The sequence below is a fragment of the Ranitomeya variabilis genome, chromosome 3 (assembly GCF_051348905.1).
Source record: "Ranitomeya variabilis isolate aRanVar5 chromosome 3, aRanVar5.hap1, whole genome shotgun sequence".
NCBI classification, from domain to species: Eukaryota; Metazoa; Chordata; class Amphibia; order Anura; family Dendrobatidae; genus Ranitomeya; species Ranitomeya variabilis.
The window spans coordinates 72,773,195-72,917,373 of record NC_135234.1 but is presented as its reverse complement, the minus strand read 5'-3'; the positions used below and the strand labels follow the sequence as shown (position 1 = coordinate 72,917,373).

Genomic DNA, 144,179 nt, shown 5'->3' with positions numbered 1-144,179 from the left:
TTCAGCAGCCACCCAGCCCAGGGCCCCAGCACAGCCTGTATAGATACAGTGTATATAATATATATACAGGACAGGTGCTGGGGGCCTGGGCTGGGCAGCTGTTGCAGTATATACACTGCACAGTACCACTCCTCCTGTCCTGTATATATACACTGCACAGTACCTCTCCCCTGTATATATACACTGCACAGCACCTCTCCCCTGTATATATACACTGCACAGTACCACTCCTCTCTATATATACACTGCACAGTACCTCTCCCCTGTATATACACTGCACAGCACCACTCCCCTGTATATATACACTGCACAGTACCTCTCCCCTGTATATATACACTGCACAGTACCTCTCCCCTGTATATATACACTGCACAGTACCACTCCCCTGTATATATACACTGCACAGTACCTCTCCCCTGTATATATACACTGCACAGCACCACTCCCCTGTATATATACACTGCACAGTACCTCTCCCCTGTATATATACACTGCACAGTACCTCTCCCCTGTATATATACACTGCACAGTACCACTCCCCTGTATATATACACTGCACAGTACCACTCCCCTCTATATATACACTGCACAGCACCTCTCCCCTATATATATACACTGCACAGTACCACTCCCCTCTATATATACACTGCACAGTACCTCTCCCCTTTATATATACACTGCACAGCACCACTCTCCTGTATATATACACTGCACAGTACCTCTCCCCTGTAAATATACACTGCACAGTACCTCTCCCCTGTATATATACACTGCACAGTACCTCTCCCCTGTATATATATACTGCACAGTACTACTCCCCTCTATATATACACTGCACAGCACCTCTCCCCTATATATATACACTGCACTGTACCACTCCCCTCTATATATACACTGCACAATACCACTCCTCCTGTGTTGTGAATTCTGCTCTTGGGCTCCCTCCGGTGGTTGTTGGTGGTAGTGCAGTTGTCTTGGGGTTGTAATCCAGGGCAGGTGTTTTTGCTGATTGCAGCTCTATTAGGTATTTAGGTGTGCAGGATCCATGAGTCCGTGTCAGTTGTCCATTGTACTTGGAGGGATTGCATCTCTCTCTGGTTCCTCATGCCCTGCTGCCAAATTCAGCTAAGATAAGTGTCTGGTTTTTTTGTCTTTTTCTATCTGTAGGTATTTCCATACTGACTTAATGTAAAGGGTGCCAATACTAATGACACAGCTAGCTTTAGGTTTTTCTATTTTTTTGTTTTGTGCCAATAACGATGAGCAGGACTGTACATACTACAGTGGGTACGGAAAGTATTCGGACCCCTTTACATTTTTCATTCTTTGTTTCATTGCAACCATTTGGTAAATTCAAAACAGTTCATTTTTTCTATGATTAATGTACACTCTGTACCCCATCTTGACTGAAAGAAAACAGAAATGTAGAAATTTTGGCAAATTTATTAAAAAAGAAAAACTGAAATATCACATGGTCATAAGTATTCAGACCCTTTACTCATATTTAAGTCACATGCTGTCCATTTCCTTGTGATCCTCCTTGAGTTGGTTCTACTCCTTTATTGGAGTCCAGCTGTGTTTAATTAAACTGATAGGACTTGATTTGGGAAGGCTCACTGTCTATATAAGACCTCACAGCTCACAGTGCTTTCCACATATTGTCCATTTGAGATGGGCACCACCATCCCACATCTGGGATTTTTGTCCATTCCTCAAGGCAAAACTGCTCCAGCTCCTTCAAGTTAAATGGTTTCCTCTGGTGAATAGCAATCTTCAAGTCTGACCACATAATATTCTCAATTGTATTAAGCGCTGAGCTTTGACTAGGCCACTCCAAAACATTTACACATTTCTCCTTAACCCACTCGAGTGTTACTTTAGCAGTATACCATACTTTATTTCATTATCTTGTTAGAATGTGAACCTCCGTCCCAGTCTCAAATCATTGACAGAATGAAACGGGTTTTGCTCAAGAATATCCCTATATTTCGCACCATCCATCTTCTCCTTGACATTTCCTTGTCCTTACTGTCATTAAACATCCCTACAGCAAGATGCTACAGGAGCGCCCCCAGTAGGGCAATGGGGTACTCGGCACCGGGCCCTTCGGTTCTCAGTGGGGATGTTACGGTGGCTGACCCAGTCCGTGGCCCTAGGGACGTCCGTTGTGAATGGGGGAAAGGTCTTTAAAGGGATAATGTTCGTGACGCCACCTGTGGTATTCGGTCAGGGTGACCGACGCTGCTTAGAGGTCTGCTGGGGTGATCTTATGGCAGCTTGATGGTATACCTTCCCACAGGTGAAGTATGTCCCCAGGGCTTCCCAGTGTGAAGATAGTGGATGGTGTAAGGCGCAGTTAAGAGCGAGGACACAAGGTTGCAGTCTCTTTACCTTTTTACTGATGGCTTCAGCATCCACAGTCCAGGGTACGGATCACAGGGTAGACAGAGTCCGGTCGGTCTGAAGGCAAATCCAGAGTCCCCTTATCCAGGTGGAAATCAGTAGCCTTCCTCTAGCGCCTGGATGTTGTAGTACCTCCCTGTTGAACGTCTCAGTAAGGTCCTCACAACTGATGTTGGTGTTCTAGATGTTATTACATAGTTATTGAGGTTGAAGGAAGACTTTAAGTCCATCTAGTTCAACCCATAGCCTAACCTAACATGCCCTAACATGTTGATCCAGAGTCTCTTTCTCTGTCCCCCTGATGGTAAGGATAGGACAAACCCATATGACTGGTGGCCTGAGGCTTTTTACAGGGACTCTAGCACGCCCCAGCCCAACCAAGTTGCCACCGTGCCTCCTGGGTGTGGGTCGGGCAGGTAACGTGGAATTACCTGTCCTGCCGGTCTCTGGAGCAAGGCTTGGAGACGATTACTCCCTTGATGTTCCGGCTACCAGATCCTGCGCCTCAGAAAGGAGGCAGCCTTTTGCAGGGCAGAACTCCTTCTGGTTTCCTCTCCTTTCGCTATGACTTTGTTTCTCACCCTCTACAATACAATTCGCTGTTCGTGTCTCTGTCTTAGGATGCTGCCGCATGTGGGGCAGGCGCAGCTCCGTGGCCTTCTGTCTAGGCCTCTGACAGGATCCCACCCCTGTCAGGGACCTCTCTGTCTGCAGCACTTAGATGTTCCTCCTTCCCCTCTGGCTGCCTGACAGGTGCTGCCTGGGTGAAGCCCAGTCAGCCTCTGCCTAACCTCCTATCCAGACCACCAGTTTTACCTAATTGTGAAGAGTGCTCTAATAAATAGGAGCATAGCTCCCCCTGGTGGGCTGGAGTGTGGAGTGTGTTGTGTGGTTTGTGATACCTGGTAAGAAGATCTCCTTTATTGCCTTCAGACGTGGCATCACCCCCCTGGTGGAAGAATGACATTACTGCAACGACCAGGACCCTGGGGCGCTGCACTCCCTCCCCCCCCCCCCCCCCCCCGTTAAATCCAGTACTCCCGGACTGGGAAAAGAAGACACCAATACATTAGCAAAAAGTCATGCAATTTTTAAAGTGCTATAAAACAAATTAATTAACTGTGCTTCCCTTTATGGGAGGTGAGGACACTTGAACGTTGCAAAACAAGAATGTATTTACATTGCCAGCTTGCTTCCATAAATTGACCAATAACAGATGTGCTAACTAACTATGAAATACAATTACCCGTACAGGTATGCTATCTAATAAGTGCAAAAGCAAACATATTTTATTTTATTTAAGTGCAAAACAGTGTCTCTTCCTAAGTGCAAACTTTCTAACTAACCCCCACGGGCTTACTTTATTCAAATGCAGAACAGTCTATTAACTCCCACTGGCTCACTGCATTTTCTTTCAGTTTATCTAAAGTACATTATCAAACCTTTTCTTACTATCTAAATTTCTGACTACATACTATCAACTATGTAAACATTATTGCTATCTGAACTTAAATTTCTATCTTTATCTGCTATATTACCCCTATAATATATTAACTTTTTAGCAAAGTGCAACAATAAAACATTCTCTTTAAGAGTAAACTCAAGACTTTCAATGAGGTAGTGCAATATATCAAACACATCATCAGTATTCAAGTCAATTTAAAGGTGACGTGATGCGAGGGACCCGTGACGAACCCCCAACGTTGGTCTTTGGTGGGCTACAAGACGTGTATCCTGACCTGGAATTCTGCCACACCAACGGGTTTTTCTTCAGGTCTGTAAAGCAAAGTAATTTTTTACAGCAAGATTAACAGCAGTTTCTGTTAAGAGGCAGTCTCTGTAAAAGCCTCATTTATAAAACCAGTAGGAAGCACCCTTAAGAAGGTACCAACTATTTACAAGGACAGTTTGTGATCATGCACAGTTCATGATTCTGCAGTTCGTTGAAATAAGAAAACTTGTGCAAAACATAGGATCCCTTTAAGCAATGGATCCCTTTAAGAGTTAACCCTAGACGGGTTTAAGGAAGAAAAGGAAAGTTTGAGAATTATTTACATTCTTATGAGTGTTTCAAGGCTTAGTTGGATGGCTTCCGGGGCTGCACCTAGCACATAATCCTTCCTGGCATGGGAAGGGTTGGATCCAGAGTTACACCTGGTGCCAGGTAAATGCCGTTAGTCTGTCTTTCATGAATCTTTAGATCATGGGCAGCGATGGAGGTCTGCGTAGCTTGGGTGTGGGCATTTGCTACAGCAGAGGTAGCGGCTGCTACAGGGCCTATCAGCAGTTCCTCTGTCAACGGGGCAGGGTCAGCGTTCTTACCTCCCACAGCTGTGTCTTCGGTGCCGGTCGGTTCTGCTGGTAGCAGGGCCTGTAGCGGGGCTGTCAGCAGCTCCTGGAGCGGTGTAGGGAGCGGTGTCGGTGGTGGTGCCGGTGGGTCCTCAGCAGGCATTGTCCGGCATGCAGCCTTGGTATTCACCCGCAGCTGCAGGAGCTGGTCGATCAGCTCGTCCACTCTGGCCTGTAGGAAGTCAGAGCCAACTGTGGATGCCTGGTTGCGGTGCCTCTCCAGGTGGCTGGGGGAATCCTCGGCCTCTACCCCTCGGTCTGGCTCCAGGCAGCTGGCCATGGTGTCTTCCACGTGGCTGGCTCCTTCCTCTTCCTTTTCCCGCTCTCTTCTCCTGGGGCGGTTTCTTGTTCTTTGTCTCCGCCCGCCATTGAGGATCAGGAGGCGGATCTCGGCTGCTGACGGACACGTCCTCAAGGTACAGAGGTATTTTGACTGGACGGCCATTATTTTTCGTGCTTCTCAGTTCGTTCACGCCCACGACGACACACCCTTCTTCTTCTCCTGTGCTCCTCATGGCCGCTGTAATGGCGGCAGTTTTGGTGGGAATTTTTGGCGGCAAATGGCAATAGACAGTCTTTTTAGGAAGTCCCAGTTCAAATACAATTCTGACACAGTTCTTAGGCGCACATGACCCAATTTTCAGGCTTAAGTAGATCCTGTTCGTGACGCCAAAAGATTGGAGCGCCCCCAGTAGGGCAATGGGGTACGCGGCATCAGGCCCTTCGGTTCTCAGTGGGGATGTGACGGTGGCTGACCTGGTCCGTGGCCCTAGGGATGTCCGTTGTGAATGGGGGAAAGGTCTTTAAATGGATAATGTTCGTGACGCCACCTGTGGTATTCGGTCAGGGTGACAGACGATGCTTAGGGGTCCGCTGGGGTGATGTTATGGCAGCTAGATGGTATACCTTCCCACAGGTGAAATATGTCCCCAGGGCTTCGCAGTGAAGATGGTGGATGGTGTGAGGCGCAGTGAAGAACGAGGACACAAGGTTGCAGTCTCTTTAACTTTTAACTGATGGCTTCAGCATCCACAGTCCAGGGTACGGACCACAGGGTAGGCAGAGTCCGGCCGGTCTGAAGGCAAATCCAGAGTCGCCTTATCCAGGTGGAAATCAGTAGCCTTCCTCTAGCGCCTGGATGTTGTAGTACCTCCCTGTTGAGCGTCTCGGTAAGGTCCTCACAACTGATGTTGGTGTTCTAGATGTTATGTCTCTTTCTCTGTCCCCCTGATGGTAAGGATAGGACAAACCCATATGACTGGTGGCCTGAGGCTTTTTACAGGGACTTTAGCACGCCCCAGCCCCCACAAGTTGCCACCGTGCCTCCTTGGTGTGGGTCGGGCAGGTAACGTGGAATTACCTGTCCTGCCGGTCTCTGGAGCAAGGCTTGGAGACGATTACTCCCTTGATGTTCCGGCTACCAGATCCTGCGCCTCAGAAAGGAGGCAGCCTTTTGCAGGGCAGAACTCCTTCTGGTTTCCTCTCCTTTCGCTGACTTCATTTCTCACCCTCTACAATACAATTCGCTGTTCGTGTCTCTTTCTTAGGATGCTGCCGCATGTGGGGCATTCGCAGCTCCGTGGCCTTCTGTCTAGGCCTCTGACAGGATCCCACCCCTGTCAGGGACCTCTCTGTCTGCAGCGCTTAGATGTTCGTCCTTCCCCTCTGGCTGCCTGACAGGTGCTGCCTGGGTGAAGCCCAGTCAGCTTCTGCCTAACTTCCTATCCAGACCACCAGTTTTACCTAATTGTGAAGAGTGCCCTAATAAATAGGAGCATAGCTCCCCCTGGTGGGCTGGAGTGTGAAGTGTGCTGTGTGGTTTGTGATACCTGGTAAGAAGATCTCCTTTATTACCTTCAGACATAACATCACTCCCCCTGGTGGAAGAATGACATTACTGCAACGACCAGGACCCTGGGGCGCTGCACTACCACCATGTTTCATTGTGGTCATAAGCTGTGTTGGTTTGGCACCAGACATAGCATTTACATTTGTGTCCAAAAAGTTCAATTTTGGTCTCATATGACCACAGCACCTTCCTCTAGCCATTTGGGGAGTCTCCCACATGTCTTTTTGGCAAACTCAAAACAAGCCTTACAATTGTTTTGTGTAAGTAAAGGGTTTTTTTCTGCCCACTCTTCCATAAAAGCCACCTCTATGGAGTGTACAGCTTATTGTGGTAGTATGGAGAGATACTCCAGTCTCTGGTTGGGAAGTCTGCAGGTCCTTCAGGGTTACCTTTGGTCTCTATGCTGCCTCTCTGGTTAATACCCTACTGGCCCAGGCTGAGTTTTCGTGGGCAGCCCTCTCTTGGTAGGTTTGATGTGGCACGATGTTCTTTCCATTTGATGATAATGAATTTGACGGTGAGATCATCAGAGATTGGGATATTTTTTCATAGCACAACCCTGACTTGTACTTCTCAACAACTTTGTCCCTGACTTGTTTGGAGATCTCCTTGGTCTTCATAGTGTTGTTTGGTTGGTGGTGCCTCTTGCTTAATGGCGTTGCAGCCTCTGTAGCCTTTCAGAAAAGGTAAAGTGTATATACGGACAGACCATGTGACACTTAGATTGCACACAGGTAGGCATCCTTTCACTAAGCATGTAACTTATTAAGGGAATTGCTTGCACCGGAAATTTTTAGGGGCTCCATAGCAAAAGGGGTGAATTCCATACAGTTTGTGCTCAAAAGTTTACATACCCTGGCAGAATTTTTGATTTCTTGGCCTTTTTTTTCAGAAAATATGAATGATAACTCCAAAACTTTTTCTCCACTCATGGTTAGTGGTTGGGTGAAGCCATTTATTGCCAAACTACTGTGTTTTCTCTTTTTTAAATCCTAACCCCTTTCTGACATTGGACGTACTATCCCTTTGAGGTGGGGTGGGCCCATATGACCACCGAAGGGATAGTACGTCCAGCGCGATCGGCCGCGCTCACGGGGGGAGCGCGGCCGATCGCGGCCGGGTGTCAGCTGACTATCGCAGCTGACATCCGGCACTATGTGCCAGGAGCGGTCACGGACCGCCCCCGGCACATTAACCCTCGGCACACCACGATCAAACATGAGGAGGCTCCCTGCGTGCTTCCCTGAGACCCCCGGAGCAACGCGATGTGATTGCGTTGCTCCGAGGGTCTCTTACCTCCTCTATAAAATAGTTTTTATCGTATAAAAGCCCCAAAACATAAAAAAATTATATAAATGAGGTATCGCTGTAATCGTACTGACCTGAAGAATAAAACTGCTTTATCAATATTACCAAACGTGGAACGGTATAAACGCCTCCCCCAAAAGAAATTCATGAATAGCTGTTTTTTTGTCATTCTGCCTCACAAATATCGGAATAAAAAGCGATCAAAAACTGTCACGTGTCCTAAAATGTTACCAATAAAAACGTCAACTCGTCCCACAAAAAACAAGACCTCACATAACTCTGTGGACCAAAATATGGAAAAATTATAGGTCTCAAAATGTGGAGACGCAAAAACTTTTTTGCTATAAAAAGTGTCTTTTAGTGTGTGACGGCTGCCAATCATAAAAATCAGCTTTAAAAAATGCTATAAAAGTAAATCAAACCCCCCTTCATCACCCCCTTAGTTAGGGAAAAATAATAAAATTAAAAAAATGTATTTATTTCCATTTTCCCATTAGGGTTAGGGCTAGGGTTAGGGCTAGGGTTAGGGTTAGGGCTAAGGTTAGGGCTAGGGTTAGGGTTAGGGCTAGGGTTAGGGCTAGGGCTAGGGTTACGTTTCGGGCTAGGGTTAGGGCTAGGGTTAAGGCTAGGGTTAGGGTTAGGGCTAGGGTTAGGGCTAGTGTTAGGGTTAGGGTTAGGGCTAGGGTTGGAGCTAGGGTTGGAGCTAAAGTTAGGGTTAGGGTTGGGGGCTAAAGTTAGGGTTAGGGTTTGGATTACATTTACGGTTAGGATTAGGGTTGGGATTAGAGTTAGGGGTGTGTCAGGGTTAGGGGTGTGGTTAGGGTTACCATTGGGATTAGGGTTAGGGGTGTGTTTGGATTAGGGTTTCAGTTAGAATTGGGGAGTTTCCACTGTTTAGGCACATCAGGGGCTCTCCAAACGCGACATGGCGTCCGATCTCAATTCCAGCCAATTCTGCATTGAAAAAGTAAAACAGTGCTCCTTCCCTTCTGAGCTTTCCCGTGCGCCCAAACAGGGGTTTACCCCAACATATGGGGCCTCAGCGTACTCGGGACAAATTGGACAACAACTTTTGGGGTCCAAGTTCTCTTGTTACCCTTGGGAAAATATAAATTTTGGGGGCTAAAAATCATTTTTGTGGGAAAAAAAGGATTTTTTATTTTCACGTCTCTGCGTTGTAAACTGTAGTGAAACACTTGGGGGTTCAAAGTTCTCACAACACATCTAGATAAGTTCCTTGGGAGGTCTAGTTTCCAATATGGGGTCACTTTTGGGGGTTTCTACTGTTTGGGTACATCAGGGGCTCTGCAAATGCAACGTGACACCGGCAGACCAATCCATCTAAGTCTGCATTCCAAATGGCGCTCCTTCCCTTCCGAGCTCTACCATGCGCCCAAACAGTGGTTCCCCCCCACATATGGGGTATCAGCATACTCAGGACAAATTGGACAACAACTTTTGGGGTCCAATTTATCCTGTTACCCTTGTGACAATACAAAACTGGGGGCTAAAAAATCATTTTTGTGAAAAAAAAAAGAATTTTTATTTTCACGGCTCTGCGTTATAAACTGTAGTGAAACACTTGGGGATCAAAGCACTCAAAACACATCTAGATAAGTTCCTTAGGGGGTCTACTTTCCAAAATGGTGTCACTTGTGGGGGGTTTCAATGTTTAGGCACATCAGGGGCTCTCCAAACGCAACATGGCGTTCCATCTCAATTCCAGTCAATTTTGCATTGAAAAGTTAAATGGCGCTCCTTTCCTTCTGAGCTCTGCCATGCGCCCAAACAGTGGTTTACCCCCACATATGGGGTATCAACGTACTCAGCACAAATTGCACAACAGCTTTTGGGGTCCATTTTCTCCTGTTACCCTTGGTAAAATAAAACAAATTGGAGCTGAAATAAATTTTGTGTAAAAAAAAGTTAAGTTTTTATTTAAACATTCCAAAAATTCCTGTGAAACACCTGAAGGGTTAATAAACTTCTTGAATGTGGTTCTGAGCACCTTGAGGGGTGCAGTTTTTAGAATGGTGTCACACTTGGGTATTTTCTATGATATAGACCCCTCAAAATGACTTCAAATGAGATGTGGTCCCTAAAAAAAAATGGTGTTGTAAAATGAGAAATTGCTTGTCAACTTTTAACCCTTATAACTCCCTAACAAAAAAAAATGTTGGTTCCTAAATTATGCTGATGTAAAGTAGACATGTGGGAAATGTTACCTATTAAGTATTTTGGGTGACATATCTCTGTGATTTAAGGGCATAAAAATCCAAAGTTGGAAAATTGCGAAATTTTCAAAATTTTCGCCAAATTTCAATTTTTTTTCACAAATAGACGCAAGTTATATCAAAGAAATTTTACCACTATCATGAAGTACAATATGTTATGAGAAAACAATGTCAGAAGCGCCAAGAACCGTTGAAGCGTTCCAGACATATAACCTCATAAAGGGACAGTGGTCAGAATTGTAAAAATTGGCCCGGTCATTAACGTGCAAACCACCCTTGGGGGTAAAGGGGTTAATGACAACCCAAAACATCCAAATGACCCTGATCAAAAGTTCACATACCCTGGTGATTTTGGCCTGATAACATGCCCAGAAGTTGACACAAATGGGTTTGAATGGCTACTAAAGGTAACATCCTCACCTGTGACCTGTTTGCTTGTAATCAGTATGTGTGCATAAAAGTGGAGTGAGTTTCTGGGACCCAGACAGACTCCTGCATCTTTCATCCAGCCACTGACATTTCTGGTTTGTGAGTCATGGGGAAAGCAAAAGAAGCGTCAATGGATCTACAGGAAAAGGTAGTTGAACTGTATTAAACGGGAAAGGGATACAAAAAGTAATAACGTGGCTCTACAGGCTCCCATACACAGTATAATACCCCCCACAGGCTCTTTCAATTAGTGATTCATAAATAAAGAAAAAAATTACTCACGTAACCCTGAATCCTGGAGAGTCCACCAGCACCATCAGCATCCTGGCTCTTCCAGAATTTAACTGTATCAGCATGCTATAAATGCTGATACAGCTAGGAGTGGCAATCACTCATGGTGAGCCCCACCATTTTAGAGAGTCCGTAGTAACAGCTCCCACCTCCCAGTAACTATACAATTTTAAGCCGATTTATCTGAGCAGCAGTTGAAAAGAGCCTAGAAAGGAGCATGAATTGGGCATTGAAACAGCACTGCAATATTGTGTTTGGGAGAGAAGGAAGTGAAATAAGGCAATGAAAAATATTACAAAAATTCTTAACTTTGCAATGCCTGGGCGAAAATTAAAGGGAACCTATCACCCCGTTTTTTAAAGATTAGATAAAAATAGTGTGAAATAGGGGCAGAGCTGGGCTTTACATTAGTGCCTTTTTGGTGCCTTTACACCCCCGTTAGGCTGCCGAAATACCTTTGTGAAGTGGCCATTTTGTCCTGTCACTCAAGTTGGTCAGGTCGGATGGGCGTGGTCACAGCGCTGTTTCTTCCCCAGATCAGGCTCATCATTACGTTGGTGGCGTAGTGGTGTGCGCATGTCCAAAGAGAATATCCACTGCCCAGAAGATTCAAAACAGCGCGGTCTACGCTATTCGCGTTTACCGGTGGGCGCGGCCATCTTTCCTGTGGCCGCGCGTGCGCAGATGGAGCGCTCTGCTGCCCGGGGCTTCAGGAAAATGGCCGCCGCGATCTCCATCTGCGCACGCGCGGAATCCCGCGGCCATTTTCCTGAAGCCCCGGGCAGCAGAGCGCTCCATCTGCGCACGCGCGGCCACAGGAAAGATGGCCGCGCCCACCGGTAAACGGCGAATAGCGTAGACCGCGCTGTTTTGAATCTCCTGGGCAGTGGATCTTCTCTTTGGACATGCGCACACCACTACGCCACCAACGTAATGATGAGCCTGATCTGGGGGAGAAACAGCGCTGTGACCACGCCCATCCGACCTGACCAACTTGAGTGACAGGACAAAACGGCCACTTCACAAAGGTATTTCGGCAGCCTAAAGGGGGTGTAAAGGCACCAAAAAGGCACTAATGTAAAGCCCAGCTCTGCCCCTATTTCACACTATTTTTATCTAATCTTTAAAAAACGGGGTGATAGGTTCCCTTTAAGTAAAAAAAAAAACTTTTTAAGTTTTACTTCCATTAGATATCTAATATTTTCCAACAGTCATTGCCATCATTAATCTTTCCTCGCACTGATGGCTTTATGTTTTAATGAGAGTGTTCCTTTTATCTAAATCTTATTCACCTTTATGTAAAAATTTTAAAAAAGCCCCATACTGTCCAAGTGATGGATATAATGTATATTTTCACCTGCTCTGCTCCCTTTACCATGTCTTGTCATTTTAATATGTTGCACAATGGCAGTGAAAGCTTTCGGCAGTAGCGTTCTGCATTGTTGAAGTTACCACACCCAGAGCGACTGCCAGATATCATTACGTACCAAGTACCTGGGAGGCTGGATTTCTTACTGCGATAAACTCATACAAGCATGAAGGTTACAGGCTGACCTAAATTGTATGTACAGTACAAGCAAGACTAACCTTAGGCAGATCATTGCTCCGGCACACAATGCCTTCTATTCTCTGCAGATAGAACTTCACACGAGAAGTGATTTTTCATCCAAGAGACAGAGATTTATAATTGTGATGTTTTCCAAATGTGGCGACAGGAAATAGCTACCATTACAGATTCATCATATGCAACCAGACAGATTTTCAATTCTGAAATTTGGAAAGGCCGGATAACAACCCTAAACAGACCTCCATTAGTAACTATTCTCTACCACAAAAACCAGGAGGCAGTGTAGATTTTGTGGAGGAAATGGGGGTGGCAAGAAGGGTAATTGTCCCTTTCCTAAAATGCACACTAAATGCAGAATAGTGTGGGAATATATGGCAGGTTTATTTGAACACTATATGCTGTACTATGCTTATATACAGTTGAAACCAGAAGTTTATATACACTATATAAAAAGACACATATGCATGTTTTTCTCAATGCCTGTCATGAAATCAAAATAAACCTTTCCCATTTTAGGTCAATTAGGATTACCATAATTATTAATATTTAATTTAGAGAGAGAGAGAATGTTTTAAGGCATTTTTATTACTTACTGCAGTCAAAAGTTTATATACACTAAGATTACTATGCCTTTAAACATTACTGGACTGCCCATATGACGATGTAATGTGTTTGGAAGCTTCTGATGTTTTTTTGTCAACAACTGAAATAGTTAGAGACACACTTGTGGATGTATTTAATGCACACCTGAAACACACTGCTTCTTTGGGGTCTGCTGGGGAGGCCGTGAGCGGAATCCTCATCGGGTGAGGCCTCTGGAGAGGCTGTTGCTGGACGCTGCTCCCAGGACCCAGCGGAGGTGCAAGAGCCCCTCCGGGGACCCTCCAGGCCGGGTCCTAATCAGATCTCCAGCAGGCCCCAGACTGGGAGGAATGCCAGGCTGGGTCCGGTGGTGACATCTAGGCCTTCAACACATGGCTGTGAGGGGGCAGAACCAACACGTGCTGGGCCTTCTGGGAGAGGTGACGTCATGGGGGATCGCCGTGGTGAGATCTCAGCCGGGCGGCCTGCCTCTGCACCATGGAGGGACACTTCACTGGGGCCTCTGGATGGCATGAGGAGGATGGACGTCTAGACGTCTGGATTCCGCTTTTCCGGCAGGAGGGGTCATAGCCCCCTCGTAGCCCCCTCGCAGCCTGGTGAGTATTACTCTGTGTCTTGTCCGTCTCCACAGATTTTCTTGTCCCCTGTTTTAAGGGATAGTCAGAGGGTTGATATAGGCCCCTGTAGGGGGGTTGGGGATACAGAGGATCCGTTTTAGCAGGAGTGTAAGTGAGGTTTTGGATAACATGCAGGATTTGCTTACCCGTCTGGAAAGGGGAGTGGTGGCAGCTGGGCATTTAGCTGCTTGGGTAGGCCCGCAAGCTGGAGGGTATGTTTGGCTGACTAGGTCACGTCACTTGAGGGGCTGGGTAGGCTTTCTGATCCTACAGTGTCGGTGCAGACAGTGAAGGAAAAGGAGTGCAGAATTTATTTAGATGACAGGGCACATGGGGAAGTTTATGTGTGCTTTGAGGGTCCGTTGGGGGCGCACCTTAACAAGGAAGTCCAGGAAAAGATTTGGAAGGATGAATATATTGAGATTTTTTCCTTGCTTACTTTGGAAAAATTCAATTTAGACAAGGGAAAGAGGGATGATAGTAAGAATGAAGAAGAGGAGAAGTGAAGGTGGCGTCTGATCCCTCAAACTTTTGTGAACTGGTTACAGGCTTTTGCCATTTTGTCGAGCGTGATTGAGGAAAAGACTCCGGAGAATTGTTCTCCCCTTTTTTGTTACATGGACTCCATTGGGGAGGCCCATAGAACTTATGGGGGACAAGCTTGGCTCTGTTATGATGAGCAATTTCAGCAGAGGAAGGCGATCAGGGGGCCCTGAAGAAGGTGTGACAACCGAAACGTGCGTCGGGGAGGGCGCACGGACCCTGTGTACATCTCACCCGGTTCTCTACTAAGAGGTAATGGATATATTTTTTGTTTAGATCAGGCATTTGGGACTATGGGTCCTCTAATTATGCTTATATTAGAAAGATCTTCTATTGTGTCCAGCAAGGGGGTCTTTTACATTTATCACAAAAGATAGTGGATGTTTCCTTGTGATTTATATACATTTGTGTGATATATGAGATTGATTAACCCCTTGTCGGCCTATTTACTGATTAATACGGGTGTGTTTGTTCTCGGCTCCATGCGCCCTTAGTATGCTTTTATACCTATGCGGTGTCCATGCACACCATGCAGCACTGTATTTCATCTGTTTTTTTGTTATGTGATGTATATTTGTGAATTTTTTATAAATTCTGTGAATTAATAAAGTAAAAAGTTTTATACATTGTTCTACTTGGACGTATAGGTTGTTTCTTTTGGGCCCTTGTGACCCATAATCTCTTTGCTGTATTCCTTAGCGACTTGTCCTTTATTGTAGTTTTTTTTGCTCTACGGTTTATCCATAGCATAAGTAACTAATTTGCCTTTATGACAATTGAATAAGGATCTGCTTTAGCTATGTTTGTTTTTGTTGTGTTTTTGGTTATTTAAGGTACAGATTGAGAATGGGGCATCCGCCCCTAGAGTACTTCACAGAAATATGATGCGGCCTTGCCGGTCTGAGGTCTGTTCTACGCCATTGTCGCCTGAAGGCGCCACTCCACTTCCTGAATCTGTCATGCCTGATGGTGAAATCAATGATGAGTGGTGGACAGTCCCTGACACAGTAGGGGGTCCTCAGCCGCACAGAGATGGTAATCCCATGGATGTACCAGTACCGCCATGCGAGGATGAGACCAGACAAGAGCTCACAATGTCTCCTGCAACAAGTGTTCCTCTGGAAGATAGTCAAGCCTTGCCTGACAGCCAAGAGCTTCGGAGATCCCAGAGGTCTAATGCAGGGGTTCCACCAGTCCGATATGTAGAACAGTGTGCTCTGTCTGTTGTTACACCTTTGTTGCCTCCTCTATAGGTGCTGTTCCGCATTGCACGTTCCTTCATTACACTTCAACCTTGATTCTGTGATGGTCGAGGACAACCATCATTAAGAAGGGAGGCATGTAAGAGGGTGGTGCTGTTATGGACAGTAACACGCTGCCACTTTAAGAGACAGCACCCCCTTGTCTGGTGTGATGGAATGCCCTGCTTCCCCCTGCTATAGGCTGTGAAGATGAACTGCCCTAGAATTAGGGGAGGAGTTGAGCCTGAACTGTGTGTGAGCGGAAGCTGCTAGAGAGAACTGTGTGCTGTTTGCTACAAGAAAGGTCCCAGGCTGGGACAGAGTGTAGTTGTGAAATTTGCAAGACTTTTCCAGGTACAGCAAATGTGGCTGTTCTGTGCTAGTTTGTGAAGCCACGAAGATACTGAGAAAGGGACTTACAGTTTCCAGAAGCATCCCTAGGATCCAGAAGCAAGGAGAAGACCATGCTTCACAGAGCTGACAGAAAGCCGTGCGCACTACCGTATAGACTGCTGGGGGCCCCCTGGGACTGGACCTGAGTCGCCAACATCACTGTGAGTCTGTTCCTGTTTGGTGCACCTGTTAGGGCCTAGTGTAGACTTCAGTAGTCAGTACACGGCAGCCATGTGGCCTGCTTAGTAAAGGCCAGGGAGGTTATACGTAGAGTAGCATCGTGATTTGTGTGTTGTTTAAAGTTGCTTGTGAGACATTTTCTGAGTCTGTAATAGTTGGAGCACCATGCTATTTTACGGACAAGATAAAGTGTATAAGTCTTGTAAAGTGTCTCTTGCCATTGTATACTGCTGTTTGCATCTTCCTCACCCACTTCATTCCTTGCCTCCCAATAAATCTACCCTTTGTTGTTTGCATCTCATCTTGTGTACAGTAGTCTTCCTGCACCGTGGTGGTCCCCCGGCCATCGCTTCATTATCGTGAAAAAAAGCAACAAAGATCAGCTCACCTCCTCTCAGTCCCACCGCACGGATCATGCAGTGCTGCAAGTAGTATTAAGGTGAAGCAGAAGTCCAGCGTGGGTGATATCCATAAAAAATAACGTTTATTCCATTTTCATTAAAAGCACATAAGTCCAAAATCCATCTTTATATCCAGAGACACAAAAACGAGTAATTCATACCAGTGACAGTCACAGGGTTAAAGTGCATTTAAAATCATACGCGTTTCAATGGCTGTGTCGTCTTAGTCATTGTGAGGTGTTATCGTGGTTAAGTTAGGTCGGAGGGGATGATTTGGAATCGGGTGTTGTGCGAAATTCATGGCAGTGCTCGGTTGGACTTTTTGGTGCTGCATGTGGGTGGCAATGATTTGGGGGTCTGGCCTTTCAGGGAGTTGGTAAAGGATATTAAGCATGACTTGTTGCGGCTGTAGCTGTCATACTCTGGGATTACCACTGTGTGGTCTGAGATTGTGCCGCAACTATGTTGGTGGAATGCGAGGTCGGTGGCCAAAATTAACAAAGCCAGGATTAAGGTCAATAGGGCAGTGTCTGCATTCATTTCAAGGAATGGGGGTGTGGCTGTGAGGCACTTTGAGTTGGAAAAAGGGGTGGACGATTTTTGGTTGGCTGATGTGGTTCATTTGATTGGTGTGGGCAGTGACATTTGGGCACTTGGCTTACAGGAGGGCATTGAAAGGACCATAGCTTTTCAGTGTGGTGGGGCCTTGGGGGTTTGAAGTGTTCAAAGGCCCAGGTTGTGGAGGTTGAGGGAGTCCTTGAAGTTGGTTGGAAATTGATACGGGGCATCCATGGGCATATGGTTTCCACCTTTTGGGCATTAAATAAGTTTTGGATCTTGTGAAATGGGGTGGGGAAGTCAGCAAGGTTGTCGGATCCCCAGGATGTTTGAGTGAACATTGGAACCCTTGTGGTTATGGTGCTCCCGAGCCAGTGGAGTAACGGCTGGGAGTAAAATTGGGGGCTGATTTGTGTTCACTTTAGATATTTGTTAATCACCAGATTTTGGCAGCTTCAAAGACTCGTCCCAGCGTTTAATGTTATTTTATTTTTGAATGTTTTTTCTGTTTGTTGTTTTAAATAAAGGCTGCTATGACCATAATTATTCCAAAAAGAATTTGGTGTCCTGGTTTTATTTTAATTGGTTTATTTTCGGGTGGGTTGGTGATAAGGTGGGGGTCGGTTGGTGGCTATCCCCATGAGACTTGGCCAATACCAGTGTCACTACTCTGTACAGGGACCAGCAAGATGTGGGTGTGGCTTCTTTGTGTTGTAGGCTTTACCATTCCCATTACCTGTGTATGAGTGAGTTACATGCATAACAATTTAAATGGCTATAGTCTTAGGCGAACTGAAGACCGCGCACACGAGGTAGATTTAAGGTGGTTTATTGAAGCCTACGCGTTTCAAGAGCTATCTTGCTCTCTTCTTCAGGGCATATAGTACAAAACACAAATATGGGGTATATTTATACAAAAAGGAAGGGGAGGGGCCCCAAGGCCCTTGTACAATGATACATAAACACCTAATAAAACACATATTTAATAACATATAAAAACATTATTCTTTATTATTTATAACCTAGGAACATTAATTGATATAAATAAAAAATAAATGTAAAATATAAAATTTAAAAATGTAAATAGGCCCTGAAAAAATAAGTAACCTACTGGGTGTTCGAACCGGGGAACTCTGTATAGAATTATATTGTTTAAGCCAGGGGTCAGGAACCTTTTTGGCTAAGAGAGCCGTAAACGCCACATATTTTGAAATATAATTCCGCGAGAGCCGTACGTGCTTGCAGACGGCGCGGCTATGCAGGGAGTTATGGGAAATGTAGTCCATGCTCCCTGCCGCTCACTCCTGCCGCCAATGCTTATCAGGCCATCAAAGAACTACCAATATCAGCGTGCACCGCGGCCTGATGGAGCGCGGTGCATGCATCCTTCCCAGGGGCGTAGCTAGAGCTTTTGCCGCCTGGGGCTGTTCCCGAGTTTGGCGCCCCCCCCCCAGAACGTATGCGATTTTCACACTTAGTCATGTACCGACGAGCTCCTCTCCCTTAAGCTCCCAATGTTCAGTGAAAAACTGAGAGAAGCAGAAGAGAAGCTCGTTGTCACAGGACCATGAGTATGAAAATCGCATATGAGTGAAGTTTCCATGTGTCGACGACTGGAACCTGCGGAGCTGAATCCTGACATTGCACGCTTCTGAATTCTCACAACGCATGCACTGCACACTTTTAGGATTCTCCCTTGCCGGTGGACAGTCATGTCAGCACAAGCATGTGATTTGTATACTTCTGACCACATTCCGACTAGACGTGCCCGGCCTCACTCAGTTCATTTTCATAGAGTGAGGCCACACATGTCTAGTCAGCACGTGACCGCATGTATGTAAATCGCCAGCACCAGAGAATCCTGACAGTGTGCAGGGCGCACTGTGAGAAGTCAGAAGTCTGCAGTCACAAAGAATGACTGCAGACTCATCACAAACCTGGACATCCCCTTTAATGCTCCTAACATAAATAAAAACATGAGAGTTAGTATCACAAATAACATTTACATCCAGGTACCTGATAGATGACGTCTCCTCTGGAGCCGTTCTCCCCATGTTGAGTTTTCTCATCCACAGCTGTCTCTGCAGACTTCCATCTTCTCCGCTCTTTTGCAGAAAATCTCCACATGACGCCCTTAAAGATACAAGTGTCATTATAATGCTCCTGAATAAAAAATGTCCCCTCACTATATTGTCTGCATAAAATATGACCCCCACACTGTCTGTCTTATGGTACATGCTCTTCACACTGACCTCCCCTTTCTATACCGGACCCCTCTTCACACTGACCTCTCACACTGTGTCCCCCCTATAGGGCCCAGTATTTATACTGTACTCTCTCATCACACTCCCCCTCCTTTGTATACTGTCCCCTCCTGGCTGTGCCCTTACACTGTCCCCCATGCTACGCATGCACACATCCCAACACCCTCACTCCCCGTACTCTGTCCACATACATTTTTCACATCGCTACTACTGTGTCCGCATACATTCCCCCGTTTGACCCCAAGCTGTCTGCACCCATCCCCCATACTGTTTCCTCATATATGCCCCCCCATCTCCCCCTTTGCTCTTCATTTTGTGTCCTCAGATCTCCCCCACACATTAAATCCCCCCATCCCCATGACAAATCTCCCCCCACACACAATAAATACCCCATCTCCACTCACATTAAATTTCCCCCCACAATAAATCCCCCCATCTCCACTCATATTAAATATCCCCAATCCAATAATATATCCCACTATCCCCACTCACATGAAATCCCCCCCACAATATATGCCCCCATCCCCCCCCACAATATATGCCCCCATCCCCACTCACAGTAAATCCCCCCACAATATTATATGCCCCCCATCCCCACTCACAGTAAATCCCCCCACAATATTATATGCCCCCCATCCCCACTCACAGTAAATCCCCCCACAATATTATATGCCCCCCATCCCCACTCACAGTAAATCCCCCCCTGCACCTTCGGTGTCTTCAGCTCCACTGGAGCACTTTCCACCGCTCTGTGTCTCCTGGTCGATCTGCAGCTCCTGCTCTGCCGCGCAGGTGAGTGACGTCAGCAGCGTGATCACATGACCTGATCACGCTGCTGGCGTCGCTCTGACCTGGCAGTCAGAGCTTCAATTGTACTCGCATCACAGATACGAGTACAATTGAACACTGGGAGCCGGCGCGCCGCAGCTTCTCTGTGCCGGCTGTCAGCTTGACAGTCGGCACAGAGAACAGCTGACTCCCAGTGCGGGGGGTGACAGAATGCAGCCGCCGGGGGAGACACTGCGGACCGCCGCTTTAGGCGGCCCGACTGCGCCCCCCTGCCGGCTGCGCCCCCCTAGATACGCCACTGACTCACCGCCGCATTGTGCCGTCCCCCGCATTGTGCCGCCCGGGGCGGACCGCCCCCCCCTTCCTACGCCACTGATCCTTCCCATAGACAGGTAGGAGCCCTGTCTGCGAGCCAGATACGGCCATCAAAAGAGCCATATCTGGCTCGCGAGCCATAGGTTCCCGACCCCTGGTTTAAGCTATTCTAGTCCTTGCGCCACAGAATACTGGTAAGTTCCTTACCAATTTCTCTTGTGGAGATGAAAAAATCTATAAATGTTCTTATGGGCAAAAAAGCAAAATATTGCAAAAAGAACAATATATGCCGTTATAAATTACTTAAAAAATTACATGGTGTTATATTTATTATAAATTATATATAGTTATAAAAATATTAAAATTGTTACAACATGAGTGGTACTAGAACCATCCCATGGGACACAAAGAAAAATTGTTATTTGGAGTGAGGCTCAATGATAGGAACCACACTTCAATTAAAGAATTTATTCAGTCACAATAGGTCTGATATTACATTTAGCCCTTCAGGCTCCAGAGAATTCAAGGTATATATCCAAAAAACCTCTTTCTTATTAAGTGACTGTGTGCGATTAGGGACATGTGCAGGAACGTGATCAATGGGGTGAACATGAAATAGTGAAGGATTACTATTATGTGAGATGCTGAAGTGTTTGGAAAGACCATGTTTGAGATAACCTATTTTAATATTGTGTCGATGAGAATTCATACGGAGGTGAAGTGGTTGTGTTGTCCTACCAACATATATCTTGTTGCATGGACAAGTAATAATATAAATAACATAGGAGGTGGTGCAGGTGAAATGGTGACTGATTGGAAAAGGGTGAGGAAAAGAGGAGTGTTTAAATGCTGTACTGGTATGTGCTATGATACCACAGCACAAACATTTCTTGTGAGAGCATTTGAATATACCTGGTTTTAGTAAAGAAGGTGATTTTTTCAAAATATCAGGGAGTCTGCTAGGTGCCAATTTATTTTTCAAGCTGGGTGCTCTCCTAAAAATAATTTTAGGATGTTGTAGCACCAGCTTACCTAGTATCTTATCCTCTCTTACTATGTGCCACAACTCATTGATGGATTTTTTAATGAATTTGTGGTCTGTGCTGAATGTGGTTACAAAACTGCAGGTGTATTCTTCTGGGCTGGCTGCAGGGTCAGCTTTTTCTTTTTTTAGTAACAAATCTTGATTGAAATTTTTATAAACATGCTCAAGTGCTCTATTCACCAACTCTCTGGGGTATTTTTGTGCTAAAAACTTATTTTTTAAAATCTCAGATTGGTCCTTAAAAATCCCCCTGGTCGCCCCATTATCTCGGGTATTGGTTCCCTAACTTCAAATCTATCCAGTTATATAGATAGCATCATGCAGTTACATGTTATCCAATTGAGGAGCTACATTAAGGATTCTGCACATGCAATTAAACTCATTAGAAATATAAAATGGACAGACCACAAATTCATTAAAAAATCCATCAATGAGTTGTGGCACATAGTAAGAGAGGATAAGATACTAGGTAAGCTGGTGCCACAACATCCTAAAATTATTTTTAGGAGAGCACCCAGCTTGAAAAATAAATTGGCACCTAGCAGACTCCCTGATATTTTAAAAAAATCACCTTCTTTACTAAAACCAGGTATATTCAAATGCTCTCACAAGAAATGTTTGTGCTGTGGTATCATAGCACATACCAGTACAGCATTTAAACACTCCTCTTTTCCTCACCCTTTTCCAATCAGTCACCATTTCACCTGCACCACCTCCTATGTTATTTATATTATTACTTGTCCATGCAACAAGATATATGTTGGTAGGACAACACAACCACTTCACCTCCGTATGAATTCTCATCGACACAACATTAAAATAGGTTATCTCAAACATGGTCTTTCCAAACACTTCAGCATTTCACATAATAGTAATCCTTCACTATTTCATGTTCACCCCATTGATCACGTTCCTGCACATGTCCCTAATCGCACACAGTCACTTAATAAGAAAGAGGTTTTTTGGATATATACCTTGAATTCTCTGGAGCCTGAAGGGCTAAATGTAATATCAGACCTATTGTGACTTAATAAATTCTCTAATTGAAGTGTGGTTCCTGTCATTAAGCCTCACTCCAAATAACAATTTTTCTTTGTGTCCCATGGGATGGTTCTAGTACCACTCATGTTGTAACAATTTTAATATTTTTATAACTATATATAATTTATAATAAATATAACACCATGTAATTTTTTAAGTAATTTATAACGGCATATATTGTTCTTTTTGCAATATTTTGCTTTTTTGCCCATAAGAACATTTTAGATTTTTTCATCTCCACAAGAGAAATTGGTAAGAAACTTACCAGTATTCTGTGGCGCAAGGACTAGAATAGCTTAAACAATATAATTCTATACAGAGTTCCCCGGTTCGAACACCCAGTAGGTTACTTATTTTTTCAGGGCCTATTTACATTTTTAAATTTTATATTTTAAATTTATTTTTTATTTATATCAATTAATGTTCCTAGGTTATAAATAATAAAGAATAATGTTTTTATATGTTATTAAATATGTGTTTTATTAGGTGTTTATGTATCATTGTACAAGGGCCTTGGGGCCCCTCCCCTTCCTTTTTGTATAAATATACCCCATATTTGTGTTTTGTACTATATGCCCTGAAGAAGAGAGCAAGATAGCTCTTGAAACGCGTAGGCTTCAATAAACCACCTTAAATCTACCTCGTGTGCGCGGTCTTCAGTTCGCCTAAGACTATTACCTCCAGCATCCCTTGGGATTCTTGTGGAGACCTGCTGCTACGATTATGCCTTCTTGGGAGTTGTGACCCAGGTTCACAACACCAATAGGTGAGCATATTCCCTACAAAGGACTGTATGTGTGTTTTTTAAACAGTGTGACACATTGGGGGCGCCTTGTCTTTTCTCTTTTTTCAATTTAAATGGCTAGAAATAATGACTGTAAGAAGTTATAGAATATGAACATGCTCTATACGTGCATGAGAACAGCAGTCTTAAAAACATAGAGACTATTTGTGCAAATGCACCAAGGACATATTTTGCAAGGATGTATGCGTCCTTGGAAATTCCAAACACTTTGCAATAATTAATAGCTTTGTTATGACACAATGTCATTAGCGAATATATTATAACCTGTACATACTGCACAAAATGAATGCAAATGCACAATCATGACAATCCGTCTCTGAAAAATTAGCATGTGTGTATACGCTGTAAATTTCTTACGATGTACTGTAAACATCTGACAACAACTGCTATTTAGAAAAACATGCTTTTCAATAGATCTAGTGCAGGATTCAGATGTATTTTGGCTAATTGTATGCCCTTTAACCCTTTACTGACAAGGGACTCAATGGTATGTAATATGCCGGATACCTGCCTTCGATGGGGGCTCAGTAGCTGAGCCCATATCTTTGCCAGGAGATAATGCCTGCATTATTCAGCCACCATGTGCCTCTTATAGCTCCGCCTTTGGCATTTAACCCCTTAACGACCGCCAATATGCCTTTTAATGGCGGTTGATAAGAGTACTCTAGAGGAGAGAGAGGAACCTGTTGACCCTAAGAGCTTACTCTCTAGAGGAGAGGATCCCACTGACCATAAGAGCTTACACTCTACAGAAGAGAGAGAGAGAGAACCCCACTGACCATAAGAGCTTACTCTCTATAGGAGAGAGAGGACCCTGCTGATCATAAGAGCTTATATTCTACAGGACCAAGAGGATCCCGCTGAACCTAAGAGCTCACACTCTACAGAAGAGAGAGGACCCTGCTGACCATAAGAGCTGACACTCTACAGGAGAGAGAGTAACCCACTTACCCTAAGAGCTTTCACTCTATAGGAGAGAGATGACCCTGCTAACCATAAGAGCTTACATTCTACAGGAGCGAGATGATCCCGCTGACCCTAAGAACTTACATTCTACAGGAGAGAGGACCCAACTGATTTACACGCTACAGAAGAGAAACAGATCGAGGACTCCGTTTACAGTAAGTTTACACTCTACAGGAGAGAGAGATCACTGCTGACTGTGGAGATCAGACTGAAAGAATCCATTGTGTCTTTCTCCTGAGGCATCTGGCTTATTTCAGGAAACTTAAGCAAAATTGACATTTCCTTTTATGGACGCATTCCTTCTGTGTTGTAACCTTTTACCTACATACCAAGCTGAACCTTATCTCTAGTATAGGCTGTTATTGTATAAGGATGTGAAATATGAGCGCTTGTACGCATGTCTGTAAAATGTCTAACTCTTTTTATAAAGGAGGGGTAGAGCTCAGTGGGTCAGACGCGCTCCTGGGCTTTCCCTGTATATGATCACACAACCTTTTGTGCTGCGTGTCATTTCACTCGGATCCCTACCTCTAGTAAGCCAGGGACTGAGAAGGACTTAACATTACTTTGGCGCACCGAACAGGGACCTGAGAAAAGAGTATTTGCTCGAGATTTACCTGCGGATACGGACAACGGAGATCTGGGATAATGGACGGCAAATGAACTGAAAAACCTGGCCAGGTAAGAGACATTATTAGTTCTCTTTTATCTGCCCTGTATTATCCGAAAGATCTCTATGAGCCGTGTCACGCTGGGTTAGTCTAGTAGTGAGTAGATACCTATAAAACTCGGGTTACCATATTGTATAGATTTATGAGTCCTGTCCCTGGCAGTGTGTGAACAGTGTGAAGGTTGTGGTATGTTGTGAAAGAAGAGCAAAAGTGCGTAGAAAAATAAGCCGAAATAGTTGGGGTATAAGCCTTATACATGGAAGTCAGCCTAACTGGGTCATGTTGTTGCGTCCTTCTGGGAGACCTCCGCCCATGCTTGACTCTCATTAAGTGCTTAATCTCCTTCATTTCTGGATAAGGTTTGATAGAATGAGCCCAGGACGCGGAATCATGAGCCTGGGACAAGTATGCTAACTGACACAGAAAGTTTTGTGATCTGTATGGTGTTGCTGGGTCTGTTTGCGTGCATAATAGCACTTAAGTACGTCCTGCATATTAGAAGAAATGGAGCAGACAAGCCCTTCAATATTTTAGCTCCCTAGGAGAGAAGGCAACGAGACATCACCATAGAGTAAGTGATTGTCCAAACGTCACCTAGGGTAGTCATAGCTAATATTGAAAAGAAAAATGGGAAATAAACAGACCAAAACTGTCTTAGGACAAGTGGAAGCAGCAGATATCATACAGGAAAGATGTGGAAAGACAGTCAGAAGGCAGATTAGAAGGGTGAGAGAAAAATTGGGAATTTCAGAAGCACTTATGTTCAGTACAGAATGGGAAAAACTGAGTAAAGAACGAGGTGGAATTATCAAAGACAATGGGTGGGAAGAAATCATACACTGTATGATAGAGGTCTCAAAAACAGCTAAAGAGGAGAATTGGAAGTACGATCCAGACACTTCCAAATGGATCATGGGGAAGGGAAAAAGTTGTGACATAATCCCGCCACCTTACCTAGATCCAAAAGCCCAATCATTTGTACCATCTGGAAGAGCAGAAGGAGGAAAACAATTTCCAGCCTTGTATCCCAATCTTGGTGGGGTAGGAGGATGGGAATGTTCACACTGTGGACAACAAAATCCAGATTGGAGAAATGATTGCCTAGCCTGTGGTACACCTAGATATGGCGCTGTACTTGCCCCTGTTAGGGTAGTACCAAGACCCTTTAGGGAACCTGGTGCTGACGGGGTAATGAACACCAGATATCACCAGACCAGACAATACTTTCCTTGGTCCCCTGCTGAGGGTATGTCCCTCCTGCATAATGCGCCTGATCCCACTCAATATCCTATCCGATTTGCGCAGTATATACAACAAATCATGCAGACTCATGCTGGGGTCTGGGCGGACGGGGAAGAATTATGTAGAATGAAAATGTCCCCCGGACTTTTTCAGGAATTATTGACACACCTACAGCCCAATAGACCAGTGGCAGAAGGGGGTGCCTTACAGACAGAAGCATCAGGTACCCAGTTCACAGAGGCATTAATAATTTTCATGAGAGGAAAACAGAGGGAAAGGGGGTCTACAGGTGTGATTATGCAGAAATTTGGGCAAAGTATTGAAGAATATAGTCAAGAACTAGAAAATAGCTTTAGGGATGAAGGATTGGATTTGACTGATGCTTCAGTAAGGAGACTTTTTACAAAACAATTAATAGAGGGGCTAGATCCGAAAATCAGAGAAAAATTTAAATCCTCTACTCCAGATTGGAGAACAATTGAACAACCAAATATTGTGAAACAACGATGTTTAGGAATAGTCATGGATATGAGAGAGAATCGTAAGCCTGTTAGAATAGCACAAGCTAATACAGGAGGAAGAGTGAGACACGATTTTCCTTGCCACTACTGTAAAAAGCCAGGTCATTTCCAAAGAGAGTGCAGGAAGAAGTTGGCAGATATAAAGTCAGGCAAATTTGTTCCCAGAAATAACCCTTCCCAAACGGACAACCAGCAGAAATCTACCATCATAGATGGTTCCATACCAGATTCAGATTGACTCGATGTGTTACAAACTTCCCTACCAGCTAGAAGACCTATGATACAGGTGAATGTGGGGGGGAGAGAGATTCCATTTTTGATAGATACAGGTGCAACTTCCTCAATTTTGAATCAAGATTTTCTTCCGAATCCGGAAGATATTTCAGAACAAACAACTTTTGCTGAGGGTTATGATGGGGTAATTCGAACACTGCCATATACTGTGCCCCTAGAGGTCTCATTAGGACCTAAATGTTTTGCATCCAGATTTTTGTATGCCAGAGGTGCCCCAACATGTCTGTTAGGAACTGATGTACTAAAGAAATTAGAAGCTAACATCAATTTTAGGGACGATGGCACAGTTATGTTGACTATCCCTGATGATGCAGAAACATTAGAACAATATGTCAGAATTCAGGCTTTTGAGGATTATGCTGAAGAAAAAGAGTACAACACAGATCTAGACCTCTCAACGGTCCCAGAAACACTGTGGGCACAGGGTGACACTGATGTGGGATTATTGCATATTTCTCCTGTAAAATTATCTGTGCAACCAGGAACTGTTCTCCCACAGCTCAGACAATACCCTGTGAGTGCCCAGCAGGAATTAGCGATTACAAAACAGATAGAGGGATATAGAGAGAAAGGAGTTTTGGTAGAGATACAATCACCTGCTAACACTCCTCTGTATCCAGTCAAGAAGAGAACTCTTGATAAGGGTTCCATGCCCAAATATCGTATGGTACATGATCTAAGAGAAATAAACAAAGTTCTAGATCCAATCACCCCAGTTGTACCCAATCCTCATACGTTACTATCACAGATACCAGCCAGTTCTCAAGTGTTTACTGTAATAGATCTTTCAAATGCATTTTTCTCGGTTCCTTTACACCAAGATAGTTGGCATTTGTTTGCATTTACATTTAAGGGCAAACAGTTGGCGTGGACACGCCTTCCACAGGGAATGATACACTCCCCTACTCTTTATTCAAATGCCCTACAAACAGTTCTTCAAAGGTTTGAACCTGAATCACAGGTAGTAATTTTGCAGTATGTGGATGACCTACTACTTTGCTGCCCAGATCTAGAAACTGCAGAAAGGTCCACTGTGAGTTTACTATGTTTTCTAGAAAAAGAAGGGTGTAAAGTGAATAGACAAAAGCTACAAGTTTGTCAGATCAAAGTGGTCTTTCTAGGTCATTGCATTTCTCAAGGTAAAAAGCATCTTACACCTCAAAGAACTGAAGCAATAAGACAGATGAATGAGCCTAGAAATCATAAACAGCTACGAGCATTTTTAGGAATAGTGTCTCATTGTAGACAATGGATTATACATGCCAGTCAACTAATGCAACCACTGTATGACTGTGTAAAAAGTGAACCTTATTTGTTGACAAAAGAAGGTCAGATTTCGTTCCAACAATTAAAAGATGCCCTTGTTTCAGCTCCAGCGTTAGGGCTACCAGACTACACCAAACCATTTCAGCTTATGGCTGCAGAAGTTGATTCTCATGCTACAGGAGTTCTTACCCAGAAGCATGCAGGGAAACAAAGACCAATTGCATATCTTTCAGCAAGGTTAGATCCAGTAGCTAGAGCAGCGCCAACCTGTGTACGTGTAGTTGTTGCTGTCTCACTATTGTTGGACAAAGCATCAGAAATTGTCCTAGAGCATCCACTCACAGTTCAAACTACACATGATGTTTATGGGATATTAAACCAGGTCCAACCAAAACACATTTCCATGGCCAGACATTTGCGGCTACAGTGTTCTTTGCTGCTCCCCTCTACTATCACATTTGCAAGGCTTCAGACTCTTAATTTAGCAACACTGCTACCTCTCGAGTCTGAAGGGGGGAATAAGGACACTGATCCACACGCAAATTTTTTCCCTACAGACACACATGATTGTACAGAGCTCATTTTACAAGAAACAGCAGGCTTACCCAATGTATCCGAAACACCACTTCAAAATCCAGATTTAGAGCTGTTTATAGACGGTAGTAGGTTTGCAGATGACACAGGTAACTTTCATACAGGGTATGCAGTTGTGTCAGAATCTGAAACTCTCAAAGCAGAACCACTTCCACCAAAACAGTCTGCACAAGAAGCAGAACTAACAGCATTGATCGAAGCGCTAAAAATAGCTGAGAATCAGACAGCTAATATATACACTGATTCTAGGTATGCACATGGTATTGTGTTTGACTTTGGAGTAATCTGGAGAGCTAGAGGTTACATGACAGCGTCAGGCCAACCTGTAAAACATGCTTCTCTGATCAAACAGATCTTAGAGGCTGCACAAGAAACAAAAGAAGTAGCAGTAATTAAGGTAGCTGCACATGTGAGACTCGACACTAGGGAATCTAGGGGAAATGATAGGGCTGATAAAGCAGCCAAAGCAGCGGCAGTCAAACCCTTACGACAGGTTCATACTGTAAACCTCACAGAAAATACTGAAGATAGACTGAGACAAGCACAGGAAGATGCAGGAGAAGAGGAGAGGGACAGGTGGAAAAAGGAAGGGGCAGAAGAACAAGCAGGAATTTGGAAGAAAGATGGACTAATATGTCTACCTAGAGCCTGGTACCCGATTGTAGTTGGTGGACTACACCACCCTACTCATGTGTCTGCAAATGCAATGACACTACTGGCAAAGCAAGTCTGGTTGGCTCCAGGTTTTGGCAACTACGCAAGAGACTATTGTGCTGCATGCGTTATATGCCTGGCACATAATCCCGGACAGACGACAAAGACCCCTATGAAGCACCACGTCCGACCTCTCTATCCATTTCAGCGATTACAAATAGACTTTATCCAGCTGCCAAAAAGTAATGGGTATGAGTATGTGTTGGTGTGTGTGGACATGTTCTCAGGGTGGCCAGAGGCCTATCCAGTTCGGAAGGCTTCAGCTAAAAACACTGCTGTAAAGCTAGTTGCCGAACTGATACCCCGTTACGGTCTCCCTGAAGTGATCGAGTCAGATAGGGGTACTCATTTCACTGGAGAAATATTTCAAAATGTACTGAAAATGTTGGGTGTTGAAAGTCAGTTACACACTCCATACCATCCTCAAAGTTCTGGTAAGGTGGAACGCATGAATGGAACTTTAAAATTAAAAATACAGAAAGCCATGGCTGAAACAGGAAAGCCTTGGACAGAATGCCTTCCACTGGCCCTTTACTCAATACGCAATACCCCAAGGGGTAAGACTAAACTGTCTCCATATGAAATTTTGTTTGGTAGGACTGCCAATTTAGGATGTTATTTTCCACAACAACTTGTGTTAAATATTGAGTCATTGACTTCTTATGTGCAAAATCTTCAGAAACAATTAACTAAGGTGCATGCACAAGTTTTTGCTTCCCTTCCAGATCCTGACAACACAGAAGGAAGTCACAAGTTGGAACCAGGTGATCAAGTCTATGTAAAAAGACACACCAGAAAGGCTCTAGAACCAAGGTTTGACGGACCCTTCCAAGTCCTGTTGACAACACCTACATCAGTCAAGCTTGAAGGAAAGGCATCATGGATACATGCAAGCCACTGCAAAAAAGCAGTACAAAACTCATGATATTGATGTTAATAATGTTAATCTCAACGGAGGCATGGGATAGACTAAAATCTCTAGCCCCTTTGAACAATAGATTCGTACAACATCATAGAAAATTAGTGCATGACTTGTTAAATAATACACAACCCCTGGCAGATTGTTGGATCTGTACCCATTCACCGGTATCAGCCACAAGTATACCTTTTCTAGCAGTTCCCGTATCAGCAGAAGAAATATTCGCTTGGCCTAATTGTTCAGACAACCTGGCCAACAACCAAACTGGTAATGCTAGGCTGTGGAATACTACAATCGCCATACCAATTGTGGGATGGGTAGAATTTCCTTGGTGGCAGGGTAATCTCTCAGGGAGTAATACACATCTACAATATTTAGCATTCAGGGGAGGAAAATGGGTACCTAGGAATAAGACTGGATTAACTGATCTAGGACAGGTCCCCACTGAAAATCTACAGCTCAGTTTCAGTACAACCGTCCCTTCCTCTGATGCTTTCAAACCTGTAGTATTGGAAAGATACATACACAATAGAAAATGGGAACATTCTGAGTTGTTCCCTCAAGGTAATGCAAGCGATTGTACAAGCAAACCGGGGAACCTGGTTTGTAATGAATCTGATGAGTATGACATTTAAATTAAAGGACGTACAACGACTCAGAGATCAGTATGACAAAGATAATGACCAGAATAAGGATAACTGGTGGTCAGATACCTTTTCTTTTCTTAACCCAGCCAACTGGTTCAGAGGAATCGGTGGGTGGGTTGCTGGGATTATGCAGAGCATAATACATATAGTTATGATTATTGTAGTCATATACGTACTATTCCAGATTGTGCTCAAGGGTATCTCAGTATGCACAGATAAACTTTGTGTAATAGATGCAAGAGTATAAATTAATATTACCGTACTAATTTTTGTTTTTATATTTTAGTATACTGCTAAAGAAGAAAATAATTTGCAATAGAAGAATTAATACTAGATTTGATTCTCTTATTAATAATATAAGTGTGTGTATGTGTAATACCAAAAATAAAGGCTTTGTCTTTGGCCCTATGGTAATAAATAAAAGGAATATGTCAAAGGGGGGAATTGTGGAGATCAGACTGAAAGAATCCATTGTGTCTTTCTCCTGAGGCATCTGGCTTATTTCAGGAAACTTAAGCAAAATTGACATTTCCTTTTATGGACGCATTCCTTCTGTGTTGTAACCTTTTACCTACATACCAAGCTGAACCTTATCTCTAGTATAGGCTGTTATTGTATAAGGATGTGAAATATGAGCGCTTGTACGCATGTCTGTAAAATGTCTAACTCTTTTTATAAAGGAGGGGTAGAGCTCAGTGGGTCAGACGCGCTCCTGGGCTTTCCCTGTATATGATCACACAACCTTTTGTGCTGCGTGTCATTTCACTCGGATCCCTACCTCTAGTAAGCCAGGGACTGAGAAGGACTTAACATGACCATATAGCTTACACTGTATAGGAGAGAGAATCTTACCCAGTGACTCTAGAGCTGGAAAATTACTCTTCATGCAAACTGTTCTATACTGGGAGCCGCTGATCTGTCATGGCCCAGATACTGACCACGACTGTACAAGGTATGATAATCCGCTAGATGTCATAGCAGCAGGGTATTATGGGGCGCATCTACGAAAAAAGATATTAGCCTGCTCTCTGATGCTTCAGCAGTGTAGGAATTGGTGTCGGAAAAGTTTTTTTATTGGAAACTGCAAATTGAATCTCAATCTGTGAATCTGTGAATTCCAGGAAATTCAATTCAAACTCGGTCCTCTGTGAATCAGTCTGCTCATCTCGACATGTCTATCGGTCCTGTGATTTTCCTAATTCCACGTCTTTTCCTTCTTAGTATGGCATTTTTATGACACGTTTCTTAGTTCCTTTAGCGAAAGGGGAACATTGTTATCCATTCAGCTGAATAACATTGATTGTGTGGTAAATATGAGACAGGATGAATGTTAGTTAAAGACAATGATGAATTGATGCATAATGTGCAAGTTTTACTATATACAGTAGTTGATTAATAAAGAAGCAGCCGACCTTCACATGTCAAAAAATGAACACACAGGAGGACAAATGGTCAAATGGAAAGTTAAAATATTCACAAAGGTAATAAAATACACAAAAAATTATTCTATGCTCTCATCGTTAGGAAATAAATCAGCAGTCGAGTCTGACAAGTTTCTAAATTTTTCTTGGTTGATTCTTGTTGACTGTTCACGAAGCTTGTTAACCCAGTACGTCTTAGAATGTATGTACACCTTGCATGAATTAAACTTGCGAATGATGACAACTACTTTCTTCAGGAATATGGGATCTCTTAGAGTGTAAAACACAAAGACCTGAACACCCTGGGTATAAAACATAAAAGAGCATTACAGACATTTCAATAAAAAGGATAAGTGAAAAATGTAGTCTACATGAGCAATAAGAGGAAAGCTCAGAGGGGTTGTCCCATTAGAACAACCTCTGTCCATAGGAATACGATAGGGTGGGGGAGTCACCTGTTTGGGACTTTATCAGCCTGTGCAAAACAAAACTAAAAGAGCATATGTAATAAAACAGGAAATACACTATGTAAGAGCAAACATCTTAGCACCACCATAACTACAAAATAGTAGGACCTCCCATGAGCATTACCACTAAACAGTCTACAGGGGTAGTCCACCTAATCTACAATGGAGACTGAATACCCCAACCTCCAACTTGTTTATGGGTTCTTTTATTTGCATCTTAACCAAAGAACAAACCCCAATCCACCATCCTTATGAGATGGAGCTATCCACTGCTGGTTTTCATGAGTGCTTGATGTGGTCGGACAATGTTATCACGTGACCCAACACTAAAGGAACTTTTGGGTCACTGCATCTATTACCCAAAATTCTATTTGAACCCCCCTTGCTACTCCCCAATATCCCCTAAATTATTTTAACAGATAAAGAATTAGGATGCTGATGATAATACAAATCTGGAATATACAAGTATCGGGTTCTGTAATATAATAGAGAACACAACAATAGGATCCTTTGTGTTTATATTATTAGTTTCCCTAAAGTAGAATTTTACATGACATTGTAATAAGTGAAGGTCTGATGTCCAAGACCTTAACGATTACGGGAACAAATACTTTTGTTACAGCGCCCTCACCTAGGGTGAGGGCAGAACACCAACAATCAGTAAATAATGGTATATCCTGGCTATCTACTTATATCTACAGTATCTACCATTATTCTGTATAATATATTTGCTATTGATTTGTCCTTAGACGTTAAAGTAATTTACCTGAGTTGAGCAGCATATGCAAAATATGAAGCTGAAAATTAAATGGGTATTGTCATCAGTCTGAATGAGCATCAAATACCCAACTACCCAGGTGACTCCCAGGAGAGACACAACTGAGAATGTGGCCAATGTCTTCTTTAAAATTGATAGCTTTTTTGTTCTAGATTCGAAACACAAAAATACAATACAATAGTGAATGACTATAATATCTTCTCGAACACTAGAAGGTAATAATCTTTGTCATCCCTCTCATTGGAGTAATGCATGACTTATAAGCCTCCTTACACTGGCATGCCAGGCATGTCACTCTCCTCATGGAAAAACATTACCCATTAGATCTTAGACAGTTTATATTTTTAACTCATTGCTTATGCATGAAAACTCATAGTCCAATACAACAACAAAAAGGGCTTCCAGCACATATTGGTCCAATATAAAAAGGCAAGTTTTGGCATAAACCAAATGAATAGGGCTTTTAAAATCTATGCTGTATTCCATACAATATGACTAAAAAGATTCTAGTGGGAATTTTTTCAAATATAGTTCTCAGAAGAAGTGTTAATGGCATAGTCTGGTTTCATGCATCCAATATTCACCGACTGCAATGTCCGGACTGCCATGGGTCTCCTATCCCAAAATTGACATGCTCATATATGCCTATGCTGTTATGATCTAGTCCAAATACTCGTAGCTGGTCCAGACATCACAGTCTACACTCAGACCGTGAATCTTGGACATGTCAAACCAGCTTTATGGCCTCAATAAACATTACAAAAATTTGGCCTAACCAGATGATTCCAACCGTAAGGAATGATTGTTGGCTGGATCATTGAAATGAATAATTGTTCATTTTAACTGATGGCCATCCAAAAGATGTTTGTTATCATTCAAAAGACCAATTGAGCCCGTTTTGTTTATTTGGGGCAAAGATCAGCAACGTAGCTATTGCAGTTGAGATGTTTTTTTTCCCGCAGGTGATCAACTATTCGCCGGACCATCAAACAACTGTTAATCAGCCCATATTTGTCTAGCGTCTGTGGTTGCCTTTACTCTCACTTTTTTCTTCAACATTGGGTTCATTTGTCTGCCTGCTGTACTGGTCTTCTCCAAAAATAAAAAGATCCCATGAGTTCCCTAATATAGCATTGTGCGGATTAGCTGTGCAAGGCTGACTGAAAACTTATGATAAAATGGCAAAGTAAAAACTAAATGTCTGTTTTACTTTGAATTGTAGTTTTTGTGAAATTGACTACAAAAGTGTTTGAATTTGGCCTTGGGCCTGAAACCCAAGGTTGCCAACAGTGCAGAAATTTCTGGGCAGTCCACACAAATTAGGTCACTTTTTACTCCTGTGACTGTCCATAAAAAAATTTTGAGGTGTCCATGAATTTTGTTGAAGCTGGAAAAAGTTGTACAGATTATTATGGACTATAATTATCCTTTTTTTACAGTTCATAGTGAATGCTGATGGATTCATATCAGAATTATGGGCTATCATATATAATTTAAAATCCTAATGATTAATTATGGATTTTTAAAGTGTCCATAAAAATGTTGTCGGGAAGTGATTTTTGGATAAGTTGTCCAAATAAAATACAAGGTTAAGTTGGCAACCCTGCTGAAACATCTTGTCCCATCCACTGCCTGAAGAAACCTCTAGGGATAGCTGGTTTTCCATTTCTGCTATAAGAAGACATCCCAAGTAGGAAAAAGCTGTGTTTCACTTGAAGCTTCTTTTCTGGCGTCTTTTTGGGCGCCTATTGTGGTAAGCATTGTTTTGCATTCTATATATAAAATAGTGGCGGTTTCCAAGTAAAGAGAAATATAGAACAGCCACATCTTTTAGCCGCTTCGAAGCCTAAAGCAGATTAAAGAAGTGACAAAACATGCTACACATGCACAGCAAGTCATTTTGACATTGCAGTGCATATGTTCATTCTTTTAAATGTTTTTAGCATTTTTTCAGGCAGATTTCAGGTGGACCTAAAAAAGACATGTACATTATGTGATGTGCATATACCCTTAAACCAGTTATTACAAGAGGTTTCTTCAGGAAGTGAATGTGTGTCATCAGAAAGTGTGAGGCTACGAAAGAAATTGGCTGGCTGTAAGTGATTGGTCAATCTCATATGTTTGTTGTCAAACGTTGTCAAGTATGCATAAGGGTCACAAAACTGGTCTGGCCTTAAATGCTATGCCCAATTATTTGCCTATCCACCATGACCCAATAACATACTAGTTACCTGGTTAGTTCTGTCTTTTTTTTTGAAATTGTGAACACAACTGCTATCACAATGCAAATGTTGAATATAAGGATGAGGCCAACAGGCAGGAGAAAAGACCACAGCATCGGCTTAGATATATCAAACTGGTTTTCTCTATTTTCAGCAAGTAGCCAACAGCTGTAATAAGACAGAATAGAAGAGATTGTAATTCCTAACTATCACAATTAACTGAAATAAATAGCTGTACAAGAGCAATGTCAAATTCAGCCAACAATGAAAAAAATGCACTTACGACATTGTGTTTTATGTTCTATTTTTACACTTTTTTTTCACTGCACGTCAACCTGGCAACATCACTTATCAGCTCAGTACAACTACCGCCATACAAAAATTTTAATGGTGCTTTAGGTACTGAAAAAAAATAGTGTGTGTATATATATCTACTAGCTGTTTCCAGCCAGCTAACGCTCGGCATGCTCATTGCTATCTAATTAACGCTGCTGGTGATTAAACTAAAGTAAATAATGACAACATTCAAAAGCGCTTACGCAGGTGGTAAATTAACTTAAAATGAAGTTAATAACAATAATAATCACGTGTGGTAATGTGGGGGAACGGAGCCTCATGTGGTTATGTGTGAGGACAGAGCCTCGTGTGGTAATGTGTGGGGACGCAGCCTCGTGTGGTAATGTGTGAGGACGGAGCCACGTGTGGTAATGTGTGGGGACGTAGCCTCGTGTGGTAATGTGGAGGGATGGAGCCTCGTGTGTTAATGTGTGAGGACGGAGCATCGTATGGTAATGTGTGGGGAGAGAGCCTCGTGTGGTAATGTGTGGGGACGGAGCCTCGTGTGGTAATGTGTGAGGACGGAGCCTCGTATGGTAATGTGTGGGACAGAGCCTCATGTGGTAATGTGTGAGGACGGAGCCTCGTGTGGTAATGTGTGGGGACAGAGCCTCATGTGGTAATGTGTGGGGACGGAGCCTCGTGTGGTAAAATGGGGGGACAGAGCCTCGTGTGGTAATGTGTGGGGACGGAGCCTCGAGTGGTAATGTGTGAGGACAGAGCCTCGTGTGGTAATGTGTGGGGACGGAGCCTCGTGTGGTAATGTGGGGGGACAGAGCCTCATGTGGTAATGTGTAATGATGGAGCCTCGTGTGTTAATGTGTGGGGATGGAGCCTCATGTGGTAATGTGTGGGGACGGAGCCTCCTGTGGTAATGTGTGGGGATGGAGCCTCGTGTGGTAATGTGTGGGGACAAAGCCTCGTGTGGTAATGTGGAGGGACGGAGCCTCGTGTGGTAATGTGTGGGGAAAGAGCCTCGTGTTGTAATGTGTGGGGACGGAGCCTCGTGTGGTAATGTGTGGGGACGGAGCCTCATGTGGTAATGTGGGGGGGTGGGATCATGTGTGGTAATGTAGTGGGGGGCAGGATTATGTGTGGTAATGTGGTGGGGGGCGGGATTATTTGTGGTAATGTGGTGGGGGGTGGGATTATCTGTGGTGATGTGGGGGCACGGGATTATGTGTGGTAATGTGGTGGGGGGGCGGGATTATGTGTGGTGATGTGGTGGGGGGCGGGATTATGTGTGGTAATGTGGTGGGGGGCGGGATTATGTGTGGTAATGTGGTGGGGGGCGGGATTATGTGTGGTGATGATGTGGGGGGCGGGATTATGTGTGGTAATGTGGTGGGGGACGGGATTATGTGTGGCGATGTGGTGGGGACGGGATTATCTGTGGCGATGTGGTGGGGGGGCTGGACTATGTGTGACGATGTGGTGGGGGGCGGGATTATGTATGGTGATGTGGTGGGGGCACGGGATTATGTGTGGTAATGTGGTGGGGGGCGGGATTATGTGTAGTAATGTGGTGGTGTGGCAGGATTATGTGTGGTAATGTGGTGGGGGGCGGGATTATGTGTGGTGATGTGGTGGGGGTGGGATTATGTGTGGTGATGTGGTGGGGGGCAAGATTATGTGTGGTAATGTGGGGGGAGGGATTATCTGTGGTAATGTGGTGGGGGGCGGAATTATGTGTGGTGGGGGGGCGGGATTATGTGTGGTGATGTGGTGGGGGAGCGGGATTATGTGTAGTGATGTGGTGGGGGGCGGGATTATGTGTGGTGATGTGTTGGGGGGCGGGATTATGTGTGGTGATGTGGTGGGGGAGCGGGATTATTTGTGGTGATGTGGTGGGCGGGCAGGATTATGTGTGGTGATGTGGTGGGGGGCGGGATTATGTGTGGTGATGTGGTGGGGGGGCGGGATTATGTGTGGTGATGTGGTGGGGGGCGGGATTATGTGTGGTGATGTATTGGGGGGGCGGGATTATGTGTGGTGATGTGGTGGGGGGCGGGATTGTGTGTGGTGATGTGGTGCAGATTGTGTGTGGTAATGTGGTGCGGATTGTGTGTGGTAATGTGGCGGGGGCGGGATTGTGTGTGGTAATGTGGTGGGGGCGGGATTGTGTGTGGTAATGTGGTGGGGGCAGGATTGTGTGTGGTAATGTGGTGGGGGCGGGATTATTTGTGGTGGGGGCTGAGCTACTTGCAGGGGGCGGGATTAGCAAGTAATTACGATGCCTTTTATATATATAGATATATATATAATTGTCTAAGGGCTACTTCCGTCTTTCTGTCAGCAACTTCCGTCACGGAAATCCCGTGTCGCCGATTGGTCTCGCCAGCTGCCTGTCATGGCTGCCGCGACCAATCAGCGATGGGCACAGTCCGATTAGTCCCTCCCTACTCCCCTGCAGTCAGTGTCCGGTGCCCGCTCCATAATCCCCTCCAGTCACCACTCACACAGGGTTAATGCCAGCGGTAACAGGCCACGTTATGCCACTGTGTAACACACTCCGTTACCGCTGCTATTAACCATGTGTGTCCCCAACATTTTACTATTGATGCTGCCTATGCAGCGCCCTATGCCTGAACAGTCACTGCAGAGACCGAGAAGACACAGTGGCACGCGGTGGTGGAAGAGGTACAGGTGAATATCGCAAGTGCCGGTGTCCTGAGCCAGCGGCGACTCCGGCACCTAGCCCCCATAGCGCACCATTGTCCCCGCCTGATCAGGCTCTCGGTACTCGGCGTCCAGCAATGAGAGGTGAGTATGTTTTGTTTTTTTTTAATCGCAGTAGCAGCATATGGGGCTAATTATTCTATGGAGCATCTTATTGGGCCATCAACCTTTATGGAGCAACTTATGGGACCATCAACCCTTATGGAGCTGCATATGGGGCATAATATGCTATGGAGCATCTCATGGGGCCATCAACCTATGTGCAGCATTATATGGGGAATAATATTCTATGGAGCATCTTATGGGGCCATCAACCTTTGTGCAGCATTATATGGGGCATATTATTCTATGGAGCATCTTATAGGGCCATCATTAACCTTTTATGCAACATTATATAGGGCATATTTTAATATGGAGCATATTATGGGGCCCATCATTAACTTTATGGAGCATTACATGGGGCGTATTTTGTATGGAGCATCTTATGGGGCCCATCATGAACATTATGGAGCATTATATGGGGCTCCTGATTCAATATGGATATTCAAAAACACTTAACCTACTGATGCCTCAATTAATTTTATTTTTATTGGTATCTATTTTTATTTTTGAAATTTACCACTAGCTGCTGCATTTCCCACCCTAGGCTTATACTAGAGTCAATAAGTTTTCCCAGGTTTTTGTGGCAAAATTAGGGGCTTATACTCGGGTCGGCTTATACTCAAGTATATATGGTATTTGCTTTGCTGGAAAAGATTTATGAACTTTAACAAATCTGCTTGCCTGGACAAAGAAACTGTACACTCACGATGAGCGTGAAACCCTACAATTTAGATATATGTATATACAATACTAGATGGTGGCCCAGTTCTAACGCATCGGGTATTCTAGAATATGTATGTAGTTTATTTATGAAGATTTAAGAATAATGCAATGAATACACAGGATTTTCCGGGTAAAATATATACATTATCAGTGAAGTGGTGTTTAAATCCCGCGCCAATATCACTGATTGGTCGTGGCCGGCCGGGCGCGACCAATCAGTGAAGCGTGGTTCAAATCCCGTGCCAATTCGCAGCCTTACTGCGCCTGTCGCTGATTGGTCGCGGGCCGCTGATGAGACCAAACAGTGACGCGGGATTTCCGTTACAGACAGACAGAATTTGACGATTATATAGTAGATACCCGATGTGTTAGAATCGGGCCACCATCTATTATTCATATTAACATTGGTGCTTACATTTATGTTTTAACCCATTGGACACACTGCCATTGTTTTTCTCCTGTCTTTATTTTAAGAGTCAAAACTTTATTAGTCATCTATCGCTGTATGACAGCTTGCTTTCTACAGGATGACTTATAGTTTTCAAAGACACCATTTATTTTACCATATGATAAACTTAAAAACGGGGAACATTTTTATTCTCTCCCTTACACACTGTCCTCCATGTTGTTCTATCCCTCACAGACTGTCCTGCATGTTATTCTCTCCCTCACAGACTGTCCTCCATGTTATTCTCTCCCTCACAGACTGTCTTCCATGTTATTCACTCCCTCACAGACTGTCCTCCATGTTATTCTCTCCCTCACAGACTGTCCTCCATGTTTCTCTCCCTCACAGACTGTCCTCCATGTTATTCTCTCCCTCTCAGACTGTCCTCCATGTTATTCTCTCCTTCACAGACTGTCCTCCATGTTATTCTCTCCTTCACAGACTGTCCTCCATGTTATTCTCTCCCTCACAGACTGTCCTCCATGTTTTTCTCTCCCTCACAGACTGTCCTCCATGTTATTCTCTCCCTCACAGACTGTCCTCCATGTTATTCTCTCCCTCACAGACTGTCCTCCATGTTATTCTCTCCCTCACAGACTGTCCTCCATGTTATTCTCTCCCCCACAGACTGTCCTCCATGTTATTCTCTCCCTTACAGACTGTTCTCCATGTTATTCTCTCCCTCACAGACTGTCCTCCATGTTATTCTCTCCCTCACAGACTGTCCTTCATGTTATTCTCGTTCTAGTATATGTATGTAGTTTATTTATGAACGCTGATTGGTCGAGGCCGGCCGGGCGCGACCAATCAGCAACGCGGGATTTCGGTTACAAACAGACCCTTAGACAATTATATATATAGACTAGATGGTGGCCCGATTCTAAAGCATCGGGTATTCTAGAATATGTATGTAGTTTATTTATGAAGATTTAAGAATAATGCAATGAATAGACAGGCTCCAGGTTTTTGAGGGCCCCGGGTGAAAGAGTCCACAATTCATGATGCACAGATACAGCAGAGAAATATAGCACAGCCACATAGCATATAACGCAGCCTACGTAGTATATAACACAGCCCACGTAGCATATAGCACAGCCACGTAGCATATAACACAGCCCACATAGTATATAGCACAATCCACATAGTATATAGCACAATCCACGTAGTACATAACACAGCCCACGTAGTATATAGCACAGCCACGTAGTATATAGCACAGCCATGTAGTATATAGCACAGCCACGTAGTATATAGCACAGACACATAGTATATAGCAGCCTACGTAGCATATAGCACAGCCCACGCAGTATATAACACAGCCCACATGGTATATAGCAAAGCCCACGTAGTATATAACACAGCCCATGTAGTATATAGCACAGCCCATGCACTATATAGCACAGCCCATGTAGTATATAAAACAGCCCACATAGTATATAGCACAGCCCACATAGTATATAACAGAGCCCATGCAATACACAGCACAGCCCACGTAGTATATAACACAGCCCACGCAGTATATACCACAGCCCACGTAGTATATAACCTAGCCCACATAGTATATAACAGCCCATATAGTATATAGCACAACCCACGTAGTATATAGCACAGCCCATGCAGTATATAGCACAGCCCATGTAGTATATAGCACAGCCCACGTAGTATATAACACAGCCCATGTAGTATATAACACAGCCCACGTAGTATATAACACAGCCCACATAGTATATAGCACAGACCACACAGTATATAGCACAGCCACATAGTATATAGCACAACCCACGTAGTATATAGCACAGCCCACATAGTATATAATACAGCCCATGTAGTATATAACACAGCCCACATAGTATGTAGCACAGCCCACATAGTATATAGCACAGCCCACGCAGTATATAACACAGCCCACATAGTATATAACCCAGCCAAATAGTATATAGCAGTGTGGGAACCATATCCCTGTTAAAAAAAGAATTAAAATAAAAATTAGTTATATACTCACCCTCCGGCGGCCCCCGGATCCAGCCCAGGCCTTTAGTGATGCTCCCGCCAGGTCCGTTCCCAGTGTTGCTTTGCGGCAATAACCCGTGATGATATAGCGGTCTCGTGAGACTGCTACGTCATCTGGGGTCATTACCGCAAAGCATTCCTGGGACCGGAAAAGCTGCCGGGGATGCCGGAAGGTGAGAATATCACGATTTTTTTTTTACATTATATCTTCTTACTATTGATGCTGCATAGGCAGCATCAATAGTAAAAAGTGAACGGTATTTAAATCCCGCCCCAATATCGCTGATTAGTCGCAGCTGTCCGGGTGCGACCAATCAGCGACGCGGGATTTCCGTTACAAACAGACGGAAGTGGACCTTAGACAATTATATATATAGATATGTATATACAACTAGATTGTGGCCCGATTCTAACGCATCGGGTATTCTAGAATATGCATGTCCCCGTAGTATATGGACAATGATGATTCCAGAATTCGCGGCAGACTGTGCCCGTCGCTGATTGGTCGAGGCAACCTTTATTACATCATCGTCGCCATGGCAACCATTATGACATCTACGTCGAGACTGTGCCCGTCGCTGATTGGTCGAGGCGAATTTGTGGCAGACTGTGCCCGTCGCTGATTGGCAACCTTTATGACATCATCGTCGCCATGCTGTACCCGTCGCTGGCGGCCTCGACCAATCAGAGACGCGGGATTTCCAGGACAGACAGACAGACAGAAAAACCCTTAGACAATTATATATATAGATATTCAAAAAGGGCTCTAAAAGAGAACCGGGAAATTATAAGCCAGTAGGTCTAACCTCTGTTGTTGGTAAAATAATTGAAGAGTTTCTGGGGGATGCTATTCTGGATTATCTCAATGAGAATAACTGTTTAACTCTATATCAGCATGGGTTTATGAGGAATCGCTCCTGTCAACACAATCTAATCAGTTGTTATTTAGAGGTAAGCCAAAGACTGGACCAAGGTGAGTCATTGGACGTGGTATATCTTGATTTTTCCAAAGCGTTTGATACCGTGCCACACAAAATGAGAATGCTGTGTCTGGGGGAAAATGTGTATAAATCGGTAAGTAACAGGATAAGTGATAGAAAGCAGAGGGTGTTTATAAATGGTATATTCTCTAACTGGAATGCTGTGACCAGTGGGGTACCGCAGGGGTCGGTGTTGGGACCTATTCTCTTCAACATATTTATTAACTATCTGGTAGAAGTTTGCACAGTAAAATACCGATATTTGCAGATGATACAAAACTATGTAAAGCAGTCATACAAGAGAAGATAGTATCCTGCTACAGATGGATCTGGATAAGTTGGAATCTTGAGCTGAGAGGTGGCAGATGCGGTTTAACAATTATAAATGTAAGGTTATATACATGGGAAGAAGGAATCAATATCACCTGTCACAGGAGTACTGGGTAGACTAAGGCTGGTTACCCAGGCCCCTGCGATTTCCCTTAGGCTAGGGAAGCCCTGTCTGTCCCTTTCCCAGAAGTTACACTAAAGGTGTGCATGTCTGGGCTGCCAGGCCTGACCCTGTCTCCTATCTCCTGTTTCAGCCCTAAGCTGAGACCACCACCCGCCACCCAGTGAAGAGACCACACACCAATCCCCACAGAAAGCACAGACAGGGAAAACTGAAAAACGCACCACGCTGCAGACATACAGGAATACACTATAATATGCACAGGGCAAAACAAATACAAATATAGGAAGGAGGAATATGACAAAGGATACTATACCACCAGATACGATATTCCTCCAACAAAACCACCACTCCAGACCGGAATCACTAGGCACAAAGCAAAAGCTATAATCGGCGACGCCCAAAGTCCAGCGCGACTATTTAAAGGCCGTGGGCGTGACCCAGCCTCCAACCTGATTACCAGCTAGATTAACCCTGAGCAAGCTGGATAAAATCTAGCCGACGCCACTAAGCGTGTAGTGGACGTAAGTGTAATTACTGCTGTCTGTCGGACGCCCTAGTGTGAACAGCGTCCGACATGACAGTACCCCGCCTTCTACGAGGGACCCCAGGGCCCTCACGACTTATAGGACGCGGCTTGTCCGGATGGCGGCGGTGAAACATACTGACCAGCCGGTCCGCATGTATGTCCGAGGCAGGTACCCAGGACCTCTCTTCCGGCCCATAACCACGCCAGTGTACCAGGTACTGTAATGTGCGGCACACTACACGAGAGTCAACCACCTTGGAGACTTCAAACTCCAAATTGCCATCCACCAAAACTGGAGGTGGCATAGGTGCCGTGTCCACAGAACCCACCACCTTTTTTAATAAAGATCTGTGGAACACGTTGTATATTTTATATACCGTAGGGAGCGCCAAACGGTAGGCTACCGGGTTAATGATGGCGGCAACCCTAAATGGACCAATAAACCTTGGACCCAATTTCAAGGATGGAATCTTGAGTTTTATGTTTTTTGTGGACAACCACACCCAGTCACCCACACTCAGGTCCGGACCTGTCACACGTTTACTGTCAGCCACTCGTTTGTACCTTGCACCTACGCTTAGCAAGCGCTGTTTCACTCTCCTCCAAACGGATGACAGTTGTGCTCCTAACTTGTCCTCCTCCGGGACTCCAGTAGAGCCCCCCTGATGCAGAGTACAAAACTGAGGATGGAGCCCGTAAACACAAAAGAACGGGGACTCCCCAGACGATTCCTGACGGTGATTATTTATAGCAAACTCAGCCAAAGGAAGGAACGTCGACCACTCCTCCTGATTGTCAGAAACAAAACAGCGTAAGTACTGCTCCAAATTCTGGTTCATACGCTCGGTCTGACCATTTGACTGAAGATGAAACGCAGAAGAATGCGACAACTTGATCCCCAGCCATGAGCAAAAAGCTTTCCAAAATTTTGCCACAAACAGAGTACCCCTATCAGACACGATGTCAGACCCCTTGAAGTCTGACCACCTCCTGCACAAAAACCTGAGCCAGAGTCTTAGCGTTAGGCAATGAAGGCAAAGACACAAAGTGCGACATCTTTGAGAACCGATCAACAACCACCAGAATGACCGTGTTCCCAGCAGAGGAGGGCAAATCTGTGATAAAATCCATGGAAATCTCCGTCCATGCCCTACTGGGTACCCCGAGAGGATGTAGTGTGCCAGCAGGACGAGAGCGGGACGTGTTAGCCCGTGGTACGTGCTGATACGTATGAGACCACGTCCTGTCGGATTTTGGGCCACCAAAACCGACGTGACACCAACTCCAAGGTACCCCTAACCCCTGGATGGCCAGCCAGGACCGCATCATGATGCTCACTCAACACCTTTAGGCGAAGATGGAGTGGTACAAACGATTTGTTAATGGGAAGCTCTGGTGGTACCTCCACCTGAGACTCGGCAATCTCAGCCTCAACCTCGGTCGTGAGAGCCGAGACCACTACACCCTTTAGGAGGATGGGTACCAGATCTTCCCGAGGTTCTCCCCCCGGAAAACACCTGGACAAAGCATCCGCCTTAGTGTTCTTAGACCCAGGTCGGTACGTAACAAAAAAGTTGAACCGCGTGAAAAACAATGCCCAGCGAGCCTGCCTGGGGGACAGACGCTTGGCTGACTCCAAATACAGCAGATTTTTATGGTCGGTGATAACTGTAACCTGATGGACCAACCCCTCCAAAAAGTGTCGCCATTCCTCAAAAGCCAACTTGATAGCCAACAACTCCCTGTTGCCGATATCGTAATTACGTTCGGTAGACAACAGCTTCTTGGAAAAGTAGGCGCAAGGACGCAACTCGCCCAAGGATGAGCGTTGTGACAGCACCGCCCCCACTCCAACCTCAGACGCATCGACTTCCACGGTAAAAGGTTTTGATACGTCCGGTTGCACTAGAATGGGGGCCGAAGCAAAACTGTTCTTCAGAAATTCAAATGCGCGCACAGCAGCCTGAGGCCAGGCAGAGAAATTGGTACCCTTTTTCGTCATGTCAGTAAGCGGTTTAGCAATGGTAGAAAAATCTTTGATAAACTTTCTATAATAGTTGGAAAACCCAAGGAACCGCTGAAGTGCTTTTAGGTTATCAGGCCATTCCCAATGCAGCACTGCTTGCACCTTAGCGGCGTCCATTTTAAACCCTGAAGCAGACACAATATAACCCAAGAAAGGCAACTCCTGAACCGAAAATACACATTTCTCAAGTTTTGCATAGAGCTTATTTTCCCTAAGAAGCTGTAACACCTGCCTCACATGCTCTAAATGAGAATCACGGTCGCATGAATAAATGAGAATGTCATCTAGGTACACAATAACGAATTTCCCCAGAACATGCGACAATACATCATTTATGAAATGTTGAAATACAGCAGGCGCGTTTGGCAACCCAAATGGCATCACCAAATTTTCAAAATGACCCTCAGGAGTATTAACCCCTTAAGCCCCGAGGGTGGTTTGCACGTTAATGACCGGGCCAATTTTTACAATTCTGACCACTGTCCCTTTATGAGGTTATAACTCTGGAACGCTTCAACGGGTCTTGGCGATTCTGACCTTGTTTTCTCGTGACATATTGAACTTCATGATAGTGGTAAAATTTCTTTGATATTACCTGCGTTTATTTGCAAAAAAAATGGAAATTTGGCGAAAATTTTGAAAATTTTGCAATTTTCCAACTTTGAATTTTTATGCCCTTAAATCACAGAGATATGTCACACAAAATACTTAATAAGTAACATTTCCCACATGTCTACTTTACAACAGCACAATTTTGGAACCAAAATTTTTTTTTGTTAGGGAGTTATAAGGGTTAAAAGTTGACCAGCAATTTCTCATTTTTACAACACCATTTTTTTTTAGGGACCACATCTCATTTGAAGTCATTTTGAGGGGTCTATATGATAGAAAATACCCAAGTGTGACACCATTCTAAAAACTGCACCCCTCAAGGTGCTCAAAACCATATTCAAGAAGTTTATTAACCCCTCAGGTGCTTCACAGGAATTTTTGGAATGTTTAAATAAAAATGAACATTTAACTTTTTTCACAAAAAATTTACTTCAGCTCCAATTTGTTTTATTTTACCAAGGGTAACAGGAGAAAATGGACCGCAAAAGTTGTTGTACAATTTGTCCTGAGTACGCGGATACCCCATATGTGGGGGTAAACCACTGTTTGGGTGCATGACAGAGCTCGGAAGCGAAGGAGCGCCATTTGACTTTTCAATGCAAAATTGACTGGAATTGAGATGCGACGCCATGTTGCGTTTGGGGAGCCCCTGATGTGCCTAAACATTGAAACCCCCCACAAGTGACACCATTTTGGAAAGTAGACCCCCTAAGGAACTTATCTAGAGGTGTGGTGAGCACTTTGACCCACCAAGTGCTTCACAGAAGTTTATAATGCAGAACCGTAAAAATAAAAAATCATATTTTTTCACAAAAATTATTTTTCGCCCCCAATTTTTTATTTTCCCAAGGGTAAGAGAAGAAATTGGACCCCAAAAGTTGTTGTACAATTTGTCCTGAGTACGCTGATACCCCATATGTGGGGTTAAACCACTGTTTGGGCGCATGGGAGACCTCGGAATGGAAGGAGCGCCGTTTGACTTTTCAATGCAAAATTGACAGGAATTGAGATGGGACGTCATGTTGCGTTTGGAGAGCCACTGATGTGCCTAAACATTGAAACCCCCCAAAAGTGACACCATTTTGGAAAGTAGACCCCCTAAGGAACTTATCTAGAGGTGTGGTGAGCACTTTGACCCACCAAGTGCTTCACAGAAGTTTATAATGCAGAACCGTAAAAATAAAAAATCATATTTTTTCACAAAAATTATCTTTTCACCGACAATTTTTTATTTTCCCAAGGGTAAGAGAAGAAATTGGACCCCAAAAGTTGTTGTACAATTTGTCCTGAGTACGCTGATACCCCATATGTGGGGTTAAACCACTGTTTGGGCGCATGGGAGACCTCGGAAGGGAAGGAGCGCCGTTTGACTTTTCAATGCAAAATTGACAGGAATTGAGATGGGACGTCATGTTGCGTTTGGAGAGCCACTGATGTGCCTAAACATTGAAACCCCCCACAAGTGACACCATTTTGGAAAGTAGACCCCCTAAGGAACTTATCTAGAGGTGTGGTGAGCACTTTGACCCACCAAGTGCTTCACAGAAGTTTATAATGCAGAACCGTAAAAATAAAAAATCATATTTTTTCACAAAAATTATCTTTTCACCGCCAATTTTTTATTTTCCCAAGGGTAAGAGAAATAATTGGACCCCAAAAGTTGTTGTACAATTTGTCCTGAGTACGCTGATACCCCATATGTGGGGGTAAACCACTGTTTGGGCGCATGGGAGAGCTCGGAAGGGAAGTATCACCGTTTGACTTTTCAATGCAAAATTGACAGGAATTGAGATGGGACGCCATGTTGCGTTTGGAGAGCCACTGATGTGCCTAAACATTGAAACCCCCCACAAGTGACACCATTTTGGAAAGTAGACCCCCTAAGGAACTTATCTAGATGTGTTTTGAGCGCTTTGACCCACCAAGGGCTTCACAGAAGTTAATAATGCAGAGCCGTAAAAATAAAACATAAATTTTTTCCCACAAAAATTATTTTTTTAGCCCCCAGTTTTGCATTTTCCCGAGGGTAGCAGGAGAAATTGGACCCCAAAATTTGTTGTCCAAGTTGTCCTGAGTGCGATGATACACCATATGTGGGGAGAACCACTGTTTGGGTGCATGGGAGGGCTCGGAAAGGAAGGAGCGCCATTTGGAATGCAGACTTAGATGGAATGGTCTGCAGGCGTCACATTGCGTTTGCAGAGCCCCTAATGTACCTAAACAGTAGAAACCCCCCACAAGTGACACCATGTTGGAAAGTAGACCCCCTAAGGAACTTATCTAGATGTGTGGTGAGCGCTTTGACCCACCAAGGGCTTCACAGAAGTTTATAATGCAGAGCCATAAAAATAAAACAAAAGTTTTTTCCCACAAAAATTATTTTTTAGCCCCCAGTTTTGTATTTTTCCGAGGGTAACAGGAGAAATTGGACCCCAAAAGTTGTTGTCCAATTTGTCCTGAGTGCGCTGATACCCCATATGTGGGGGGAACCACCGATTGGATGCATGGGAGGGCTCGGAAGGGAAGGAGCGCCATTTGGAATGCAGACTTAGATGGAATGGTCTGCAGGCGTCACATTGCGTTTGCAGAGCCCCTAATGTACCTAAACAGTAGAAGCCCCGCACAAGTGACCCCATTTTGGAAACTAGACCCCCCAAGGAACTTATCTAGATGTGTTGTAAGAACTTTGAACCCCCAAGTGCTTCACTACAGTTTATAACGCAGAGCCGTGAAAATAAAAAAAAAATTTCCCACAAAAATTATTTTTTAGCCCCCAGTTTTGTATTTTCCCAGGGGTAACAGGAGAAATTGGACCCCAAAGGTTGTTGTCCTATTTGTCCTGAGTACGCTGATACCCCATATGTTGGGGTAAACCCCTGTTTGGGCACACGGGAGAACTCAGAAGGGAAGGAGCACTGTTTTACTTTTTCAACGCAGAATTGGCTGGAATTGAGATCGGACGCCATGTCGCGTTTGGAGAGCCCCTGATGTGCCGAAACAGTGGAAACCCCCCAATTATAACTGAAACCATAATCCAAACACACCCCTAACCCTAATCCCAACAGTAACCCTAACCACACCTCTAACCCTGACACACCCCTAACCCTAATCCCAACCCTATTCCCAACCGTAAATGTAATCTAAACCCTAACCATAACTTTAGCCCCAACCCTAACCCTAACTTTAGCCCCAACCCTAACTGTAGCCTTAACCCTAGCCCCAACCCTAGCCCTAACCCTAACCCTAGCCCTAATGGGAAAATGGAAATAAATACTTTTTTTTATTTTTCCCTAACTAAGGGGGTGATGAAGGGGGGTTTGATTTACTTTTATAGCGAGTTTTTTAGCGGATTTTTATGATTGGCAGCCGTCACACACTGAAAGACACTTTTTATTGCAAAAAATATTTTTTGCGTTACCACATTTTGAGAGCTATAAATTTTCCATATTTTGGTCCACAGAGTCATGTGAGGTCTTGTTTTTTGCGGGACGAGTTGACGTTTTTATTGGTAACATTTTTGGGCACGTCACATTTTTTGATCGCTTTTTATTCTGATTTTTGTGAGGCAGAATGACCAAAAACCAGCTATTCATGAATTTCTTTTGGGGGAGGCGTTTATACCGTTCCGCGTTTGGTAAAATTGATAAAGCAGTTTTATTCTTCGGGTCAGTACGATTACAGCGATACCTCATTTATATTATTTTTTTATGTTTTGGCGCTTTTATACGATAAAAACTATTTTATGGAAAAAATAATTATTTTTGCATCGCTTTATTCTCAGGACTATAACTTTTTTATTTTTTTGCTGATCATGCTGTATGGCGGCTCGTTATTTGCGGGACAAGATGATGCTTTCAGTGGTACCATGGTTATTTATATCTGTCATTTTGATCGTGTGTTATTCCACTTTTTGTTCGGCGGTATGATAATAAAGCATTGTTTTTTGCCTAGTTTTTTTTTTTTTTCCTTACGGTGTTTACTTAAGGGGTTAACTAGTGGGCCAGTTTTATAGGTCGGGTCGTTACGGACGTGGCGATACTAAATATGTGTACTTTTATTGTTTTTATTATTATTATTTAATTAAAGAAATGTATTTATGGGAATAATATATTTATTTTTTTTTCATTATTTTGGAATATTTTTTTTTTTTTTTTACACATTTGGAAATTTTTTTTTTTACTCTTTTACTTTGCCCCAGGGGGGGACAATACAGATCGGTGATCTGCCAGTTTGCATAGCACTCTGACAGATCACCGATCTGAGAGAAGTGCAGGCTGCTTCACAGTGCCTGCTCTGAGCAGGCTTCTGTGAAGCCACCTCCCTCCCTGCAGGACCCGGATCCGCGGCCATCTTGGATCCGGGTCTGGAGCAGGCAGGGAGGGAGGTAAGACCCTCGCAGCAACGCGATCACATCGCGTTGCTGCGGGGGGCTCAGGGAAGCCCGCAGGGAGCCCCCTCCCTGCGCGATGCTTCCCTGCACCGCCGGCACATCGCGATCATGTTTGATCGCGGTGTGCCGGGGGTTAATGTGCCGGGAGCGGTCCGTGACCGCTCCTGGCACATAGTGCCGGATGTCAGCTGCGATAGGCAGCTGACACCCGGCCGCGATCGGCCGCGCTCCCCCCGTGAGCGCGGCCGATCGCGTATGACGTACTATCCCGTCACCGGGAATTAAGTCCCGGGTCACCTTGACGGGATAGTATGTCATACGGGATTAAGGGGTTAAAATCCGTCTTCCACTCATCACCTTGACGGACTCTTATGAGGTTGTAAGCCCCCCTGAGGTCAAGCTTGGAAAACCACTTCGCACCAGCCACCTGGTTGAACAAATCAGGTATCAGTGGCATAGGGTATGGATCACGAACCGTAATCTGGTTTAACTCCCTGAAATCCAGACACGGGCATAGTCCGCCATCTTTCTTTTTAATGAAGAAGAACCCCGCTGCCACCGGCGAGGACGAAGGCCTGATGTGCCCTTTGCTCAAACTCTCAGCAATGTAATCTTTTAAAGCTTGCCTTTCAGGACCAGAGATGTTGAACATCCTTGCTTTCGGCAATTTAGCCCCTGGTTTAAACCTAATAGAACAGTCATAGGGGCGATGTGGTGGCAATTCTGAGCAACCCTTCTCTGAGAACACATCTGCGAAATCAAGCAGTGACTCAGAATGCTTGAAGTCAAAGCGGACACACATGTGGCCAGGCAATTCTCCTGGCAAAATCCGCTCCACTGAATTATGTCCGGAGTTTTCCAGTCAATAACCGGGTTGTGCATAGATAACCATGGAAAACCCAGAACCATTTGTGCAGGAAGATTACTGAGCACCCTACATGTAACCTGCTCAGAATGTAGGACCCCAATGCGAAGTTTAACCTCAGCCACAAACTCAGTAATCTCCCCCTGTGGGAGAGGGGTAGCATTGATGATGACCACCCGGATAGGATGAGGCAATTTTTCGACCGTGAACCCGGCCGTGAGTGCAAACTCCTCATCAATGAGATTAGTGGCCGAACCACTATCCACAAAAACAGTGATTGGCAGCTCTCTGCCAGCGACCATAACTCTGGCAGGGAGCCCACATTGAGAGACCACCATGGAGGATATGCATAAGCTCAGATTGGCCTCCTCCACTCCCTCAGAGCTTAGTAGTTTTCCACCGTTGCGCTTTTTTTTAGAAAACAGAGGACAAGCATTTACATAATGCCCCTTTTTACCACAGCAAAAACAGAGTCCCTGCTTCTTGAGCGAGGGGGCTTGATGACGCAACACCCCTGCGATTTGCATAGACTCCGTGGGCTCACCTGCAGCAACCTCACGTGCACCTACAACCTCCCCCATAGGTGGCTCTCTAGCGCCCCCTGACGCAAACGGCGATCACTGCAGACAACAAGACTCATGGCAGACTCTAGAGAAGCAGGAGTCTCATACATCAGAAGGGCTTGTTTAACCCTTCTCGAAACCCCACATACAAACTGACTCCGCAGCGCCGGGTCATTCCATTGTGTGTCCACCGCCCAGCGGCGAAATTCAGAACAGTAATCCTCCGCCATTCGCTCCCCCTGGCAGAGAGCGCGCATTTTAGATTCTACTAGAGCCAATCTGTCAGGATCACCATAAATGAGTCCAAGAGCAGAAAAAAAACTCTCTACTGAGTTAAATGCAGCTGAATCAGAAGGTAATGAAAACGCCCATGCTTGGGGGTCTCCGTTCAGTAATGACAAAACCAAGCCCACACGCTGAGCCTCATTACCTGAGGAAAGCGGGCGCATACGAAAATACAATTTGCAAGCTTCACGGAAAACAACAAATTTAGTGCGTTCCCCAGCAAACCTGTTATGATCCGGTGACTTTGGAGCCGCATGAACTTTCTCTGGAGTAGGTGGAAACTGTACTGACCGCAAAACCTAAACTAACACCGCAACTAGAAGTAGCCGTGGGGTGTGCCTAACAAACCCTAGACACCTCGACACAGCCGGAGGACTAAATACCCCTATAGATGGAAATAGGAATACTACTTTGCCTCAGAGCAGAACCCCAAAGGATAGGCAGCCCCCCACGAATATTGACTGTGAGTAGGAGAGGAAAGACACACGCAGGCAGAAAACAGGATTCAGCAAAAGAGGCCACTCTAGCTAAATAGGGAAAGATAGGACAGAATACTAAGCGGTCAGTATTAAAACCCTTCCAAAAATATCCACAGCAGATAATACAAAAAGTTGCACAATCTAACTAAAGACATGGAATGTATATCTGCCACTCCAGAGAATCCAACAAGACTGAGACAATACTGACAATCTAAGCTGGACAAAAAAAACACTGAATAGCACAAGAATTATTAAGCACACAGCATGTGTACCACAGAAACAAAACCAGACACTTATCTTTGCTGATTTGGCAGAAGGCAGATGGAACCAAACCAGGACCAAAACCTCCCAACAACCATGGACAACTGGCAAGGACTAATGAATCCTGCACGCCTAAATACCCCAGTCAGAACTGCAATCAGCAGATACACCTGACCAGGACTGCAACTCAGGGACAACTGCATTACCACCTACAACCACCGGAGGGAGCCCAAAAGCAGAATTCACAACACAAACCTCTCAGGTAAAGGGATTTTTGGCTCTGCAACTCTACCTGCAGTTTCCACTTGCACATTAGATACCACAAGACCCTGTTGCTGAACTGCCCCCTTCAATTCAGTGACCTGTAAGAACAGCGCCCTCAACTGGCGGTTTATGAAAGTCATGGGATCCATGACATACAAAAAAATAAAATATATATTATTTTTATTTTTTTTTTCTTTTGGGCCGATAATAATGTCACGGGAGTACTGGGTAGACTAAGGCTGGTTTCACACTTGCGTTTTGATCTGCAGCGTTTTTAAAAAAAACTCAGGTGGTGAAAAAACGCATGTAAACGCATGCAAAAGCTGCGTTTTTTAGACGCATGAGTTTTTGCATGCAGAAAAAAAACACGGCGTTTTGATGCGTTTACATGCGTTTTTTCCTGCGTTTGCGTTTTTGAAACGCATGCTGAGAAGTGTGTGACAGCTGCCAATCATCAAAATCAACTAGAAAACCCACTATTAATAGAATTACATAGGGTTAGGGTTAGGGTTAGGATACCTAGGGTTAGGGTTAGGGGTAGCTTTTTATTAGAAGAATGTCCTGGTCACCAGGTCACTGATAAGCCACCCCCCACCATCAAGGTGATAAAGGGATCCAAACCCTAACCCTACCCCTAACCCTAAAGGCCCCGTCTCACTAAGCGATTTACCAACGATCACGACCAGCGATACGACCTGGCCGTGATCGTTGGTAAGTCGCTGTGTGGTCGCTGGGGAGCTGTCACACAGACCGCTCTCTCCAGCGACCAACGATCAGGGGAACGACTTCGGCATCGTTGAAACTGTCTTCAACGATGCCGAAGTCCCCCTGCAGCACCCGGGTAACCAGGGTAAACATCGGGTTACTAAGCGCAGGGCCGCGCTTAGTAACCCGATGTTTACCCTGGTTACCAAAAAAAAAAAAACAGTACATACTCGCCTTTCGGTGTCCAGGTCCCTTGCCGTCTGCTTCCTGCTCTGACTGAGATCCGGCCGTACAGTGAGAGCAGAGCGCAGCGGTGACGTCACTGCTGTGCTCTCACTTCTCACTTTCCGGCCGGCAGTCAGTGAGAGCAGGAAGCAGACGGCAAGGGACCTGACGGACATCAGAAGGCGAGTATGTATTGTTTGTTTTTTTTTTACATTTACGCTGGTAACCAGGGTAAACATCGGGTTACTAAGCGCGGCCCTGCGCTTAGTAACCCGATGTTTACCCTGGTTACCAGTGAAGACATCGCTGGATCGGTGTCACACACACCGATTCAGCGATGTCAGCGGGGCCTCAACGACCAAAAAAAGGTCCAGGCCATTCCGACACGACCAGCGATCTCGCAGCAGGGGCCTGATCGCTGGTACGTGTCACACATAGCGAGATCGCTATGGAGGTCGCTGTTGCGTCACAAAACTAGTGACTCAGCAGCGATCTCGCTATGTGAGACGGGGCCTTAACCCTAGGGATCCAAACCCTAACCCTAACCCTACCCCTAACCCTAACCCTACCCCTACCCCTAACCCTAACCATAACCCTAGGGATCCTAACCTTAACCCTAAGGGTTAGCATCCTAACCCTAACCCTAAGGGTTAGGGTTAGGATCCCTAGGGTTAGGGGGTTAGGGTTAGGGTTAGGATTCCTAGGGTTACTAGGGATCCTAACCCTAACCCTAACCGTTACCCTAGGGATCCTAACCCTAACCCTAAGGGTTAGGATCCTACCCCTAACCCTAAGGGTTAGGGTTAGGATCCCAAGGGTTAGGGTTAGGGTTAGGATCCCTAGGGTTACTAGGGATCCTAACCTTAGGGTTAGGGTTAGGGTTAGGATCCCTAGTAACCCAAGGGTTAGGGTTAGGGTTTTCTTGTTTTTTTGTGTTTTCTTGTGTTTTTCTATAGAAACGCATGCGTTTAAAAACGCATGCAAACACATGTGCTTAAAAACGCATGCGTTTACATAGACAGCAATACATTTTTTGCCGCGAATAAACGCATGCGTTTTTTTGCGGCAAAAAAATGCAGCTAGAAATTACTACAGGTTGCATTTCTGCAACTAAACGCAAGCGTCAAAAAATGCATGCGTTGCAGAAAACACGTCAAAACGCATGCTAAAAAACGCATGCGTTTTTAATGTTAAGTATAGAAAAAAAAGCCTGCGTTTTTTAGCGCTAAAACGCTGCAGATCAAAACGCAAGTGTGAAACCAGCCTAAGGCTGGTTACCCGGGCCCCTGCGATTTCCCTTAGGCTAGGGAAACCCTGTCTGTCCCTTTCCCAGAAGTTACACTAAAGGTGTGCATGTCTGGGCCGCCAGGCCTGACCCTGTCTCCTGTTTCAGCCCTAAGATGAGACCACCACCCGCCACCCAGTGAAGAGACCACACACCAATGCCCACAGAAAGCACAGACAGGGAAAACTGAAAAACGCACCACGCTGCAGACATACAGGAATACACTATTATGTGCACAGGGCAAAACAAATACAAATATAGGAAGGAGGAATATGACAAAGGATACTACACCACCAGATACGATATTCCTCCAACAAAACCACCACTCCAGACCGGAATCACTAGGCACAAAGCAAAAGCTATAATCGGCGACGCCCAAAGTCCAGCGCGACTATTTAAAGGCCGTGGGTGGGACCCAGCCTCCAACCTGATTACCAGCTAGATTAACCCTGAGCAAGCTGGATAAAATCTAGCCGACGCCACTGAGCATGTAGTGGACTTAAGTGGAATTACTACTGTCTGTCGGACGCCCTAGTGTGAACAGCGTCCGACATGACATCACCATTATACACTGAGCGAGAAACCACTAGGTAAATCTGACATGGAGAAGGACTTGGGGATCCTAGTTAATGATAAACTTACCTGGAGCAGCCAGTGCCAGTCAGCGGCTGCCAACGCAAACAGGATCATGGGGTGCATTAAAAGAGGTCTGGATACACATGAGAGCATTATACTGCCTCTGTACAAATCCCTGGTTAGTCCGCACATGGAGTACTGTGTACAGTTTTGGGCTCCGGTGCTCAGGAAGGATATAATGGAACTAGAGCGAGTACAAAGGAGGGCAACATAATTAATAAAGGGGATGGGGGAACTACAATACCCAGAGAGATTAGCAAAATTAGGATTATTTAGTCTAGAACAAAAAAAGACTGAGGGGCGATCTAATAACCATTTATAAGTATATAAGGGGACAATACAAATATCTCTCCGAGAATCTGTTTATACCAAGGAAGGTGATGGTCACAAGGGGACATTCTCTGAGTCTGGAGGAGAGTAGGGCAGTGAGAATCTGGAATTCCTTGCCTGACTGGGTGGTGATGTTCAACTCAGTCAAGGGGTTAAAGAGAGGCCAGGATGTCTTCCTGGAGCACAACAATATTGTATCTTACAGTTATTAGGTTCCTTAGAAGGACGTAGATCTGGGGATTTATTCTGACGGAATATAGACTGAACTGGATGGACAAATGTCTTTTTTCAGCCTTGCTAACTAATGGCAGTCAGTGTACCTCTGGCTAGCACATGGAGGGCTGAGCGGACCTCCAAAGAAATGCCTCCCCACACCATTACGGACTCATCTAAAAACTGGTCATGTTGGAGGATGTTGCAGGCAGTAGAACATTCTCCTTGGCGTCTCAAGACTCTGTCACATCTGTCACATTTGCTCAGTGTGAACCTGCCCTCATCTGTGAAGAACACAGGGCGCCAATGTTGAATCTGCCAATCTTGGTGTTCTCTGGCAATCACCCTGCACTGTGTTGGACTGTAAGCCCAACACCCTCTTGAGGATGTCGTACCCTCATACTGCCCTCATGGAGTCTGTTTCTAACAGTTTGAGCAGACACATGGATGTTAGTGGCCCACTAGAGGTCATTTTGCAGGGCTCTGGCTCTGCTCCTCGTGCTCCTACTTGTACAAAGGAGGAGGTAGCAGTCCTGCTGCAGGGTTGTTGCCCTCCTACGGCCCCCTTCATGTCTCCTGGTGTACTGGCCTGTCTCCTGGTATCTGCCCCATGCCCTGGACATTCTGCTGACAGACAAAGCTACCCTTCTTGCCACAGCTTGCATTGATGTGCCATCCTGGATGAGCTGCACTACCTAAGCAACTTCTGTGCTATGTTGCTACAGTACCTCTGGTAATGAGGGCAACGACAAAATGAAAAGTGACCAAAACAATAGCCAAAAAGGATGAGAACAGAGAAAATGTCTTTGGTCACCACCTGCACAACAACTTCTTTATAGAGGTTGTCTTGTTAATTGCCTATACTTTCTACTTGTTGTCTCTTCCATTTGCACAACAGCAGGATAATCAGTTTTGCTTCATAACTGGACAGGTTGATTTCACAGAAATGTGATTGACTTGGAATTATTATTATTATTATTATTATTATTATTATTTATTTATATATCACCATTGATTCCATGGTGCTGTACATGAGAATGGGTGACATACAAGTTACAGATATCACTTACAGTAAATAAACTAACAATGACAGACTGATACAGAGGGGCGAGGACCCTGCCCTTGCGGGCTTACATTCTACAGGATTATGGGGAAGGAGACAGTAGGTTGAAGGTTGCAGGAGCTCTTGTGTTGGTGAGGCGGTAGCTTCGGTAGTGATGATGAGGCAGCGGGGTCAGTGCAGGCTGTAGGCTTTCCTGAAGAGATGGGTTTTCAGATTCCGTCTGAAGGATCCGAATGTGGTTGATAGTCGGACGTGTTGGGGCAGAGAATTCCAGAGGATGGGGGATATTCGGGAGAAGTCTTGGAGGCGATTGGATGAGAAGCAAATAAGTGTGGAGGAGAGAAGGAGGTCTTGGGAGGACCGGAGGTTACGTGAGGGAAGATATCGAGAGATTAGTTCAGAGATAAATGGAGGAAACAGGTTATGGATGGCTTTGTAGGTCAGTATTAGTAATTTGAACTGGATACACTTAGGGAATGGGAGCCAGTGAAGAGATTTGCAGAGGGGGGAAGCGGAGGAGTAGCGAGGAGAGAGATGAATTAGTCGGGCAGCAGAGTTAAGGATGGACTGGAGACGTGCAAGGGTGTTAGCAGGGAGGCCGCAGAAAAGGATGTTGCAGTAGTCAAGGCGGGAGATGATGAGGGCATGCACAAGCATTTTAGTAGATTGACGGTTGAGGAAAGGTCGGATTCTGGAGATATTTTTGAGCTGGATGCGACAGGAGGTGGACAGAGCTTGGATGTGTGGTTTGAAGGACAGGGAAGTCAAAGGTTACTCCGAGGCAGCAGACTTCCGGTATGGGGGAAAGCATGATGTCATTGATTGCGATAGATAGGTCAGGTAAGGAAGATCTATGGGATGGAGGAAAGATGATGAGTTCAGATTTGTCCACATTGAGTTTGAGGAAGTGAGAGGAGAAGAAGGAGGATATGGCTGATAGACACTCTGGGATTCTGGACAGCAGAGCGGTAACGTCTGGGCCAGAGAGGTAGATCTGAGTGTCATCAGCATAGAGGTCGTACTGGAATCCATGGGACTTTATGAGTTGACCAAGGCCAAGTGTATAGATTGAGAAGAGTAGGGGTCCTAGAACAGAGCCTTGGGGGCTCCAACAGAGAGAGGGTGGGATGAGGAGGTAGTGTGGGAGTGGGAGACGCTGAATGTGCGGTTGGAAAGGTACGAGGAGATCCAGGATAGGGCGAAGTTTTTGATGCCAAAAGAGGAGAGGATCTGTAGTAGGAGGCAGTGGTCAATTGTGTTGAAAGCAGAGGACAGGTCTAGAAGGAGGAGTACAGAGTGTTGTCCGTTAGCTTTGCCGGTAAGTAGGTCGTTAGTGATTTTGGTCAGGGCTGTCTAATTGAGTGATGGGGGCAGAAACCAGATTGTAGATTGTCAAAGAGCAAGTAAAGGCACCTTCACACTGAACAACTTAACAACAATAACGATAGCGATCCGTGACGTTGCAGCGTCCTGGATAGCGATATCGTTGTGTTTGACACGCAGCAGCGATCAGGATCCTGCTGTGACATCGTTGGTCGGAGCTAGAAGGCCAGCACCTTATTTCGTCGCTGGATCACTCGCTGACATCGCTGAATCGGCGTGTGTGACACGGATTCAGCGATGTCTTCACTGGTAACCAGCGTAAACATCGGGTTACTAAGCACAGGGCCGCGCTTAGTAACCCGATATTTACCCTGGTTACCATTGTAAATGTAATAAAAACCAAACACTACATACTTACATTCCGGTGTCTGCCGGGTCCCCCGGCGTCCGCTTCCCTGCACTGTGTCAGCGCCGGCCGGCCGTAAAGCAGAGCACAGCGGTGACGTCACCGCTCTGCTTTAGGGCCGGCGCTTACACAGTGCATGGAAGTGGATGCCGGTGGACCCAACAGACACCGGAATGTAAGTATGTAGTGTTTGGTTTTTTTTTACATTTACACTGGTAACCAGGGTAAACATCGGGTTACTAAGCGCGGCCCTGCGCTTAGTAACCCGATGTTTACCCTGGTTACCCGGGGACTTCGGCATCATTGGTCGCTGGAGAGCTGTCTGTGTGACAGCTCTCCAGCGACCACACAACGACGAAACAGCGATGCTGCAGCGATCGGCATCATTGTCTATATCGCTGCAGCGTCGCTTAATGTGACGGTACCTTTAGATGAGAGGTGGGAGGAAAGTTCAGAGTGGATGTGCTGCTCCCGGAGTTTGGAAGCGAATGGGAGCAGCGATATTGGGCGATAGCTGGACAGATATAGCAGTTGGATCGAGGGTTGGCTTTTTAAGGATAGGCGTGATTGTGGCATGTTTGAAAGCAGAAGGGAAGGTGCCAGAAGTTAGTGATAGGTTGAAGAGGTGGGTTAGGGATGGGATAAGTGTGGTGGTGAGGTTGGGGAGGAGGTGGGATGGGATGGGGTCGAGTGCACAGGTGGTGAGGTGCGATTTGGAGAGGAGACAATTAAGTCCCCCTTCAGTGATGTTGAACAATGAAGACTTGCCTTGTCTGGTCGATCTTATTTTTAAAGTGTGTGGCAAAGTCCTCAGCAGAGATGAGGGAGTTTGGAGGGGGCAGTGGGGGGCGGAGGAGGGAGTTAAAGGTTTTGAATAACTGTTTGGGGTTGTAGGATAGGGAAGATACGAGGGTTGTGAAGTAGGCCTGTTTAGCAGAGGTGAGAGCAGATTTAAAAGCAAATGCTGCTTGTTTGAATACAGTGAAGTAATCTTGCTAGAGTGTTTTCTTCCAACGCCGCTCTGTAACCCTGGACACTTGCTGATGCTTGTTAGCGTTGTTATTGTGCCAAGGTTGTCTATTGATACGTCGCACTCTGCCATGGATAAGAGGGGCAACCATGTCAATAGCTGATGCGAGAGTGGCATTGTAGAAAGCAGCGGCACTGTCTGTGTCTTGGAGTGAGGATATGGATGCTAGTGGTAGGATGGAGTCAGAGAGTGTGTGGGTGTCTAGGTGTGCAAGGTTTCTGCGGGGTTGTGCATGTTGCTGGACATGGGTGACTGGTGAGGAGGACAGGGATGAGAAGGTGAGTAGATGGTGGTCGGATAGAGGGAGAGGGGAGGTGGTGAAGTTAGATAGAGAGCAGAGACGGGTGAATACCAGGTCTAATGTATGTCCGTCTGTGTGGGTGGCTGCGGAGGACCACTGAGTAAGTCCAAAGGATGAAGTAAGGGACAGATTTACATTGTGTTGTTTAAGTGTTCCTTTTATTTTTTGAGCAGTGTGTGTGTGTATATATATATACAGTATATATATATATATATACATATATATATATATATATATATATATATATATATATATATATATATATATATATATATATATATATATATATATATATATATATATATATGAGTAAAAATAGGAAAGCATCACAAAAATAAAGTGAAATAAAATGGACATTTTGGACAAATGGCGTGGCAACGTTTCGGATGTAATATTCTTTCTCAAGCTTGAGAAGGGATATTACATCCGAAACGATGCCACGCCATTTGGGCAATAAAGTCCACTTTTTTTCCACATTTTTTTTGTGCTGTTTTCTTTTTTTACTCTTATTATTGGAAACCATTTGACTACTGGTTCAGAAAGCTTTGCATGACACTTGAGGTAGTATCAGATGCTGTTCCAACTTTTCTCTCTCTCTCTTTCTCTCTCTCTCTCTCTAAATATATATATATATACAGTATATATACAGTATATATATATATATATATATATATATATGTATAGATATATATATATCCCATACATATATGCAATGGAGAGAAAACGTCAAAACACCTGTTGAACTGACGACAGGTTTTTGGCATGTAAAAAAATAATGCCAAGAGGTATTTCAAAACTTTTTCCACTGTTAATGTCACCTATAATCTACATGAAACCAACTGAAAATAACCTAAAATCTTTTTGGTTGGAAGAAAATAACTAAAATAATGTGGTTGAATAAATATGTACAACCTTAAACTAATACTTTGTGAAATATCCTTTAAATTTATCACAGCATTTAGTTTTTTTTGGGTAGGAAATGACACATCTAAAATTTGCAATTTTTGTCCACTCTTCCCTGCAGTAGCTCCAAATCTGTCAGATTACAATGGCATATCTTGTGTACAGCATCCTCTCTAAGTGGAGCCATAGATTTTCAATTGGATTCAGATCTTGGCTGGGCCATTCTAGATCTTTTTCTGGCAAAACTATTCTTCTGTTAGATTTAGAGCTATGCTTAGGGTCGTCATCTAAAGTCCAAGTTCCAGCTACCAAAAAAGCAGCCCCAAGGTATAGTAGTGCCTCCACCATGCTTCACTGATGATAAGGTGTTCTTTTGGTGGTGTGCTTTGCACCAAACATACCTTTTGGAATTATGGACAAAAAGTTCAACCTTAGCCTCATTAGACCAAGTTTTCAGACATGCTTTTGGGCAGGCTTGATGTAGATTTTTGCAAAACATGGCCATGCTTGGATGTTTTTCTTTGTAGCAAAAATACTTAATAAGAAAAGGTTTCCATCTAGGTTTCCATCTTGCCACCATAACCCCACAGGCCAGACATATGAAGTCTACGGAATATTGTTGTCACATACAGTACACAACCAGTACTTACCAGAAATTCAGCAGCTTCTTTACTATTGCTTTAGGATTCTTAACAGCCTCCCAGATCAATTGTTTATGTCTTTTTCATCAATTTCTGAGTGGCATCCTGTTCTAGGTAATGTCACTGTTGTACCAAATTTACGCCACTACTTGATGACTATCTTCATAGTGTTCCATGGTGTATCTAATGCCTTGGAAATGTTTTGCACCCTTCTACTTAACCATGAGATCTCTTTGCTGTGTTGTAACCTATTTATGGACCATGGCTTTTGCTATAACATGCAACTAAGAAAATGTCAGAAACATCCTACTAGAACAGCTAAACTTTATATGGTGTTAATCAGAATCACTATGACTAGATGGCACCTATGCACGGACTACTGTTTAACATGAGTTTAAATGTGATTGGTTAATTCTGAACACAACAGCATCCATAATTATAAGAGGATGTTCACACTTTCAATCACATTGTCAAATAAGATGATTAAGTACAGGATCTATTTATCTGACTGGGGATGGAAATGTTCTGAAATGTCTTCTGTTTGAACATAATCCACCTGCTATCCATTTTTTTAACTGGAACAAAAAGCTTATGCACAACTTGTTTGTACTGCCATGAAAATCAAGGAGTCTATAAGAGAAGGATCATGAAATCAAGCATTAGGTCTTCTATTAATGGATCCATTTTTAAGCACTGTGCATGGCCAAAACACAAGAGGTGCTTAGAGACAACTGCAGTAAAAACGGATCGGTTACAAACAAAGCAAATAGGGATGAGCAGACCAGTGGAAGTTTGGGTTCGCCGGGTTCGGACGAACTTTAGCCCAAAGTTCAGTTTGGGTACAAGAACTTGACCCCTGAACCGAACCCAATATAAGTCAATGGAGACTCGAACTTTGGTTCTGTAAAAAGGTTATAGTAAGGGCCAAGAGGCTGAAAAAGGAAACAAAACGGGGGTAAGAGCAGGTCAAATGGCCTGCAATCAAATGTGGGAAATTATTCTAAATGACATAGTGCCAAAAAAATAATAAAAAATAATAATTTTGAACCAGAGGTCCAAGTGGAGAAGTGCCTTGTATGTGTAGTTTACTGTTTTGGTTAATAAATTAAAAAAAATGAAAAAAACAAGGTGGGGTCCCTCCTATTTTTAATAACAAGCCAAGAGAAAGCAGACAGTTGTGAGCTGATCTTATTATGCTGGGAAAGGTGCCAATATCCATGAACCTTCCCAGCCTAGTAAGATCAGCCCCCAGTTATCTGCTTTGCCTTTACTGGGTACTAAAAATGGGGGACCCCAAAAAAATGATGTGGGATCCCCCTATTTTAATAACCAGTTAAAGCAAATCAGACAGCTGGGGGCTAATATTAACAAGTTGGGAAGGGCCATAGATATTTTCCCTTCCCAACCTAATAAGACCATCAAGGCACTGACCTCGACACTGACATCAAGCCCATGGGTTAGAAATGGAGAGGCATCTACCAGACACTCCCAATACTAACCCAGTAGTCAAAAGAAAAAAACGCACACAAAAGTACTTTATTTGTAAAAAAAAAAAAATCACTCCTCTACAATTTCCCTCTTTCACCCATTTTTTTAAAAATAATCTACAGTGGTCTGCCGTAATCCGAATATAGAGGTCCCACGACAATCCCCGTCTTCTTCATCCAGTGTATGGAGCGACATTCAGAGAATGAAGCTCCATAGACTGGAGCAGCAGCCACTTCCGGGTCCCAGATGGGTGTGGCGGAAGAAGAACCTCCGTCCATTTCTGTGACTGGAGAACGGCCAGGGACTCATGCAAAAAGATTTGAGAAGCTGGAAGAAGCCTCACCCACGGAAGGGCAGAGACCCAGAAGAGTACACCTGAGAAGAGCAGGATGGCACCATTGTGGGAGAAAGCGAGCAAGTGAAAGGATGTGCTGATTGATCATTACCTGATTCCGGTAAAATGCGACAGCCAGTTCTATGGCATAATCTTCCACGGTGGTCCCGGAAGAGCCGACTGGAAGCCACAATGGTCCACAATGGTCATCGAAGATCCGGGAGCAGGCCTCAGGACAGAGTTCCCACCCAAAATTCCGAAAGTGGAACATGAGGAATAAGCAAAGGCAGTTTTGCGGTCAAGGCCCAACAGCAGTGGAGAGCAGCTGATGGCATCATTCGCATCTCTGCCGGAGAGTCCCATGGACTGTGTGCAACTGCCCCATGAACTCTATCCCATTGTTTTCCATGAACTTTGCCAAAGGGACCGCGAGCCTGACATGGTGCCAGAACTGTGCACTGTACATTTTATTCACAAAAAAGGGGGGAAGAGAAAGAAATGGATTACCTTAGGATTGTGCCAGGTCAGATCTCTAAGGACTGTGCACCTGGACTATCAGAGCTATTGCTATGTTGGCCAAGGGGCCTGTAAATTGAAAAGTAATTGGACACTGTAATGTAATGGGACCAGGGTCATGCAGATCCGTGTGAAAAATTGACTACCTGATGTGCATGCTGGGTTGAAGAAAACTGGACTGTGCCCATGGACTGTTGGGCAGTAGTTTTTTGTGTGGGTAACAGGGCCAGTATTATTAAAATAACTCAGACTCTGTGTTCCAGGGTCCCAACTGAGGGGGGCCAAAGTCTCGGTTGACTGGCAAAAAGTCACCTTTTGCTCCAGGACAGAAGCAGATTTAAATGTTTTGTGAATTTAATGTGAAAGTGTATTTTTTGCATTTTTGGTTTGCATTGATGTCTTGCAGGTTTCGTCAGGGTCGAGGACGACCATCTTTAAACAGGTGAGGTATGTAAAGGTGTGACAGAGACTGTTGTATATCTGCCCCTGAAGACAAAAAGTTGTTTAGTGTGAATATTGACATGCATTTTTATTATGTTATATTGTGAAATGTAAAATGTGTAGAGTGTAATGTAATTAATTTACATTGTGAGAGTAATGATGCTGCTGTGTGGGTACTGCAAGGTAACGCCTAAGGCAACTGGTGCAGTGGCAATCGAAGTAATGGTATTGTGGCATTGATGTCAGCTGTGTAAAATCCACTGACATCAACCCCAGGGGTTAGTAATGTTTAGGAGTCTATCAAACATCCCAATTACTAACCTGGTAAGTAAAAAGAAAAAAAAAACACAGAAAAAAAATATCTTTATTTGAATTAAAAACTCCCCAACAATTTCCTTCTTTCACCCTTTTGTTTAAAAAAAAGACCCACACCAGTCTGCCATAGTCCAAATGGAGGTCCCACACCGGTCGGTCCTCCGTAGTCCACATGGAGGTCCCACAATGATCCTCATCTCCATCTCCCAGTATATGGAGCCCTGTTCACAAAACAGGGCTCCAATAGACTGGAGCAGCAGCCACTTCCGGGTCTAACGCTGTGCTCCACTGGATCTCGTGGAATACAGCGTGAGAGCCAGAACGATGAGCGGTGATATGACAACGAGTGACCTATGAGGTCTCGAGTACAAGGCTCCATAGGTCACTCCCAGTCATGTTTCACAGGCAATGACGTTGCTGATGTCATCTCTCATGATAAATGTCCCTGAGTGATCTATGCAGCCTCAAGAACGAGGCTCCATAGGTCCCTCCCATTCATGTCCACGGGCGATGAAGTTTTTTAAAATTATTTATTTTAAACTGTCCCTAACTTGAGCAGCGTCGCCACCCGTGATCTGGTAGTTATATAGGCTTGGTCACGGGTGGTGCTGTCCAATCATAGCCACATCAATACTTGGCATGGCTGTGATAGCTCTGGAAATGCCCACAGCTTAAAAGATTGTTGATTGGCTGCTCTGCAACCTTTCAACAAGCTTTATTAAGGATCCAAACTACGAACAATAACACAGACTTTTGGGAGAAGTCCATGTTCGGAGTTCAGCACCTGACATCTAGGTACAGTACCTGAATTTTACAGTTCAGGTTCGCTCATCCATAGAAACAAATACAGATGCAAAGCTAAAACCTCAGTGTGCATCTATTTTTGCTCCATTTGCAATGAATCTAGGTTTTGTTTTTCTTTTAAGTGGATCCTGTACAAACGGATGACACTAAACCTGTGAGCAGAGGCTAAGGGGCCCATTTGATTTATTATTGCATTTGCACCAATTTTTTTCAGACTTTGTTGTTTTTCAACTTTTTTTTATTTGTATCTTTTTTTTTTCATTTGCGCCTTTTTAGATGTTTACTTTATGTGTTTACCTTTTTTTAAGTTCACCATTATTGGCTTGGTTTTTGTTTTACAAATATTTGCAACTGAGTCATATATTGTGACATTTTAAAAAGTAACGCTTCTGTGCAAGTGCATGTCAATCCTCTGCTTATATAATTTTATGTATGTACAATTTTTTTGTACAAAGCTGCACTTTAACGGAGTATGTGAATTTTGTGCTAGAAAATTGAAAAAAAAAAGGTTAAAGAGAAAAATAAAGTGCTTTTGGATTTAAAACTAAAGTGATGACCCTTGAAGAATTTTGAAAAAAAAAAAAGAAGTGATGTAAAAAATGTAAATATTGAATCGGGCTCTCAACTCTTGGGTTCTCAAAAGTTTTATATAGAAGTCATGACACTAAACATTCTGGAACAGTAACATTTTGAGTGTGATTATTCTACTTACAATTCTTTCCGGTTGTAGTTGTTTTCTTCTGAATATGTTGCTGCAATTGTTAAAGCAACAACTATTGCAGGGAGTCCTGAAGACACAAAACAAAATAAATGTAATTCCAAGTAGAAAGACAATACAAGCCGAATCTAATCATAAGAAAAGAGTCAGATAGCCATATAACTTGGACAAGGATCGGAATGTAATGCTCCGACTGGCCACAAACTCTCCCGACCCGAGTGTGACACCATGTATTTCTATGGAGCTGTCACGCTCAGGTCCAACAGCCAGTCTGAGCATTGCGTTGTGATCCTCATCAGAGATATATCCCGAAGAGTACCTGTCATTTTAAGTGACTTTTGAAAATAAGTGCTTATGTATGTATGTATAAGAGAAATCACACGATTTCTTGTCACTGAAAAGCTCTGGAGAGGGACAGAAGAGCACACCAAATAGGGCAATACCTTCTGGTAAGGAATAGGTATAAGCAATGGTAGCACTTACCTAAAGGTGTTTTGTGTAGGCATGGAAAGCCTGATGGTTGTGGTGCTGTATTTGTGTACTGGTCGTGGTTCTGGTGATGTATTCCTATACTGATGGTGCTTCTGGATCTGTGTTAGTGTACTGATTATGATTGTGATGCTGTATTGCTATATTATTGGTGGTTCTAGTTAGGTATTTGTGACATCTGACCTGACGTTACAATTGATTGCTGTACTAAGCTTAGAGCTGTATTCATGCGCTGATGGTGGTTCTGGTGATGTATTCATGCACTGATGGTGATTGTGGTGATGTATTTCTGTTCTGTTGTTGGTTCAGGTGGTGATCCTGTACTGATTGTGCTTCTGGTACTGTAATCCTGTACTAATGGTGCTTCTCGTGATAGATTCCTGTACTGATAGTTGTTTTTATGATTTATTTCCGTACTGATGGTGATTATGGTGATATATTTCAGTACTGATGGTGGTAGTGTTGCTGTATTTCTGTACTGATGGCAGTTGCGAAAAACAGCAATCAATGTTTTATCTATCCTTAAATGGAATTAATAAAAATATCTACTTTCCCCACAAAAAAAAGTCCTCACACAACTCAATGGAATGAACAATAAAAAAAGTTACACGGGTAGGAAAATGGCAAGAACAAGGGTTTCTTTGCAATTTCACTGGAATTGTTTCCTGTTTTCCAGTATACTGTATTGTAAAAAGAATGGTGCCATTCAACAGAACAACTTATCCTGCAAAAATGATGCTGTCAATCATCGATATCAATGGAAAAGTTAAAAAAAGCTGTCACTCTTTGAATATGGAAAAGAAAAAAAAATGAAAAAAAAATTGGCTACATTAGGAAGGGGTTAAAGCCATATGCATTTTAGAAGGCTTTTTTTGCATTTTAACTAATTTTTAGTGATGAGCGAATATACTCGGGGGTCTTCCGAGTATTTGTTAGTGCTCGGAGATTTAGTTTTTCTTGTCGCAGCTGAATGATTTACATCTGTTAGCCAGCATAAAAGTTCATGTGGGGGTTGCCTGGTTGCTAGGGAATATTCACTCATCACTACTAATTTTCCCTCTCTCTAGGAGAGGCTCTCTCTAATTGTTAGTAATTTCTGAGCTGGTGCATGCAGACTACCTGCTATCATCTCACCCTTATACAGCACAGAATTCAGAGAGATGGATTCATTCTTTCCCTGTAGCATACAGACAATTGCAATAATAGGAAAGATGTTATATAGCAGTACTAAACTGTGTGGCTATGAATCCTGCAAAATTTGATAGAAGCAGCTGTATGATCAATGTGCTAAGTGATTCTCATTCCTCCTCCCTCTCCAGATTGTTTAATAGATCATGTAACTTGACACCTCACCGTTCTGCCAGTCTGTCTAATTCCTCCGCCTCCTCCAGTACTAAGCTTTGTGGCTGTGAATCCGGCATTGAAGTTAAATAAATTTGATAGAAACTGCTGTATGATCTGCCTGGTCTCTCATTGTGCTGATTCTCACTCTTCCTCCATTCTCCCATAGAGTTTAATAGACAAGTGTAACCTTACACTTCACTGTGCTGCCAGTCTTTCTTGACTTGACCAAGACAGAATTGAGCTGTTTTTCAGAATGGATGATAACTTCAGATGGCAAGGGGGAGCAGTCGTGGCTCATGAGCGCAGAAAAAAAGCTAAAAGCTAATATGATATATTACAAGATTTCTGTCAATATACCATTGGTATCTGCAAAGTGTGTTGAATGGACAGTGACCATGTAATGTTTGGTCATAGACTGCAAGTCTAGAGAGTACCTCATTTAAACACATGAGATTAACCTACAGGGATACAGTATATGACCATACCAAGTCCACAGAGAAGAACATATATTAATAAACAAATAATCTAATAAAATAATGCAGGATACAGATAATAAATGATTTACCCCATCCTATAATAAGTTTACTTTTCCTAAAGTATTCCGGCAAGTAATTCCTGGCATAAACAATGCGGAAATGAAACTCCACTGCCAACAGCGCCATCAGTACAAATGCTGCCAACAGGAAGTAGTGCTGCAGAGCGGCCAATCCAGTGCACCCTCCATCGTACACCTTCTCCATGTCACTCCAAAAGAAGCTGTTTTCTGAATCATTCTGGTTTGGATTTTCTGTCACAATGGTGTATTTTGAGATCTCCATTGCAATGATGAAGATAATGTAGAAAATTAGCAAAGATGAGCAAAAACTTATCAGAATCCATGAAATTGGCTTTTTTTTCCTGGAATTACAAAATAGTCAAAAAAGAATCAAATCATAAATATGTTAGTTGTACATAGGTTATATGATATATTATAAGACAGTAAATAATAATACAGTGGTGCATAAAGAGGCACTAGTCAACCCATAATATGATAAGGCAACTAAGATATATGAAAATAGAGATCACCAATGTGAAGAGCATTACACATTACATTAAAAACAATTAAAAGTAGCGTTAAAGTGCAAAATAACCTCCTAGGTGTCCACATAAAAATATAGGCAGAAATCCGAACCCTCTCCCAAAATATCGGAATACAACGTAATACATAAATCCAATTAATTGTTTAGGTAACAAATCACTGAAGTTTATGAATAGATCACAAAAGAAATGACAAATATAAGTAACTCTGGTAAATATATAAACATATAAAATAGCAGATCCAATGCCAGAGTGGGACCTATCAAAGGGATACAGAGAAGGACGTAAGCCCCAAACATTACACCCTTCTACTTGCCTCTCCATATCAAGTTTTTGATGACATATGATTTGTGTCGATTTACACTTTTTTGTGCAGTGTTTTCACAGTGCTGAGATATCTGCATTTAGGTAAACTTCGCTGTATCTGTACATTTGGGGAACCCTTCTAACAGATTGTCACTCAATATGATCTAAATGTTACTCCTATATTTAATGCTGTGCAACGGTTTTATTTCAGGCACCGTGAGACCCAAATATTACATGACCTCATTTGGGATGCAGTATTTAGTTACAGTATGAGGTATAGACGGTCCTGTCAGGGTAAAGGCCACGGAGAACATCTATGGGCATGTAGAGAACAAGGTTAACAATCCATGTCTGTCGCAGAGTCATCTAGACAAAGATAGCCGTCATCTGTACGGACTAGCATTACCAACATCTATCACTGTACACATGAAGGTTTGGTCTGGCAGAATTACATGTGTTCTGTAAAAGAAGAGCAAAGAAAGCTATTGCCAAGCTCCACTGTAGGTGGTGTTAAAGAAGACAACCTGTCCGGCAGTTCATACTGCTCAAACCGTGGGCAGCATCCATCATAGCCTGGTGTCTCCAAGAAAATATACTTTGAAGAACCACCGCCACTGAAGGTGAATGACAGGTCTCTCTGTCGGTACACGCGAAGGATAGACCTGTCAATTATCTGCAGGGGCTCTGGAAAGAGTCGGCTGGGTGGCGAAGCAGGACACGTCTTGTCTCCAGCCATGGTAAGCAAGTCGATACTTCCCAGCGTCACTGCAGGTGATTAACAGGTCTCCTCTTTGAATGTACATAAGGAGAGATCTGTCAATCATCTGCTGGGACTATCCGGCTGGAGACCACACTAGTCCTGCACGGTTCTTTGAAACTGGAGCATTTCAGAGAATAATATTCCTAGCTGCAATTAGGCAGCCAGGCGGCAATTCATCCTTCCTGTAATTTGGGCACCATGAATTGCCTTTTTAAGGGCAAATTCAGTTTCATTAGGCCCATACACATATTAGATGTTTGGTCAACTTTGCCACATTTGACCTAGTAATAGGTCACTCCTCTAATATTTATCTAAACAAATAGAAAAAAAAAAGTAAAAAGAAATCTCTACAATTGGTGCTTTGTACAACTTACCTTGCATACAATAAAAATACAACAGTAATGCTTAATCCAATAACAGAAAGTGTACAGCCGACCAGTGACACAATGTTCAAGGAAGCAAAATTTATATTTTCTTTAAATTTCTAAGAAGGAGAAACACAAATATAGATTGGAATATCAGTAGTACTAGTGACAATTGCTTTTCCATACCAACACCAGTGCACATATTGTAGTGTGTTTTTCAATATTTTCATTTTCAGAACTCTAGTTAATGACTGGAAGCTCGGAGAACCATATTCGCTATTCTTTGCCCATCTTTAGTAGTATTCAACATTTGCAGTGATGCACAGCGCATCTACTGATAAGGTTCAACAGTCACGGCCTGGATATTTGAAGATATGTTAATTAGTATGCAGATCTTGTATTAGGGCACAATCAGAGGGGTAACTAGCTCAGGGGGGACGAAACCTCTGAGTGGGCCCTTAACCAGGTAACTGTGTGTACAACTACGGTGGTGGCCTATAATCATAGGTATACTGCTACATCAGCAGATGACTATGCTGTTACTAACAATCTCTATACAAAGATTAACACTGATATTACCGCCATATAGTGACAATATAGTGGTAGATACCAGTGCCGTAGAACACATAAGAGATTATATGACAGTCATCTTAGGTGACTTACAGCTGACTTTTTTTTCTGGTGCAGTCGTTCACATTTCCTGTCTTACCAAACAGGCCCAGACCGACATGATAACTTCTCCAACCAGGACTCATCTGCAGAGAATACAGCAAAGAGACATCTGACGTTTCACATTTCCAGCACTGTCCCCATCTATTCCCAACCTGCACAAACTCCTGGTCCTGATGATACCCCAACACTGAGCCACTGCTGTTTGTGTCTCTATTACTGATCCTTAGTACCCTAAATAATAATGCCCACCACAGTACCCCTTACATAGTAATAATGCCTCCTTTGTGTCCTCTAGATGGTAAAATTAGACCGTAGAAAATATTAACTCCCTGTTTAAATGCCCTAGAAAACAGTGCCAACATTTTGCCCCTACAAAGTAATAATGGCTCCAATGTGCCCACTTGACAGTCACAATACCCCATTTAATAATGTACCGAGTCCTCCCATATATAGATCCCCTCTACACAGCATGATGCCTCCCTCAGTTCCCATAGACACAGCATAATGGGCCTGACAGTAGCCCCCTCCCAGTGTATGACAGTACCAAGTACTCCCCACACTAACTGACAGCCCACAGTTGTCCCCCTCTGTATGATGGCTCTCAGTAGCCCCTTCACACTGTATGATGTCCCCAGTAGTCTCCCCAGTGTATGATGGCCCCCCGAAATCCATGCACACTGTAAGATAACACCCAGTAGTTCCTCAACATTGTATGCTTGGCCCCCAGTAGTCCCTACACTGTATACATTGTCCCCAGAAGTCCCACCACACTGTATGCATGGCCCCCACTTTTCTCAACCACGCTATGTTTGACCTCCAGTAGTCCACCCCCGAAGTCAGAATTTGGACCCACTGGTCACCTGAGCCCCATGCATACGTTAAGAAAAGCCATGAGCCATGGGACCCACCGGTCAAATGGCTCCAAAGAGATGTTCAGAGAAGCCAGATTGTGACCCCCTTGGTCAACTTGCTATGTACTTCAATGGACTGTCTTTACCTCCTCTCTGTGCATGCCACAGGTTGGGATAGTCGGCCCTAGAAATCGCAGCTGCTTTAATCCCGGCAGAAGGCTGAGATTCTGTAATTTTGAACCACCTTGGATATTTTTCTGGGACAATTCTATGTGTTTTGTCTGTTCATGGTTCAAAAAAGTATTGCCACAGTGTTTTACCATCAACCTGTGTTGTCTGAGTAGTATTATGCCCATGGTAACACGGTAAAAGGAGAGCAGACATTCAGTTGGATGATCCCTGGTCCATGTGGTCTCGAGCCAGTGGACAAGAGCACTCGCTAACCCCCATGTCTCCACAGTTCTAGTGAGCACTGTTAGGGCTATAATCCGGAAGTGGAAAGAACATCATTTCACCTAAAACCAGCCACAAGCAGGTGCTCCCCGCAAGATTTCAGACAGACAAGTGAAAGGAATTATCTAATGATAGTTGTCCAAGAGCCAAGGACCACCTGTGGAGAGCTACAGAAAAACATGAAATCAGCAGTTACAATTAGTAATGCACTTAACCTCTATTGCCTGTATGCATGCTCCCCATGTAAGACTCCATTTCCGAACAAAAAGCATGTTCAAGCGCATTTAAAGCTTGCTCAATTTACACGGCCCTAATTGGTCAGACCATCAGCAGATTTGTCTTTCAGTACCATCTTTATGCTGCTGACACACAACTATACACGTCATCCCCTGACCTTACCCCCGTTGTACTACAGAACGCCACTGACTGTCTGTCTGCAGTCTCCAACATCATGTCCGCTCTCTATCTGAAACTGAAACTCTTCAATACTGAACTTCTTCTGCTCCCGCCATCTACTAACCTCCCTAAATCTGACATTTCCCTTTCCGTGGGTGGCACCATAATAACACCCCTGCAGCAGCAGGCGCGCTGTCTCGGTGTTATGTTTGACTCCAATCTCTCCTTCACCTCCCACATACAATCTCTTGCCCGCTCGTGCTGCTTACACCTAAAGAACATCTCTAGAATCCGCCCTTTTCTCACTATAGAAACAACAAAAACTCTCACTGTCGCCTTGATCCACTCCCGCCTGGACTACTGCAGTGCGCTATTAATTGGCCTCCCCCTTACTAAACTTTCCCCTCTCCAGTCTCCAGGCTATCCTTAATGCAGCATCCAGGGTTGTCCATCTAGCTAATCGTTACTCGGATGCGTCCGCTCTTCGCCAGTCGTTACACTGGCTGCCCATTCATCACAGGATACAATTCAAAGTACTTGTTCTCACCCACAAAGCTCTCCACAGTGCAGCACCCCCTTACATCTCCTCCCTCATTTCTGTCTATCGGCTTAACCGACCTCTGTGCTCTGCAAATGACTTTCGACTAACCTCTGCACTAATCCGTACCTCCCACTCCCGACTACAAGACTTCTCCCGCACTGCGCCAATCCTCTGGAATGCTCTGCCCCAAGATATTAGGACCATCCACAATTTGCATAGTTTTAGGCGCTCGCTCAAAACACATTTGTTCAGAGCAGCCTACCACGTTCACTAATCAAAGTCACTTTATGTTTGCGTGTGTGTAGTCCATTCACTACTTCCATCTATCCCCCTCTCCCTGAAGATGACTGGACCATCATTGTAAATACATCATTGTAAATACACACCTGTACTTTGTATCTCCCACACCTCATTGTAGATTGTAAGCTCTCACGAGCAGGGTCATCTTAGGCTACTTTCACACTAGCGTCGCTTGCTGTACGTCGCAATGCGTCGTTTTGGAGAAAAAACGCATCCTGCAAAGTTGCCCGCAGGATGCGTTTTTTCTCCATAGGCTTGCATTAGCGATGCATTGTGACGTATGGCCACATGTCGCATCCATTGTGCGACGGATGCGTCGCGTTTTGGCGGACCGTCGGCACAAAAAAAGTTCCATGTAACGTTTTTTTGTGCGTGGTGTCCGCCATTTTCGACCGCGCATGAGCGGACGAAACTCCGCCCCCTCCTCCCCGGACACTACAATGGGGCAGCGGATGTGTTGAAAAACTGCATCCGCTGCCCCCGTTGTGCTTTTTTTTCACAGCATGCGTCGGTACGTCGGGCCGACGCATGGCGACGGCCCCGTACCGACGCTAGTGTGAAAGTAGCCTTATTTTGCTTTAATTATTGTATTGTTAATGTTGTTACTTATGACTGTTGTGTTTAAAACTGTTAAACTGTAAAATGCTGCGGAATATGTTGGCGCTATATAAATAAAGATTATTATTATTATTATTTATTATAATGACATTTAGACAAGCCTGGGAAATGCTGGGAGAATATAGACTGGTCAGATGAGACCAAAACTCTTTATATGCCATAATATGCACCGTGCCTGGAGGTCAAAAAAGCACCATAAGTGAAGTTTGGAGGTGGGAACATCATGGTGTGGGGCTGTTTTTCAGCATACGGCACTGCAAACTTCATATAATTGAAGGAAGAAATGAATGGACAAATATATCAAGACATTCTTAATATAAATCTTCTGCCATCTACCAGAACGATGTACAAGAATAGAGAATGGACATGTCAGCAAGGCAAGGATTCCAAATACTGCCAAGAAAGCTATCAATTGGTTTCAGAAAAAGAAAATAAAGATGCTAGAATGGTCAAGCCAATCGCCTGATCTGAATCAAATAGAAAATTTATGAAAGGAACTAAAGCTCAGAGTTCATAGGAGCTCACAAACAGAACCTTCAGGATTTAAAGTGTGTTTGCTTGGAAAAATGGGCCAAAATCACGCCTGAGCAATGCAAGCGACTAGTTTCTCAAACAAGAGCTTCTCAAAGCTGTTATCACCAACAAAGGCTTTTTTGCAAAGTATCAATTAATATTCAGTAACAGTGTCCAATACTTGTTCACTGTGTCATATCTCATTATTACACACTAGCTATTGAACCCGTTCTACGCCCGGGTGGCGAGCATTTATATTGGTATATGGTCTCCATCCTGGTATGTGCTGCTCCCATCTTGCTCTCCCATCCTGTCATGTGCTGCTCCATCCTGCGCCCCCATCCTGTCATGTGGTGCTCCCATCCTGCACCCCCATCCTGTCATGTGCTGCTCCATCCTGCATCCCCATCCTGTCATGTGCTCCCATCCTGCGCCCCCATCCTGTCATGTTCTCCCATCGTGTGCCCCAATCCTGTCATGTGCTGTTCCATCCTGCGCCCCCATCCTGTCATGTGCTGTTCCATCCTGCGCCCCAATCCTGTCATGTGCTGTTCCATCCTGCGCCCCCATCCTGTCATGTGCTGTTCCATCCTGCCCCCCATCCTATCATGAGCTGCTCCATCCTGCATCTCCATCCTGTCATGTGCTCCCATCCTGCGCCCCCATCCTGTGATATGCTGCTCCATCCTACACCCCCATCCTGTCATGTGTGTGCGCCCCCATTCTGTCATGTGCTGCTCCCATCCTGTGCCCCCTGTCATGATCTCTGCAGGCAGAGATCATAGCAAGCCTATAGAGGGACAAGCTCTCGGAAGATGGAACTATACTGACCATGAACTAAGCCTGCCGCGCAACTAGAAATAGCCAGGTAGCATTTCCTATTTATAGCTAGATGCCCAGCTCTGGCCTAAGACCTAAATAGCTAGCAGAGGGAAATATAAGACCTGGCTCACCTCTAGAGAAATATTCCAAAGAAGACAGTAGCCCCCCACATATAATGACGGTGAGTTCAGATGAAACAACAAACGCAGCAGGAAAATAGTCTTAGCAAATTTGAGGTCCGCTTACTAGATAGCAGAAGACAGATAGTATACTTTCATGGTCAGCAGAAAAATACTAACAAAACACCATCCAGAGATTACCTTAAACTCTGGCATTAACTCATAACGCCAGAGTAGCAATCCCTGATCGACGAGAGCTTTCCAGACACAGTAACAAAACTTCAGCTGCGAACTGGAACAAATAGGCAAAACAAAACATGGACAAAAGTCCAACTTATCAGTAGTTGTCTAGAAGCAGGAACAAGCACTGAGAGGCATCAGATAACATTGTTGACCGGCAAGAAACCACCAGAGAAATGAGCTTAAATAGCGACACCCACTACTGATGGAATCAGGTGAAACAGGAAAGAGGATGACAAGTCCAATTCCACAAGCGGCCACCGGGGGAGCCCAGAATCCAAATTCACAACAGTACCCCCCCCTCAAGGAGGGGGCACCGAACCCTCACCAGATCCACCAGGGCGACCAGGATGAGCCCTATGGAAGGCACGAACAAGATCAGAAGCATGAACATCAGATGCATTGACCCAAGAATTATCCTCCTGGCCGTAACCCTTCCAGTTGACCAGATACTGGAGTTTCCGTCTGGAAACACGAGAGTCCAAAATTTTCTCCACAACGTACTCCAACTCACCCTCAACCAACACCGGAGCAGGAGGCTCCACAGAAGGTACAACAGGTACCTCATACCTGCGCAATAACGACCGATGAAAAACGTTATGAATGGAAAAGGACGCAGGGAGGTCCAAACGGAAAGAAACAGGATTAAGAATCTCCAATATTCTATAAGGGCCGATGAACCGAGGTTTAAACTTAGGAGAAGAGACCCTCATAGGGACAAAACGAGAAGACAACCACACTAAATCTCCAACACAAAGCCGAGAACCAACACGACGATGACGGTTGGCAAAACGCTGAGTCTTCTCCTGTGACAACTTCAAATTGTCCATAACCTGCCCCCAGATGTGATGCAATCTCTCCACCACCGCATCCACTCCAGGACAATCCGAGGATTCCACCTGACCGGAGGAAAATCGAGGGTGAAACCCCGAATTACAGAAAAACGGGGACACCAAGGTGGAAGAACTGGCCCGATTATTGAGGGCGAACTCTGCCAATGGCAAAAAAGCAACCCAATCATCCTGGTCAGCAGAGACAAAACACCTCAGATATGTCTCAAGGGTCTGATTAGTCCGCTCGGTCTGGCCATTAGTCTGAGGGTGAAAAGCAGATGAAAAAGACAAATCTATGCCCATCCTAGCACAGAATGCCCGCCAAAATCTAGACACAAATTGGGTACCTCTGTCAGAAACAATATTCTCAGGAATACCGTGCAATCGGACAACATTCTGAAAAAACAGAGGAACCAACTCAGAAGAAGAAGGCAACTTGGGCAGAGGAACCAAATGGACCATTTTAGAGAAACGGTCACAGACCACCCAGATGACAGACATCTTCTGGGAAACAGGCAGATCTGAAATAAAATCCATCGAGATGTGTGTCCAAGGCCTCTTAGGAATAGGCAAGGGCAACAGCAGTCCGCTAGCCCGAGAACTACAAGACTTGGCCCGAGCACAAACGTCACATGACTGCACAAAGACTCGCACATCTCGTGACAGAGAAGGCCACCAGAAGGATCTTGCCACCAAATCCCTGGTACCAAAAATTCCGGGATGACCTGCCAATGCAGAAGAATGTACCTCAGAGATGACTCTGCTGGTCCAATCATCCGGAACAAACAGTCTATCAGGCGGACAACGATCCGGTCTATCCGCCTGAAACTCTTGCAAGGACCGCCGCAGATCAGGAGAAACGGCCGACAAAATTACTCCCTCCCTAAGGATACCTGTGGGTTCAGAATTACCAGGAGAGTCCGGGTCAAAACTCCTAGAAAGGGCATCTGCCTTAACATTCTTAGAACCCGGTAGGTATGACACCACAAAATTAAAGCGAGAAAAAAATAAAGACCAGCGCGCCTGTCTAGGATTCAGGCGTCTGGCAGTCTCAAGATAAATCAAATTTTTGTGGTCAGTCAATACCACCACCTGATGCCTAGCCCCCTCGAGCCAATGGCGCCACTCCTCAAACGCCCACTTCATGGCCAAAAGCTCCCGATTCCCAACATCATAATTCCGCTCTGCGGGCGAAAATTTGCGAGAAAAGAAGGCACAAGGCCTAATGACGGAGCAGTCGGAACCTTTCTGCGACAACACTGCCCCAGCTCCGATCTCCGAAGCGTCAACCTCAACCTGAAAAGGCAGATTCACATCAGGCTGACGCAACACAGGGGCAGAGGCAAAACGGCGCTTAAGCTCCTGAAAGGCCTCTACAGCATGAGGGGACCAATTAGCAACATCAGCGCCCTGTCTGGTCAAATCAGTCAGTGGTTTAACGACATCCGAAAAACCAGCAATAAATCGGCGGTAAAAGTTGGCAAAGCCCAAAAATCTCTGAAGACCCTTAAGAGAGGAGGGCTGAGTCCAGTCACAAATAGCTTGCACCTTGACGGGATCCATCTCAATGGAAGAGGGAGAAAAAATATACCCCAAAAAGGAAATTTTCTGGACCCCAAAAACGCACTTAGACCCCTTCACACATAAAGAATTAGACCGCAGAACCTGAAAAACTCTCCTGACCTGCTGGACATGAGAGTCCCAGTCATCAGAAAAAATCAGAATATCATCCAGATATATTATCATAAATTTATCCAGAAAATCGCGGAAAATATCATGCATAAAAGACTGGAAAACTGAAGGGGCATTAGAAAGACCAAAAGGCATGACCAAATACTCAAAGTGGCCCTCGGGCGTATTAAATGCGGTCTTCCACTCATCCCCCTGCCTGATCCGCACCAAATTATACGCCCCACGAAGATCAATTTTAGAGAACCACTTAGCACCCTCTATACGAGCAAACAAATCAGTAAGCAATGGCAATGGGTATTGATACTTAACAGTGATCTTATTCAGAAGCCGATAATCAATACATGGTCTCAAAGAGCCGTCTTTTTTTGAGACAAAGAAAAACCCAGCTCCCAAGGGAGAAGAAGATGGACGAATATGTCCCTTTTCCAAAGACTCCTTTATATATTCCCGCATAGCAGCATGTTCCGGCACAGACAAATTAAACAAACGACCCTTTGGATATTTACAACCCGGTATCAAATCTATGGCACAATCGCACTCACGGTGCGGAGGTAACGACCCAAGCTTGGGTTCGTCAAAGACGTCTTGATAATCAGAGAGGAACTCAGGGACTTCAGAGGGAATGGACGACGAAATAGAAACCAAAGGTACGTCCCCATGAATACCCTTACATCCCCAGCTCAACACAGACATAGCTCTCCAGTCCAAGACTGGGTTGTGAGACTGCAACCATGGCAATCCCAGTACCAAATCGTCATGTAAATTATACAGCACCAGGAAACGAATAATCTCCTGGTGATCCGGATTGATACGCATGGTTACTTGTGTCCAGTATTGTGGTTTATTATTAGCCAATGGGGTGGAGTCAATCCCCTTCAGAGGAATAAGAGTCTCCAAAGGCTCTAAATCAAAACCACAACGATTGGCAAAGGACCAATCCATAAGACTCAGAGCGGCGCCAGAGTCAACATAGGCGTCCGTGGCAATGGATGACAAAGAGCAAATCAGGGTTACAGACAAAATAAACTTAGACTGAATGGTGCCAATGGAAACAGACTTATCAAGCTTCTTTGTACGCCTAGAGCATGCCGATATAACATGAGTAGAATCCCCACAATAGAAACACAATCCATTCTTCCGTCTAAAATTCTGTCGCTCGCTCCTGGACAGAATTCTATCACACTGCATACTTTCTGGCGTCTTTTCCATAGACACCGCCAGATGGTGCATCGGTTTGTGCTCCCGCAGACGCCTATCAATCTGAATAGCCATTGTCATGGACTCATTCAGACCTGCAGGCAAAGGGAACCCCACCATAACATCCTTAACGGCATCAGAGAGACCTTCTCTGAAAGTTGCCGCCAAGGCGCACTCATTCCACTGAGTAAGCACAGACCATTTACGGAATTTTTGGCAGAAAACTTCAGCTTCGTCTTGCCCCTGAGATAGTGCCATCAAAGTTTTTTCTGCCTGAAGTTCCAAATGAGGTTCCTCATAAAGCAAGCCCAAGGCCAGAAAAAACGCATCCACATCGCGTAACGCAGGATCCCCTGCTGGCAATGAGAAGGCCCAATCTTGAGGGTCACCCCTGAGCAAGGAAATCACAATCCTAACCTGCTGAGCAGGGTCTCCAGCTGAACGAGACTTCAGGGACAAATAAAGCTTACAATTATTTCGGAAATTCTGGAAGCTAGCTCTATTCCCTGTGAAGAACTCCGGCAAAGGAATTCTCGGCTCAGATACCGGAGCATGTACTACAAAATCTTGTAAATTTTGTACTTTCGTGATGAGATTATTCAAACCCGCAGTTACACTCTGGAGATCCATTATTGTCAGGTGCACACAGAGCATACAGAGATTAGGAGGAGAGAGAGAAAAAAGACTGCAGCAAGGCAGACTGGAGGAAAAAAAAAAAAAAAAATTCCAGCAGACTTCTTATAACTCTCCTTTCTCAACCTGGGTCTTTAACACTTTAGTGGCCGGTCAAACTGTCATGATCTCTGCAGGCAGAGATCATAGCAAGCCTATAGAGGGACAAGCTCTCGGAAGATGGAACTATACTGACCATGAACTAAGCCTGCCGCGCAACTAGAAATAGCCAGGTAGCATTTCCTATTTATAGCTAGATGCCCAGCTCTGGCCTAAGACCTAAATAGCTAGCAGAGGGAAATATAAGACCTGGCTCACCTCTAGAGAAATATTCCAAAGAAGACAGTAGCCCCCCACATATAATGACGGTGAGTTCAGATGAAACAACAAACGCAGCAGGAAAATAGTCTTAGCAAATTTGAGGTCCGCTTACTAGATAGCAGAAGACAGATAGTATACTTTCATGGTCAGCAGAAAAATACTAACAAAACACCATCCAGAGATTACCTTAAAATCTGGCATTAACTCATAACGCCAGAGTAGCAATCCCTGATCGACGAGAGCTTTCCAGACACAGTAACAAAACTTCAGCTGCGAACTGGAACAAATAGGCAAAACAAAACATGGACAAAAGTCCAACTTATCAGTAGTTGTCTAGAAGCAGGAACAAGCACTGAGAGGCATCAGATAACATTGTTGACCGGCAAGAAACCACCAGAGAAATGAGCTTAAATAGCGACACCCACTACTGATGGAATCAGGTGAAACAGGAAAGAGGATGACAAGTCCAATTCCACAAGCGGCCACCGGGGGAGCCCAGAATCCAAATTCACAACAGCCCCCATTCTGTCATGTGCTGCTCCCATTCTGTCATGTGCTCCCATCCTGCACCCCATCCAGTCATGTGCTCCCATCCTGCATCCCCATCCAGTCATGTGTGCGCCCCCATTCTGTCATGTGCTGCTGCCATCGTGCTCAATCATTCTGTCATGTGCTGCTCCCATCCTGCGCCCCCATTCTGTCATGTGGTGCTCCCATCCTGCGCCCCCATTCTGTCATGTGCTGCTCCCATCCTGTGCCCCCATTCTGTTGTAATGTGCTGCACCCATTCTGCCTGTTCCTGTTTCCATTCTGCCATATGTTGCTCTCATCTTTCTCTCTCCGGCTCTACTGCCCGAGTGCGGCTGTGCTGAGTGCGGGCGGCTGTGCTGAGTGCGGGCGGCTGTGCGTGGCAGTGCTGAGTGGGGGCGGCTGTGCGTGGCGGTGGTAAGTGCGGGCGGCTGTGCGTGGCGGTGGGGAGTGCGGGCGGCTGTGCGTGGCGGTGGGGAGTGCGGGCGGCTGTGCGTGGCGGTGGGGAGTGCGGGTGTGCGTGGCGGTGGGGAGTGCGGGCGGCTGTGCGTGGCGGTGGGGAGTGCGGGCGGCTGTGCGTGGCGGTGCTGAGTGCGGGCGGCTGTGCGTGGCGGTGCTGAGTGCGGGTGGCTGTGCGTGGCGGCGCTGAGTGCGGGCGGCTGTGCGTGGCGGCGCTGAGTGCGGGCGGCTGTGCGTGGCGGCGGTGAGTGTGGGCGGCGGTGAGTGCGGGCGGCTGTGCGTGACGGCAGTGAGTGCGGGCGGCTGTGCGTGGCGGCGGTGAGTGCGGGCGGCTGTGCGTGGCGGCGGTGAGTGTGGGCGGCGGTGAGTGCGGGCGGCTGTGCGTGGCGGCGGTGAGTGCGGGCGGCTGTGCGTGGCGGCGGTGAGTGCGGGCGGCTGTGCGTGGCGGCGGTGAGTGCGGGCGGCTGTGCGTGGCGGCGGTGAGTGCGGGCGGCTGTGCGTGGCGGCGGTGAGTGCGGGCGGCTGTGCGTGACGGCGGTGAGTGCGGGCGGCTGTGCGTGGCGGCGGTGAGTGCGGGCGGTTGTGCGTGGCGGCGGTGAGGGTGGGCGGCGGTGAGTGCGGGCGGCTGTGCGTGGCGGCGGTGAGTGCGGGCGGCTGTGCGTGGCGGCGGTGAGTGCGGGCGGCTGTGCGTGGCGGCGGTGAGTGCGGGCAGCTGTGCATGGCGGCGGTGAGTGCGGGCGGCTGTGCGTGGCGGTGGTGAGTGCGGGTGGCTGTGCGTGGTGGCGGTGAGTGCGGGCGGCTGTGAGTGCGGGCAGCTGTGCGTGGCGGCGGTGAGTGCGGGCCTCTGTGCGTGGCGGTGGTGAGTGCGGGCGGCTGTGCGTGGTGGCGGTGAGTGCGGGCGGCGGTGAGTGTGGGCGGCTGTGCGTGGCGGCGGTGAGTGCGGGCGGCTGTGCGTGGTGGCGGTGAGTGCGGGCGGCGGTGAGTGCGGGCGGCTGTGCGTGGCGGCGGTGAGTGCGGGCGGCTGTGCGTGGCGGCGGTGAGTGCGGGCAGCTGTGCGTGGCGGCGGTGAGTGCGGGCGGCTGTGCGTGGCGGCGGTGAGTGCGGGCGGCTGTGCATGGTGGCGGTGAGTGCGGGCGGCTGTGAGTGCGGGCGGCTGTGCGTGGCGGCGGTGAGTGCGGGCCTCTGTGCGTGGCGGCGGTGAGTGCGGGCGGCTGTGCGGGGTGGTGCTGAGAGTGCGGGCGGCTGTGCTGGGCGCCGAGTGCTGGGGGCCTGAGCAAGCGGGGACACCAGCGCGCTGTGGGGGTCAGGTGCCGGAGTCGCCGCTAGCTCAGGCCCCCGGCACTTGCTATATTTACCTGTCCCCCGTTCCATTCCACTGCTGCACGCCTCTCTGTCTTCCGGGGTCCTCTGCTTGTGACTGTTCAGTCAGAGGGCGGCGCGCATTAAGCGCGTCATCGCGCCCTCTGAACTGAACGTCGCAGGCAGAGAATGTGGAGGACAGAGCAGCACGTATCGGTGGATCGGGGGGACAGGTAAGTATTGCATACTCACCCTCCTGGCTCGTCCCTGCTTCTCCGTTGGAGATCGCGGTGTGCGTTCAGTGCTTACGCATACCGCGATCTCCTGGGAGCGTCGCTCTGTGGGGTCCAGACTGCGCCAGCGCTTGCGCTGGCGCAGTCTATAAAGGCTTCGGACAGAGTGACGCTCCCAGCGTTATATTATAGATACTGTAACTTAATCTATGGATATCTATGGTTATGTTTTTGCCTTTGTGTGGATTAGATTGGTTGTTACTGACATCTGCAGAGAATTTCAAGTCAACAGCACCTTAAGAAATATATTTACTTAGAAAATTGGTGATGTGTTCAATACTTATTTCACCCTCTGTAGCTTTTCACTTGAGTGATGGGTGAATTCAGAGCTCAACAAGATTACAAAAAATATACAATACCATTAAAACTGCAAAGTTAGTTGTATGGTTGCAGGTACACTGTAATGATGTGATGGAATTAGATAAGGTCTCATTTGAAGTTGTCTGGTTTGAGATTTTCTTCTGGCAGCCAGTTGTATTCCATTCACTCCATTTATAGTCCCAGAAAACACAAGCGTATTGAAGTAGAATATATGATGAATTGATCTATAATAAAATAAATCCAGAGAAAAATAAAGTACATTATTAAAAAAAAATTAATGCTATCATCGGAGATTCATGTTTGGTATGCACACCAAATGATCTGGCTTATTGGTATTAAGCTTGTCAAGAAACAAGTTATATAATAGACCAAATATTTCCATCCTTATCTCTGTTGCAAATCCTAAATATTGTTCTAATTCCCCAGGAATTTACTACTAGAAACAGGCTTGATGGAGTTAAAGCTTATAAATAGTGATGGGCGAGTATACTCGTTGCTCGAGATTTCTCGAGCACGCTCGGGTGTCCTCCGAGGATTTTTTAGTGCTCGGAGATTTAGTTTTCTTCACCGCAGCTGACTGATTTACATCTGTTAGCCAGCTTGATTACATGTGGGGATTCCCTGGCAACCAGGCAACCCCCATATGTACTTATGCTGGCTAACAGATGTAAATCATTCAGCTGCCGCGATGAAAACTAAATCTCCAAGCACTAAAAAATACTCGGAGGATAACCGAGCGTGCTCGGGAGATCTCGAGCAACGAGTATACTCGCTCATCACTACTTATAAAGGTAGGGATAGACACTTCAACCTTTAAAGTGTGCAGACAACTCACTATTTTAGAGACAATAAGTGCATACTAGCACAATATAGATAAGAACTGTGCATGATTACATTCCCGTGCACCACCCGGGATAAAAGGACGCTCATGACAAGTGATTCCATTCTTTCACTGGTTTTAATTAGAGAAGAGAAATTTTGGATTCAATGCTTCCCTAGTTCAATTGAGTCCTAGTCACAGAGAGAGATGTGAGTTTCTAGTATAAGGTTCCACGTGGAAGAATTCACCTTGCTATTAGTAGATGGGCACACACGCTTTGATCAAAATGATATCAAAATACCTTATGTTTTTACATGTGTAGAAATAGTAGAAGTCAAGTATATAACATTTACAAAGTGCGCTCCATAGTGCCTGGCAACTTTTTATCCATCACAACACAATTTAACCTATAAACCCCTCGAAACAATATGGTGGGAAATGCCAAATCTCTTCCGATCACAAGAACAGAGAATTTAATGAAAAATGAATGGAAAGATCATCCACTCCTGTACATATAACAACCATATGGACATATGCAAATAAATGAACTATAAAATCAAGAGACTCCATATCAAGTCAGGGAGCAGGGAATTCTGCCACACCTTACATATGGACTAATAAAGCATTCTGTATTCTGGACAACTATCCAAGTATTTGCCTGCAAGCTATAAGCTATGAAATATGTTTCTCAACCCAAAACGTGTTATTTATTACTGCTGCTTTTCAGTCATCTCCTGACCAAGTTCTTCTGAATCTCAGGATTTCAGGGAACAAAAGCTGGGAAATAGTATTAGACTGGGTTCCCTGAGCCCATCAGAAGAGCTGGAGGGACTATAGACCCAAATGTTATCTATACAGAATATATCTAGATCTATTTTAACTTGTATCAGAATTTTGCTGTAATAAATGCACCCCAGGACATATCATCAGTGTGGTCTAATAAGGTATTTGTCAAACATTCCTTAAGAATTTGACCATTAGCAATGCATTGTGTCCAATGTTCTCATTCAATAGTTTACACTGGATCCAAAATACCGAACATAAGCATATGTGTATATAAACTATGGATGCTTTTAACCTCTTCACAACATGTGTTGTATATTTACATCATATGTCTTACTCCGGCCTTTGATGCAGGCTCACACACTGAGCACGCAACTTTTCTTGCACATGACGGCTAATATAATCAGCCATTATGTACCTTTAACAGCTGCGAGATACGCGGGATTTAACATGCGCCAAGAGGGGTGCGTGTCATTACGCACTTCGATTGGCATGCCCATGATGTGATCACAGGGCACTGATGGGTTGTCATGACAGCTGAGGGTAATACTGAAGACAACCGTGCCGGTCACTATCATCCTCCTGTGAACACTGAATCATGGCCTGTGTTCATAGGAAACTGTGATTTCTGCTATGTATAACACATGCGATAGAATGATCGCAGCTAAAAAAAAGGTTTAAAAAAAAGAAAAAAAACACAAAAGTTCAAATCACCCTCACTTTGCCCCTTTGAAAATAAAACAATTTTTAAAAATGCACTCATTTGGTAATGCTGTGTTCAGAAATGACCGATCTATTAAAAGATAAAATAAGTTAATCCAAGAGGTGAACAGTGTAACAAGAAAATCGAAACACCAGAATTATGTTTTTTGGCCGCTGCAACATTATACTAAAATGCAATAATTGTCAATTAAAACATTTTATCTACCCTAAAATGGTGTCAGTAAAAACATCTGTTCAGGGTGAAAAAATAAGCCCTCACATAGCTCATATCCCGTAAAATGAATTTTACATACAAGTCTCTGATTTTTTTTTCATCACTTAAATAAAAAAAAGGTATACATGTTTGGTATCTGCGTATTCATACTGACCTCAAAAATCAGTTAGTTTTACCATGTAATGAACATGGTAAAAAAAGCAAAAAAACAATTGTGGAATTGCACGTTTTTTGCCATTTCACCACTCTTGGGATTTTTTCCCATTATCCAGTACACTATATATGGTAGAATGAATAGTATCATTCAAAAGTACAGCTGGACCAGCAAAAAACAGGCAAAAAAACTGTTATGGCTCTTGTAGGAAGGGGAGGAAGAAATGAAAAACAGAAAATGGTCCAGGGGTGAAGGGGTTAAGAAAATGGAACCAAAAGTTATGTTTCAAGATTTTTTTCTAGTGCTGATGTTCTCTGATTATGAAATGTTAATGTATTGTAGAGAATAACCACAAGGTACAGGAAATATTCCAAATCTAATTTTAGTAGGTAATTCTCACTAAAAGTAAAAGGCAAATACAAATGAATAATAACCATATAGACTGAGTTTGGTTCGCAATTCTCTAAGCGTGAAATCACAATTTTGGGGTAGTTTATTGAACAAGCTGTTGAAAAAATGAGTAACCCATATTCACAAACTTATACTTGTTAATAAAGCCAATATCGAAAATGTACCTGCTGATTGAAGCTAAATTGAATGTTAACACTTGCTCCAGAAATACTGGCAGAAATGATCTTCTTTCGAAAACCCAATGTTTTTTTATGCTTAGAAGCAAATAAATTGTCATTCTGATACAGGACAAATCCAACAGTGCCATTATCACTCGTTTCTAAACAAGAAACAATAATAAATAAATAATAAAATATTTGTAATGCTTTGTTGTCCTAGATTAAAATGTTCAGGTTGTATTATTTTGCTAAACATTTACGGTAATCTTGGTGCACTGTGCACTTAACAGCAACCAGCAAATTTAGCTTAATTGTAACTCCAATACTGAAGGCAGATTTATACAAATTCCGTTTAGGGGATTATGAATCAATATATAAGTGTTACAATTACAGCTACAGACAGAAAGAATTATACAGAAATACAGACCCAAATTTAGGGAATTTAGAGCCGTGTATTAGAAATATGGAGCTCAGAATACTAAAGATGTATTTGTCTTGAAATATAACGGATTGTCTATGGTGGCTCAGTGGTTAGCACTGTAGCCTCGCACTGCTAAGGTCCTGGGTTCATATCCATCCAATGACATCTGCAGGGAGTTTGTATGTTCTCCCATCTTTGCGTGGGTTTCCTCTGGGTTCTCCCGTTTCCTCCCACATTCCAAAGACATACTGATAGGGAATGTAGATTGTGAGCAGGGCCGGCGTTAGGGGCAGGCAGACTAGGCACCTGCCTAGGGCCCCTGCTCCCCCAGGGGCCCCCAGATAGCGGCACATCATGCAGACGCTATGGGGCCCCTGTAAGGCAGGGAGGCCCGCCTTCCACCAGCACCGCCATCGCATTGAACTATACCGGCGTCTGACACTGCGGTTGCGCAATGATGTCATTGTGCACTCACTGTGTGTGTGTCAGGCAGTGCCGCCGCTGAGACAAGATAAGGGAGCAGAGCGGGCACGAGGAAAGGTGAGGAGTGTGGGTTTTTTTTACTATCACAGTGAGTACTGGACTGTGGGGCCACTATTGGAGGGGTGAATGTGGGCTGTGCTATATATTATGCGGGCTGTGCTATATACTATGTAGGCTGTGCTATATACTATACAGACTTTGCTAGATACTATGCGGCTGTGTTATATACTATGCAGGCTGTGCTATATACTATGTGGGCTGTGCTATATACTATGCGGGCTGTGCGATATACTATGCGGGCTGTGCTATATACTATGCGGGCTGTGCTACATTCTATGCGGGCTGTGCTACATTCTATGTGGGCTGTGTTATATACTATGTGGGCTGTGCTATATACAATGCGGGCTGTGTTATACACTATGCGGGCTGTGCTATATACTATGCAGGTTGTGCTATATACTATGCGGGCTGTGCTATATACTATGTGGGCTGTGCTATATACTATGCTGGCTGTGTTATATACTATGTGGGCTGTGCTATATACAGTACTCTGCAGGCTGTGCTATATACTATGCGGGCTGTGCTATATACTATGTGGGCTGTGCTACATACTATGAGGGCTGGGTTATATACTATGCGGGCTGTGCTATATACTATGCGGGCTGTGTTATATACTATGTGGGTTGTGCTATATACTATGTGGGCTGTGCTATATACTATGTGGGCTGTGCTATATACTATGCTGGCTGTGTTATATACTATGTGGGCTGTGCTATATACAGTATTATACAGGCTGTGCTATATACTATGCGGGCTGTGCTATATACTATGTGGGCTGTGCTATATACCATGCGGGCTGTGTTATATACTACGCAGGCTGTTATATACTATGTGGGCTGTGTTATATACTATGCGGATTGTGCTATATACTATGTGGGCTGTGCTATATACTATGTGGGCTGTGTTATTTACTATGCGGGCTGTGCTATATACTATGTGGGCTGTCCTATATACTATGCGGGCTGTCCTATATACTATGCGGGCTGTGCTACATACTATGTGGGCTGTGCTATATACTATGCTGGCTGTGTTATATACTATGTGGGCTGTGCTATATACAGTACTATGCAGGCTGTGCTATATACTATGTGGGCTGTGCTATATACCATGCGGGCTGTGTTATATACTATGCGGGCTGTTATATACTATGCAGGCTGTACTATATACAGTACTATGCAGGCTGTGCTATATACTATGCGGGCTGTGCTATATACTATGTGGGCTGTGCTAAAAACTATGAGGGCTGTGTTATATACTATGTGTGATGTGCTATATACTATGCGGGCTGTGCTATATACTATGCGGGTTGTGCTATATACTATGCGGGCTGTGCTATATACTATGTGGGCTGTGCTATATACTATGCTGGCTGTGTTATATACTATGTGGGCTGTGCTATATACAGTACTATGCAGGCTGTGTTATATACTATGTGGGCTGTGCTATATACAGTACTATGCAGGCTGTGCTATATACTATGCGGGCTGTGCTATATACTATGTGGGCTGTGCTATATACCATGCGGGCTGTGTTATATACTACGCGGGCTGTTATATACCATGTGGGCTGTGTTATATACTATGCGGATTGTGTTATATACTATGCGGGCTGTGCTATATACTATGCGGGCTGTGTTATATACTATGCGGGCTGTCCTATATACTATGCGGGCTGTGCTACATACTATATGGGCTGTGTTATATACTATGCGGATTGTGCTATATACTATGTGGGATGTGTTATATACTATGCGGGCTGTGTTTTATACTATGAGGGCTGTGCTATATACTATGCGGGCTGTGCTATATACTATGAGGGGTATATTATATTCTATGGGGAGGCTGTGTTATATACTATGTGGCTGTGTCACATACTATTGGGGATATATTATATTTTATGGGGGAGGCTGTGATATATACTATGGTGGTATATTATATTCTGTGGGAAGGCTGTGTTATGTACTTTATACTATGTGGCTGTGTTATATACTATGGGGTACATTATACATTATATTCTATGGGGAAGGCTGTGTTAAATACTATGGGGGTACACTAAATTCTATGGGGGAGGATGTGTTATATACTATGGGGGGATGCATTATATTCTATGGGGGGCTACATTATATACCATGAGGAGGTGGACTGTATTATATTCTATGGGGGCTACATTATATTCTATGAGGGGCTGTATTAGATTTTATGAGGGAGGATTGAATCATACTCTTTGTTGGGGCTACATTATATTCTATGGTGAGGTGGGCTGTATTATATTCTATTTGGGGCTACATTATATTCTATGGGGGGCTGTATTATATTTATATTCTATGAGGGGTGATTGCATCATACTCTATGAGGGGGCTACATTATACTATATGAGGGGGCTGCATTATATTCTATGAGAAGTTACATTATACTCTGTGGGGTGGTTGCATTATACTCTGTGGGGTGGCTGCATTATGCTCTGTGCGGTGGCTGCATTATACTCTATGTGGGCTGCATTACACTGTTTTGAGGACTATGGGGAATACATTATACTATATAAAGAACTATGGGGTGCATTATACTATGAGAAGTGAATTGTACTATATGGATGACTATGGCAGGGCATTATACTACATGGAGCACTATGAGGAGTGTATTATACTATATGAGGACTATGGGGAGTGTATTATAATATATGGAGGACTATGGGGTGGATTATACTAAACAAGCAAAATGCTGCATATTCGAGTGATTGGATTGTTTATGCCAGAATAAAAATCATTGTTCTCAGCAGCACATCGCCCGGTGTAACCTGTAGATGTGCTGCTGATAACATGATACTGTATGGTGATCTGTTAGTGATCTATTAGTGATCATTCTGCCCCCATCATTCTTTCTCAGATGGTGGAAAGAGGCCGGGAAACAAGCGTTGAACGACTTCAATATTGTCGATCACACTCGGCCTGAACTCAGCGCTTGTAAATACAACTGAAATGCTTCTGTGTGATGCGCAATATGTTAGCATTTGGGGTCCCATTTTAAACTTTGCCTAGGGCCCCACTTTGCCTAAAACTGGCCCTGATTGTGAGCCCCAATGGGGACAGTGATGATGTCTGTAAAGCGCTGTAAAATTAATGCCGCTACCTAAGTAAGCATAATAAATATAATAAAATAAATACATTTGAAAAAAATTTCTTTAACCAGTTCAGAACTGGTCAATTTAACATCATTCCTAACCAGGCACATTTTGGGGTTTTATTATACATACGCTTTTTAATGTCTCTAAAAAATTTCTCGGTTGGAATATCTAAATGATTTTTGCCTCTTTTTTGTGATGCATGAGGCTTAATTTTTCAGTAATTTTTATATTACTTTTATTTTGCTTATAGAAAAAGAAAATGTTAAGAAAAAATGAAATGGATTTTAAGTTGTGTTCCCCTTTCCGTACAAATTATTTTTTATTTTAGACATTTTTTAATGAGGGTGCAGCTAAAAACTGTTTTGTTCTTCTGTTTCCTTCCTTTTTATATATTTATTTTTTCATTTATTTTGCTCATCGTACCCCCCATAAGGTCTTATAAGACTTTAGGGGTGGGAAGGGGGTATTTGAACATATTAATACATTTGTTTTATTGATGATTTCCACTGTAACTGGGGCTGGTATGTTAGCCCCAGTTACAGGGGAACATCGTTTCTTTCTCTGCACCATAAAACTGACTAGGTTTTATTTCAGACAACACCTAAAGATTGTTAGATTCTAAACTTGGCTCTGCGACTCAGCAGCATAACGCTGGCATTCACCATGGGAACAAAACTGGCTGTTTGGTTCAGTTCAGTTGCTAAATCAGCCTCTTTTTCAGTCATGACTGATGCTTAGACAGAGAAATGGCTAGGTTTAGCTATTGATATGAACATTCCACCAGCATTCTTCACACAAACACAGCTGATTTATTTATTATGCTTTGATTATATAGCATCATCATATTCTTCAGCGCTTTTCATTATCATCACTGTCCCAACTGATGCTCACACTAAGTGGGAGGAAACCGGAGAACCCGGAGGAAACCCACACAAACATGGCGAGAACATACAAACTCCTTGCAGATGTTGTCCTTGGTGGGATTTCAACGCAGGACCCTAGTGCTCAAAGCAACAATGCTAACCACTGAGCCACCGTGCTGCACATATGTTGTGCTGACATAAGAAAATCTCTCCTGTGTGGATCACAAACTGGAAGTATAGCAGCCAGGATCCTTGAAAGATGCGAATATTAAGATTTTGTGGAAATTTGGGTAATTTTAAGTATTTTATACACTTAAAGATTATCTCAGTCATTTGGAATGACATTACCTCGAATAATATGTTGCATACTTTTCTCATTCAGGTAGATTTTTGTAGTCAATGTGATAATTTTCTGGCTGAAATTGATATTTTTGGTTGGTGTTTTAACTTTGTGTGTGCTGTATTTCCTCTACATAACAGCCTGGACTTATAAATGCTAACAGTTAGATGGCATACACTTTGTCTAGGAAATATGAAGAGGTGAAAAGTCACAGCGACACACTGTGTGACAGATTTAACCCATCTTGCTAGACGCTAAACACTATACTCTTCCTTACGCCAACTCATATTTGGACATATATTTTTGGTTTACATAGGGACACCATAGTGATGGATGTTACAATTTGTCATCAAGCAGAGGCACATGTATATATCACAGTATATGTGGAAAACGGACACCTAAATTATGTAAACACATGGTGTCTAGGGGTTTTTTTTTACATCACATGCACCCATGTTAGGACAGGAGGACAGGACATATTTGCCCTCTCCGTAAGCGATGACCCATAGTAGTCTTTTTACTTTTGCTTTACAATGTTGTAGTGAAGAGTAGGAGCACTGGGAAACTCATGGGAAAAGTAAATGGTGACATAATCAGATGAAGGTTTTTGGCCAAGATCTCACAATTCTCTTATGTACTTACTTCCTACTGGTTTGACAAAAATCTGTACTTCTGCTGTTTCATTGAGTACAAACATGGAAGTGTCATTATCAACAATGATTCTACTGGACACCAGGTCATCTGTTAACCCTGCACACAGACAAACACGAAAAAAAATAAAATCATGTGAAGCCAAATCCATAGATAAAACATATTGACTATCAGTGGTATACCCAGAAGATAGGAGGGTGCCACAGAAAAGAGTAGAAGAATATGAAATGCACACAACTGTAGAATGAGGTGCCATTGGAAGGGAGTGGAAAACTCCTGGCTCATCAAGTAGAAAAATTTTCACTGCACACTTGAAAGTTTTAATGCAAATTTTATTTAATTATTGATCAACACAGGAGCATGTGGCAGACAAAGTAAAGGTATTGTGGTGCAGCTGTAGCACCCTATGCAATGATGAGGCAGTGACCCAGCAAAGTTCAAAGCAACAGTCTTTAATGTTCAACTCACAGCATTACACAGTACACGAAATCCTTTGGATTCAAGCTGGGAACCTTATCCTCCAGGTTGCAGCAGATAAACATGCCAGTCCACCTCCGAGACTTGTTGCCGTGGGCGACTGCACCGCTGTGTACGCTGTGGGTGTCAGGCCCTTCAGCTCCATTGGCTGTTTAGCTCCGCTTGCCTGTGTTGCCTCACACAGGTGGAGCTCTGTAGAGCCTTCTGCTCTGTACTCCTCCAAACACCAGACTGATACTGACACTGAAAAGGACACACCCAAATCCTATACTGCAGGGTTTTTAACTAGAATCTGTGGCCTTTAGCCACATGGAAAACAAGGCCAGGAATGAAACAGACTCTACCACTACCGTCCTGTAGTCCTTTTCAAACCACAAAAGCCCAGAGCAGGTTTTCTTAAATCTGCCTTTGACAAATAGTTTGCCCAAGACTAACACTTACTTTTATTCCGCATTATAATCACAGCAATGCCTGTGGCTGCAAAGCACTCCCATGGCCTCAATACGTCTCCATGCACATCCTGGGGAGAACACTCAGCGACCCCTACATGTAACACCAGTCACTGCTTCACATACTCCCTCTGCGACCACACCTTCCTGATTCCTCCAGGCTTTCTTTTCATATGTGCGTTTTTTATACCTGCGTCTCTGACTCGGGATATTCGGGTTCTGGGCCCGGAAAAATATCCTCATCCTCTCCTGCCAATACCTCTAGAAAAAACCTATCGGGGTTACACTCTCTCCCTAGGTTGGCGACCCCTATGGCAGGCATCCCTGACTCAGGATCTTTGGGTTCTACGCCCGGAACACTTACCTTGGGAGGGTTGACCCTAGTCTCCCACAGGGACCAGAACAGGAGCTAGTCTCTTCCCAACACAGTCCCATATGGAAGGGTCTTCACCACTCCCACCACATGTTTAATATCCCCACATGATGTAGAAAAATTAACCTCTGCGGTCGGGTACTCCCAGATTTCCCCATGGATACCCATCACCTCCACTTTCCGTCCTTTGTGGTTGTCCTCTGCCACAAGGGACCCATGGACCAAAGTCACTATGCTCCCCGTGTCCAAGAGAGCCTCTGTTTGGTACCCATTCATGAGTACCTGGCACAGCTGGGGCTCGCTGTCAATGGAACAGACAGGCTGGGCATACATAGACACATGGTGGGTATACCCGCAGTCCATGGGTTCAGATATCAGGGGGCAGTTGACAGCCACTTTAGGGGAAACTGGACTATTGTCACCCTTACCTCGGGTTACCCCCTCATCACGAGTTCATTCCTGGTTAGCCCCAACAGTGGATTGTGGACTTTTCCCATGCTCCTGTACAATATCCTGAGTGGCTGTATAAAGGTCAATCCAACTTATCAGCTGGTTCAGAGTGCCCAGGTCCTTTTGCCCTACCCAAAGCTGCAGGATGGCCGGCAGAGCCCTCATCAGCTGGTCGACCACCACCCTCTCTACCATCTGGGCCTGGGTCAAAGTCTCAGGCTGGAGCCATTCCTCCACCAACTACAATTTGTCATACGCCTGAGACATGGCGGGATGAGCCTCTGCAAAGGACCACTGGTACACCCTCTGATCATCCCCTTACCTAGGGGTCTCTTCTTGACACTGCTGATCGCCCCTCACCTTAGGGCTTTCCTCTTTACACCGCTGATTGCCCCTTACCTTAGGGGTCTCATCTTTACACTGCTGATTGCCCCTCACCTTAAGGATCTGCTCTTTACACTGCTGATGCTCCTGTTGCTGCCACTGCAACAGAAGCACCTCTTGCTGCTGCAGCAACTGCAGCACCTCTTGCTGCTGCTGCTGCTAGAACTGCAGCTCCTGCTGCTGCCACTGCAGAGCCTCTTGCTGATTCCACTGGAACTGCAGTGCATTTTGCTGTTGCTGGGTCCAGTAGCTCCTGCTGCTGCCAAATGAGGACCACCTGTTACAAAAGCTCCTCTATTTTCCAGCAGGCTTGAGCTGTAGCAATGCCAGTTTGCTCACTGATATACAGCATGCTTTGGGGTATGCCTCAGTTCTCACTGCCTGCATTCTTCCCACCATATGTAGTGCAGCGGTAGCACCCTATGCAGTGATGAGGCAGTGACCCAGAAAAGTTCAAAGCAAAATTCTCTAAAATGTTCAACTCACAGCATTACATAGTATACGATATACTCTGGATCGCAGCCAGGAACCATATCTTCCAGTTTGCAGCCAATAAACATGCCAATCCACCTCCAAGACTAGTTGCCGTGGGTGACTGCACTGCTGTGTATGCTGAGGGTGCCAGTCCCTTCAGCTCCTTCTGTTTGGCTATGCTTGCCTGTGTTGCCTCACACAGGTAGAACTCCACCTGTGTGAGGCAACACAGGCAAGTGGAGCCAAATAGCCTAGGGAGCTGAAGGGTCTGGCATCCACAGCATACACAGAAGTGGAGTCGCCCTCGGCAACTGGACTCAGGAGGTGGACTGGCATGTTTATTGACTGCAATCCGGAGGATATGGTTCCTGGCTGCGATCCGAAGGATATCGTGTACTGTGTATTGCTGAGAGTTGAACATTAAAGAGACGCTTGCTTTGAACATTCCTGGGTCACTGCCTAATCACTGCACATGGAGGATACCGCTGCACTACAGCATATACAATAAAAGTGATAAAAAACATTAAATTATGGTTCTGGGTTTTGTGTTGCATTTGGGTCCTAATACACACTCCTTACATAACGTTTGCTATCATTTCCAGACCCTTGCTTGCAATAATGCTGTTCCTGAAGGCTAAAACAGGTTCTCCCTACCTAGTAGCAAATTGGATGGGTCCAAAATCCTCCCTCTCGAAAAGTTGTATGGTCTTCACTATGATGAATTTGCCCTTAATCACAAATGTGTAAAAAAAAAGTTAAACAGACATCGGCGTATAAAGAGGTCCAATTGGAAGTTTTTGTACACAAACTCGCTCCCAGCTACCCACCATGCAGGGAACTGGAACATAGCCCTTTAATGCATGTAGGAGCCAATACTCAAAGGCCGCGTTTTGACAGGGCTGAAAAAGACCATTAAACAACCACCGATCAATTACAGTATTTACAAACCAATCGGTGCTTATTTAAATGGCCTGTTTATGCAAACCGACCTCAATTCTATGAGCACAGAACAATTGTTAATACAATCGTTCTCGGAGCATAGTTTTGTTGGCGAGAATGATTAATTTTAAAGCACCACTCCAGCATTTTTTTTATTGCAGTGATGGAGTGGTGCAATTAATCTCAGTTCCCTGTCCCTAGTATTATACTCACCCACCAGTAGCCATCTTCATCTTTTATCGGCTCCTCTCCAGTCAGTCTTTTGCAGGTTGTCACTCCCGGATGGTTTCAGTGTTTGCTGGGTGAGCCCTAAGTCACAATTTAATGTAAGTCTATGAGAGTCAAAACCTTGCTCTCATACACTTATATTGACAGCTTGTGACTGTTACCTCTGACTTCCGGTCAGTTAGAAGTTGTTGTCACAAGATGGCAGCCTGGGACCAGATCGAAGCCGAGAACAAGGAAATGCGAATTCTTACTAATTTAAGAAATTAAACACTTCTTCCCCAGAAACCTTAAGAACATTCTAAGTCTACTTACATTTGTATTATCTTGCTGACTTTCCTGTTAATAGCAGCTTGCTGTTTGATTTTCTCTTCGCTTTTATTTATGCAAAATGGCAGTATGCTATTACACAGTATTTTATAGCAGTACTTTGATCATATCCAAACATTTCACTTTTTATCCTGTGTCACATGATTAATTTTGTATGACTCTGCTGTAATGATGAAGGCACAATTATCTTTGACTGAAATAAAATTGTCCAAATTGGCTTGCTCTACAGGTTTGTTCAGAAAAGATTAGAGTAACTTGTATTTTTGTTATTATTTCCTGGTCATTCTGAGGTCAGTGATCCAGTAAGTGGTGCAATACAGGGATTGACAACTATCTCTAGCTGCATACAGAATTGATAAAGATCTTATTGAGTAATGAGTTATACCTCTTAATGACATAAACGAGATTCCATTGAAATTCATTGTTGACAGCTGACGTGTCTCAATCGCAACACTAGGCTGCACCACTGATAACACAGGTCTAGTGTTGTTCACAGAAAGTGCCTCCAGTGTCCTGGTTAAACTATTGAAAATAAGAAAAAAATTTCATTGAAACATGCAATTAGTTTCAGTAATTTACAACATTTAGGTCGGGGTCACATGATCGATGATTCTCTTGTCCAAGAGAATTGGGCTGATTATGCTAATGAATAGCAAAAAAGTAGTGACCACCAATCCAAAATAACAATAATTCAGCAGGGTGTGGTTAGTTTAAAAATTACAAAAACTTTTATTATATATGTCCTTAAAAAGCCCTGAGTAGGCAAAAAGACGAACAAACATATAGTGAAAAGATCGCATGAAAAAACATTCAGCTATGTTGCTGACCACAACAGCCATTTTGGACTCCAGAAGTGACCAAAAGGGCAAAGTTCCCAATAATATGACTGACTCCAGTGCTTTAGTTACATACAGTTTCAAAAAGGAAAGATCCCACCTCACTCTCCTTTGTTGACCTGAGCTCTGGTTACATCAAATTTACATATATAGGAAAGGTCTCACCTCACTTTCCTTTATTAGTCCAAGCTCTGGTCATATCAAATATATAGGAAAGATCTCACCTCGCTTTCCTATGTTCATCCGAACTCCAAGGGACCATAATTAAAAGACGCTCAGGGGGAGGCACTTATTTCATCCATACAATACCCCACAAGAGAAGTCAATCAGGACCCTAGCTACCATGACCCCAAAGGTTTTCTTCCCAACGCGTTTCGTTTCTCAGACTCATCAGGGGAAAGAAGATAAGATGCTGTAGGATAGGTCTATTATCGTTTAAGACCCATTACAAAAATGGAGAATGGACCGGCATACCGTATTGTACACTGTAGTGTCCAGTTTAAATAGACGGCCGAATAATCCTCATGTTACTAACGTACATATGTCATTTCCTGTGCGCCTCAGTGTGAGACGCATTGGTGAACCGCATATGTCACTTCCGGTGTCGACTAATGTGTATAATCATGTGACTTCCGTTCCTATATCATCCTGGAACGCAGCGGCGGACTGCAAACGTCAGGTCCGGCGTCATATCTCCGATATATGGAACGGGTTCGTTTGTTAACCCCTTCTGGAATTTTTAACATTGGGAGGGGGCTACCAGTTCAATAAGTAGCAAAAAGGATTAATAATCAATGTAAATGATCCTAACCTACCTCCATATTGGAGGATCTAGAAAGTGAAAGCACTTGCCGGTTTAATAAAAAAAGGAAAAGAGGAGGATAAGTTCTACCTCCAAGTGTGGTATTTGATTTACCTTCCGAATATTTAAATATTGGCTTATAAGACTCCACTCAAAGAACAGGGTGGTCATGATTCTTAGGAATGTTGGACAAGTTGGAAAAGTGGCCCAAAAGAGGGGGTAACTTTTTTGATAATTTGAACATACAATATATGGAAAAGAGTAGTAGGAGGGACAGAGGTATGTTAAATTCTTGTTCTAATTTCTCCCTACACCATTTATCCTATTCTGTCACCTACCTAACAGTGGACGTTGGCACCCTAAGGGTAGAAAAACGAGAGAGGGCGCCCCCACTCCTCGGTGGCTCACCCTGAAAAATCCCTTGTTGTCCCTATGTGAGAGAAAATAAGGATTTAAAAAATGGAAAAAGGGGGTTATGTGATGTTATGAAACAGTCTAATTTGATGTCTATGATAGGTATGATGTCTTATTTAGCTAAACGTCATCAATCTTCAGTTATTGACCCTATTATAGCCCTATTATAAAAAACAGCTGTAAGTGAGGGTCTCATTCAGACCTAAAGGTGCCTGTGTTTTGAGACGATAGATCCATTTTGTCTCACACTGTAATAGGGCCTGATCCCAGTTACCCCCTCTTTTTGGTACATTGATCCTATCTATCCCCATAAACTTCAAATCACAGCTCTTGCCGCCATGTTTTGAATTCATATGTCTGGCCAAGGGAGTCTCTCTTTTCAACGCAATGTCCCTCAAGTGTTCTCCTACTCGTCTTCTAAATTTGCGTACTGTTTTGCCTATATATTCTAGGCCACAAGGGCAGCCTACTCTGTATATTACACCCTTGGTTCGACAATTGATGAAATGGTATATTTGATACTCATTTCCAGTGACATTACTGCTGAAGTTTGTTCCTGTTTGTATAACATGCTAATGACACTCAGCTCAAACTCTTATCAGAGTTTGACCAGAGTATCAGCTTAGTGTGATTTAATTCTCTCGGATGAAAGAATTAGAGCACACTGAGATGAAGATGGAGAACCTAATTTCTCCATCTTCTCCATTGTCCGAGTCCACAGATGTCAGACTGCACTCAGATGATATCAGCAGAGTAGACTGTCAGTCATTACCTTTGTCACACTGGTAATGCACCCTTTCATTTTCAATATTCTTTGGAAGCAGATTATCATGAAGATCTATGTCCGACCCATAGATCTTAACAGCTCATTTACATATAATGAAAAGTATGTATTTCTCTGGAATTAGACATCAGATTGTAGACATCAGGGTGTCAGTTTATTCACCTTTCTATGACCTACAGGTCCATATAGATGGCTTAGAAGCAGTGGCGTAACTACAAAGTTATGGGCCCCGGTGCGAACTTCCAAATGGGGCCCCCCCCTACCCCCCCACCTTCCCCCGCCCCGCCCCCCTACCCCCCCCCACCTTCCCCTCTATACGCCTCGGACTGTTGCAGGAATCTCCTGCACTGCAACATGGTGTTGGGTGCCAGCACAGCCCGCACAGTGGTATATCCAGCACAGCCCGCACAGTGGTATATCCAGCACAGCCCGCACAGTGGTATATACAGCACAGCCCTCACAGTGTTATATACAGCAGAGCCCGCACAATGGTATATACAGCAGAGCCCGCACAGTGGTATATACAGCAGAGCCCGCACAGTGGTATATAGAGCACAGCCCGCAGTGGTATATCCAGTACATTCCGCACAGTGGTATATCCAGCACAGCCCGCACAGTGGTATATACAGCACAGCCCGCACAGTGGTATATACAGCAGAGCCCGCACAGTGGTATATAGAGCACAGCCCGCAGTGGTATATCCAGTACAGTCCGCACAGTGGTATATCCAGCACAGCCCGCACAGTGGTATATCCAGCACAGCCCGCACAGTGGTATATACAGCAGAGCCCGCACAGTGGTATATAGAGCACAGCCCGCACAGTGGTATATCCAGCACAGCCCTCACAGTGGTATATAGAGCACAGCCCGCACAGTGTTATATACAGCAGAGCCTGCACAGTGGTATATACAGCACAGCCCGCACAGTGGTATATACAGCACAGCCCGCACAGTGGTATATACAGCACAGCCCGCACAGTGGTATATACAGCACAGCCCGCACAGTGGTATATACAGCACAGCCCGCACAGTGTTATATACAGCAGAGCCCGCACAGTGTTATATACAGCAGAGCCCGCACAGTGGTATATACAGCAGAGCCCGCACAGTGGTATATACAGCAGAACCCGCACAGTGGTATATACAGCACAGCCCGCACAGTGGTATATACAGCACAGCCCGCACAGTGGTATATACAGCACAGCCCGCACAGTGGTATATACAGCACAGCCCGCACAGGGATATATACAGCAGAGCCCGCACAGGGGTATATACAGCAGAGCCCGCACAGGGGTATATACAGCAGAGCCCGCACAGGGGTATATACAGCAGAGCCCGCACAGGGGTATATAGAGCACAGCCCGCACAGGGATATATACAGCAGAGCCCGCACAGGGATATATAGAGCACAGCCCACATCTCATCTCATCCCCCCCCCCCGATAATGGCCCCACAGTCCGGTTAAAAAGAAAAAAAAAAACTCTCCTCACCTTTCCTTTTGCCCGCGCTGCTCCCGGCGGCTGCAGTCTGCCCAGGACACTGCAGGTGCGCGATGATATGACGTCATCGCGCACCCGCAGTGTACTGTCAGAGGCAGAGCGGGGAATGATGGGAGAGGAAGCGTCAGGTGACGCTCTCTCCTCCCATCATTGCATTGAACTATACCGGTGTCATAGACGCCGGTATAGTTAAATGCGGCGGCGCCGTCGGCACTGGGGGGGGGGGTTCCGGGGGAGGAACAGCGCAGCGGCCCACTACTGGCATCGGCTCTTCTGGCATTTGCCAGAAGTCCCCGATGGCCAGCCCGGCCCTGCTCAGACCTGCCGGCCCGGGGCCCCTGACCTGCGGGGCCCGGTCGCAATGGCGACCGCTGCGACCGCGGTAGTTACGCCCCTGCTTAGAAGGGTTGATCCTACTGACAGATTCCCTTTGAGCTTTAAAAGGTACAATAAAAGAGGTCCTTTTCCCTCGTGATCTGGTTATTTGTTTTTTCACTGTGACACACTATGAGACCTATAATTCTCTGAAAATTAAATCATTTTGGAAGAAAAAATATTTGCAAAGCTGTAATGATTACCTCAAAAATTAAATGCATAACAATTACCTTTCTGCTTCTTTTTCTACAACTTCATTGCTAAATTTATCAGGTTGAGCACTTAAAATCTGGCTAACAGTAGTAACTGCAGAAACCACCACCTGCAGAAAGAAAGCATTATGGTTATGCAAGTCATATTATGTAGCCGTTGATAGAGTCAGAAATTTTACTGTGTTCATAAAGGAAGGTTAAACTTTAACCAATAGTATTGCTTTGTAGTATTATAGTGAATTATTATGTCATATTAAAATAAGGTTCAAAGAGTATAAGTGGTTCCCTGTCAGAGTACTATTCACCATAAATCGCTCAGCTGTTCTTCTATAAAAACCTGCTACCGGTCTCTGAAGGCTCAATCCTTAAAGGTGATCATTCATACGCATCATACACATTACATGAAAGGTGGGTGAACTCATGGGGACCAGCGACCATCTAACGTGTATGGAGGTGACAGAATAGGGACGTTAGATATCAACACCCAATCTTTTGTTCTCACGGGAGATAAACCACCGCCACAGTTGTCTGGTAGTGGTATTTTCTGCCATAGCTATATCGTTCTTGCCATGTTTTCTCTGACATCATATGGGTGTCAAAAATGTAACCCATAAGTATCATTCATCACTTCCCATTTTCCCACCTCTACACGCCCTACTATGTTCATTTCCCACTTCTCCATGCCCACCACTTACCTATCTCTCTGAATGAAGACAGCTCCCTGAAGAGCTGATTTCCAGGTTTTTTTTGGCATGTTTGGCGCATCGTACTCTTCTGAAAGTCTTAGAGGTCTCCCTTGATTCCAACAGCAAGTATATTTTGGAAGAGTAGGCAAGCATGAATTGCACCCATAGCATTTGCTATCAGTTTAAATGTAACCAGTTCTTAATAAGAGCAAAGAAAAGTTATACTAACTGTACAAAACTTGTACAAAAGATCATAAATGTTGGATTAAAGACGATCTAACCACCTGGACTTCACAGTATGTACTGTTTCACTGTATACTTATACCAGGTTGATAGCTCCAAGAATTCACACTTTTGGAATTCATCAGCTGTAGATCAGTGGCTATTTAATGTATATGTCTAGAGCTTTCACTGTGTAACTCTAAACTCGCCAGTGCAAGTCTGTGGGTGCCATCCATGTACTATTCATTTTTCACAGACTGGTGGGAGAAGCTTGAAAACTTTGATCAGGGTTTATTTTTCATCAGAGAAAACATTATAAAACTCTGACCAAACTCTGATGCTAAAAGCTGACTATGAACAAACTCTGATGCTATAAGCTGTGTCAGGACACACTCGGGTGTCCCAGGACAAGGGCCTCCTTCCCCATCCCTAACGCTAGTGGGCGCCCTAGCTCTCCCTGTTTCCCGGATAACTTCTGAAGGTCAAGATGCCGAGGCCACGTACCTTGCCTTAGCTCCTGAATCCTCAGTCTGTACCCTTCCCCCACCCAGAGAAGAGGGGAGTATAATGTACCGTAACACACCAACAAGACTAACAAGGTAATATAAACAGGGATAAAGGAAAATACCAATCATACAAATATAATCACATAAACAACAGATGTATACACCAGGGAGTAGATGATGGGGTTAAACAAAAGTAGGAGGAGAAAGGGAATTATCACACACTCAAAACCTATTAACTGTCACAGGTAAATCCACCAAATGCATTCTCCGACAACTACTATCAACCTCCAGCCATGCAGTATAAGCAATTCTGACAATGAGTGCTAGCCAGGGTCTAGATTATATAGGAGATGGGAGTGGCTAACACTGCACAGCTGAGAGCCTCAGTTCCAGGAGCTCTCAACTGAGCAGATTAACCCCTGCACAACTAAAATAAATTTACACCATTTAATATGAAGGTGAAATGCTTCTAATCAGTGCAAGAGTCAGAGAAATCAGATGCTGTGGTCTTCTGGCTCCTCTCTGTCGCAGTAAACCTGTGACAAGCTGACTATGACCAAACCTTGATGACTGATTAAAAACACTGATGAAACTCAGACCATTGCTTGCATATGAGAAAAAAATCACTGACGTGTGAATGAGCCCTTAAGAAAAACTTGGAAAGTACAGCACATGCTTCTTGATAAATGTGCTGCATCTTACTCCTGCGCTCCCTTCATTAAGACTGTTGCATAAAATGTCAGTTTTAATGAATCGGGGCCTATGTTGTGTCTCATACAAAACCAGATTCTGTGCAAATACCTTTGTCGTTTATAGCCCCTAATTATAATAATATCTACTTACTTTGGAAAGTAATGTACATACCTCATGCTGTTCCGAAGCTATTGAGGAATCATTCAGTATTCTGTTTACAATCCTCATTGCATTTGAAATGTCATCTGATGTTAGATTCTCAGGTTCAGAGGTGAGGATCTGTGCGGTAGCAGCAACCTCTGGGCCAATGTCAGTCTAAGAGAAGAAAGCGATAAATTAGCACAGAGGTGCAATCAGTTCTTCAAAAGAAACCAAGTCTGAAATCAAAATATGCTATTTAGTGGCCACACTTAGGACAGACGCAGTCAAGTGTATTTTTGGTCCAAGTGCGATCCAACGTTTGTCTATGGGGCCGTGCACATATCCGATTTTTTCCTCGGACAGAGATAGTCCGAAGAAAAAAAATAATTGATGCATGCCTGAGCTTTATGCAACGATCAGATTGCATTCAGCCTTGCAAGTCAAGGAGTCCATGGAAAACATCGAACTGCACTTGGATGACATCGCTGGCACAATGGAGAAAATAAAGAGGTTTTTTTCAATTTTTACATCTTCTCATCCGAGAGAATCAGATCATACTATGCTGACAGTTGGATGAGAGTTTGATCAGAGGACATAATTGGCCTGATTCTCTGGGATGAGAGAATCTGCGGCCATCTGCACCTGCCTTTAAAGTTAACCTGTCACTAGGTTTTGGGCCACTAAACAACCAGCACTGTTATGATACTAGAACAACCCTTTCTCAATCTAAATGTTTGCCCCCTTTAAAATAAAAACACTTACACTCATCATTCCAGCAGTATCGGCACTTGAGTTACTGGTGCTCACGTGAGATTATTACGCCAAAGAGCCCTGCGCCCAATCAGCAATGGCTTCACTGTCCTCACCTTCAGACATATCGAACATCAGCAGGAAGTCAGGGCTGCAGCTTCTCTCTGACTCAATCTTGATGTTCGATTTGTCCAACGGTGTGAAAAGTGAAGCCGTTGCTTATTGGGCACAGTGCTCACGTGACATAATAACATCACATGAGCCCTGGGAATACAAGTGCTATACCTCTGGAACGGAGCCGGTGCCAGAGGTGAGTGTAAGTGTTTTTTTTAACAGAGGCAAACAATCAGATTGAGAAGGGGTTGTCCGTTTAGTGGACAACCGCTTTGAGTAATTATTGCTTACACTATTGGGGCCTCTCCTGTTTCTCTCTGCTCTTCCACCACGGGGTGCGTCATTGACCTTCCTTCCATGAGGAAACAGTAATTTCGAGGCTCACACTCACTCATCCATCTTCACGTGCCCACCATAGCATCCATGTGCAAAGAACAAGCCACGGCCAACACTAACATCCGACCCAAGGCCAATGCACTGCACACCTCACGTACATAAGTCACATCTTTTTCAATTCAGATTCGGGTGGTGTTTGTGGTCATCACAGTCCAACATAGTCCATATTAATCTTTCCACAAGGTATCAGAAAAATACACGGCACCCACCTGTTTCTTCTTCAAAAGTCTTTTTTATTAATAAAAAGAAACTATACATCAACCAAGTTGGAGCAAGCTCCTTTCCCTCTTCAACTTGCTGTATTTTTTATTGAATAAAGATCTAAGCCTTTTGAAGAAGAAACAGATGAGTGATGTGGGTTTTTTTCTTACACCTTAGATTAATAAGATTAAGATTTTTAAATATTCAATGCTAGGCATTTTCAAATGAAAACTAATACAAAAGTGTTCTTATATCTATAGAAACCTATCTGTATTAATATTATGTTTTCTGTACTTCCAATCATCCTGTTGTCTGATCCTTATGGGAATCCTAATGGGAACCAGCCATCAGTTTAATGTTTTACTCTAAAATGCTGTGGAATTTTATTGCAAATACAGTATGAGAAAGAGCCCGGCATGGGTAAAAGTGTCTAGACACAAGGAGAAGAGTCTGATTGGTGGCTTCCCTCTGGAGCAAACTGCTTGGTTTGACATGTTTGACATGTTTTTCTATCTATAGGCAAAAAGGAAATGACATGTCAATCTAGCGGAACCAGGCAGGGAGGAGCCATGGGGAGCCACCCAGCAGACACCTCCCCTGTGCAGACTCTTCTCCCCATGAGCAGACTCTTCTCCCCATGATTGGCTTTTCTCAAACCATGTTTTTTTCTGAAATTCCACTGCATTTTATAACAAAAGAGTTCACTGCTATAAGGTAGATTGTCCCTATTTCATCATCCCAGTGGTTAGGGTAAAATAAAATGCTAATATGCTCCATAACAACATGTAACAATATGGCAATTAAACTACTAACAAAATATAATAGTAATGTAATAATCATAACAAGACGAAAGTAACTGCATATCACCTTATTTGCTAAGGTTTCAAGATTCTCATTACAATATTGATGTGTAAAGTTTCCGTGAACTGGATTTCCACCTTCACTCTTACATTGAATGGTAACCTGTGGGGTGTTAGCTGTTGAAATAAGGAAAATAAGCTACATTTAATTGTTCTTCCTAATTGCTGGCGTACTGAAGTAATACATCAATACAGGTGAATAACACAATCCTGGTCGGACTGGCCTGGTGGGGTATCGTTGACATGCCTGGTGGGCCTGACAGAGAAAAGGAAAAAGAAAAAAAAATGTTTTTAGGGGCATAGGCCCTTTAAAAACGCAGGCAGGGATGCGCAAATGCAGGGTTCACTACCTGCCCCACTGAGACGACCAGGGCTGACGTCACCATCAGGCACACCCAGGTAAGGGTCGGGGCCCTGGATGAACAGAGACACCGTCACACTACGAGGCCCATGGGTCAGGGGAGCCCACTGGGCCTCACCCCCTCAAATACTCACTTCTCTTTTCCCGCACCTCCGTTGTCTTCATCGTCTTCTGACTCTGTGGGCAGAGGGCACGATGACGGCACTACAGTGCGACCTCTGTTCTGAGTACTGCAGAGAGTCTGAAGATGCTGAGTAGACCTGACCTGCGGGGAACTGGAGAGGTGAGTATTTGTTTTTTTTTATTATACTGAATGGATCACTATGTGGGGCCCATTATACTGTGTGGAGCAATATATGGGGCCACTATACTGTTTGGAGCACTGTGTGGGGCCATTATACTGTATGGAGTAACATGTGGGGCACATTATACTGCATGACACATTATATGGAGCCCATTATACTGTATGGATCAAATATATGGAGTCTATTATACTGTATGGGGCCCATTATACTGCACGGAGCAAAATATGGGGCCCACTATACTGTATGGATCAATATATGGGGCTATTATTCTGTACGGAGCACTATGTGGAGCCATTATATTGTATAGAGTAATATATGGGGCCATAATACTGTATGGAGCACTGTATGGGGCCCATTATACTGTATGGAGTAATACATGGGGCCCATTATACTGTATGGAACAATATATTGGGCCCACTATACAGAAAGGAGCACTGTGTGGGTCATTATGCTGTATGGAGCACTATGTGGGGCCATTATACAGTATAGAGTAATATATGTTGCTTATTATACTGTATGGAGCACTATATGGTGCCCATTAAACTGTATGGAGTAATATATGGGGCCAATTATATTGTATGAAGCAATATATGGGGCCATTATACTGTATGGGGCAATATATGGGGCCATTATAAACTGTATGGAGCGATATATGGGGGCATTACACTCACTGGCCACTTTATTAGGTACACCTGTCCAACTTCTTGTTAACACTTAATTTCTAATCAGCCAATCACATGGCGGCAACTCAGTGCATTTAGGCATGTAGACATGGTCAAGACAATCTCCTGCAGTTCAAACCGAGCATCAGTATGGAGAAGAAAGGTGATTTGAGTGCCTTTGAACGTGGCATGGTTGTTGGTGCCAGAAGGGCTGGTCTGAGTATTTCAGAAACTGCTGATCTACTGGGATTTTCACGCACAACCATCTCTAGGGTTTACAGAGAATGGTCCGAAAAAGAAAAAAAATCCAGTGAGCGGCAGTTCTGTGGGCGGAAATGCCTTGTTGATGCCAGAGGTCAGAGGAGAATGGGCAGACTGGTTCGAGCTAATAGAAAGGCAACAGTGACTCAAATCGCCACCCGTTACAACCAAGGTAGGCCTAAGAGCATCTCTGAACGCATAGTGCATCGAACTTTGAGGCAGATGGGCTACAGCAGCAGAAGACCACACCGGGTACCACTCCTTTCAGCTAAGAACAGGAAACTGAGGCTACAATTTGTACAAGCTCATCGAAATTGGACAGTAGAAGATTGGAAAAACGTTGCTTGGTCTGATGAGTCTCGATTTCTGCTGCGACATTCGGATGGTAGGGTCAGAATTTGGCGTAAACAACATGAAAGCATGGATCCATCCTGCCTTGTATGGAGCATCTTTGGGATGTGCAGCCGACAAATCTGCGGCAACTGTGTGATGCCATCATGTCAATATGGACCAAAATCTCTGAGGAATGCTTCCAGCACCTTGTTGAATCTATGCCACAAAGAATTGAGGCAGTTCTGAAGGCAAAAGGGGGTCCAACCCGTTACTAGCATGGTGTACCTAATAAAGTGGCCGGTGAGTGTATACTGTATGGAGTAATATATGGGGTCCATTATACTGTATAAACTATTTACAGATCTCATGTGTATAATGTCACCAGTGGTCACTGTATTATGTTAACTCTAGATACAGGGTATTGTGGTTTTTATTAATGATCGGTATTGTAGTATTCGGTCACTATGTGGTAGTAATATGTGATCTGGTCATAGTATGATGGTATTTCTCTCTTGTATGGTGTATTATTCGGTCATTATGAGGTGGTAATATGTGGTCTGATCATGATGTGACTGTATTTATCCCTTGTATGTGGCATTATTCAGTCACTATGTAATACTAAGAATAATAAATTTAACAAATTAGAAATGAATTACTGCCATAGAAAAATAGATAAATACTACATTATGTACCGATAAAGAGCAACAATTGGAGGAGCAATATCCAGTATAAATCATTTATTAATAGAAATATTCACAATACTGCATACATTTAAACAGAACAATTGTAATACAAGAGAGTACAACTAGATGGAACAGTCCATCTGTGGATGGGTATCAGCAGAAATAGAAAATAACCTGACGAAGCCACAGGCGTGGAGAAACGCGCGTCGAGGTGCATTAGTGCGGGACAGACGTTCTGGCCATCATGACCACAGGTACTACATAGACTTTTTTGTTTTTCCCTTATGCCTTCATGATATTGGTTTAAAACAGGTCTAATTGACATCTTAGGCTATGGGGCTGGTGCAATAAATAGTTGGCAGCATGAGATATTGTAAATTGCTCTTTTATTGGGTGTAATATAATGTTAGACTGCTCTTTGCACCAACACTCAGGGCAGATTATCAGATTACCCTGGGGATGTTCTTAAAGTTGGTCTGTTGGGCCAGGAATTCTGTTCCCGTTATTTTCTATTTCTGCTGATACCCATCCACAGATGGACTGTTCCATCTAGTTGTACTCTCTTGTATTACAATTGTTCTGTTTAAATGTATGCAGTATTGTGAATATTTCTATTAATAAATGATTTATACTGGATATTGCTCCTCCAATTGTTGCTCTTTATCGGTACATATGTTCATGTGGAGGTATATATATCCCTCTTTTCCTTTTGCCTTTTAGATTGGTATATGAGGCGTTCTCTTTTGGTGTATAAATACTACATTATGTACAAATGGAATATTGGAAAAAATTGGAGCTGCAATATTGCTACATGAAGATTTCAGTAAAAAGAAGGTACTTAGAGCATAGATTGGCCAATATATGTGAGCACAACAACCAACATCAAGGCATCCTTCATTGTAGAGTCCCTGTCCTTATAAGACACCTCTCTTGGACTAAAAAGTCTACAATATGTGGGGCAGGAAGAAACCAGCTAATTAAAAATACCTAAGGCTGTAATTACTGTAATTTTCTTATAGCAATATTGGAGTTCTAATTATTCCATAGATACATAATGTAGCATTTATCTAATTTTCTATGGCAGTAATACAATTCCAAGTTTCTAAATATATTATTCTTAGTATTTAAGAGTGCTGCTATATTTTCTCTTAGAATTATATTCTTAGCTGGCACCTGTACACACTAGCTAGGATGTGCTGGACAGTTTTTCTGTTTATGCAATCACTATGTGGTGGTAATATGTGCTCCGGCCATAGTGTGGTGGCATTTGTGACTTGTATGTGGTATTCTTTGGTCACTATGTGGTGGTAATATGCGATCTGGTCATGGTGTGGTGGTATTTGTTCCTTGTACGTGGTATTATTGGTCCTGGAATAGGGGATTATGTTGTGTATGGAAGTCGCTTGTTCTTATTTATTAAGGAGCAGCATGTACAACTTGACCATTCATTCCCTAAGTGGCTGTATTTAGCTTTTTCTGGAAGCCCCAAAGAGGATGAATGGAGCTGCAGCCCAACATACCACCTGCTGCTCCATGTTAAAATGGGGACAAAATGGGGATAAAAGTGTCCTGTCAGGGATAACAGTTCCCTATTCTTATGACTGGTGAACTTTCGAATGGTTGGATTCCACAGATCAATAAGTTATCACCTACCTGACTTGTGGATCGGTGATAACTTGCTTTCATCAAATAACCATTAATGCAGACTACCATAACTGTACATCCCAGTTATGGTGGTGCACAGTAGATGTGCAGGAACCACCAGTGTTTTACAGTTGACGCTCCACTATAACAGGGATAACAGCTTACAGATATTTGCATATAGCCATAGGGTGGACGTGGGCCCCTAGGGTCAATTCCCCCTGTGGGCTAGAAACACCCCAGTCCGACCATGAATACAATCATGATCTGTATTTATGTCTTTATTGATTTTTCAGTATTGTCCAGACTCCAGAGGTTTTACATCAGGAACAAAATAGAGATGACAAATACCAGTTACAATACTTACCATTCACGTCGGTGGCATTGCAGGTCTCTGTTGAGTATCCATACATGTCTACTAGGATATCACCAAAAGTAAAGCATTCTCCATTCTGGCAAACTTGTGAGCCTCTACAAAAGTTTTCTATCACATAAAGATGGAAATAAATTTACAAAGCTTATAAGCACAATAGTAACAGGATTTGGATTGTGGGTATATTGTCCAAATGGACAGAAAAATATTTCCTTATTCCATGCTATCCACTGGAATGATTAAAATATGGCTTTTATCAGGCATTATTTAACATGAATAATGTGATCTATCCAACACTAACTTAAATTATTAAAACACTAATATACTGCTCTTACACCGGGAAAGTGTAAACATCAATTGTCCCGTTAAGAATATGTATCGCCTATGTATAGGATCCTGTGTGAATGGAACAGTAGTGAGCATGCGTGAAAAATCTTCTCATAAACAGTGAATAAAGCATTGGCCGCACATGCTCAGTAGTACTTCATTCAGACAGGAGTCTTTGGGAGACTGTTTTCATGATCGGTAAGAATGAAACATTTTTTGCCAAACTTATTGATAGGTAATATGTCCTGTTTATGTGACAACCCTTTAGGTCTTGTGCGCATGGCCGTATTTTTTGTCCAAGTGCGATCCAAGAAAACATCGGAACACAGTCGGACCAATGTTATTCTATGGCGCCGTGCATATGTCAAATTTGTGGAACAAAATCACAGCATGCTACAGTTTGATTCGCTATTCGGATTACACTCGGCCATTCAAGTCTTTGTGTAGGTAGAAACCATCTGACTGCACTCGGATGACATCTGAGTGGAGTCCAATTTCCACAGACTGACAGAAAGGAGAAGATGGAGAATTTTTTTTCTCCATTGTCTCCTCATTCATGAGAATCGGATCACACTGTGATCAAACTCTCAGAGTTTTGTCAATGTCATTTGCATAATCGACCCAATGAGAGAATCTATGGCCGCTAGCACCTAGCCTTAAGATTACATATCTGCTTTAAATAAATGACATAATTACCTATGGTACAAAGCTCCCCCGTATATTTATCTGGACACTGGCAGCGGTTGTTTTCACAGATTCCACCATTTTGACACGCCAAGACACATGGAGGGGGAGGAGTTGGTGGTGTGGGGACTGACAAATTACAAAAATAATTGTTATTTAGTATAGCAAAGGCTGCTAAATGTCTGGGTTCTGTCATGTACTTTATAATAAATCAGAAAGAATTAAATATAGTTATTAAATATGATTAAAATACCTGCATAGCATTAGTACCCAACATCCCATATGATGAGAGGGTTGCAGGCTCACCTTTTACACAATATCAGGTAAGAATATGCAGCGTTTTAGTAGATATATAAATATATAGGTGCTTCTCACAAGAATATAATATCATCAAATGGTTCATTTATTTCAGTTCTTCAATACAAAAAGTGAAACTCATATATTATATAGAGTCATTACAAACAGAGTGATCTATTTCAAGTGTTTATTTCTGTTAATGTTAATGATTATGGCTTACAGCCAATGAAAACCCAAAAGTCATTATCTCAGTAAATTAAAATAATTAACAAAAAAACACCTACAAAGGTTTCCTAAGCATTTACTAAGGTCCCTCAGTCTGTTTCAGTAGGCTCCACAATCATGGGGAAGACTGTTGACTTGACAGATATCCAGAAGGCAGTCATTGACACACTCCACAAGGAGGGTAAGCCACAAAAAGTCATTGCTAAGGAAGCTGGCTGTTCACAGAGTGCTGTATCCAAGCATATTAATGGAAAGTTGAGTGGAAGGAAAAGTGTGATAGAAAAAGGTGCGCAAGTAACCGGGATAATCGTAGCCTTGAAAGGATTGTTAAGAAAAGGCCATTCAAAAATTTGGGGGAGATTTACAAGGAGTGGACTGCTGCTGGAGTCATTGCTTCATGAGCCACCACACACAGACGTATCCAGGACATTAGAATACCACCAAAAATTGAAATGCCCAAACACACAAACACGTAACATAAAAGTAATTAAATCTTTATTATGCACAGTATAAAAGCATTAAACAGAAGACAGATAAAAAGGGAAAATTTCAACAAAGACAAGAGTGGTAATCAATCTACTATATGTGAATATAAATAAATAAATACATTAATGAATTAATTAATCATACACCACAATATTAGCAGCAAGTGCATACTATACTACATAAGTCACCTGTTCAGATTAAATATAAGTACTGTGGTTCCATCTAGTGGTTGTGTGCAAAAATGCAAAACTTGAGGTAGATACAGTAGAGTAATAAAACTGCTGTCCCAAAAATATATATATATATAGATATATATGGAAACAACGTTAGTGTGTCACATTTGCTGATTTGTGAAAAAGCATGTACAAAATAATTATAAGTATAAATTATGGCTCAAAATGCTTCAAGAAATTAAAGAAATTCAGCAAATGTAGCACACCAGTTAAAAAGATGTGAGGACACAGAGCAAGTAACCAAAAGATCAAATAAAAAACACCAGCAAGAACAAGTATATGCTAGTGCTATGCCATGCCAATCCAAGGTTTAGAACATCCTGCACAGAACTCACAAAAAGCACATAGATTGAGTTAGCATATTTGCCACTGTCCTCTTACTCGCCTTTGGCAGCATCAGCTTCCTCAAAAAGGGTATCCAGGACATGGTCTACAAGTGTCACATTCCTTGTGTCAAGCTACTCATGACCAATAGACAACGCCAGAAGTGTCTTACCTGGGCCAAGAAGAAAACGAACTGGACTGTCGCTCAGTGGTCCAAGGTGTTGTTTTTAGATGAAAGTAACTTTTGCATTTTATTTGGAAATCAAGGTCCCAGAGTCTGGAGGAAGAGTGGAGAGTACACAATCCAAGCTGCTGGAGGTCTAGTGTGAAGTTTCCACAATCAGTGATGGTTTGGGGAGCTGTTGTGAATTCCGTTCTTGGGCTCCCTCTGGTGGTTTCTAGTGGAACTTAGCAGCTGCATTCACTTATCGGTTCCCTGGTCTTGTTATTTAACTGGGCTCTAGTCTTTAGTCAATGCCAGCTGTCAATGTTCCTCCTGTGGACTCTGTCCTTTCCTGGAAGTGCTCTGTTGGCCAGTTCATTTCAGCTTAAGATAAGTCTGCTAGTTTTTTGGGTGTTTCCTTGCTTATGACCTTCAGTTCAAGTTAATGTTATGTCTTTTGTCCAGCATGCCAGTATGAATTATTTTGGCTAGTTGGAAGCTCTGGGGTAGCAGATTTGCCCCTCCACACCGTGAGTCGGTGTGGAGGTTATTTTTTGTAAACTCTGCGTGGATATTTAGTTTTTTAATACTGACCGCACAGTAGCCTTTTCTATCTCTGTCTATTTAGATAGTAATGGCCTCCTTTGCTAAAATCTAGTTTCATTTCTGCGTGTGTCATTTCCCTCTCCACTCACCGTCAATATTTGTGGGGGGCTATCTTTCCTTTGGGGGTTTCTCTGAGGCGAGTTAGTTTTCCGTTTCCATCTTCAGGGGTAGTTAGCTCTTAGGCTGTGAAGAGGCGTCTAGGCAGAGATAGGAACGTCCCACGGCTATTTCTAGTGTTGGTGTTAGGTGTAGGGCTTGCGGTCAGTAAAGTTACCACCTCCCCAGAGCTTGTACATGTTTGGTTTTACCCACCAGGTCATCTCAGTACTGCTTCGTAACCACCAGGTCATAACAGTACAGCTGGCCCACAATGTGTTAAATGCTTCTCACAAGAGGGGAAAAAAAAAAAAGAGTTCTGAGTCAGTGTTTTTTGTTTGTTTTTTTGTGCTGCTTGTTTTGTCCTTTTTTTTTTCCCCCCCTTGATCTTTGGATGGTTCAGAATTTGGGTACTGAGATGGAGGTTCAGGGTCTGTCTGCACGTGTTGATCATCTCGATGCTAGGGTACAGAGTATCCAAGATTATGTTGTCCAGACTCCGGTTTCTGAGCCTAGAATTCCTATTCCTGATTTGTTTTCTGGGGATAGATCTAAATTTTTGAACTTCAAAAATAATTGTAGATTGTTTTTTGCTCTGAGACCCCGTTCCTCTGGTGACTCCGTTCAGCAGGTGAAGATTGTTATTTCTCTGCTCCGGGGAGACCCGCAAGACTGGGCATTCTCCCTTGAGTCAGGGAATCCTGCATTGCTCAATGTAGATGCATTTTTTCAAGCACTCGGACTGCTTTATGATGAACCTAATTCTGTGGATCAGGCAGAAAAAATCTTGCTGGCCCTGTGTCAGGGGCAGGAAGCAGTAGAGATATATTGTCAGAAATTTAGAAAGTGGTCTGTGCTTACAAAATGGAATGAGAATGCTCTGGCGGCTATTTTCAGAAAGGGTCTTTCTGAAGCCCTTAAAGATGTTATGGTGGGGTTCCCCACGCCTGCTGGTTTGAACGAATCAATGTCTCTGGCCATTCAGATTGATCGGCGCCTACGTGAACGTAAGGTGGTGCACCATATGGCGGTGTCTGCTGAGCAGAGTCCTGAGCCTATGCAATGTGATAGGACTTTGACGAGAGCAGAACGGCAGGAGTTCAGACGTCAGAATGGGCTGTGTTTCTACTGTGGTGACGCTACTCATGCTGTTTCTGACTGCCCGAAGCGTACTAAGAGGGCTGCTAGGTCGGTTACCATCAGTATTGTACAGCCTAAATTTCTCTTGTCTATTACCCTGATTTGCTCATTGTCGTCCTTTTCTGTAATGGCATTTGTGGATTCCGGTGCTGCCCCGAACTTAATGGACCTGGAATTTGCCAGGTGCTGTGGTTTTTCCTTGGAGCCTTTGCAGAGCCCTATTCCCTTGAAGGGGATTGACCATTGGCCAAGAATAAACCTCAGTACTGGACACAGTTAGCCATGAAAATGGCTCCGGCACATCAGGAAAACATTCGCTTTTTGGTGTTGCATAATTTGCATGATGTGGTTGTGCTGGGGTTTCCATGGTTACAGGTACATAATCCTGTGCTGGATTGGAAATCTATGTCTGTGACTAGTTGGGGTTGTCAGGGGATACATAGTGATATTCCTCTGATGTCAATTTCTTCGTCCCCTCCTTCTGAAGTTCCTGAGTTTTTGTCGGATTTCCAGGATGTATTTGAGGAGCCCAAATCCAGTCCCCTGCCTCCTCATAGGGACTGTGATTGCGCCATTAATTTGATTCCTGGCTGTAAGTTCCCTAAGGGCCGACTCTTCAATCTGTCTGCGCCAGAGCATGCCGCTATGCGGAGTTATGTAAAGGAGTCCTTGGAGAAGGGGCATATTTGCCCGTCTTCGTCACCGTTGGGAGCTGGGTTCTTTTTTGTTGCCAAGAAGGATGGCTCCTTGAGGCCCTGTATAGATTATCGCCTTCTCAATAAGATCACGGTCAAATTCCAGTACCCTTTGCCTTTGCTCTCTGATTTGTTTGCTCGGATTAAAGGGGCTAGCTGGTTTACCAAGATTGACCTTCGAGGGGCATATAATCTAGTCCGCATCAAACAGGGTGATGAATGGAAAACAGCATTTAATACGCCCGAAGGCCATTTTGAATATCTTGTGATGCCTTTCGGGCTCTCTAATGCTCCATCTGTGTTTCAGTCCTTTATGCATGATATTTTCCGGGAGTATCTGGATAAATTCATGATTGTATATTTGGATGATATTTTGTTTTTTTCCGATGATTGGGAGTCTCATGTGAAGCAGGTCAGGATGGAATTTCAGATTCTTTGTGCTAATGCACTGTTTGTGAAGGGGTCTAAGTGCCTTTTTGGAGTTCAGAAGGTTTCTTTTCTGGGGTTCATTTTTTCCCCTTCGGCTATTGAAATGGACCCTGTTAAGGTCCAGGCTATTTATAATTGGACTCAGCCCACATCTGTGAAGAGCCTTCAGAAATTTTTAGGCTTTGCTAATTTTTATCGCCGCTTCATTGCTAATTTTTCTACTGTGGTTAAATCTCTGACCAATTTGACCAAGAAAGGTGCTGATGTGGTGAATTGGTCCTCTGCGGCTGTGGAGGCCTTTCAGGAGCTTAAGCATTGTTTTACTTCTGCCCCTGTCTTGTGTCAGCCAGATGTCTCTCTCCCTTTTCAGGTTGAGGTTGACGCTTCTGAGATTGGGGCAGGAGCTGTTTTGTCTCAGAGAAGTTCTGATGGCTCTGTATTGAAACCATGTGCTTTCTTCTCTAGAAAGTTTTCTCCTGCTGAGCGTAATTATGATGTCGGCAATCGGGAGTTGTTGGCTATGAAGTGGGCATTTGAGGAATGGCGACATTGGCTTGAGGGAGCTAAGCATCGTGTTGTGGTTTTGACCAATCACAAGAATCTGATTTACCTTGAGTCTGCCAAGCGGTTGAATCCTAGACAGGCTCGGTGGTCTTTGTTTTTCTCCCGTTTCGATTTTGTGGTCTCGTATCTTCCGGGATCTAAGAATGTGAAGGCTGATGCCCTGTCTAGGAGTTTTTTGCCTGATTCTCCGGGAGTCCTTGAGCCGGCTGGTATTCTCAAGGAGGGGGTGATTCTTTCTGCCATCTCCCCTGATTTGTGGCGGGTGCTTCAGGAGTTTCAGGCTGATAGACCCAACCGCTGTCCTGTGGGGAAATTGTTTGTTCCTGATAGATGGAATAGTAAGGTGATTTCTGAGATTCATTGCTCTGTATTGGCTGGTCATCCTGGGATCTTTGGTACCAGAGATTTGGTTGCCAGGTCCTTTTGGTGGCCTTCTTTGTCACGGGATGTGCGTTCTTTCATGCAGTCCTGTGGGATCTGTGCCCGGGCTAAGCCCTGCTGTTCTCGTGCCAGTGGGTTGCTCTTGCCTTTGCCTATCCCTGAGAGGCCCTGGATGCATATTTCCATGGATTTTATTTCCGATCTTCCTGTCTCTCAGAAGATGTCTGTCATCTGGGTGGTTTGTGACCGGTTTTCTAAAATGGTCCACTTGGTACCTTTGCCTAAGTTGCCTTCCTCCTCTGATTTGGTTCCTTTATTTATTCAGCATGTGGTTCGTTTGCATGGTATTCCGGAGAATATTGTGTCTGACAGAGGTACCCAATTTGTTTCTAGGTTTTGGCGGTCCTTTTGTGCTAGAATGGGCATTAATTTGTCTTTTTCTTCGGCATTTCACCCTCAAATGGACAGACGGAGCGAACCAATCAGACCTTGGAAACCTATTTGAGATGCTTTGTGTCTGCTGATCAGGATGATTGGGTTACTTTTTTGCCGTTGGCCGAGTTTGCCCTTAATAATCGGGCTAGTTCGGCTACTTTGGTTTCGCCTTTCTTTTGTAACTTCGGTTTTCATCCTCGTTTTTCCTCAGGGCAGGTTGAGCCTTCGGACTGTCCTGGGGTAGATTCTGTGGTGGACAGGTTGCAGCGGATTTGGACTCATGTGGTGGACAATTTAACATTATCTCAGGAAAAGGCTCAACGTTTTGCTAACCGCCGTCGGTGCGTTGGTCCCCGGCTTCGGGTTGGGGATTTGGTCTGGTTGTCTTCTCGTCCTGTTCCTATGAAGGTCTCTTCTCCTAAGTTCAAGCCTCGTTTTATTGGTCCTTATAGGATTTTGGAAATTATCAATCCTGTGTCTTTTCGTTTGGCCCTTCCAGCTTCTTTTGCCATTCATAATGTGTTCCATAGATCTTTGTTGCGGAGATATGTGGTGCCCATGGTCCCCTCTGTTGACCCTCCTGCTCCGGTGTTGGTTGAGGGGGAGTTGGAATATGTGGTGGAGAAGATTTTGGATTCTCGTCTTTTGAGGTGGAAACTTCAGTATCTGGTCAAGTGGAAGGGTTATGGCCAGGAGGATAATTCTTGGGTTTTTGCCTCTGATGTCCATGCTGCCGATTTGGTACGTGCTTTTCATTTGGCTCGTCCCTATCGGCCTGGGGGCTCTGGTGAGGGTTCGGTGACCCCTCATCAAGGGGGGGGTACTGTTGTGAATTCCGTTCTTGTGCTCCCTCTGGTGGTTTCTAGTGGAACTTAGCAGCTGCATGCACTAATCGGTTCCCTGGTCTTGTTATTTAACTGGGCTCTAGTCTTTAGTCAATGCCAGCTGTCAATGTTCCTCCTGTGGACTCTGTCCTTTCCTGGAAGTGCTCTGTTGGCCAGTTCATTTCAGCTTAAGATAAGTCTGCTAGTTTTTTGGGTGTTTCCTTGCTTATGACCTTCAGTTCAAGTTAATGTTATGTCTTTTGTCCAGCATGCCAGTATGAATTATTTTGGCTAGTTGGAAGCTCTGGGGTAGCAGATTTGCCCCTCCACACCGTGAGTCGGTGTGGAGGTTATTTTTTGTAAACTCTGCGTGGATATTTAGTTTTTTAATACTGACTGCACAGTAGCCTTTTCTATCTCTGTCTATTTAGATAGTAATGGCCTCCTTTGCTAAAATCTAGTTTCATTTCTGCGTGTGTCATTTCCCTCTCCACTCACTGTCAATATTTGTGGGGGGCTATCTTTCCTTTGGGGGTTTCTCTGAGGCGAGTTAGTTTTCCGTTTCCATCTTCAGGGGTAGTTAGCTCTTAGGCTGTGAAGGCTATTTTTTACCCTACGCCTCCAGTCGTCGGGGGAGGAGTTCCAGCAGGTGGGAATAATCATATCCCTACTCCGAGGGAGTCTTCAGACCTGGGCAATTTCTTTGTCCCCATAAACCCCAGAGTGGTTTTCTGTTGATGTCTGTTTTGACAGTTTAGGTCTGCTCTATGACAAACCGGACAGAATCCAGGTCGCGGAGGCTAAGATCATGAACCTGGCACATGCGGGTCACACAGTTGAGGACTATTGTACTAAGTTCCGGAAGTGGTCCACCGAAGTTCTATGGAACGATGCTGTTCTCAGGTGCCAGTTCCAAAGAGGCCTCTCCAAGACACTCAATGATGCTCTGATCGTTCATGACGCCCCTTGTTATCTGATGGAGGCCATGAATCAGGCCATACGAATGGACTGCAGAATCCATGAGAGACATGCTGAACAGCAGGCCGCATGTTATACTTCCTCGAAGTAGGTCCATTTACTCGAGGTTAGAGTTGCCAGTTTTAGTGTTGTGGAGAGAAGATGGAAACAAGATCTTGGACTCTGTCTATACTGTGGTCTCTCTGGACATTTTATTAAGAATTGCCCAACTCGTCCTCAAGCCACCAAACCATCAAGAGAATGTCTGAGTCTGGGTGACGACCGAGGAAGTCACCCAGACTCCCAGGTACCTTTTTCTTCCTCTGATAAATATGATGACTTCCTTCGAGAGTCAGGTGTTATCAACATTGGCATTCATTGACTGTGGGTCTGATGCTAACTTTATTGATTTGGGACTGGTTCTGAAGTTAGGGTTAGGGACAGTTAGTTTAGAAAGACCCATTCAAATCATCGCCCTTGACAAGACACCGTTAGCTCACAATTTAGTCACGAGAGCAACGGTGGATTTCACTCTCCAAGTGGGAGCACTCCACTCTGAATCTATCTTCCGTTTTGTGTTGGATATTTTACCTGTTGGATTGGTACTGAGGTTTCCATGGTTGCAGACTCACAATCCAGTTATTGATTGGCGTCTGAAGGAGATTGTGAAATGAAGTCCCAGCTGTTCCAAGAAATGTCTAAAAAATGTACAAATAAGCTCCGCTAGTCTGGAGGGTCTTCCGGGGTACCTGATGGACTTCGGAGTTGTGTTCTCGGAAAAAGAGGCGGAGATACTACCTCCCCATCGTCCCTATGATTGTGCTATTGACCTTATTCCTAGCGCCAAATGGCCAAAAGCTCGCCTTTTTTTTTGCCTGAGCGGGCCGCTATGAAAGAATATGTTAACGAGAGTTTACGGAAGGTTCATATCCGTGACCATCCTCCCCTGTAGCTGCTGTATTTTTCTTTGCTAAAAAGAAAGATGGGGGTCTCTGTCCTTGCCTTGATTTCCGAGAATTAAACAAGATCATGGTTAAAAATACCTACCCACTTCCACTCATCCCCGACCTACTGTATATAATCAGCTTCTGGGGGCCAGGGTGTTTTCTAAACTTGATCTTAGAGGGGCTTACAATTTGATACGCATCTGGAAGGGTGATGAGTGGAAAACGGCATTTTTAACGTCTGAGGGTCTATTTGAAAACCTTGTCATGCCTTTCAGATTATCTAATGCACCTGCTGTGTTTCAAAATTTTATGAATGATATTTTCTCAGATTTCATTGGAAGATTTGTTGTAATATATCTCCATGGCATTCTAATTTTCTCGCCAGACTTGGACACTCATCAGGATCATGTCCGTGTGGAGTCACAGAGACTGAGGGAAAACTCTCTGTTTGCTAAATTAGAGAAATGTGTTTTTCCTGTTCGGAAAATCTCTTTTTGGGGGTTTATCTTGTCAACAGAACATGGAAGGTGCAGGCCATAATTGATTGGGTTCAATCTCATGATCTTAAGGCTTTGCAGCGTTTTCTGGGATTCGTCAACTATTATAGAAAATTTATCAAGGGGTTTTCACAAATTGGTAAACCACTTACTGACCTTACACATAAGGGGGCGAATCTCAAGGTTTGCTCGCCAGGTGCTATCAGGGCTTTTGAAAGATTAAAAGAGTGTTTTATGTCCACACCCATTCTGATCCAACCTGATCTCCAAGAACTGTTCATTGTGGAGGTGGATGCTTCGGAGATCGGAGTGGGGGCAGTCTTATCGCAGGGGCCCAAAACTCTGGCAAATTATGATGTTGGGAATCGGGAGTTACTTGTTGTCAAATTGGCCTTTGAGGAATGGAGGTATTTTTTGGAGGGGGTGGTTCATCTAGTTATGGTGATCACGGATCAAAACACTTTAGCTTACATTGAACCAGCTAACAGCTTAACTCCTAGACAGGCCAGATGGTCCTTGTTTTTCCCTCTTTTTAATTTTTCTATTACATTCAGGCCAGGGTCTAAGAATGTGAAAGCTGATGCCTTATTTCATAGTCTAGATTCCATTTCTCCTCCAGAACCTCCATCCTCCATTATTCCTCAGGGTATTGTGGTATCTATGGTAACCTCGGAGCTGGAAGAGGAGATTCGTAAAGCCCAGTCGTTGGCTCCTTCTACTTCCCCAGGGTCCAATTTATTTGTGCCTGTATACCTAAGATTGCGAGTGTTACAGGAATTTCATGATTCCGTTTTATGTGGTCATCCTGGGGTTACTGCTACAAGGAAAGCCATCGCTAGACTTTTTTGGTGGCCATCCATGCATAAGGATATTAAGGATTTTGTATCTGCTTGTGAAGTCTGCGCACGTGCCAAAGTCAGTCATAGCCAGCCGGCTGGGGAATTGGCTCCATTGCATATTCCCGAAAGACCATGGACTCATTTATCCATGGATTTCATTACTGATTTGCCTCTGTCTGATGGGAAGACTACTATTTGAGTGGTAGTTGATCGATTCAGCAAGCAAGTTCATTTTGTTCCTTTGTCAGGATTACCTAATGCAGAGACACTCTCCAGGTTGTTAGTTTCTCATATTGTAAGATTACATGGGATCCCTCTGAACATTGTGTCTGATAGGGGAGTAAAATTTATGTCTAAATTTTGGAGAGCTTCTTGTAATAAACTACGGATTGACTTGTCATTTTCATCTGCTTATCACCCTGATGCCATCATATTTATATATTGGAAATTATCTGATCAGTGATTCCTTTATGGCGATGATGCCTATATACTTCTGACGTTGATGCCTATATATTTCTGGCATTCAGGCCCTTGCGTTTCTGGCGATGATGCCATTATGTCTGTACATAGATTTATTGGATCTTGCTAGTATATGATTTTTTTCTGGCGATAATGCCATTTGTCTACAAATTTGACTAGCAGAGGACACCTATAGTACTGCACATGTGGTTCTGTACATTAAGGTTGAAATATCTTTTTCACATCAGTCCTTTTTAATATCACAGACAACCTGTGGCCAATAGATATACCAATCACTGTTCTTTTCCAATGTACTGTGGTATCCTGGTGAACACAAAAAAGTAACAATGGTGTAATGATTTGCAGATAGTTATATACTGTATGTTGATCTGTACCACTGATCTCTCCAGATTAAGACATCACTTATAGCTATTACATTTTATATTTTATAGAGCCTATTAGGCCTCAATAACACTATACAGATTGACACTATCATATACTAGCGAAAAAGAAAGGAGCATGGATACTTAATATAATAGGAAAATATTAAATTTTATTTAAAGATACACAAAATATCATACAAATAAAATCAAATAGCATGACAGAATAAATAACAAAATTCCAGCATGGGGACAGGAGGAAGAACTACCCCTAGGGGTAGTGGGAAGGCAACACACAGACCGCGATCCATTATGGGTAAGTTCTCACTGGTCACACGATACTAGCTATACTGGGACATGAATAGGTATTATGTGTAGAGGGCGTTGTTTCCCTCTGTGACTTCTTCTCATGGCAAGCATGTAGTTTTATACCATTCCAGACTTACCCAGGTCGTATTTGGTAGTGTGTCCTATCTCCTAGTGTACTGGTTGTTCTTCCTCCTGTCCGCATGCTGGAATTTTGTTATTTATTCTGTCATGCTATTTGATTTTATTTGTATGATATTTTGTGTATCTTTAAATAAAATTTAATATTTTCCTATTATATTGAGTATCCATGCTCCTTTCTTTTTCGCTAGTATATGACATGTTTTCTTGGGAGTGATGCTCCTTTAGATTTACCTTGATATTGGGAGAGTTTTTTTCTAACTATTTAATATGCTCTCGGCCATTTATAGATGCTTATTGATTATTGTGTGTAACAGATTGACACTATGTAGCAGCAACAGCACATTTTTTCATTTTTTTGTGGTGTGTTTGGTGGTGGCTTTTTTGGTAGGGATACCTCTTTAGGTTTTCTTAGGGTCAGCCTACGTTGAGTGGGGGTGCCATTTCGTATCCCAGGGTGCCAACCTCCACTGCAAGGAAGGGACTACATTAGGTAAAGACACTTCTATCCTCCCTAGTCCTTTTTCCTAATAAGTTTATATTATATTTATACATATTCATGGGAATAGGATTATTATTTGACCCTACTATCAGGTTCCCTGCTATTGTTCGTTTTATATGTGGTTTCTATTTTGATATTTTAATCATGAATATTAAAGAATAAAGATTATTGTTTTTAGGTCTTTATTTGTAATTGTTGGTTCTACTAATTGATACAAGACCTAGGTCATCTTTTGTGGTTTTTCTGTTAAAGCCATCTTCCACTCATCTCTCCCCCCTTAATCCTAAACAGATTATAGGCTCCCCTGAGATGCAACTTGGAGAACCATTTTGCCCTGATAATCTGATCAGGAATGAGTGGGAGGGGATATGGGTCCTGGATAGTAATCCGTTTTAACTCATGAAAGTCTAAACAGGGATGCAGGTTCCCATCTTTCTTTTTAACGAAGAAGAACCCCGCCCCTACAGGCAAAAATGAGGATGTAATATGTCCCTTGGCAAGACTCTCAGAGATATACTCTTTCAAGGCCTGTCTCTCAGAAACTGACAGATTGTATAATCTGGTCTTGGCCAACTTTGCACCCGGAAGCAATTTCACAGGACAATTATATACATGATGAGGAAGCAGTTCTTGACACCCATTCTCAAAGAACATCCTCTCAAAATCAGACAGAAAGATGGAATGTTTTTAGTGGAGATATTAGCGATAATATTACTTAGGCAATTATTCTTGCAAAAATTACTCCACTTGATTATCTCTCTGGCCTGCAAGAGTATGACCTGATTATGCTTAGTCAACCAGGGAAGACCCAATACAATAGGAGTATGGAGACCTTCCAGAAAGTAACAAGAAATAAGCTCCCTGTGAAGAGCCCTTACATGAAGGTTCACCTCAGGCGCTGTTTGCGTAAGCTTCCCAGACTCAGAGGTGCAGAATCTATCGCAAAGAGGGGAATGGACTTCACCAGCTTACTACAGGAGAGACCATGGGTCTGAGCGAACTGAACATCCACCGTATTGGCTCCTGCCCCACTATCTAGTAGGACAGATACTGTATTGTCTCAGTTTCTGTACCTATAACCACTTATGCAGGTAGGATAAATAGAGACACACCTGCGATGGAGATATATATGCCCAGGTTGTAATACTCCACACAACCTGGAGTCAGAAGTTTTCGGACTTTCTGGTATTTAGGATGGACATTCCCCAATGAAATTACCCTTTTTGCGAAAGAAAAAGCACACCCCTGTTTTGCAGTAAACTGCAAGAGACCCATGAAGGCGGAAAGCCCCCTAACTGTATAAGCTCTTCAGAACACATGGGGAGAACTTCAGTTATAGGAAGTACCACAGGTCATGGGTTCACTACAGGTCCATCCCTAAGGCATCTATCAATAGGTATGGCAAGAGCCGTGGCGGCCTTCAACAACGCTAGGGTTTTGTACTGAGCCACTGCATCTTTTAACCGTTGATATAGGCCCTGACAGAACTGACTCCTAAGAGTGGGATCATTCCACTGGGTGTCAGTGGATCATCTACGAAATACGGAACAAAATTCCTCTGCTGGTCAGTCTCCCTGCTGGATCTTACGTAGTTTAGATTAAAAACAGATTTCAATATAGGTTATTTTTAAAAATGACACTATTGTTGTTTTGCATTGAAACTTACTAACATTTTTATATATCATGTGTCCTACCATGTGGTACTGGACTGAACCGTGACATCCATTTAATATGAAGCACAAACACCCATGGAACATTTGTGATTCACAATACGTAGTGATTTCCCAGTCTCAGAAGTGATTTAAGGGCATAAAAATTAAAAGTTTAAAAATTGCTACATTTTTGCCAAATTTCCATTTTTTCACAAGTAAAATCATATCAAATAAATGTTGTCACTATCATAAAGTACAATATGTCACGAGAAAACAATCTCAGAATCACAAGGATCCGTTGAAAAGTTCCAGAGATATTACCTCATAAAGAGACAGTGGTCAAAATTGTGAAAATTTGCCTGGTCATTAAGGTGAAAATAGGCTTTGTCTCAAATGGGAAAGAAGTTGCTCTATTTTTATGGGCCGCCCAGGAATTTCAGAACGGCTGACAACTCTGGTTATCCAACAATACTTTTTCCAATAGCATTACAAGCAAGAACAAGAAACGTTACAACTGAGAGCGATTTTGAAGTCCAAAGTTTCTTAAGTACAGATACATATACATGCAGTGAGTGCAGTGGTGCTTGTCATATTTCTGCGTCTTCACGTCTTCTTTACACAGTTCATAGTCGGTGAGATTTTTGTATGTATTTTTAAAGACAAAGTAAAAAAAAAATACAAATCAAAATTTTCCTTTCTTGTATAAAACACTGGATGACTATATGTTATTCAGTACAAAGCCCTGTGATTGCTTCCTGAGTACAGTGTATATTGGAGGCTAAATGGACAAATGTTGGGGCGGTGACATGTTCATACAGAAAATATAGGTAGCATTATATATAAGTATTTTCCTATAAATAATGCTCGGTTTTATCCCTTTCCTCCAACGTCTACTTTTTTCAAGATAAGATTAAATTATAGAAACATATCTGTTAATTAAAGGCTTTTCCAGGATGATTCAAAGTTGCCAAAGACAAGCGAAAGTTATTAAATATAGAAATTACTATTACTTAGCCTTTTGGATTGGATCAATTCAATTACCGTATATAAAATGGATAGGATTGTAAGTCAGCCATACATACCATTGTAGAACTCGCGTATTAGATACCAGGTGAGGAGAGAAAGACCAGCGGCAATAACCGCACAGGTAAAGATCTTCACTAAAGTGTACAAGCACCGGTACACACACTGCATGGTGGAGAACTGACACAATGTGCACATATAAATACGCTCTTTATGAGTTCTTGCACTGCCGGGGTAATGTTTAAGCCACTGAGATCTCTAATCTGTTAATAATGTAATAAACATAAACTACAGATTTCTACTGGTTGATGCCATACAATCTGGTGCAGGGAGGAGAAAAAAAATCAATTCTACGATTTGTGCCACCTATAACGTTTCCTCCATGCAATCACTAATCATCATATATAACAAGGAAAAGACTCAGATAAACAGCAGCCATTAGACTAAGCTCACACTGAGTTCTTTAAGGAGAATTTCAAAGCAGATTGGCTCCAAAATCCAGTTCAAATGCTCATAGGGCGTGACGTTGATGTAGTCAGTCGCTCCTCATTCATGAAGAGATGCACACCTCTTCGTGGATCTGGAGCATCTGACAAGTGGCATGCGAAACGCCAGAAATCTTACTCCAATCGGGGACTGGAGTAAGATTTCTGGAGTGCGACATGCCACAGCCCGTCATAAATTAGATGAGCTGCGGTGTCACGGGCCATCCCGCCTCAGCTATACCATTTTGACAGAGCTGGGACAGACGGATGTGAAAAAGCAGAAAGTCACAAAATTTAGAAGCACCTACAGTTTGCGACTTTTCAAAGCTTTTATGAATCGTATAATCTATGAATCCAATAAACTATGTTCACATGGCGTCTTTTAGACGAATGCGCGCAGCCGCCATGTTTGACATTGCTGTGCAACAAGTTCATTATGGGGTGCGTTTGCAGCTCTTTTTCAGGTGGATTCGGGGCGGAATATGCCTAAAAAAGACATCATGCACACATACCCTTAGAAACTCTTCTTATTCATTTCAATGGACAATCCACCTTGATGCTCATACGATGAGTTTCTTTTATAAAAAAAAAAATTCCCAAAGAGGTTTACAGAAAAGTCTAGTAAAAAAAAAAAAGAAGTGACATGTCACCATCTTTGATTGTGGAATCCTGGCAGAATCCACCAGAAACCTGACACTGGTTCAAAGGCTGCAAAATACATTGTGTAAAATAACACTTCAAAAACTTCTTCAAGATCTCTTCTTAAAACACTTCAGAAAAAAAAACAAATAAAAATCAGCACTTCTAAAGTGGATTCCTCTTGGAAAACCAACTGTGTGTTTTCACCTGCAAAATACTCTATGAACCTAGACTTAGAACTTTAGAAATAATACAGATGTCTGACAGATGCTTGAAGAGCTTGTTCCCAAAAGCCCGGACTGGAGAAGATCTGGTAAGTTTTGGTCATAAACCTGAGTTTATGGACAATCAGCCAATTAATTAAAGGGTTAATCACAGGGTAGGTGATAAATCCTGGATGATTAGAGTTCCAACCAGTGAGACCCCCCACAGATCGCCAGAACGGAGTGTGGCAGTCCCACAGGGAATAAATGGAGTGGCGGTCTAGTATGCACACTGCCGCTATGTTCAAACAAGGGAAAAAAGTTTCCTATTCTCGCGATCAGTGGAGGTCTCGCTGTCAGACCCCCACAGGTCTAGAAATAAGCACATTTCTTGTGATATTTCTGTTACCAAAACACTTTTTTACATAAAAAAAAATAGATAAATAAATGTCCACATTGGAAATTCCCCTTTAAGCTCATTTTGTAAAGTATGCAAATGAAAGTAATGAAAAGTTTTGATTTTTTTTATTTTGCTGATAATACCAAGAAAAAATGAACCCTATAGTAAAGAGAGTAAATGTGAAGTCTTGACATTTGTGAACTTTGATCTAGTTTTATGATAGGCTGTATTAGCGTATTATCAGTTCCTTTTGCACCATGCTCTCTAGAAATCTGTCTTTTAAGACATGGAAAGTAATGGAACCCATCTCCTGCTCTGTGCACTTCTGCACAAATAGATAGAAGCCATCCAGGAGTCAAGGAAAACTGTAACCCCCGGATCACTAATTGCAAGAAAAAGAACTAATAGAAGTTTTAAGGCTTGATGAAAGATAAAAATGTATATTTCGTGAATGTTTTCATTTTAAATGGAATAGCTCTTAATCCTAATGATCAATCCCTGTACAAAAAAAACTGTCTAATACTAGACAAACCTGACATCAGAGCTTTTATACATTTTCTATTTGTATGAAGACAGTGGCTGTTACTGATTACATTAAATGATGTTCTGAAAAGGTAGCGGTGACCGTTCACTGAATATAAAAGACATTCTGTCTGTAGAGAGGTCTAGAATGATCGATTGAAAGATAATCGACACAGGGACACCCATAATATCATCAAAGATCACAAAGCGCCCAACGTTTAAATATAAGTAAGGACACACAGTAAGCGCATCGCCCACTCCTTTACATGCGCCCACACAGACATTTTGCTCCTAGTGAAGCCCATTAGTGATCCCACCCTGTATGATATCGTTTTCATGGTCCACACGGAAATGTAACCTATACAGTGAAATGTAATCACAGTCCCCCACACACAGTATAAAGCCCGCACAGTGCCCGCCACAATGTATGATGCCCCCACAGAATCTCTTATCATACAATATGATGCACCCACAGCTCCCATCACACAGTATGATATCCCCCAGTGTACAGCAACAAACAGACACTCAGCCTTGCTATGTAAACATGCACATGTGGCACTACTACGTACACAGCTCTGTATGCACACATACACACATTCAGCTTTACCGCATGCGTACATGCACTCAGCCATGATATGCATTCTCACCCAGCTTTGCTATTCACTAAACTCAGCCAGACACTTAGCTATACCAAACACACACTCAACTCTGCCACACACTTAGCTATACCAAACACACACTCAACTCTGCCACACACTTAGCTATACCAAACACACACTCAACTCTGCCACACACTTAGCTATACCAAACACACACTCAACTCTGCCACACACATACTTAGCTATACCAAACACACACTCAACTCTGCCACACACACACTTAGCTACACCAAACACACACTCAACTCTGCCACACACACACTTAGCTATACCAAACACACACTCAACTCTGCCACACACACACTTAGCTATACCAAACACACACTCAACTCTGCCACACACACACTTAGCCATACCAAACACACACTCAACTCTGCCACACACACACTTAGCTATACCAAACACACACTCAACTCTGCCACACACACACTTAGCTATACCAAACACACACTCAACTCTGCCACACACATACTTAGCCATACCAAACACACACTCAACTCTGCCACACACACACTTAGCTATACCAAACACACACTCAACTCTGCCACACACATACTTAGCTATACCAAACACACACTCAACTCTACCACACACATACTTAGCTATACCAAACACACACTCAACTCTGCCACACACATACTTAGCTATACCAAACACACACTCAACTCTGCCACACACACACTTAGCTACACCAAACACACACTCAACTCTGCCACACACACACTTAGCTATACCAAACACACACTCAACTCTGCCACACACACACTTAGCTATACCAAACACACACTCAACTCTGCCACACACATACTTAGCCATACCAAACACACACTCAACTCTGCCACACACACACTTAGCTATACCAAACACACACTCAACTCTGCCACACACATACTTAGCTATACCAAACACACACTCAACTCTACCACACACATACTTAGCTATACCAAACACACACTCAACTCTGCCACACACACACTTAGCTATACCAAACACACACTCAACTCTACCACACATACTTAGCCATACCAAACACACACTCAACTCTGCCACACACACACTTAGCTATACCAAACACACACTCAACTCTGCCACACACATACTTAGCTATACCAAACACACACTCAACACTGCCACACACATACTTAGCTATACCAAACACACACTCAACTCTGCCACACACATACTTAGCTATACCAAACACACACTCAACTCTACCACACACATACTTAGCTATACCAAACACACACTCAACTCTGCCACACACACACTTAGCTATACCAAACACACACTCAACTCTACCACACATACTTAGCCATACCAAACACACACTCAACTCTGCCACACACACACTTAGCTATACCAAACACACACTCAACTCTGCCACACACATACTTAGCTATACCAAACACACACTCAACACTGCCACACACATACTTAGCTATACCAAACACACACTCAACTCTGCCACACACATACTTAGCTATACCAAACACACACTCAACTCTACCACACACATACTTAGCTATACCAAACACACACTCAACTCTGCCACACACACACTTAGCTATACCAAACACACACTCAACTCTACCACACATACTTAGCCATACCAAACACACACTCAACTCTGCCACACACACACTTAGCTATACCAAACACACACTCAACTCTGCCACACACATACTTAGCTATACCAAACACACACTCAACACTGCCACACACATACTTAGCTATACCAAACACACACTCAACTCTGCCACACACATACTTAGCCATACCAAACACACACTCAACTCTGCCACACACACACTTAGCTATACCAAACACACACTCAACTCTGCCACACACATACTTAGCTATACCAAACACACACTCAACTCTACCACACACATACTTAGCTATACCAAACACACACTCAACTCTGCCACACACACACTTAGCTATACCAAACACACACTCAACTCTACCACACATACTTAGCCATACCAAACACACACTCAACTCTGCCACACACACACTTAGCTATACCAAACACACACTCAACTCTGCCACACACATACTTAGCTATACCAAACACACACTCAACACTGCCACACACATACTTAGCTATACCAAACACACACTCAACTCTGCCACACACACACTTAGCTATACCAAACACACACTCAACTCTGCCACACACATACTTAGCTATACCAAACACACACTCAACACTGCCACACACATACTTAGCTATACCAAACACACACTCAACTCTGCCACACACACACTTAGCTATACCAAACACACACTCAACTCTGCCACACACATACTTAGCTATACCAAACGCACACTCAACTCTGCCACACACATACTTAGCTATACCAAACACACACTCATCTCTGCCACACATACTTAGCCATACCAAACACACACTCAACTCTGCCACACACACACTTAGCTATACCAAACACACACTCAACTCTGCCACACATACTTAGCCATACCAAACACACTCAACTCTGTCACACATACTTAGCTATACCAAACACACACTCAACTCTGCCACACATACTTAGCCATACCAAACACACACTCAACACTGCCACACACATACTTAGCTATACCAAACACACACTCAACTCTGCCACACACATACTTAGCTATACCAAACACACACTCATCTCTGCCACACATACTTAGCCATACCAAACACACACTCAACTCTGCCACACACACACTTAGCTATACCAAACACACACTCAACTCTGCCACACATACTTAGCCATACCAAACACACTCAACTCTGTCACACATACTTAGCTATACCAAACACACACTCAACCCTGCCACACACACACTTAGCTATACCAAACACACTCAACTCTGTCACACATACACTTAGCTATACCAAACACACACTCAACTCTGCCACACACATACTTAGCTATACCAAACACACACTCAACTCTGCCACACACACACTTAGCTATACCAAACACACACTCAACTCTACCACACATACTTAGCCATACCAAACACACACTCAACTCTGTCACACACACTTAGCTATACCAAACACACACTCAACTCTGTCACACACACACTTAGCTATACCAAACACACACTCAACTCTGCCACACACATACTTAGCCATACCAAACACACACTCAACTCTGTCACACACACTTAGCTATACCAAACACACACTCAACTCTGTCACACACACACTTAGCTATACCAAACACACACTCATCTCTGCCACACATACTTAGCCATACCAAACACACACTCAACTCTGCCACACACACACTTAGCTATACCAAACACACACTCAACTCTGCCACACATACTTAGCCATACCAAACACACTCAACTCTGTCACACATACACTTAGCTATACCAAACACACACTCAACCCTGCCACACACACACTTAGCTATACCAAACACACACTCAACTCTGCCACACATACTTAGCTATACCAAACACACACTCAACTCTGCCACACACATACTTAGCTATACCAAACACACACTCAACTCTGCCACACACACACTTAGCTATACCAAACACACTCAACTCTGCCACACACATACATAGCTATACCAAACACACACTCAACTCTGTCACACATACACTTAGCTATACCAAACACACACTCAACTCTGCCACACATACTTAGCTATACCAAACACACACTCAACTCTGCCACACACATACTTAGCTATACCAAACACACACTCAACTCTGCCACACACATACTTAGCTATACCAAACACACTCAACTCTGCCACACACATACTTAGCTATACCAAACACACACTCATCTCTGCCACACATACTTAGCCATACCAAACACACACTCAACTCTGCCACACACACACTTAGCTATACCAAACACACACTCAACTCTACCACACATACTTAGCCATACCAAACACACTCAACTCTGTCACACACATACTTAGCCATACCAAACACACACTCAACTCTGCCACACACACACTTAGCTATACCAAACACACACTCAACTCTGCCACACACATACTTAGCTATACCAAACACACACTCAACTCTGCCACACACATACTTAGCTATACCAAACACACACTCAACTCTGCCACACACATACTTAGCTATACCAAACACACACTCAACTCTGCCACACACATACTTAGCTATACCAAACACACACTCAACTCTGCCACACACACACTTAGCTATACCAAACACACACTCAACTCTGCCACACACATACTTAGCTATACCAAACGCACACTCAACTCTGCCACACACACACTGTCATGTCCCACGACTTGGGAAATCATTCAATGTTTTGCATTGCTTGTGTTCTATCCTTCTTTCTAGGCAGAAGTTTGCTTTTCCCTGTATTTTGTCCCAACTCTCTCACTGTAGTCCTGTGATGTATGTTTGTTCACGCCCTTATTCTCCATTTTGTCATCATCACCATATCTGTATGCATCTTCTACATGTCCTCTGTTGAATATTCCTTTTTATCTGCTACTTTCATCATAATACAAGAATTTCGGTTAAAGCAATCCTCTTTTCCTGGAGTCTTCTTACATGAGATCGTGGCTGAGTTAAGCTATCTGATAAATCGGTATGAACGTGAGTACAGGTCAATACGGAAGCGCCCAAAAGAATAGGTCTATCCAGGCACCACTGCGTTCTACATACCCATGAGTCAGAAAAGTAAAAAGGAATAGCCTGCCTTCAGAGACAGTAACTCAAGGTCTGTGCTGAACCTCAGTGGAAAAGGACATTTCCCAGATACACAGTAACCCAGTTCCCAGCCAGACCCCAGCGTGCATAGAAGCACACACTGCAGATAAACAGTGAGAAGTATAACCCTCATCATCCACTCTTCCTGCCTGCAAACAAATCATGTCTGAAGCGAGGTATACAATGTCCCTACCAGACTTACAGACACAGGAAAGAGACCTAGATCCCCATCCACCAGCTAGTGAAAGGGGAAAACGTACAGTTAAACCTACATGGAAAGTCATGGAGAATTTAGAGACTGAAAAAGGTGTTGTATATCGTGATGTGTCTTCACTATGGGAGAAAGTGCTGAGTCACATAGACACTGTATCAAGGCCTGCTTCTCATGAGTTACCACTAGAGGGAGTCCTAGAACAATTATGCACAGCATACCAAAGGTATATGGAGAAGACTGACCAATACATTACTCTCCTGAAAAAACTGAATCTGCCAGAGACTTTAAAAGAATTGCAAAGTTTCCAGCAACTTAATTCTGAAAGGGACTACACCGTACGCGACATTAAGACAAAGATAGAGGCTAAAATTGCACGGACACCAGATGCATCATCTCGCTCATCCAAATCGTCTAAGCACTCAAAACGCTCATCTAGGTCAAGTTCATCAAAATATTCCACTCTCAGCCAGCAGCTTATAAGGGCACGTGCTAAGGCAGAAACGTCTAAGATACAAGCAGCCTTTGCGCAAAGGAGAGCAGATATGGACACAGCCACAGCACAAAAGAGAGCAGAAATGGATGCAGCACAAAAGAGAGCAGAAATTGATGCAGCACAAAAGAGAGCAGAAATGGATGCAGCACAAAAGAGAGCAGAAATTGATGCAGCACAAAAGAGAGCAGAAATGGATGCAGCACAAAAGAGAGCAGAAATGGATGCAGCACAAAGGAGAGCAGACATGGATGCGGATGCAGCACGCAAGGAAGCTCTGGAGAAGGAATGTGAGCACGCAACAGCCATGGCGGAGTTAAGGATCCTGGAGCGAGCTATCAGTGGGAGTCAAAGAGACAGCATCAGTTTGTGTGAAGTGGAGGCAGAGGACCCTATTGAACGCACAAGAGACTACGTGCTAAGCCAAAATGGCGAACCGCAGATCATCACTAACACTCCTGATGGCGTTCATGCTTCTCCAGGGCACCAGGATGCCTATCCACTTACAGAACCCTACACTCAAGGTCAGTACAATGCTCCCGAACTTGAACTTCCTTCGTATTCCGGTATGCGCCAAGACCCTGCATCTCATCAAACTCCACAGGCTATTATCTACACGCAACCCAATATACCGGCAGGTCATTATACTCTCGACAACCGCATAGTGCCAGCTCCGCATGTAGCAGAGACTATACCCACCAAACCGGTTGCTGGACTAAATGCATATGCCACTCCATACTTACCCACGTTTCAAAGCCAAGACGTCTCCACTCCTATGTACAACACCGCTCAGCCCACATTCGTGCATCCTAAGTCAGAAAGAACAGACATGTCTGACTTCGCAAGGTACATGATTCGCCGCGAACTTACTAAAACCGGTCTCACAAGGTTTGACGACCAACCTGAAAATTACAGAGGTTGGAAAAATGCCTTTAGAACCGTAACTAGTGACCTCGGCATCACTGCTGCCGAAGAGCTGGACCTGCTAATCAGATGGCTAGGACCACAATCCACAGAGCGTGTCAAGAGACTCAGGTCTGTACATATCAGTAATCCAATGGCTGGTCTCATGGCTGCATGGGAAAGACTAGAGAAAAACTTTGGCAGTCCAGAAGCCATAGAGGATGCACTGTTCAAGCGTCTACAGAGTTTTCCAAAGATAGCAAGCAAAGACAGTTCAAAGTTCCTGGAGCTCAGTGACTTGCTGTTAGAGCTCCATCTGGCCAAGGCAGACACCCACCTACCTGGCCTCAGCTATCTGGACACTGCTCGTGGAGTAAATCCCATTATCTCCAAGCTACCGTACAACGTGCAAGAAAGGTGGACTACACTAGGGTCAAAATACAAGAAAGACCATCAAGTGTCATTTCCTCCATTCTCCTACTTCTGTGAGTTTATAAAAGATGTGGCAGAACGCAAGAACGACCCAAGCTTTTCCTACCAAGAATCCAGTGGCCCAGCTTCACCTCCTTCTAAATACGTCAGCGCACGCTCGAACGACAGAAACCGCAGGGGTCCAGTGTCAGTGAAGAAGACGGATATTCTTCCCATACCAACATCAGCCCCAGGCAAGAGTAACAAAAGTGAAAAGATAGAGAACCCAAATCGTGAGTGTCCCATCCACAAGAAGCCACATCCCTTAAAAAAGTGCATCGGCTTCAGGAAGAAACCGCTCCTAGAACGCAAGGAGCTTCTAAAGAAGTTCGGGGTATGCTACAGATGTTGTGCTTCTACTGAACACCTTGCTAAAGACTGTAAAACTACAATTAAGTGCATGGAGTGTGACAGTGAGGACCACGTACAAGCACTCCACCCATTCCGTCCTGACTCTACACTTACTCCTTCCCCCACCACGAGCCATGGCGGGGAGGACGCAGCTCAAACTGCAAGCCATACCACAATATCTTCTTCATGCACAGAAGTCTGCGGAGAAGACCTCTGGGACAAGTCCTGTGCGAAGATTTGCCTGGTGAACGTATATCCCAATGGTCACCCAGAGAAAGCCGTGAAGGTGTACGTCCTTCTGGATGATCAGAGCAACCGATCACTTGCAAGGTCAGAACTCTTTGATATGTTTAACTTAAAGGGAAATGCCTACCCTTACACCTTAGGTACCTGCAGTGGTGTTACAGAGGTTTATGGGAGAAGGGCCAGTGGTCTTACAGCGACATCTCTCGAGAACACCGTCGAGATACCGTTACCTACACTGGTCGAGTGCAACCAGATTCCATCCAATCGAGAAGAGATCCCAACGCCAGAGGCTGCTCTTCATCACCAACATCTCAAGGGGATAGCAAACAAGATACCAGCCCTCAACAACAGTGCAGATATCCTGATTCTGCTTGGCAGAGACATTCTCCGGCTGCACAAGGTGCGTCAGCAAATTAATGGACCACACGATGCACCATTTGCCCAATGCTTAGATCTAGGCTGGGTAATCATAGGCAATGTTTGCATACACAAGATGAAGAGACCCAACAACATCTCCTCTTACAAGACACACATCTTGTCAAATGGTCGCAGCACCCATTTCCAACCATGCCCACATCACTACTGGGTGAAAGAGAAAGTGAGCAACACCAAGTGGCAACAGGAATCCTTCAACAACATGAACACACTCCAGTCCTGGGAAGAAAACCTCGGGTCATCAGTGTTCGATTCCACAAGTAATGACAACAAGTTGGCACCCACAAGGGAAGATAAAGAATTTATAAAGGTTATGGATAAAGAATTTGTTCAAGACGACTCCAACAGTTGGGTAGCTCCTTTACCCTTTCGTTTCCCAAGAGTGAGGTTGCCGAACAACCTGCAGCAAGCAACTGCAAGGTTCTCATCCTTAAAGCGTACCCTAAAGAGGAAACCAGAGATGGAGAAGCATTTCATTGACTTTATGCAGAACATCTTTGACAGAAATCATGCTGAACCTTCGCCACCACTGAGGGAGGGAGAAGAATGTTGGTATCTTCCATCCTTTGGTGTCTATCACCCTCGCAAGCCTAATCAGATCAGAGTGGTGTTTGACTCCAGTGCTCAGTTTGAAGGCCTCTCTCTCAATAACCTGCTCCTAACTGGGCCCAACCTGAACAACAGCCTCCTTGGAGTATTGATCCGCTTCAGACAAGAACCTGTTGCCATAATGGCCGACATTCAGCAGATGTTTCATTGCTTCATTGTGAAAGAAGACAACAGAAACTATCTTAGGTTCCTATGGCACAAGGACAACAACGTCAACAATCAGGTCATAGACTACCGGATGAAGGTCCATGTCTTCGGCAACAGTCCCTCACCTGCTGTGGCGATCTATGGACTGAGACGGACAGCCCAGGAAGGTGAGAGAGAGTACGGTTCCGATGCTCGGCAATTTGTAGAGAAGAACTTCTACGTGGACGATGGGCTCAAGTCCTTGCCCACAAGCGAAGATGCAATTGACCTACTCTCCAGGACACAGGAAATGCTATCCACATCAAACCTCAGACTCCACAAGATTATCTCTAACAGTCAAGAGGTAATGAACGCGTTTCCATCTGAGGACCGTGCCTCAAACCTAAAGGACCTCAACTTGGGTTCCGATGTTCCTCCAACACAGCGCAGCCTTGGTCTACTGTGGGATATCAAACGGGACACCTTCACTTTCCAAGTGTCACCCTATGACAAACCCTTTACCAAACGAGGAGTCCTATCTGTCATAAATAGCATCTATGATCCTCTCGGGTTTGTAGCACCCATCACTATTCAAGGCAAGATACTGTTAAGACAGCTTATGGCCGAGAACACGGATTGGGACACCCCGCTCCCAACTCAGAAACAGCAAAGGTGGGAGGCGTGGAAGAAGTCTCTGAAGTTCTTAGAGCAACTCCAAGTCCCACGTTGTTATTCTCCAAGATCACCTTTGACTGCAATCAGAAGAGAAGTCCATATTTTCTCTGACGCATCTACAGAAGCCATAGCCGCAGTAGCTTATCTGATGACCTTAGGAGCTAACAAGGCACATTGTGGTTTCATCCTGGGTAAAGCCAAATTAACTCCAAAGCCTGCACACTCTGTACCCAGACTCGAGCTTTGCGCTGCGGTATTGGCAGTAGAAATTGCTGAAGTTGTACAAGACGAAATGGACATTACAATTGATTCCTTTACCTTCTACACCGACAGCAGGGTGGTACTCGGGTACATTCACAACCAAACAAAGCAGTTCTATACATATGTGAGCAACAGAGTAGAGCGCATCAGAAGTTTTTCTACCCCTGAGCAGTGGCATCACATCTCCACCGATTTAAACCCAGCCGACCGAAGTACAAGACTCGCAGCTGCTTCTAAGCTTGATGACAACATGTGGTTAACGCCTCCCAGTCTCCTGTACGAAGATTTCTGTGCGAACAACACCAAAAATGCTTATGAGCTGGTGGAACCAGAATCTGACAAGGAGATAAGACAAACTATCTCTGCTCACTATACTTCAATGACATCTAGGCAAGGTTTGAAGTCTCATCGTTTTGAACGCTTTTCAAGCTGGTCCTCCGTTGTACGAACTGTAGCTCGTCTCATTCACATTGCTCGCTGTTTTACAAAGGACAAGCCCTCAGGGTGCCATGGTTGGCACGTGTGTAAGAGTCGTCTTACTGCCGACGACATAGACCATGCCGAACAAGTTATCATCAGGTGTGTGCAACAAGAAGAATATTCACATGAGATTGGCAGTATTACCAAGGGAGTCAGCGTGTCCAAAAACAGCACTCTACTCGACTTGAATCCAGTAGTCGATCATCTCAAGTTTCTAAGAGTGGGAGGACGTTTAAGTAAATCAGACCTATACGATAAGGAGCAGAACCCTTTCATCATTCCAGGTCGACATCACGTCACTACTCTGTTGATTCGACACTATCACGAACGAGTACAGCACCAAGGCAGACATCTTACTGAAGGTGCCATCAGGTCTGCTGGTCTGTGGATCATGGGAATGAAGAGGTGCATCTCTTCAGTTCTCCATAGATGTGTCAAGTGCCGAAGGTTACGAGGAAAACACCAAAAACAACAAATGGCGAACCTCCCAGCAGATCGACTGAGCATGGACCAACCGTTTTCATATGTTGGTGTAGACGTCTTCGGGCCATGGTCAGTTGTTACCAGGAAAACCCGTGGAGGAGCCGCGAACAGTAAGCGATGGGCTGTCCTATTCACCTGTCTCAGTATCCGTGCAGTTCCCATCGAGGTTATTGAATCCATGGATACCTCCAGCTTCATCAATGCCCTAAGAAGATTCTTTTCCATCCGGGGACCTGCCAAACAACTCCGGTCCGACTGCGGCACAAACTTTGTAGGAGCCTGCAAGGAACTGCAGTTTGACAACTTCTTGTCCGACAATGGATGCACTTGGGTATTCAACCCTCCACACTCTTCACACATGGGTGGATCTTGGGAACGCATGATTGGTGTTGCACGAAGGATCCTCGACTCCATGTTGCTGGACCATAAACTTCCCCTTACTCATGAAGTTCTGGTTACCTTCCTCGCAGAAGTGTCAGCCATAATAAATGCTAGACCTTTGGTTCCAGTATCATCCGACCCCGATGCTCCAACGATACTTACTCCAGCTACACTCCTTACACAGAAGATTGGAGCCGCTACAGTCCCACCTGGGAATTTCGATAACAAGGACATTTACAAACGTCAGTGGAGACAAGTTCAACACCTGGCTAATGTGTTTTGGCATCGCTGGAAGACCGAATATTTGCACTTGCTTCAAAACCGTCACAAATGGCAGACGCCCAGTCCCAATCTCCAAGAAGGAGACCTTGTTCTCTTAAAGGACAAAGAGGCTCATCGTAATGACTGGCCAATGGGACTTATCACCAAGGTCCTACCCGGTGAGGACGGAAAGACTCGTAAGGTAGAAGTTAAGGTGACAAAAGGGGGCTCTACCCGAACCTTCTTCCGCCCGGTCACTGAACTCGTGCTGCTTCTACGAAAGGAGGACATCACATGAACTGAACATGCTCCTGGACGTTGTTCACGGCGGGGAGCATTCCTCCTCATCCCCCAGTTTATTGAATGTTGACATTTTCCATTGGATTGAACCTTTAACATTCCCATTGGATTCTGGGTTGGTGGAAGAGTTTGCATGTTTGCGGCTTCCCCAATCTGAAGATGGGTTTTATATACTTGAACTTATCTTTCGGTGTGATCTACGGGTCAACAACAACGAGTTGGACTTAAAAATCTTTTATGTTTTATTATTGCATGCACGTTTTCTTCCTCTTGTTTTTTCAGGTTCGAACGACTTCGAAGAATTACGGACATCGTGAAATCCAAGGATTTCAGACGGGGAGTGTCATGTCCCACGACTTGGGAAATCATTCAATGTTTTGCATTGCTTGTGTTCTATCCTTCTTTCTAGGCAGAAGTTTGCTTTTCCCTGTATTTTGTCCCAACTCTCTCACTGTAGTCCTGTGATGTATGTTTGTTCACGCCCTTATTCTCCATTTTGTCATCATCACCATATCTGTATGCATCTTCTACATGTCCTCTGTTGAATATTCCTTTTTATCTGCTACTTTCATCATAATACAAGAATTTCGGTTAAAGCAATCCTCTTTTCCTGGAGTCTTCTTACATGAGATCGTGGCTGAGTTAAGCTATCTGATAAATCGGTATGAACGTGAGTACAGGTCAATACGGAAGCGCCCAAAAGAATAGGTCTATCCAGGCACCACTGCGTTCTACATACCCATGAGTCAGAATACACACTTAGCTATACCAAACACACACTCAACTCTGCCACACACATACTTAGCTATACCAAACGCACACTCAACTCTGCCACACACACACTTAGCTATACCAAACACACACTCATCTCTGCCACACATACTTAGCCATACCAAACACACACTCAACTCTGCCACACACACACTTAGCTATACCAAACACACACTCAACTCTGCCACACATACTTAGCCATACCAAACACACTCAACTCTGTCACACATACTTAGCTATACCAAACACACACTCAACCCTGCCACACACACACTTAGCTATACCAAACACACTCAACTCTGTCACACATACACTTAGCTATACCAAACACACACTCAACTCTGCCACACATACTTAGCTATACCAAACACACACTCAACTCTGCCACACACATACTTAGCTATACCAAACACACACTCAACTCTGCCACACACACACATAGCTATACCAAACACACTCAACTCTGCCACACACACACTTAGCTATACCAAACACACACTCAACTCTGCCACACACACACTTAGCTATACCAAACACACACTCAACTCTACCACACATACTTAGCCATACCAAACACACACTCAACTCTGTCACACACACTTAGCTATACCAAACACACACTCAACTCTGTCACACACACACTTAGCTATACCAAACACACACTCAACTCTGCCACACACATACTTAGCCATACCAAACACACACTCAACTCTGTCACACACACTTAGCTATACCAAACACACACTCAACTCTGTCACACACACACTTAGCTATACCAAACACACACTCATCTCTGCCACACATACTTAGCCATACCAAACACACACTCAACTCTGCCACACACACACTTAGCTATACCAAACACACACTCAACTCTGCCACACATACTTAGCCATACCAAACACACTCAACTCTGTCACACATACACTTAGCTATACCAAACACACACTCAACCCT

At 44.0% G+C, this 144,179-nt stretch overlaps 1 protein-coding gene across 2 annotated transcripts; it reads right to left on the bottom strand.

Moving 5' to 3' along the window:
- Nucleotides 1-32,412: 32,412 nt before the first annotated feature.
- ADGRG7 (adhesion G protein-coupled receptor G7) lies at nt 32,413-128,321 on the bottom strand. Of its 2 annotated transcripts, XM_077294155.1 has the most exons (16): nt 128,192-128,321; nt 113,544-113,660; nt 112,515-112,631; nt 107,909-108,018; nt 105,611-105,754; nt 103,351-103,442; nt 98,796-98,932; nt 94,301-94,408; nt 88,378-88,532; nt 85,147-85,332; nt 71,978-72,087; nt 70,026-70,357; nt 67,622-67,697; nt 35,957-36,115; nt 33,714-33,873; nt 32,413-32,782 (listed from the first exon to the last, which is right to left on the bottom strand). In XM_077294155.1, the coding sequence occupies exons 1-16, from the start codon at nt 128,301-128,303 to the stop codon at nt 32,561-32,563; spliced, it is 2,337 nt and encodes a 778-aa protein (XP_077150270.1). In that variant the 5' UTR covers nt 128,304-128,321; the 3' UTR covers nt 32,413-32,560. The 2 variants fall into 2 exon arrangements, with proteins under 2 accessions (XP_077150270.1, XP_077150271.1); XM_077294156.1 differs by lacking the exon at nt 94,301-94,408 and having other exon boundaries at nt 32,429-32,782.
- Between the last annotated feature and the right edge of the window lie 15,858 nt (nt 128,322-144,179).

What these genes read in the sequence shown, in the direction of transcription:
- ADGRG7 (XM_077294155.1), bottom strand. Translation starts at nt 128,303, where the DNA reads ATGCAGTGTGTGTACCGGTGCTTGTACACTTTAGTGAAGATCTTTACC. An exon ending in CTCGTTTATGTCATTAAGAG is followed by an intron (nt 94,409 to 98,795) that starts GTATAACTCATT and finishes GTCTGTGTGCAG; the next exon opens with GGTTAACAGATGACCTGGTG. An exon ending in AACTACAACCGGAAAGAATT is followed by an intron (nt 36,116 to 67,621) that starts GTAAGTAGAATA and finishes GTCTTATTACAG; the next exon opens with CTGTTGGCTACTTGCTGAAA.